We start from the raw sequence: 142109 nt of genomic DNA on the forward strand, positions 1-142109 counted from the left end.
GCTGCAGATAGGACACATAATGGAATTATTCAATCAAAGTCAGGGGTAAAATTAGCATTGTTAACCTGTCAGACCTGAATATATGCATCATGTCTGGCACCCTAATAATAATAACGACAAAGTGGATTTTAATTGCTACTCTTGATTTACGGGTCTGTCTTTGTTCGTCAACTATGGTCCGGAGGTCTGAACGTCTTGGATAGGATGAGGAGCCCTCAGGATGCAGGGTCAGTTCAAAGTAGAGTTTCTGCTATTCCAAGGAGGCAGTTAAGGTGGTTCAGACATCCGATCAGAATGTCTCATGGATGGATGGATGGATGGATGGAACAAAACAAGCAAAAAAGAACTGGAAAAGTACAAAAGGACACACTCAACAAAAGATTCCTTCCTCTATGCCTCGTGTGATGTCACCAGAGGCATGTGTTCTTGTGGTAGCTTCGTTTTTTTTAAGGATGACTTTTTATTGATTAATTATCATTTGACTACAAAACAACAAGCACATTTATCTTTTGACCATGTTGTTCTGTAGATGATCATTTATCTTTTGATTGACCTTTACAAAGTCTACCTAGCAGCTTTAAAATCTAAATATGTCTGTTTTTGTGAAGTCCCAACGCAACGAAAATAGTGAAATAAAAATGAACTGCACCTCTGTATTTTCTGACATCACTACGATCACATCAGGGACATTAAAAATCAACACTTCAAGCGTAAATGATTTCTCCTGTATTAGAAAAGATACAGCTGTGTTGTACTTTTGTCCCAGACAGACTCGCTGCCGGTTCTGTTATCATTTGTTCTGTCTAATGTCAACAGAGCATAAATTCTAAAAGATTATTTTTGGAGGGGAACAGCACTCATGTGATCACATCCAGCCAGTTAAACATGGCCCTTGATTCTGACATTGACAAACCTGCCAAGACAGGATCCAAACAAGACACTGTTCCTACAAAAACGTGCTGGATTTAAAAAAAAAAAAAAAAAAAAAAAAAAGGAGAAAATATTTGAGAGAACATGTTGCCTCATTTGTTTGCTTTGAACTTGACATTCACTCTCTCGTTAGCTTTCAGGTTTGTTAGGGGAAGTAAACGCACTGACCTCAAGTTTTTGTTGGGGGTGTTTCAACGTGACCGCGAGGAACAGTCACACTGCAATGAGGAGGAGGACTTGTGACGACAATACCGAGGCTGTCCCCTGCTGGCCCCAGGGCCACATAAAGATCTGATTATTCCCCCCACCTCACCCCTCACCCCCACCTCTGTGCTCGTTGGCTGGTCTTGCAATCAGACAGTGGACTCAGTATTTCCCTTCCTGTTCCTGTGCTGAGCATTGGGGACTCTCCTGTGGTCTCTGCAGCCAGTGCACAGCACTTTAAGCAGAGCTGTTGTTTACAAGAGCCACTGTGGGAAAGTCATTAAAGTGTAAAGCATCCCTCTTTTATTTGTTTGCAAAGGACTCCTGGAAGAGGCTTCCCCTAAAGGCGGTGGATGGTAATGAGGGCTGACACTTACTGGGCCACCCCTGCGGGGCCATGTGTGACGATAGCCGCTGCCATGGCAAACCGATTCTCCGATAGAAAAACCAGCTTGTTGAAGAGTGGCTTCCTCTCTTCAACAGGTGGCCAGTGTCTACCACCAGCTCTAAACTAAACTGGCCTTTTGTTCCCGCAGGAAAAGTGCCCTCTGTTAGTGGTGCCATGCTATTGTCTGTGAAACTAAACACCTGACACATAACGGCTTAGGAGACGTTTATTTAAATATGGTCATTTGACTCCCACTGATCATATAGTAGATATTAGGCAGTGCACCTGACAGTGCACAAGTAAGCAGAAAGGGACCTCTCTTTCTTTCCCCTCAAAGAAGGGTGTCCTTGCAGGCTGTTATCAAAAGCATTAGAAAACCACAAAAGCAGACGTAAAAGCATCACGAGTGGCTTTCTGGGCTCCACCTAGAGGGTTGCCTTTACTGCCGGAGCACAAGTCCAGTTTGTGCTTATAAAACAATTAGAGGTGAATCAGTCTCCAGGTTATAAGTGATGCAGAGGGGACAAGAAGCACGCACAGAAAAAGCTGACATCGGATGGATGTTGATTTCCCGAGTGTGACGGCCTTCCCTGAAATGTGGAGCAGGGAAACCAGTCTGAAGCGGTCTGCTGTGCAGGAGTGTGTGTTTTTTTTTTTGTTTGTCTTTTTTTTCAATCATGTCCCTGTATTTCTTTGAACAAGCAGGGGCCTCTGCTGGCACTGAGTGGTACAACATGTTGTTTACCAAAACTTTTGTACCATGGGAGATCTCGATTACAGAGAGCTGAATTCTCAAACATAATCCCTAAAAGCCGTACTCTAACCGGTATCTTATCAGGGGGTAAAGTCTTCTCTCATTGGTTCAGATATGTGCATTTTTAGGGGCTACTATGGAGCCAGTCATCACCGTGTGTTATTTTGGTGTGGAGATTTTCGAAATTGACTGTTTGACAAGTCATCACCTTTAAATATTTGTTCACCAATGTTCTATTCTGAGTATGCGCATCGATTTGCTAAGATAAACAGAGGGTCACATGCATGAGAATAAACTTCAGAGAATCACCCAAAGACCGCATGCAGCAAAGAGAAACCGTCCGCACCCTGTATGCACTGAGACTGAGTGTAACTGAAACATCCAAAAGCAACATTGATTGACCAAATGGCTGCATGTCAGAAGGAAAAATTGATCGGAAGGCTCTACATTGATGTTTTTCCATGAAGCTGAATGGTTGCTCTGCTATCGCCATCAATTCCCAGACCTGCACTGATGTCCTTTCTGTGCATTACCAGCCCCCTTTCAGAGGGCCTACGTATAGATTGGTAAATAAAACAAAGATAGGTTATGCAACTGCCAAGCCACTTGAATATGTTGCCGTTTAGCAAGTGTGAATAGAGGAATTAGGAATGGCAAGGGATCCATTGTTAGCCCTGATTAATATGCAAGTCTCTGCAAGAAATACTACAGGGACACTGGTTGGTCTTGATCAAAGTCAGCAGGACTTTTTCTCCAGGTCTGTGAAAAACTTTGTTCTACTCAGGCATGGGAGAGGAGAGTTTGTGGACACTGGCTAAACGAGTCCTGCAGTTGCAAGTCCAGTCTGTACGTGGCACACAGAGTTAACCAAAACAACCCCAGTACCCCGTAGAACTAAGCCAGCTTTGTGTGTTTTCTGATCAAATCAGGTGTCCAAAGGTAGATGGAAAGCATTGTCGAGTAAACACATCCGCTGCAGGGTTGCAAAATGCAACACAACCTGAACACATGCTTACTCGCTTATTCGTTGTACACTCTTTAACATCCTTGCTGACCTGGAGAATGTGCGTGTAATGAAGTGTTTGAAACCCACAGTAAACGCAGCTAATTGATGGCCTTGTTCAGTTGAGTCTGAGCCCAGGGAGTCACCCTGTCCCATACATGCTCCTCTGCTCTACCACCCAGTCTCTCTTTAGAAGCGGACTGAACTGGGTTGGAGTTATATAACCAGTGTCTGTTCTCATAGATCCTCAGCAGCTCGTCTTCCCCTAATCTTTTCGGCTTGATTGCACCCTGCAGCCCCCTCCCTTCTTCTGCCGACTCATTCCATTCAGTGTTCCCGCGCACAAGCACATCAGCACAGGAGCACATGAACGGAGCATCTGAATCCGCCGTGCTCCGGTTTGGAGCGGATTTTGATGCACAAGTGCAGGTGTCAGTGTTTGTGTGTCTTTTCAGCATATGTGTGGGACAGTGGTGAAGAGGACTTGCGGTGGATGCATTTGAGAGTATGTATCTGGGATTCCATACGTAATGTGTGGAGGTTTTTTGGCACACGCTGTCTGAATCACTCTTACACGCTAACATTTATGTGGATGAGTAGAGACACTTATATGGACGTACGCATGGCAATGTGGAGGGTCCTGACACTCCGAGAATTTGGCTAAAACTAGAAACATTTCTATATTGCATCAATAACTTGCAGATGTAACATGCAGATAAAATTGTGTCAGCAGTTACTTTGCCTGATGACAGGTCTTTACATCTTTCAAACTGTGCAGCTTTTTGATGTTGATAGAAAATTACCATATTTTTAAATTGCTTTGTAAAAGTATTCTTATCAAATTGAACTTTTTTCATATTTTGCCACATTACATCTAAAGACTTAAGCGTTTGGAGTTTTATGTGACAGATTAACACAAAGCACTGCGAGCATGTGTGGAAAATATATCTACAAACAGGGAGGAGTCATTGGAGGAAATCTAAAGGATGACATAAAGAGGACCGTGTTGGTCTTTAAAGAAAAATGGAATATTTGGGTTCATTTGAGTCCAAATTGTCAAGATTCTGCATTGCTGAGTGTAGAATGGTAATAACACTTTGCCAAGTCCGGAGGACCCCAAAGCGCTTCACACTACATTTAGTTATTTAGTCATTCACCCGTTCACTCACACATTCACAAGCCGTCTCCGCTTGGCTCTCTGACCACCACCAGGCAAGGTGGGTGAAGTGTCTTGCCCAAGAACACAACGCTCAGGCAGATAGAGTCAGAATCAAACCAGCAGCCCACCTATCGTTTGCACCATCATGTTGCTGCAAATGACATAATCGGACTGCGTGCTCACTTCCTGCCCATGCTCCCAGGTTCCCACTATTACTCACACTCACAATAATGAGGAACACACTGCTAATGGAGACACACTGATCTTAAGGGGCTTAAGATCAGCTACATCCACATCTGTGTGAAACCACGTAATATCAGCTATGCTACTTCCATGTCGCCACAAATCCACCTCTGCGTTGAACCATTTGCTGTGTTTTGAAATATTTCTTTAGTTTTGCATAGTCTGTTTATGCTGTAGCTCTAGTCCAATTCATTTAAAATAATGTGTGTTATGTCACCATTACAACGTGCGGAAAGGTTCAGCATGTGTCACCACTTTGGCAAAGTACGGCATGTTCTTTTAATTTGCTGACCAGCTCCACCTAGCATTGGGAACATTGCTGTGGTGCAAAGAATAAACAAAAAAAAAAAGGTTGCATCTGTTGAAACCATTTTTAATTACCCACCCTGTGCCATCATGCAGGTGCGCCAAATAAGTTCTTCAGAATTTGCATATCACAGCCGGTAATAAGGAAGTCTGCATTCCCGTCCCATAGAACTATAAAACCCCATTGTTGTCTCTTGAAAGAATGCTTTGGCGATTTGCGTGCCCTGGAATGCTAAAGTGTGACATCCATCTGTCCTTCATTTTGTGATAATTAAGCTAAACTACATCATGGCACAGCTCCCTGATCTTTGCCCACCAAAACCATAAACATAAAAATGCTCCACTTAGAGCCGTAGGGAGTAAACTCTCCAGCATCAAGATGGCTAAACCTTTGCTGTGTTTTACAATCTGTTCATTCGAGACTGAGAGGCAGAGGACATAGGACAGTGTTTGGCAAGCGTCCCACAGGAGGGGTCTATTGGATCTGGGACTTACAATGAAACATAAAAGCAGTTTACAGCAGGAAGTGGGTGGATTGATGACTTTCCAAGAAATAAATATTGTCTGACACAGCATAGTCAAATAAAACCCCAATAAATGAAGTGGACACATGTCACTATCTGTGTCTTGGCTGAGTTTTTTTTTCCTGGCTCCTGCAGTCACAGGTAAACCTCAACCCACCATCTGCTTTCTGACGCTACTTTGACCACATTTTGGACAAGAAATGCAAATAAACTGCATTTGTGTCAAGATTATAAAATCCTATTTTAAAATCAGTTGTTCTCACTTCTTGTGCATGGATTTACAGTGCCTGGCCAAGGTACCCCCCTTGAACTTTTACATGTCATAACCTCATATTAAAACGTCTTTTATTGGTGTTTTATCTGATGAACCAGGACAAGGTTTTGGACAACTGTCAAGTGGACTGCTAAGGATACAGAGTTCACTATATTTTACGAAAACAAATTTGAAAGTGTGCAGTGCAGTTGTATCCATGCCCCGCAAAGTCAATTTATAGAATCACCTTTCGCTGCAGTTACAGTTGCAGATCTTGTGCGTTATGTCTCTACCAGCTGTGCACATCCAGAGACAGAAATATTTGCCCGTTCTTTGCAAAATAATTCAAGTTTAGATGAGCAGACTCTGAGGTCAATAATTTTCTAGCTCTCAAAAGATTTCTATTTTGATTTAGGTCTGGATTTTGATCAGGTCTCAGGACTATGTTTTAATCTAAACCCTTACAATGTCGCTCTGGTTGTAAGTGTAGGATAGTTGTCTACTGAAAAGTTAAGCCGAGTTGTTGCACAATCTGAAACAGGTGTTTTTTTAGGATCATCCTGTATTTTTCTCCATCTCCATCCTATGCCCCTTTTAAACAAAGCATCCCCACAGTATGATGCTGGACCAACCATGTTTCATAGTGGGGATCCTTCATTCAGGGAGAAGTGCATTGGTAGATTTTCACCCTACATGGCAGTTTGCATCTAGACTAAAAAGTTTAATTATTGTTTCATCTAATTTGACAAACTTATTTCACATGTTGTGGCTCTTGTGTTGCTTGTACAAAACGTTAATCTTAAGTCTTATTTCAACAAGGATTTTCTTCTTGCCAATCTTATCTATATTTGTATTTTTCATTTCAAGGCAACTGGTTTCACTTAATTTTATTTAGGAGATAGAGAACTTATACCATATGTGTCTAATAGAAATTCTGAGATTTCTATTAGACGAAGAAAAAACAAAAAAATCATCTTTTTATTTAACTTTGTAAATATGTGCTGTCTTGTTAGGATTTCTCGCTTTTTAAATAATATGCATTAGAGTAAATGTAAAAGGGGTATGAGAATATTTGCAACATAGACTTTAGAGGAAGAGAGGGAAAATATTAAGCATGAGAAAAGCTCTCCTACTCCATTTTTTTTCTGAGTCATTTTAACTAGGGCACCAGGAAATTCTCTGCCTTCACCATTTTATGTGGAAAGAAGAGCTTTATCTTCACAACCATCTTAGGGCAGGGAACTGGTTAATTCCAGGTGAAGCTTCACTGTCATGTTTTAAATTGTACACATCGTGTAAACACCTCTGTAATGATAAAAAAAAAACAAAAAAAAACACTTGTAAGAAAAGAATTGGCTCAGAGATATTTTCTTTCAATCACAATATGTCCTCCAGCACAGATTCAGCCTCATTAATTTCCAGTAAGCACTTGTTCTGATTTACTGGTATTTCTCTGCAGGTTGGAAAATGCAGGCAAGTTACGCAACGTTCGTTGCTACTCAAAGATGTGACATTAGCGCCCTCTGGTGGCAGTATTTTGTCCTGCCGCTTAAACGCTCCAGAAAAGCCAGATGGAGCTCATGTTGCACTCTTTGCTCAAGGCCATCTTGATTTAATGTGTTTATAGAGGAGACAAGATTTCTTGTCCTTCGCGCCACATTTTCAGCCAGCCTGCCTTGGCTTTTAGCACCAGAAATGTCAAACAGCGCTAAATCATTAAGATAAAGAATCAATTTGCCATAGAATTGATTGGGAAAACTTGACAAGTTATCTAGATCAACTTTCATTTTACAGCTCATGTAAAGCTTGTTGCAAAACCTTTGGAGAAGCCATTAAAACACAGGACAGAACACCGCCACGTCAAATGAGATTTCCCTAGTAACTCATTTTGAATGTTGTCGCACTCAATGTCATACAATTCGACTAATGATGAAGTGGAATATTCTTGATAAGAATCTAAACATGTTAAGTAGAGTGAATATTTAAGTTAAGAGACAATAATCTCAAACACACAGTGTTTCGCTGGGTTTGAATAAATTTGGTAAACTGATTCAGATCATTCCACGTTTTGAACATAATTTATGGAAAGAAATGTGAGTTGATCTCTTTTTATGTATGGATAAAAAGCAACATACTAGTTGCTATTACTGACATCTAGTATGCATTTTATGTCAACTGGCCCATCTGAAATATATTTCTTAAGATGCATTGTAATTGTTTTCTCCACTGTAAAAAATAATGTCCAGTTGGACCTCATTTCACATCGAAAGTAGAGCAGTCTCAATGAGTTTTCAATGATACGTCACACATGTATACCTGGAATTTTACTGAAAGAGCTCTTTTATTTATTTCTTTTATGCGATTCACATTTGGAATAGTTATTTTAAATTATAAACTTCACAAAAATAGTTTTGTCCTTTACAATTTGTTTTTTCAGCAGGTTCTTATGCTACCCAAAATAAAACCACAGACAAAACACCGACAATTCACGAGAATATTTGCATCTTCAAGTCTTTTGTTTTTCCAGAGCATGCACAAAAAAAAAAAAAACAACACAATCTCAGTGCTCTAACTTGGTATGAAACTGATCTTTATCAAGGGGGGGGGGGAAGTCATTTTGAGAGACAATGTTACAGTCGTTTATGATCTAGTTGGCTTTGATTGCGTGTACACTGTCGCTACTCCAAATACACATCTTAAAGGAAACATTTAGGCCATTGGCATGCACCACAAAAAAAAAAAAAAAATCTTCTGAGTCCAGAGCAACATAGAGGCTTTCTCGGGAAACTGCAGTTTGTACATTTCGATTAGCCCTCATTGAACTGATCCTGAAATTTTCGTCTAAGGCAACTTTCCTTTCAAAGGAAATCAGGGGTTTAACGTCTCCTGTGATCACACAGACTTATGGCTGATAAGAAGACATCACAGTGATTGGGAGCAGATGTAATCTCAGCTGTTATACTCCAATAAACCTGGTTTTGCAACGTCGTAAATAGTACATAACGGTGAGGTGAACGTCATGGGTTCACGCAAGTCTAAATCGAGCCCCACGATGAATTTAACAACAGATAAACGTTATCACAAGGTCTGGATAATGAAAAGAAACACGGTACTCACAGTGTTAGCTGTTGTGATGACAAAAGCTACAAGAATTATGCTTCCAAAGATTTGACAATATGCACCGTTTAGCACTGAGTTAATGTACTGCAAATATACTTGCTAAAGGTCTTGTGACTAGAAATTAGTCTCTGTTCGGAGAATGTTGCTTTGGGACCCCTTTGGCCTATAAAATCGTATGCCCCTAAAATAAGTTCAGCAATTCAGCAAATGCCAGATTCTGCCCTTTCACATGTAATTCCAGATTAAAAATGTGATCCAAGTTTTCTCTCAAACACTCTGAAATCTCCGCAGACAGTCGAGGTCAGCGGTGACCACAGGTGCGGCGAAAAAAAAAAAGTCTTCTGCTTCATTTCTGCATTGAAATTGTTCATAATGCCCTGGATTTAAACAAATTTATAAGGGAACAGCACAAAAGAGGTAGGAATTCGGAATTCCAAAAGCTTCAATTCACAAGTACGCCGACGTGTGTTCAACATTGCATGCTAACGACGTGTCGCACAGAAAGAGAAATCAAAACCACACTCTTCACAAATTTATATGGCATTACGTGAACAAGAGGACACAGTCGGTCCCAGCAACCAAACTCAGAAGCGTATGTACACACGACTAGAGCTCTGGATTTTATGAAGGTGTTTCTGCTTTTGCTAGGTGACCACTTCTTCTCGTGGCAGATTGAGCCTCACCTCCCCGCCCGCTGCTGCAGAAGCTGAGTACGTTGCCGTGGCAGAAGTGCAGGAAGGGCCATTGGTCTCCATGGTGAAGAGCTTGCAAGGTCCCTGTGGGGTCACACCAGGGGCCTCTCGTTCCGGGCTGGAGGCCCTGGATGATCCAACAGAGGATGTGGGGCTCAGCTGCACAGCTGTGGTGTCCTGCAGCGTGTGCTCGCTGGTCTCTATTTCGAACGCCGCACCACCGGCCAGCCCGCCGTGTCCCATCAATCCCGCCCCTCTGCCGCCCACCTTAGAGCCTCGAGAGCTGCTCGGGGGAGGGAGGCGGCTGCACACGCAGCAGGCGCCAAAGAAGGAGAAGGCCACCAGCAGCAGGACGGGTCCAATTATGATGGGAGGGTTGGCAGAAGGCACCAGTGTGCTGAAGGCGAATGCTCCCACCAGGGTGATGTTGAGTCCTGCCAACATGATGCATAGTCCACAGGCACAGCAAAGCGCCGGAGAGGGAAGGCCATGAGGACGAGACTTCTTCTTCTTCTTGGGCTCCTTTTTAGGCACAGAGGTGCTGTTGCTCCTGTCAGTGATGACCATGTTGTTACCTCCGGGACTTGTTTTTGTCTATCTTCTATCTTTATGGGCACAGAATGAAAACATAAACAGACTTCAGCAACTGACTATAACACATGTGTTCTCTGAGCTCATAATACTTTAATCTAACCACTGCAGTGTCCTTCCTGGGAGTTTATTTTATGCATCACTGAACACTAATCATTCATTGCTGTGTTGCCACAGAGCCCAGCAGAAGTGTTCATACACCGTGAACATTTCCACATTATGGCAAGTCGCAATCTCACACTCTGTGTGTGTTTTGCTGTGATTGTACGTGATACACCATCGAGAAGTTGGACGTGATTATACAGTGGAAGGAAAATTACGCTGTATTTTCTTTAAATCTTAAACGTATGTCACATTTGTATTTATCCCTCTCGAGCAAATGCTTTGTGGAACCACCTGTTGGCCACTTGGCTGCTTCTCTGAATGATGCTCTCCTCATTAGATATTCACAGCTTTGAGTGTCTAAGACCTTTTCAGTGTGCATTCTGAAAAGGTCACTAGTTTTCTCTAAAACAACTTTGAGGTATTTGTATCTGTAGTGGAAATAAACTAAACACAAATATATTTACTGATTAGGTGACTCCTGAAGGTCTTTGATGGCACTATATTTTATTTAAGGGTATACTGGAAAAAGAAAAAAAACAAAAAAAACAAAGAAATGTCAGAATGAAAAATATTGAATTTTCATTCTTCTGTAGGAAATAGAATAAAATAAAAACTCGGAATCCTTTTTCATGTTTCCCCCCCCCCCTCTTCATTACTACATGCTACATCGATTTAGCTTTAGCCCATCACAAGCTCAGTAAAAACCATTGAAGTTTTTTTTTGTAGTTGTGATGTTCAAGGAGTCTGATCACTTTTGCGAAGTACTCTACTTTATATTTTGAAAACAAAGAGAAGCCATAAACACACATGTAATTAAAAAGTATACATATTATAACTCAAGAGATGCAAGCAGTAAACAGTGACTACCATGTGCTTCATATCAGTGACTGGCACTTAAACTGTAGTGCTGACTGACATCCAAAGCCTGCATTACATAATCTGTAAGAAAGCATGATAATGCAGTCCTGAAATCATAAACCAATCTCCAAGATGTTCTTAGTAAAAATCCAGTTTTAAATATCAATTCTACAATTTAATTGATGGATTTCAAAGACAATTAATTGAGATAGACAAACAGCAAATGTGTTGAAGTAAATAATAGCACATAATTGTTAAATTCTTACAAAAAAAATAATAACGTACTTTCTTCTCTGCTGCTTAACAACTGAGGATGTCTGACAAGCATTGATGTGTATTTGCTCTGGATCAGAGAACTTAAATATTATCAGAAGTGTAGCTGCTACTTCAGGCCAGAAAGGCTTTTGGTACACATTTGCTATCAAATAATTTTACATTTCAAATTTATTCCAGTTTGCATGTATTCAGCATGTTAGAGCTAAGAAGAGTATGGCGTCTTTCATATCTTGTGCAAGTGTAAATTGGCTTTTGTCAGAATGCATGTCCCAAACATTAAGATATGCTGATTCTATGTAAAAAAAATAAAAAAAAATAAAAAATAAAAATAATAATAATAATAAAATAAACAAATCTGAATAAATCCTTACCCATTATGTCAACCCAGTAAAGGTGCTTCCATTGTTACTCCATTAGATTTTCACGGTGATCCCCCGTTTCTTCATAGTCGCATGTAATTACTGACACGCTAAAAGGCTGCATCAACAACAAACGGATATTGGGCATCCTGCGTTCGTTGCTCTTTTTCTCCCTCCCCCTTTCAACCCCGAGCTGCCCAAGTCATGAGAGGAATTCAATCAGTGGCACAGGAAACACCAGACAAAGCTGTGGGGTGTCAAATCCGGCAGGAGACAGAAGATTATTTAGGTGAGACGGCAGTTCTTTGGAGCTGACTCGCCGCTCCAGATGTGGACCGGAGGAGAGATGCTCGTTGTAGCGCCTGATAGGTCACGTAAATGGCGGATCCACACAGTGTGTCCGAGGCATCTTCCTATCTGACTGGGTAAAGGATTCATGTCTCCTTAATTCATATCTGATGAGTGCCGCGCAGAGCTCATGCCCTCCTCTGTGGACCGCTGGATGCGATGAGCTGTTCTCCACGTCAGCGATCCATCCATCAGTGGGTCGTTGTATGGCAAGCTGATTTACCACATAATTAGAAAAGGATTTTTTTTAAGACTTTCTGTGAAAAGCTTTTACCATTAGATACTTTTTTCTTTTCTTTTTTTCTTTTTTTTTTTACACATATTAAAGTTAATAGCTATTCCAAAAAAGTCAAAACTGAGGTAGACGTCTACAATCTCAAAACAACACGAGTAAAGTCAAGAAACGATATAAAATTTTGTGAGGGTGATTTTATGCAGTGCAAAGACATTGTCACGTGTGCAATCGTTAATTAGATGCCAGCCAATGATTTTTTTTTTTTTACATGGAAATGGAGACTGGAGTTTTTGCACCACCATTGACCTTCCTGTGTGAAACAAGTACTGAAAACAAAACAAACGTCTCCGGTCTGAGTATCAAATGAAAAAGCAAAGCACTTCAGCAATCAATAAAATAATGATTATTTAAACCACTCTAATTGTATGATATGTGACTATTGCCCAGCTTTACGGTTTTTTTTGTTTTTTTTTTACCTTTTGCTGGAGGTATAAAATATTAGTTATTTGCATGCTGATATGGAAATTTGATCTCTAAATATATAAAATATGTGCTTTTATTTTACATCTCCAGAATTAAGCCCACCAGTAACAGTGGGATTTGTACTTATCTGAAATGTGTTGCTTATAAACTGTTACTTTCTTAAACTCACCAACTATTTTTTGGAGCTGACATGCTTAAACATAAACGGGAAATTGACATTCTTTGTCAAAGACTTGAGGTACCTAATACGTACAAAAGAAAGAGTACATCTTTGAGTAGTTCAACTTTTTGAAAAGCTGAAATACATAAATTTTTAGCAAATAAATATTAATAAAATGTTTTAGAAGCTTTTGTTTCTTTGACAGGTAAGTTCCAGAGGCCTATCAGTTGATAGATCCCATTTACAGAAAGAATGGTATAATTAATAATTAGGTTCAGTAACACTTTATTTGAAGGGGGTTGAATAAGACTGACATGACACTTTCATAAACATGACATAACACCTGTCATGAACATCAATAAGCCTTCATGAATGTTTATGACTGTTGTCATAAAGCGTCATTCAGTAAATTATTACACTTTTAATACAAAGTTGACATTATTCAAAATGTCTTTGTTATGACAACTTGACATTAACCAAGAAATCATTACTGATATAAATTTGTTATAAAAGTATTACTGATTGCACTTTAAAAATTAGGTAACTTTATGTTATTAAAGGTAAAGTTTAAACAGTAATGATTTCCTGGTTAATGTCAAGTTGTCATAACAAAGACATTTTGAATAATGTCAACTTTGTAATAAAAGTGTCATAATTTACCGAATGACGCTTTATGACAACAGTCATAAATATTCATGAAGACTTATTGATGTTCATGACAGGTGTTATGTCATGTTTATGACAGTGTCATGACAGTCTTATTCAACCCCCTTCAAATAAAGTGTTACCTAAGGTTCTCTATATGATTAGAACTTAAGTGAATAACATGAGCAATCACAAGCCTTCATTTCAATACCCATTTAATGAAACCTGACAGTGATTTAAAGAGACATAAAATGACATTCTCTTAAAGCAGTATGTGATTTTTGGAGTCAGATATCTTTTTATACAACAGAAATCTACTTTGGATCTTGAATAAGTATTTAGATTCAGATTAACCTATTAATCTGGTTTTATACAAAATAAAGAAAATGTTTATTTAAAACAAGTAGATGTCTTCTTCTGGGCCTTAAACAGAAACTAATTTTAAAAACTCCCAAACTAGCAGGAGGATAATTATATCATCTATGATTTTCCGTACCCCACTCATCGTGAAGTGGATCTGAATGAAGATGAAGAGCGTTGAAGCCTCTTTTTGTCAGCTTGCCTTTATTCTACGTGTGTCTAATATGCTTGATTTAGATCTTTGCACATGAAATTTAAATCTCTTTGTAGATTTTCTTGAAAGGGAAATGTGATTAAATGAGCAATAAAACAGCTGCTGCTGCTCAAAGACCAGCTTACACAGAAATGGAGGAGGAAAGCTAGGTGAGATGTTTTCCTGTGGATTTTGAGATGACTTTTAAAACAAATTTAAATTTGAAAAGTATTTATTGCAAGAGCATCAGCACAGAATAACTTCAATCAGAGGTTAATTACTTGAAGAATCCCAATGATTATCAAGAGATGCGTGATATTAATGTCATACGCAAGAAAAGGATTGGACATAATGTTAAGTTAAATCAAATTTATTAATAAGCCGACCTGCACCAGGACACATTAAACTAGTAAATGTTTTATATCAACGTAAAGGTAAGTTTTTAGTCCAGGCAATCTGAAATTACTGAAAGTAAAATAGCAATGAAAAGAAAAACAGATGACAGCTTAACCTGATTAAACGCTTTGTACTTAAAACGGGTCTGTTTTGGTGTATTTTAGTAATCACCATACAATTCTACACTGACATGCTTTCTTGTCAACTGATTGAACAAAAGCCCTGAATACTGTAATGTTCTTCACATGCGCATTCATGGTTGCCCTCGGTGACGCAGGAGGATTGCATGGTGAGGCATTCTTGTTTGAAGTCTCACAATAAAGCTGCCGGCAACCATTAAGGCACTGCTGAATCCTCAGGTACCTGTTCCTTAGGTACCTGTTGGTTAAGCCTTATCAACGCGACTCTGCATCATTCATCCTCACAGCACGCCATGTTTTATTGTGAGACAGCAGCCTTCCTACCATCACCACCTTCCAAGCAGCAGCTGTTCTCCCTGCGTCGTCCTGAATATGCTCATTATGTCGCACGGTGGGGGAGCAGGTCACCGTGTGAACGTATTACATATCGCTGTTTGTGACAACACACGCACTTTGCTTTGCCTTTATGAAGGAACTAACCTTCAATTTAATTCTACTCTTAACATCACGCAAGCCCAATGAGCTTCACCTCCATCACAGGTTTCGAGATTTAACTTTAACAAATCTAAAAAAAAATAAATAAAAAAAAAATATGGATTTAGTTTTTGTAGGTTTATTAGACCACATCATTCATATAAAAAGAGGGAACTGCAATCTGCGGTTGAGCTTTAACAACAGTTGATTAAAGAATACTGCTGCCAGGGGAGAGTTGTTGGTGGAGTCATGTGACATGGTGACATCACGGAAGGTCTTGAGCAGTGGGTGACTGTTTCATTTTCCGTCTCGATAAGACATCTGGCATGTCTGAAGAAGTCCTGCAACAGACCAATGCGTGAGTCATGCTGGCAATGAAGGCTATGTGGTGGGTGTCAGTGTGTGACAGAACTGAAAAAGATAAAAAGAGGGAGAGAAAAAAAAGACACATAAAGAAAAACATATCAGAAGAAGATTGGGTTGGATGAATCTATTCCACACATGTTCATTACTTTTCAGTGGACTTGTTGATATTCAGAGAACTGTAAAAATGTTTGAGCATTGGTCTATGGCACCTATGTGTTTCACTCAGTCAGGTTTTATTTTATCATAGCTAGTTCAGCTTTTTTTTTTATTATCCTACCATGTTAAAGACTGGGCTCATTATTTATATGTAAACAATTGGCATTGGAACACATATGTCCTAAATGTAAAACAAACACATTGTTAAGGACATCTATCCAGAGTCTCCTATAAAATATACTTATACTCTTGCCTTAATTTTCACCCCCAAAACACTTACATGTCAGTTAATGGGTCCATCAGGACACCGGCATCCTCATGGCAGTTAGAGGGTTAAAAACATCTTTTTGCAACAACTCGGTTTTAGTCCTGTCATATTAATTAAAATTAACAGCATCTTACGCTTTAAAGAAAGTCTACAGGTGTTTGGTCTGTCTATAGGCATTTGCACATGTGTGATGTGCAAAGAACATGTTTCTTTAACAGGTCTCTATATACATTCAACAGCTATTTTATTAGGTACATCTGTCCAAGTGCTTGTTAGCAAAAATAGCAAATCAGCCAGTCGCCCGGCAGCAACTTGCTGCGTTAAAACATCCAGATGTTGTGAAGAAAACTTTCTGAAGTTCAAACTGTGCATCAGAAGGAAGAAGAAATGTGATTTTAGTGACTTTGAATGTGGCTGATTTACCAGAGGCAAAACCATTTCTCCGATTTTCTGGGAACCGAGTATTAGGAAGATGTACCTAATAAAGTGGCCAGTACAAGCATGTTTACTTTATATTCAGTTCAGTTAATCTTATTTCTATTTTCAGTTCGTACCCCTCCTCTGAATTGGGCTCAGCAGCTGGTCCTCCCTCCACAAAGGTTCCCATTCGACTCTTTGAGCGCTCCAGTTGGAGTTGACTCTGAGTGCCTAAGAGGACCACAGGAAAGAGGACAGAGCACGATGCAGTAATGAGTTTGGTAGCTGAATTGCACCATGGATTATTTTTCAGTATAATTTTACTGAAGAAATTTTAACGTACAAAATTCTGGCAACCACAGAATTTTACCATATACATAAGGATTTCATCATATTTATGCAGTATAATCCACATAAACATGGTTAATACTGTATTTATACTGAAAAATTCTGGCAACCACAGCTGTTGGCATTTTACCATAAATTAGAGACATCTCTATTTTACAGTCTAAAGCCAGATTTGTGGAATGCTTATGTTTACACTCGATTCTTCTAGTTGCTCACTGGACCTCTACAGCTCCTCCAGAGTTACCACGGACCTCTTTGCTTCCCAACTATGTTTTTTCACCCCTGAGGCCTTTGTAGAACAGTTGCATTTTTATGAGGTTAAATTGAACACTGGCTGACTCTAATTAGGGAAATTATGAAGGCAGTGGATTGCACTGGATTTCATTTAGGAACCTGGAGTAAAACAATGCATGTCTCATTTTTCACATTTTAATCAATTATTGTTTTCTGTCTATTTTATATGTATCTCCTATTTTGCGTTTGTCTGTTGCAAAACTTAAAGTACATAAAAGTTTGTAGTTGTAGCCTGGCAAAATGTGAAAAAGTTCTAAATATGTACTTATTGGCTTTCTGACCTATTTGCAGATGTCAAAATGAATAATAAATGCAGGTGAACTAAGATCCCTGGAGTTTCAGCTGCCTCCACTCCGTTTCCACTCACCCTCTCGTCTCAGTGTCTCAGCCGGTTGATCAGCGTTAGCCACAGTGGGGTGAACTCTGAAGTTTCCTAGAAGGATATAAAAGGTGGAATAATATTTAGATGGAGAAAAACTTTTGTGTATTTTAATAAGTGAGAAATTCAATCTATGTCCGGTTTAAAAAAAAAAAACTTACCAAAAGATGGCAGGATGTTGTTGATATTCAGCCAAGCTTTTATGAAGGGATAGATTGAAATGAGCAAGCCTGCAAAGCGGAAAGTGGCAATAATGTTTTTGATGAATGGTCTGAAATTGCTTCATAATTTGCATGTTGCGACTAGTTAATTTACTTCGAGAAGTAACCTAATTGCTTTTGATGCCTGGAAGATAGAAGAAAGTCTGAAAAATAGAAGATGGTCTATTTCACTATGACACAGATGATTGGGAATTTTTCATTGTATATCAAAGTGTAAGCCTTCCCAGTATGATCCTTACATCCGATACAAGATGAGATGCTTCTTCTAGTTCAGTTCAAAGTGCAAAGTGGCATCTGAATCGCATGGTTTTGGCACCTTTCTGTAGTCCTGCGCCCCCAATCAGCACCTTTATTGATTTTTCTTATTAGTCTAAGGAGCTGGCATTACAGCCTGGCAGCTCCTGAGGGTGGTTGTGATGCATGTCTGCGCTTAAAATGTCATGAAACTGCAGAAGGAGGGTAAACAATCTGCAGAGAACACTCTGTTCATACTCATTAGTCAGCCTGTGTGTCGGAGGCGGCATCGAGCCACACAAGCCCCAAAAAACACATAATTAAGGACGTCTGCTGCTCAGTCGCACAAAATCCTGCGAGAGTGAAAGTATCAGTCACGCTGCGGTGCACAGATTGTATTTGCGAATGCAGGTAGCCGCACGTTAGCAAGACAAATTAATTATTAAAAGCTGATCAACTCCTCAGCGAGAATGAGTTTCTCATTAACTATGCATACACATGCTGATGTTGTCTTCCACAGATCACAAGCGCTGCCCTTTCCTCTTTCTCTCCAGGAAACCAGTCCAGACACGCTTTTATCAGAGCAGCTCCTACGGCTATCAGCTGGCTCTGGTTACAGTCTTGTATCAAATGAACATTGGATGGAAGAAGTCGCTAGTCGCAGACCTTAACATTTTACTTTTACTTCAATGCATTATGCATATTATATATCGGGTGAATTCAGCTAATGTCCTGCCATTGTACATGTAAAGAATCTTCCTGCGTAATCCAATCTTAGAATAGGTACATCTGTTCTGTCAAGGAGAAATGGAGATAGTTCTTGGAGAACACCAACGAACAAAAGCATCAAGAAGATGAAAGAACACAGCAGACGCATCAGGGATAATATTATGGAAAAGTAAAAAAAAAAAAAAAAAAAGATTATGAAACAAAATTGCACCTTTGAACATTTAAAGAAAAAAACACTATTGGTGAAAGAATCCATAAGAAGGCTTTTATGACTCATGACTCATGTCAAGTTTGAAGAGGAAACATTTTGGTCAGATAAGACAATAGTTTAACTCAAATCTCTAGTCACTCTAGTCTACAAGTAAAACTAACCTAACAATAAAACATTTTTAGTGGCACAATCATGCTGTGGAGATGTTTTGTTGTTTTTTTGTTGTTCTTTTTAACAGGGAAATGGAAGCTTGTCGGAGTTTCTTGGAAAGATGGATGGAGCTAAATATGAGGTAATCCTGGAAGTAGAGGTATCAAAGGATTTAAGACTGAGGTAGAGGTTAACTTTTAAGTGAGATGATTACCATGAGCATATGGACAGTTTAGATTAAAAAAAAACAAAAAAAAACAGTTTCATATGTTTCAATGGCTGAAGCCTTGACAGGATTCATCCAGTCAGACAAAGGTTGGGCTTTTTTGCAAAGAAAAATTAACAAAAATGCTACATCTCAAAAGTGTTAAGCAAGTAAAAACATATCCTAAAAACTTGCAGTTTGCAGTCTTTTACTAAATACAGGAGGAGACCATACTTTTTATATTTTTATCTTTTTAAAGGAAATCCTATTGTGAGGAACTGCAAGGTCCTTTGGGTTCGGCTACTTAGTAGAAACAGTCATTTCAAACCAAACCAAATAATTACCATCAAAGTGATACAAAGCTTAAAATGTTCAGCCAACTATTACAAAAAAGTTGTTAGAAACTCCTTTTACCTTGTCTTATTTAGAACTTTCTAAATAGCTTTGCAACATCTGCAAATGATAATCTGAAAAGCAAATAAGCAAACCAAAGTGTTTCTCATTCGGAGTTACAGACTCTCACCGAGGCCTCCAGCTCCCAGGAAGATTCCTCCTACAGCATCAGCATCACATTCCCTGGACACCCCGATGATGATGCAGCCGGCAACAATGGCAAACAGGGCTGAGCCCACTCGTAGCCCATGGTACTGCCCGATGCTAACAGGGTTCATTCAGCAGGTGGAGGTCCCCCACCTGCCACACTCACCCACACACTCTTTTACAGCCCAGGTAATAACTGGGGAACCAAACTCTGCCTCAGCTCAGGCTCTGACTTCCACCAACAGCCACTCCCATACTCGTGCATCGCTCTCTCTGACACAGAAACACTTTCCCTGGTTTAGACTGTCCTCTGTTTCGTAAGGGATCTCATGAATCTTTAAAGTGGAGATCTGGTTTCTATTGCATCTGGAAATTAGGACAGTTGAAGAAGCCCTGACTCGTATGACAGGGAATTCTCCCTTAAATCTGATCACAATCCTTGACCAGAGCATCCGGTATCATGAGCTCCGTTTGTGGAAAAACACAGGGAGGAGCAGGAGGCAAAGAGAAAAGGCAACAATTAGAGAGTGAGCCTATGTGTGACTTCTATGAGTTGCTTGTGAGCTTGAAGGGAATGTGTAATGAAAGGTTCAGAATCCTCTGTGGCGGGGCCCGAGGCCATCCACAAAGGCATGCAGTTGCCATAGGAATAGCATATCCATGGCAACACAGGAAAAAGAGGAGGGTAAGCAGGATTAACACTTGTTGAACAGGGTAACAAATTAACTTACAGCACTCTGTGGAGGAGAAACAGCCACACATTTCCTCCACAGGTCAAATCTCTGTCTTCATTCAAATGTCAAGATTCGTCATAAATTAGTGTGACTAATATTAAAAAGTATGTGTGTGTGTACTCACACGGGTATCTCATGGCATCTCATTCTCTTCTCAGCCTTTATCATTTGTGACACTTTAAAAATGAGCTTACATGTTCACTTCTTTTGCTTACATGGATTTAGTACACAGTTAACAGACGGTGGAAGTCCTGCAGGACTTAAGAACAGAAAAAATCCTAATTCAGTTTGATTCAAACTTGCTACAAAACAGAGATAACATGTTTTTTTTGTTTTTTTTTGTTTGCTTTTCACTTCAGTGCCAGATTAAATGCTTGGAATGAATTTGTTTTATGACATGTTTCCTGTTTCTTACGAAGACTGTTCTTAGATGATGAAAACACATATTTGGTTTACCCTATTACAATTATGGAACAATAATCCAAGTGTAGTTACAGAAATAAGTAACTGTACATGTTCAAAAATCCATGAATAATATTTGGGAAACTAATTTGAAACAGCTCACATCAATATCTTCCTTTTCAGAGAAAAAAAAATGTCTGCGTTGGCCGGGAATCGAACCCGGGTCAACTGCTTGGAAGGCAGCTATGCTAACCACTATACCACCAACGCCACGGATCACTAACATGCGGCCTGAAGAAATTTAAACAATGTGCATTCTATATATTTTTGTATATAGTCTGTTGTTCATCTGGCCACTATGTCTGTAACTGCTGTTTTCATTCATTTTTTTCAGTTTTAGCTAGTCGACTGCCTTGATTATTACACATACTGCGAGAATCACATTGCTCTCTTGTATTTCTAGCGTTAGCAGTGTAAAAAACAGTTTCCATTGTGGCGGACGGAACTAGACTTTTAAATAAGGGGCGGCCGGAGAGTATGGAGCTAAAACAATCTCATAATTCACAAATGCACAGATCGAGATTACCAAATGCACAAGATCCACAAATGCACAGTACGAGATCCACAGATGTAGAGAAGGAGATCCACAAATGCAAAGGATGAGATACACAACTGTACAAGATCCATTTGTGGATATTGATATGTGCATTTGTGAATTATGAGACTGGTTTAGCTCCATAGAGAGTGGGTAAAGATTGAAAATAAATGACCATCCTGACTGAGCCTAAGTTATTTTGCAGAGAAATATTGGTGGAAACTTTAGTCTCCAAAGCTAACAGACACAAAACATCTTCTTAAATTTAGTTAGGTTAGGCTACAACTATTGTTGTATAGCACTTTGCATGACAGTAACACTTTACTTAAAGAAAAGTTCTTGGCCCGTACGGGGATCGAACCCGCGACCTTGGCGTTATTAGCACCACGCTCTAACCAACTGAGCTAACCGGCCATGAGTCGCCAACGGAGAACATGTTTGTAAAACTGAATGTCTCATAAATGAAATGCTTGGGCTATAAGGACTTCAGGTGGAGATTATCTGAAAAGCCCCTAGAGTCTTTTTTTACATGAGGCTAATGAACTGCAGTTACAGCAGAAAGCAATTCATAGTTTAGGTACAGCAAGTAACGCGCTATTTGGCCCCCAGCGACATTTCAGGGGCGCTGTTTCTCCCCCTTCAATAACCGCTAAAGTGCATTTTGAGTGGCAGAGAGCGACACATCGACGTAAAGAGAAGTCAAAACCGTGGAATAAAGCTTGTACTCCACCACACGACTAATATATGCGGTGTAATATGATTCGCTCCATGGTCAAATATCCGACCCACCAATCTCGTTCTTATACCTCCATTTGGGTCTCAACTGCTTCTAAAAATAAAGTGCTTTAAAAAAAAAATCCTAGCTGTCTTTGGCAGTAAGTCAATGGGTTTTGATGATCTCTCTAACGCTGAGTCACGACCGACATGCAATTAACCATTTAATATCTCGTATACAAGGATATCAGCATTTGCCATGCCGTTACTTCTTCGACAGACCTCGTGGCGCAACGGTAGCGCGTCTGACTCCAGATCAGAAGGTTGCGTGTTCAAATCACGTCGGGGTCAATTCTTTTTAAAGCAAATTGCTTCTCTTAAGTCAACTATAGTTGTTCAATGCTTTATTCATCCTACCTGCAATTCCAGAATCAAAGTGCAGGGAGTAAAACATTAAGCATATACAAAGTACTATGCTATGTACACTTAAAAGTTGGTGACAATAAAAATATGTGAAATATAAAATGCTAGGAAAAATGGCAAATGCAGAATTTACAACACGTACTGCTGAAAATCAGCCAATGGAAAAAAAAAGTTGCTGTTGTATATTTATGCAAAAACAGACCACTTACAGCTCAGAACAAGAACACCTTTGTAAAGAGAGCGCATTTACGTACGTCGGGGACAGTACTAGTCTACTATCAACAACAGTGCAGAAAGAGCAATTTTTAAAAAGGAGAAGAAAAAAAGAGGGCTCGTCCGGGATTTGAACCCGGGACCTCTCGCACCCTAAGCGAGAATCATACCCCTAGACCAACGAGCCAAGATGCTGTAATATTATGCGGTATCACAACACAACGTTTGACAAGGGATTGAATTATATTTTTTGGTATGGCAAATGTTAGAATACTTTATGAGAAAGGCATGATATTTCTGCCTGTTACGGTCTCTGTTTCACTATTCGGTTATAACAGTCCGTAAAAGGGAAGACGTAGATTATTAAGTTTAATCAAATCTAAATTCATAGAAAACAAAGAGGAACTCGCCTCACAGATAATTAGAAAACTCTTTAAAATAGCTTACAACATTGAACAAAACGTGTTGAATTACCAAGAAAATCGGAAAATTAGAACTCTCGACTGTGATAACTTGTGAAACACGTGACTTTTCTTGCTTGGAGCTTCACTTTATACTATCAGAAAAAAGAAAGCAAATTCACGTACCAAAATACGTGCTATTTTTACTCTATAAAGTAACCCTGTAATGAGATCCAACCGTCCAGCTGCTTCCGCCCCACCCGGGCCTGCTAACACCTGTCTTACACAATTTGCATCAATAGTAGGGGCTCTGCTGGTATAACCTGTAAGGTGAGTTACACGTCCAGAGAGCCCTATTTAACAAGCTATCACATGGGTGGTAAACTAATAATAAACTATAAGAAAGTGAAACTACCGGGAAATAATTAGCTTTAGTTTTTATTATAGAAGCACTAATAACACTTCTAATAGCTGGTAAATGGTGTACTCAAAGATTGCCTATACAATTCTGCTTCTGATCAGACATTACGTATTTCTTATTTTAAATAGTAATTTTATATGCTTAATTTAGATAACCACGTTTTTACTTTGTATTTTTTGTGCTTAAACTTTCATTGAACATTCAATTTTTTCCACATTGTGGGGAATTTATTGTTATATTTTTCATGCATTTTTGTTTGGTTTGTATACATATTTTTAGAAGTTAAAAAAATCAATCAAACATGTAAAATAAATAAATTGATCTATTATGGATGAGGGGAAAACTGGGGAAACACAATTGTGGTGAGTTAACACTGTAAAAAACAAACACAAACAAAAACTTAACAAGACACTAAAATACTATTAATCAAACCAAAAATAGAAATATGAAAATGAACATGTTTCAGATAAAATGTTAAATACTTGTATACAGAACACTAAAATTGGTAGGAATGCAAATTTTACAGCCAGACTTAGTAAATATTTTTTAGTTTTTAGTAAATAAATGGGTGTTTTTCTTACATTTACTATTATTATTATTATTATTATTATTATTATTATTTCTGAATGTGACACATTTGGGGAATAATCATTACCACTTTGTACTAGTCAGCAAATCTGTCCACTGCATACGGGTTTATGTGTATTGTCATGTGACCCAGACTCAGCCATCTTGTGGAAAACGAAGAGAGAGAGCCACTCAACAACACGCATACAAACCCTGAGCTGTCACAGCCACCAGAGGTAAGACAGCCAAAGTTTCATACACCAGCCAGGAATATTTATACATTTGACTTAAGTCCCATATGAAAGAGACATGTTCTTACGGCCGGGAGCTGGTTGGGGGTGCTATTTAAGCTACCATGTTGACTTGGCCTTGCAGCATCGAGATAGAGTGTGTTGGCGTTCGGGTTAGGTCGTCCTGGATCCGGTACAGCTTCACGAAGAAACACCGCTGTGGATCCAGGCTGCTCGGGAGGGCCGCGTGCAGCTATTAGCTAGTCAGTTAGCATGCTAGCTTCTACGGTTAAATATATAAATTAACTTCCAGTACAGTGGTGCTCGTGTGAAATATATTAAACACATACAAATAATATTGAAATAATTATCAACGTATAAATACCTGTGTATGACAAACGTATACTTTTCCACCCTTGGGCTAAAGAACCTTAAGCTAACGTGCTAACACAACTGGCTCTCGTGTTGGTTGGAAAAATACATTGAGGTAACAGCATGCAGCGAAAGAGTACTTTAACTTCATGTGCGCGGCTAAGTTACAATTTATATATTATTGTACGCTTGGTTCTTATAACAACGTGATTGACGTCAAATAAAGTTTTCTGTTGAATTGTTGAACCTATAAACTTAACTTGCTTCTCCTGACATCGCAGTGAGGGTTATTTCTGTTAACCTTTTAAAGCAACTTTCAGTGTTCAAACCGAGCGTAGCCCTTTATGGTTAACTGCAATCTGATGTTAAGCAGCTGGATTGGTCGCAATGCCTGATATCAAATAACTTTCGCTTAGGGATTGAAGTTTATATCATAAACAGGAGCAATAAAATACAAATGTATCTTCTAATTCTCTGACGAACTTTGAGCTCTTCTCAAAAGTGTATTGCTCCAATCACTGAGTTGTCTTTTACCGATTTCAACAGTTTTTGTTTCAACTTTCGACCGTTTCAGTCATGGCATGCAAAGTCTGTTGAAACAATTTATGTAAACATTGCAAAATGAGCAAAACACATGTGTAACTTCCCATAGATGTTTCTAACTCATTTTGAGTTGGTCTATCAATTCTCTTTAAGTGGACAAATACACTAACTAACTTGTCCAGGATTTCATATGGCAGTAGTAAACATTTGTGCCTGCCATTTGAAGAAGCCTTTCATTGGAGTACTTTGCTGTCAAGCTGATGTAATATATATAACTATCGTCAGTTCATGATTCTTTTTTCAAGGAGTGAAAGCTTATTTGTTTAAGATGAGGGCACCTCTGTTATCAATTGCAGGTAGTGGACCTGCATGGGAGGCGTCCTAAAATAGCAGATTGAAGTCTTAAACTGTTTATGCTCTCTTGGGATGGGCCTTATGTCTTGAACGGCTAAAATTCACTAAAATCAGTAAGCTGGTATTTAAACTGTTATCCAACTTGTCCTAATCTTAATAAAGCTTTATCTGACTTTCATGAGTTCAGGAGGACTGTTTTTGGATGCAATAACTGTTAAGTTTATTTATAATGAGAAAAATATCATTGTAAATTCCCATTCTGATAACTATCAAAATATGGTTAATGGTTATTTCGAATTATTGTAACTGTTATATAAACAAGATTAAAATCACTGTTATTTCTAAAACTTTATCTTGCACCGTTGTCTACACATGAATACGTTTGATTCCCAATCTTTGTACTTGTTAGAAATAAATTGAAGATAATCTCTTCTTTTTCTTTGCATGTTTGAAGAACGTCAAGGAAAAATGGCCGAAACCCAGACACTTAACTTTGGACCTGAATGGTAATAAAACAGACATGAATGGTTGAGCATGATGACGGTCATAATTGTTTTTGTTCTGACATGAGTATTCTTTTTGATGCTCCTGCAACACACGTTCAGTCTTGCCCACTGCTTTCTCTTGTTTTTTTGTTGTTTTTTTGGACCATTTTGCCTAACAACGTTTTCTTTCTCTGCAAGGCTCCGTGCCCTGTCTGGAGGAGGGGGCGGCGGTGGCGGTGGAAGCAGCAATGCTGTTACTTCTCCCCCACTCTCACCTGCATTGCCAAAGTATAAACTTGCAGACTATCGTTACGGGAGAGAAGAAATGTTAGCACTTTATGTAAAGGACAACAAGGTGAGTATTTTTGCAGCATCTGTATCCGTCGTTCCATCAGTGTTGATTTACATAAAAACAAGTTAAATCCATGATGAGATGCATGTTTTCCTTAGTTTAGCATCTCTTAGAAACAAAAATGTATTTTCCTCTCTCCCAGATCCCTATAGACCTACATGATAAGGAGTTTCTACCCATATTGCAAGAAGAACCTTTGCCGCCTCTGGCACTCGTGTCTTTTACGGAGGAAGAACAGGTAGGAAAGCAATAAGAGGACTGACAAACAAACACACTCACAAAATTCTGACCAGTCACGAAATAGTTTTGCAAGAAGGTGGAGGGCGAAAAGTTTGGTTTGTGAGAAGAAGAGGTGGACGACATGAGGCAAAATTACACAATGCTCTCAGCATCATTTTAAGAAAGCAATTCAGGCTTGACCTACTTTAGGCCAGTTGATAATTGGGATGCTTCAATCATGTCGACTTCTAATAATAATCGATGACGTTACCTATAATAAACTTTACTTACTTGAGCTGTTTAAGTTTCTTAAAATGCTAAAAGTTGCATTTCCTTTTCCCCAAATTTATGTGTGTGCTGAGTTTTCCCCTGGATAGCTTTTCAGAATAGATGCATGTTTGACTTATCAACTATGTGGATCTGTGTGTGTTTTGCTTTTGGCATTGTAATTATGATGTAATTAGATTTGTACGTCTGTTCATATTTAACAAATGTTACACATTTGTGTAAAAACTATTGAGTGCAAAGCTTTTACATTTTTGTGATATGTGTTGGACATTAATGTCGATTGCAAAAAGATTTTTTTTTTGTGTGAGAAAAATGTATTATTTAGGTTCATTCATAAATTAGTCATAAAGGTATGAGCAAAGGATCAATCTGAAGAATTCACTGTTTGCTCCCATCTCCCCTCCCCCTCTTTATATCTGCAGAGAAATTTTTCTATGTCTGTAAACAGCGCAGCTGTACTCCGGCTGACAGGGCGAGGTGGTGGGCCCATAGCTGGGGCGCCAAGAGGCCGAAGTACATCTAGAGGTAGAGGTAGGAATTGAACCAAGAACATACGCTGTGGTGTCAAACCTCTGTGGAATAAGTGACTTCAAGAGCAGATGTAAGACACATATTTCATTTGCTGAGCCGCTGATCTTGTGGGGCTTCAGAGAGAAAACAACTGTAGTAGATGGTTAAGATTCCTTTTGGCAGCCCATCATTTTTCCCACACTTTGAAGCACGGGGTGTAGCAGTACCCAACTCTAGTTGTTGTGCTTACCCAGCATACCTAAACTTCAGCTGTTTGAGCTCGTCAATCCCTTGAAGGACTAAACTTCCTTTTAAACACGGTGATTTTTTAATTTTTTAATTTTTTTTTGCCACAGTTACAGGACTTAAAGCACTTTGTCTCTGTGGTTTTCGATTTGATAGCGAGGCAGCCTGTTGGTCTGTCTTAACATAACTTTAATAAATACACTGCTGACGATCAGTACTTAAGCACATGTGCTCTTGACCAATTACTAACAGTAAATTGACTTGTATAAACTAACAAGCACCACGTGTTCAGTTTTGCTCTGAAACCAAATGTGATTTTGAAGATGGAGTTTGTCACAAGCAGGAGTGGACTGGCCATCTGGTGTTTTTTTGTTTGTTTGTTTAGCTGTCAGGCTGCACTTTGGGACAGACATGGTCATTCTTACTTGATGGTTGTTTGTTGTTCAAAAAAAGGTGGTGGTGCAAAACCCACAAGAAAATGTTGGGGGTAGACCAACTTCATTCACTTGATAGTTCCCTCTTTTTACAGAGTTAAAGAGGTCCTAAGGATATATTCATGTGTTTTGGTAACATAAGCAGCTTAAAGTTGTTGTTAGGCAAAGCATCCGGAACTTCAGCCTCACTTTACGTGTACTACGTTCATTTCCCATTCATGATAAAATACTGTCTCCTACTTTCTGCACTTTTAACTTTTAGGGCGGGGAAGAGGTGACGGAGGGTTTTACCAAAGAAGTTTTGACGACGTGGAAGGTTTTGGTCGTGGAGGGAGGGAAATCCATCGCTCTCAAAGCTGGGAAGAAAGGTATTGGAACATGATTTTCTGGTGTCAAGTGTTTGTGGCAACATCAAGCATTGTTTTGACCAATACAAATGTGCAGTGAGATTTGTTTTTGACTGGTCTGCTCCTTTTTAGTGATGACTTTTTTTCCACCAGGGGAGATAGAAGATTTGAAAAGCCAGGTCGAAAAGACCCAGGTTGGTCTAACATTTTGTAGCTCAAATAATCAATGTGTGTGTATCTTGGCATACAAACTGCTTCACCAACTCGTTTTTCTCTTTGCACGTATCAGAAGCTGCTCCTGGACATTTTCAGATCAATCACAGTAAGTGCTCTTCACAGAAATTAAAGTTGTTCACTGGAAATTTGGGGGGAAATTACATGTTGCCTATTGTTTAGTTGTTTATATTATGATTCCTGTTTCATTTCTGCCTGGTCGTTTTACAGCCCGACTGGGCACCTATGAGGACGGAGGGACGGGTCTACCCAGGAAGCACGAGTTTACGCGTTCAGAGAGTGAGAACTGGCGTACTACTCGTGACGATCAGAACGGTGAGGATGATGAGGGGGGCTGGCGCCTGGCAGGTTCTCGTCGGGACAATGACCGGTGGTGTCTCCCGAGCCCAGGTGGGCCCTGCAGGAGCCACGTCACCTATACATTTATCTTAGATGAATCATCTTTGATAAATGCATTGGTGTGTTATGATTTTATGACCCTGGGCTTATCATTGGGTGAAAAGTACACTTTTGTCAAAGATTATAAACTTGCATGAAAACTGAGTTTTTGAATATCTTTTTGAAAGTGTAACTTTCAAAAGTGGAATAATATTCCACTACTAACATAAAATAAAAGTAACCAGCAGAGTTACTTTTCACTGTGAATGAGAACTGATAAGGATTTAGTTATACAGATTCAATAGGCATTCTCACTCCAGTTCTCTGATGATTCTCTAAGTGTCTCTCTTTAAGTTAGGAAAATAAACTCTTAAATTAAAATATGTGCCATTTTGTATTTGATTAGAAAAGCCTGCCTCAAAAAATAAAAAAAATAAGAATGAGCAGACAAATTTACACGTTTTCCTCGTCACAAAGGATTTTTTTAAGACTTAACCGTGAAAAACACTCTGAGATGTTATTTATTATTGTACTTTGCTGAAGAGATAGCTAAAAGTGAGCGAGAGCTTACCTCTGTTCCAGTTCTTGCCATGGAAAAATATCTGTAGTTATCACCAAGATTTGGTTGCCCTTACATTATCACAAAATGCTCACAGCATATGGACGAAACCCTCCAGTTTTATTAACTTTATTTTAGTTTAAACATATGATTGGTAGTTGTTTTTTTGTTTTATTTTGATTGCATTACATTTTTCCTAGATGGGCCTCGGTCTGCAGGGTGGCGGGAACATCCAGACCAACGTCGGCGCTTCCCATTTGACGCCAGAGAAGAGGAGCGCGGCTACAGGAGACCAAGGTCAGGCAGCGGCAGCCTGGAGGACGAGCGAGACAGCTTACCAGAGTGGTGTCTGGAGGACGCAGATGAAGAAGCTGGAACGTTTGATTCCTCAGGAGCTTTTCTTTCTCTAAAGGTAAGATGTGAAAAACAGTTAAATATTTACTTCCTGTCATTTCACATTTGAAAATAAATTATCAGCATTGAGATTTCTGGGATAATGCTGGTGTCAGCTTTTGTTTAAATATTCTCTCTTTTGCTATCAGAAAGCGTCAAAGGAACCAATCCCAGAAGAAGCAGAGCTCGACTTCAGACCTTTGGAAGAGTGTGACGAAGGTCTGGAGGAGGAAGATATTTTATCCAGGGAGACCAAAGAGACAGAGAAAGAAGCCAAAAGAGAACCTGATCGAAAAGGTCAGTAAAATAATCATCACTTTAGATTTAGTTTTGCTTTTACATAAACCGGTGCACCTAAATAGAAATAAGCAAGAAATTCATTTATTTTGAAATGAAGTCTGTCTTTAAAACAAAATTTATCTTCTGATGCTACAATTTGTTCTTATAAAAAAAAACATCTGTCATCTTTAAGGAGGGTCTGAATTGTTTTGATTTGAAAAACTTAAACCAGAAGTTTAAAGGGTGAGAGAACAAAAAGCTGCTCTTTTGAGCTGACTCAAGTCGACCCTCCCGGTGTTGTTAAAAAGCTTACAGAGCGTCTCTGTTGATGGAAGAAAAAATAAGCCAACTTCTCCACTTTGCCTCGTCTGCTCCGATATCTTTTATCTGAGCGAAACGAGAGCCTTTTTTCTGCCGCCGTTTGTCTTTTTGGGCCAAAACAAAAGTTAAAAATATCTGAAATGGAAAACGGATTCATTCATTTTTGTGAATTTGTGCTTCTTTTAATCGTTTCAGACTCGGCCAGAATGTCAGAAGACGGTCCGTCTCTTGGTCCAGCCGTGGCTTCAGCAGTCTCAGAGTCGCAGCCCCCTCCTCAGAATTTGTCTCCAAACCATCCCAGCAGAACCGACGAGACCGAACGACCAGCTGAGCGCCACCCGCCCCTGGAGCTCCCACCGGAGCCCTGCAAAGCACCGCTTCGTATTCCCATGTCTAGTAGCATCCTGGAGTCGCATGCCATGGCCCACATTTCCACCACCCTGCCCGGTGGGACTTTATTTCCTATCGAAAATAAGCTGTTTGGTTGCAAGACTTAGTAGGCCCCCTGCAACTGACACTTTCTGCTTATGTCTGTTTCATGCAGAGGTTTCTGCTCCGTCATCCACTGTACATCTACCACAGCAAAAACCCATTGAAATCCCTGTGGCAATAAACAATGCTTTACCCTACACATCAAATATAATAGCACCTATAAGCAGACTCACCACGGTGACGCATGACACTGATGAAGATGAGGGTCTGAAACACTTTGAACAAGTAAGTTTCCACAAATTCTGCTGGAAGTTGTCATCAAATACTGTTCTGAATAATGTCACACTACAGCTGTGTATATTTTTGGCTGAGTTAAAAATGATATATTATTCTTTTCTAGGAGGCAGAAAAGATGGTAGCATACCTCCAGGACAGCGGGGTGGATGATGACAGACTTGCAGCAAAGACTTCAGAGAAGCCTAAGCCTGCGGGCCTGCCACTTACCCACGAAGCCGCTCTCAAGTGGTTTTACAAAGATCCACAGGGGGAGATACAGGGTGAGAAGGCAGGGAGATCAATGTGCTGTACATCTCAACGTCACATTCTTTCTCGCAACATGTCTCATTTGGACCCCCGCCTCACTTTTACATCCTCAGGTCCGTTCAGCAATCACGAGATGTCTGACTGGTTTCAGGCTGGTTACTTCACCATGTCTCTGTTGGTCAAAAGAGGCTGCGATGAAGTGTTCCAACCTTTGGGAGAGATGATGAAGATTTGGGGGAGGGTGCCCTTTACTCCAGGCCCCGCACCGCCACCACTACAAGTAGGAACCCCTTCAAAATCCAAGTGACTCTCTAATGTTTTGCAACGTTTGGGAAGTGATAACTTGAAGCCTGAGTTACAGCACGCTGTTTTTCTCGAACAGTCAAGCTGAGAGGAAATTTTCATTACCAACTTGGGAGCCAAATATAGATTATTTGCTTGATTTCTCGTCAGGCATTATTAGCTGCTTTGTTCACAAATATTTGACCTTTTCATTCTGCCAGCTATTCTTAGCCACGATTGAATTGACTTGAAATGTTTTCTATCGTTTCTTACTAATGCTGATAAATACGAATGCTCTCTGCAGCTCCTCTGGATTTTATAAATGTTTACAAATGAAGGCTTGATAATATCTTGTAAACTAATATTTTATGCATCGCTGTCAGAGGCTGTTATGCTTCTTAGAACTCCAGAACGAACAATGGGTAGTTTCAACATAGAGCTTGTTGGGGAACAAGAGTTTCCAGGAACTTAATTATGCAGCTCTGTGGTGAGTCTAATTTGCTTGAAGGCTTTTCAGGTTTCGTTTTCTTTACTAGTACCAGACAGTGACCTGTAGATGGCATTAGAGTACACTCAATTTCCTAATATATTTTTATGAAGCAAAATTGTTTTGAATTGACTGTTGTCCCATGATGTTTTTAAAGGTATTTGGTTAACATTTTTTCTTAGCTTGAGAGTTTGAAATGTTTCCTGAACATGTAATATTGATGGTAGAAATTAAAACAATGTAGTTTAATCTTCACATAAGGCCTTTGCTTTGATCTCAATCCGAGCATGCAACATTTTAGGCTTTCTAAGGAACATGTTAGGATTGCAAATAAGTCATTTATTTGATTTATTTATTTATTTGACACTGCTGTGATCCGTTCTTATTTTATTCTTCTCTGTGTTCCAGGCTGATGGTGACCAGGAGAGGTTAAAGAGACAGCAGGAGCTCACTGCTCTCAACCTTTACCAGCTGCAGCAGCTGCAATATCAATACCTCCTCAGGTATGTTAGACTCTCTCTGCAAGCAAGCAAATTTGTTGTGTTATCTTTCTCTGTACAAACATCTGTATTTCATTTTAAACCATACAAACTATAGACCAGTGTGTGAAACAGAGAGGGTTCCCAGTTATTGAGTGGGTTAAGTGAATAGATTAACAATGAGCATAGTACCTGTTAGGCCTTGTCTTGCTGTAATTATAGGCACATGCTTGTCATGTCCCTCCTGCTTCCAAGCTCTCAACTACACAAGCCAAATGAAGCTTGTCTCTGGATTAGAACTTGCTCACCATAATGTAGTTGAATCCTTTACCATCACATGTTAAGTTATTCAGTTCCTGACTTTGTTTCCTCTTTCTCTTTGTCTCTTGTTTTGCTCCTGAACAGGCAACAGTATGCCCAGGCGTTGGCCCAGCAGAAAACTTTAGTGCTCAACTCAGCTCCTCTCCAACAGCAGCAGCAGCACCAACAGCAGATCAACATGCTTCTGCAGCAATACCAGGCTCTAAAGATAAGGTTGGGAGCAATTAGTTAAAAAAAAAACATTTTGGCAACACTTTGAAGGGGTGTAAAAAGTTGCATGAAAAGTGTCAACTTTGCATTATAAGTGTTATTTACCAAATTACACTTCATGACACCAGAAGATTCCATCATGTTTATGTCAGTCTTATGCAGACCCCTTCAAATAAAGTGCTACCAACATTTTCAATTCCCTTGCTCTAAGTCCATATTTAACTTATGTTCGTCTGTTTGATATCTGGAAAACATAACATTGCGATGGTGTTAAATATCTTATAATCTATAGTATAGATTATGTTTAACCTACATTTTTCTCCTCACTTTCTTTCTTTTTAATCATCACAACACCTTCACCGTTCTCCTGCGCTTTCTGATCTCACTCACTCAATAAGACTTATATCAAGTGTTTGTGTAAAGAATCGTTAATATATGTGCTCAAATGCAAAATTTTATTTAACACACAAACCCTGAAATACTGTAGTCTACTAAGTCTTGCAACCAAACAGCCGTCTGTAATTGCAATATTTCACACGTTGACATTAAGATAACAGTCGGGATTTACATGTCTGGCACAATTTTCAATAGTGGTGTATTAATTTCCTCTTTTGTTGTCTGTGTTTCTGTAGTGCTTCTGACAGTCTTCTACCTCCTGTTACCCGATCCCTGCCAGTCCCTGACTCGGGTTCGGTGTGGGAAATGCAGAATCCCTCTCCTCAGGCCTCCTGCACACCAAACCTTCAACAGGCTGCTACAAGCAGTGAGTTTCTGCTTTTGGCGTTTGGCTGCATTTGCTGTTGCAGAAACAAATCAGTTACACAGATAATTTTTTTATTACTTGCACACAGCATGGGAAGGCAGCAGTGTATGGGATTTGCCTATAGACTCAGTGGCACAAGCTCCAACTATTGAGCAGATGCAGCAGTTTGAGAAGGCAAGGTCTGCAAAGGTAAGCATCACCTCATCAGACTTTAGTTGTTCTTTCTGGCATTTAAAGATTCCTCAGTGTTAAATTTAGGCCAACATGGTTTTTCCCCAGATGTACTATTTTGGAATATGAAATAACACAAATGTACATTTCACAACTTCTTTACTCAATATATTCCAGATATTGTTTTCCTACACAAAGGCGTAGATAATTCTGCTGACTCTAAATAAGAGCTGCTAGCCGATGTTTGTCAGTGGCCCTGATTTGTCAAAACATGCTGCATTATTATTTTCTCTTATTTCGTTTGTAATCTGAGTGCGCGTTGCATCAAGAGGTCTCAGATCGTGGATACAGGTTTATGTTGAAGTGGACCTTTGGAGGTACAGACAGAATGGAGTCGTTTCAGAGTATTTGTTCACTCTTGAGCAAAATGACGTTAAGCAGTGAAATATTTCTTACATTATTACAGAGCTAGCTTAAATGTGCCTTAAGGAAAGCAAAGTTCTGCTATTACAGAATCTCAAATTTAACGGGAGACTTGGACAGAAAGTTGTCTGTTGTCTGCCTGCCTACTTATCAGAGATGACGGGATATTTAAAAGCAAAACTACTTTTACACTGTACAGCAGTGACTCGGCTCAAGGTTTCTCACAAAAATCGCTGATGTGTTTAAAATGATATACAATAGAAATCTGGACAGGAGCAAGGTTTCAGCTTATGTGTGTGCATGCTCACAAGAACAAGTGATTATTTGATCAAGCTGATTTTTTTTTTATTTTGCTAATATTAGGTGAATATTAAGTGTATTTCTCCTTACAGCTAGTCATTGTGAAGTAGTTATTTAGAAAGGGACAATGTATAAACATAAATGTCACCACAAGCCAAAATCTAGAAGCACTTTTTAAAGAAGGAAGCTCGTTGCTCCAAAACCATAACAATGCAGCTGCTTTCCATGCCGGGGTTTTCCGTGCCTTTTCGGTTCCTTTCATTGTACCATTGGTGTCCAATGAATTCACATATGGACCAATGGTGATCCAAGGGTCTCCCTTGGATCACCTGCACCAAGTCTTTGGTTTATCAGTCCTTTCAGGATATTGCAATGTTTTTTTTTTGTTTTTTTTTTCTGCAGCCTAAAATGGCTGATTTCGCAGCACCTGTTTTTCAAAAGGTTGCATCAAATTTCTTTTGAAGCTTTATTTTTGCCATAAATCTGGTCTTGCAAAAAAAGTTGAATTGCTGCACATAACCTTCCCAAAGAAGACAAGATTTGAAAGTGCAAAAGAAGACTTCAATATCGGTCATTCAAGTTATCATAGACTGTAGACACAATATAAACAAACCCTACAGAACATCTTTAGAATGTTAGGCAAAAAAGGGCAAATGTTACCATTTGGTATCACACATTTAACTCCCTGTCATGAAACAGGAAGTTAACTTAAAAGGGGGCTAAGAGGACTGGTAAAACAATTAATGGAATTGCAGAAAACGTTGGTCAGATTTGGAGAAAAGTTGTGATGGCATGGGAAATTTGAAAGTCTACACAAAATATGTGAATGTTTAGTTAATTTACTTTAAAAGTTGCGATTGCACCTTCCTAGAGGGATTGGTGTATGGCCAACAGAGAAGGTGTTGATCATCACCTTCGATATAATCTACTCAAATGTTTTAATGATCTTTGATCGTACCGATGTTTAACTTATGTTCAAATACGTAGTTGGAGCTGGAGAGACGGGAGGCAGACTTAAGAGCAAAACGGGAGGAAGAAGAAAGGAAACGTTTGGAAGAGGCTCTCAGGGCTCGACAGGAGGAGGAAAGGAAGCGGTTGGAAGAAGAGAAACTGGCTCGGCAAAAACAGGTGGCGCAATTTAACCGTCTATTCAAATTGAGAAAAGTCTAGGAGTAACTTTTTTTAATGGCTCTGACTTAATATTGGATCTTTAGGAAGAGGCGCTGAGGCTACAAAGAGAACAAGAGGAGGCACAACGCAGGCAAAAAGAAGAGGAGGAGAGGAAGGCGCAGGAGGAAGCTCTCCGAAGATTGGAGGAAAGACGGCGGGAAGAAGAGGAGAAAAAGAAACGGGAAGAGTTCCTTCGGAAACAGGTAAATAAATAAATTCTCAAAGCAGTGATTTCCATAAAAATGCTTCAATAAACGCAATTCTCTCTTCTTCATCAGGAAGAGGAGCGCAGAAAGCAAGAAGAACTGGAGGCGTTGAGAAGGCGCGAGGAGGAGAAGAGGCGAGCGGAGGAGGAGGCCGCCGCCACTGCTGCAGCTCTTGCACAGCAACAGGAGGAGCAAAAAAGAAGAGAGCAGGAGGCCCAAAGACAGCAGGAGCTGCAGAGACAGAGGCAGCAGCAACAAGAGGCCCTCAGAAGACTGCAGCAGCAGCAGCAACAGCAGCAGCAGCTCGCACAGATGAAGGTAAGGACTCATTGCCGACATTAGGTGTTAAAAACTGAACAAAATGGTCCCAAATGTTGAGAAAACTTTTTGTCCTGGTTTGCAGCTTCCATCATCTTCTAAGTGGGGACAGCAGTCAGCCAACCACAACCACACACAAAATGCCTTGTCACTGGCCGAGATCCAGAAACTAGAGGAGGAGCGAGAACGACAGGCATGCGAGGAGGTAAGACCCACGATGATGTTACACTCTACCTCCTTTTTTTTGTAATTCTCTACATTTTTAGCCTGAAATAAATATGTTACCTTTAGCTTACACTCTCAAAACAAACTGTTGTGTTTTTTGCTTCGTTTCTCCCAGTCAGAGAGATTACTGATAAACAGCTCAGTGTAATACAGGTAAAGAAAGGTGGAAGCGCATTGGATCAAAATATAAGTAATATATTCATGAGGAATGCCACACTATTGAGATTTGGGCTGATATTTGCATTGCTGCTATGTATAGTATTATAATCTTTTGAGACCATGAAAAAGGACCACCCAGCTGATATTGCTTATCTGCTTTAGTCAAACTCCCCACTTGTCTTCGCTGCGTCACTATTGCTGACTTATGACCAAACAAATATCTTCTTCCCTCAAATGGCACCAAAATGGAAATGAAACATTGGGTATTAATTTCAGTCATGGGACTGAAAATATGAGGCCTATTATGATGCGTCTCTCCGGCTACTGAGGGAAAAGATTATTTATAGTTCCATTTCAAGAAGACTTTGATAAAGTAATCCGTGGCACACTTGTGGTGTTTTACATATGAAACTCCATAAATGTAGTTTACTAATGACTTCACCACCCAAGCTCTTTTCCCTCTGAAACTTTTTATTCTGCTTTATGTGTCACCAAGTATCTCACCGGCACAGAGAACCAGAATGCATTGTACTTAAATAATTAGCTGACATTATTGTGGACCAGGTAGCTCCACATGTCATATGTGTTGCTCACATAAATATCACGGCAACAATTAATTTAGGATTTGTTTTTTGTGGAGCCATATTCAAAATTCAAAGTTTTCACTGTTGTCGGGCACAAAGTTCAAAGCACAGATTTAGAAAAGTCAGGAATTACCTAAAAATCTCTCAGAGCGATGCATCACTTTTGAAATTATGATATTGAAGTGTGATTAAACATTTATTGATCTGTAAAAAGCGAAAATTTAGGAAGACAGTCACTGATTGAGTTGGTAACAGTGGGGCGACTATCATTAGCAGGAAACGTGCCGACATGAGAGGCTGTGGTCACTGCTGCACAAAAAGCTGATCCCCAGGTTTACTTGAATCAGAAACTCGCTGTGATCATCTCAGTCTGTGGTAGCACAGCGACATCTCAATTTCTCGAGTAACAAATTAATTTCATGTGTGACCTATCCTTGCTGAAAACACTTTTGTTGTCTTCTCACCCTTACAGCAGCGACGTCAGCAGCAAGAGCTCCTGAAGCAGCAGCAACAGCAGGCGCTACAACAAGCCCAGCAGTCGCATGCCAAGCTCTCTGGTTGGGGCAATGTAGCCAAGCAACCCGTTATCACCAAGTCGTTGCTGGAGATTCAGAGGGAGGAGGCCCAGCAGATGAAGCAGCGGAAGGAGCAGCCACACCAACAACATCCCACCGTCACCCAGCAGACCCGAACTCAAAACAGAACCGTATGTAACACAGTAGGTTACACCAAGCTTCAGTTAGTGACGTCGTCAGTGCCTCTTTCTGTGCTGAAAGAAGTATTAAGTATTAAATTGATCTCTCCATGTATGTTTCAACACACTGACATTGCAGTCAAAGGTCTGTGATCATCAATCAATTTTGTTTAGATAATAATAGGGCTGTCATAATCAGAAAAATGTTATTATTTTGACCTAAGAGCCTCTTTCCAACAGAGGCTCTTAAGTCTCGCTTGTTGTTCGTCGCAAAACGAGCGATGAACAACAGCGAAAGAGAAGTTTTCTACAACCGCAGACGGCACCAAAAGTATTACATTTTTCAACTTTCTCATGTTGCATCATTAGTCCGTGTATGCACATCTACATGTAGAAGCTCAAAATTTCACATCCACGATTTGCACCGGTCGCTCGGCTGGATGAGGATAAGCGGCTGTTGCCTCAACGTATGAGGAAATGAATGGAGAGGAAGAAAATGACTTCATTTAAACCTACTTGAATATGAAAACCTTCAACAATGAGAACCTTCAGACATGCTTTGTCTGCAGACAAGGCATGAAACGTTTTTAGAAAATATGCATACAGTGAGTGGAGGTTTTTGGTTTAGGATGAGTCATTGCGCAGGGTGGCATCAAAAAGGGGCAAAGCACCTAGAAACTAGAACATGTACCTTATCTGTCAGTTGTACCCTGAACAAGTTTGCTGCTACTTGTATGCATGTGTAGTGAAGTTAGTTTTCTGCTGCTGAGTACTAGGAATCTACATCACCTGCTTTCTGCAGCCAAAAAAATCCATATAGTTTTTTGCATTTTAATTGGTTGGAATGCGACAAGAGGAGCTTGCACAACTGCGAGCACACTTGTATTTCAAGTTTACAAAGTTACTCATAGTGATTAATCACAGTCCCAAAGCGTGATTAATCTGACAAATATTTTTAATCGATTGATAGCGGTAGTTATTATTTCATGCTATTTGTCATGACTTCACTTGTTCAAGCTTTGAAGTAGCAGTTAATGGAAATTGGATTTCCCTGTAATTTTCTCCAGCAGATTAAAATCATCGGTGTTTGTTGCTTCACACTTGGTGCATGTCTCCATGTAGCAGTTTGTGGTGTTTGTCAGATGGAAAGAGCATGAAGGTTGTTTAAATATGAACATGGAGGTCATTATTTTTGCCAAATGATGCACAGAAATCCAAAGATAACTCATAACCTCACACCTCTGAAGTCAGACATTGTTATAGTTAGAATTGTGTTCGAGAGCCACTTCATGTATAGGTTTGTCTTCTGCAGCCAGGTGTTGAATGCAGGCAGATTTTATCATCCATTTCTCAAGATTAGAACTCTGAAGCTGTGCGCCTCAGATAAAGGTGTAAAAATAAAAAAGGTATGCTCCACATTTGAATGTTTTTTTTTTCTCTCAGCATATTGTGCACCAGGGTCAACCCAAGGGTTGAGTTTAAATGTAGGTTAGTCAGGTTTTAAGCTGAAAAATTCTCAGGATTTTTAGTGCAGCAAAATAGATTATTTGGCACTTACAGTATAGGATCCAACTTATTCAGACCTTTCTTTAAAATTTAAAGAAAAAATATGAAAATATTTCAAAGGTTTATTGCTGGTGACTTTGCACGTTTCTAAAAAAGAGTGGCTCTGGCAACCATCAACTCCTGCTCCTAGCCTCAGACAACTTTGTGAAAATATGACATGAAACGTGAGACTCATGTTGAAAAATCATTGTTGACCTTAAAGCACCATGTGTCTCCTCACAGACATCGCTGAGTAACTCGGTTTGGGGGTCTGTTAATACCAGCACCAACTGGGGCTCCGACTCCAGCAGCATCTGGGGCGACACCCACAACTCAAACATGGGCTTCTGGGATGAGGCCATAAAGGAGGCCGTCCAGCAGCCTCCCCCGACCAAAAAAGGCAACACCCAGAAGAACAACAAAGGCAACGCCAACCTCAGGTACTTGTTTAGGATGCCAAATTAAAACATTGTCTTAGTCAGAGCTCGTGGTGGGACAGCATGACTGATTATTTGAAAGATATGAGTAATACACACTTCTTACAGTGACAGTTAATATGACAGTAACCCGATGTTCTTTTGTCCTCTCCATTAAGTAACTCTTTGAGTGGGCGAGCCAGTAAGAAGGTTGACGAGGAGGAGAAGCTGCTGAAGTTGTTCCAGGGTGTCAGCAAGAGCCAGCAGGACACATTTATGCAGTGGTGTGAGCAAACCCTGCACTCGCTCAACACAGCCAACAATCTGGATGGTAAACCCCAATTTCTTTCTTTCAGGAAACGGCTCCAGCCACACCTTATGATGCACCTTGTCCTGGTGGCCTGAGTGACGTATAATTGTGCAATTTGTCTTCCTGCCAGTTCCAACGTTTGCATGCTTCCTGAAGGAATTGGATTCTCCTTATGAGGTGCATGACTACGTCAGGGCCTATTTGGGGGACACTCCTGAGTCCAAGGACTTTGCCAAGCAGTTCCTAGAACGTCGTGCCAAACAGAACGCTAATCAACAGAAACAGTTGCTGCCGAAGCAACAGCAAGCCAAGCAGCAGCAGCAGCAGGTAGAAAGGCCTAAACATTTATTTTCTTAATGATCCAATAACCCAAAAGTTTCATTTTGTCTTTTGGCTTCGAGTACCAGATGAATTGTCTTATAATCAGGTCAAAATCTGACGTAATCAGACGTCTTTGTCTGAGAATAGTTACTCATTCAGGGTGACACATTTCAAAGGACTAAAGCGGCTGTGTTCAGCTAAAATAAGCATTGCATGCAAATTTTTTATTTATTTATTTATTTATTTTGCAATGCATCATTATGAAAAAGCTAAATAAGTAATTCAGATTAATAGATTATTGTTTTTCAGTCCTGAACAGTTTTGTTGTTGTTTTTTTATTGTTTTAAAATCTGACTCCTACTAGATGTATTTTTTTTTTATTATTTTGGAAAAAGCAACAAACTAGTTAGCAAGAGGGAGAATTAATAGGAGGCATTTAAAGAACTGTCATACATCTTGATCCGTTTTTCTCACTTTAATATGAACTTTACGCATTTTTTTTCCAGTCTGGTTGAGTTGCAGCAGAACTGGAAAATGTTCTTTATCTTAAGGAGTCTCAACCTGAACATTTTTCAGACCCATATAGCTGATATTTTGTACATAGTGTTTCTCACATGTGGGAACGTCCAAATGACAGGAAACTGAAATATCAACTAAACCCAACATTTTAATATAAGCTTTGTTATGGAAAAAAATAATTTATCCAAACAAGATGGAAGATTTGAGCTCCAATACAGTCGTCCAGGTCAAAGTCCAAAGCTAATCAGAAAGAGTTGGCACATTTATTTAACATTATGTGTTGACAAGTGATTGTTTAGTGAGAGGTGGACATCTGACTGAATTAAGCAAAAGTTAAGGAGGTTGAATTTGTAATTTTAAGGCACCTGCAGGGTAATGATTGGGATCTCGTTAGTCTGATGTTCTGTTTCTGCTCAAGGACTCTGTGTGGGGTGGAATGGGATCTTCAGCCATCTACCAATCCAACCATACAAGTGGCCAGCAGCAACGATTTGAGACGGTCACCTCAGGGAAGAAGAAAAAGAAGCAGAAAATGGTCCGAGCAGACCCAAGCCTTTTAGGTGAGTTCAAACGTCCAGATATTAAATTAATAAAGCATCTCGGTTTTATTGCCATTTTGTGCTAAGTCTTCTATTTTTTTTTTTTTCTTCCTTTTTTTTCCAAATGTTAGGTTTTTCTGTGAATGCGTCATCTGAGAGGTTGAATATGGGGGAAATCGAAACCTTGGAGGACTGAAAAGGGACTGCAGCCGAGCAAATCCCAGTGACTGTATCCAGTTTGAACAGCAGCTGTTTTACCTAAACCCCCAGCCCTCCTGATTTTCAAAATGTTTTTTTGTTATTATTGTTTCCCATCAATCATTTTCTCCATTACAATTATTATTTTTTTTGTTTATTTGTTTTCCGCTGTCTTGCAAACTGACCTATAGCTGGAGCAAACTGGTGAATGAACCGTCTGCCAGGCCCATTCGGCACTCTTCAGAGTTGTTGATCTCTTTTGGCTTCAGTTTGATTTGGAAACGCTTCCCACAAAAACTCAGAGATGACAAATTTGGCCTCTATAGTATGTGGATTTTGTTTTAGGAGTGGATATTTGGGTTTCATAATATGTTAAAGGATAGAAAAAATACTTTTGTTTTATTTATTAAAAGCCCCACTTCACCCCCTCCCCCTACCCACTCTCTCCTCTTCCCTCATTTGTTCGGCTGGTTGTTCATGGATACTAACGGCGAAGTAGAGCCCAAGGATTCATGCCCACTTATGTCCTGTTTTAAGGACATGTTCAAAAGTTCCAACTAGTTATCTATTTCTTGTAAAATACTAGGCTGTTAAAAGAATAAACTTTCAATTCTGCATCTGTATTATAATATATGAGAAGGATCTGCTGGAGTCATACTTTTTTATTGCAGTATAGAATAATAAAACAGTCTTATGTTTGGACTGTTCACATCTGTGTCTGAACGATTCAGTGAAACCACAAAATGTGCATATCACCTCACTACAATACATGACTTTTATAAGGAAAATGGGAATAAATGTCTCACTACTGGTAATTATACACAGATAATGTTACAAGTTATTTCGGTCTCATTAAAAATAAGCATAATTCATTGCTCTCAACTTTAAAAATCTGTCTGAAGTTTTAAGTTCTCCTCGGTAGGGGGCCTAATTGCAAACCTCATGAAAGAAAAAAAATTATACATTTTATGGGTATATTAAAAATACTTAATAAATCATTAGTTATTAAAACGAATGTCATTAAGCAGGAAAACATCAAGTAGCACCTGGAGGAAATTTGAAAGATTGGAGAACAATCATACACAGCTTCTTGCAGTGATTAAAGATTTAACTATCAAATGGCCTCTTCCTCTGGAAATGTAAATAATTCCACTTTTAATATTTTTTTGGAAAAGTAAAAGAGTTCACCAGAGGAAGATCTTCACGGTCTGATAGGTTCTGATGGCTGAAAAATCGGCTTGAGCCAAGTTGGGACTTCTTACTAGTAGCCTTCAGTCTCAGTGAGTCAAATGAACCGGACCGGGTCCCTTGACCTGCGGTTCTGAATGTCCCGCTCCTCAGCTTAGTGGGCGGAGAATCTCTGCATGACATTTGTTCCACCCGACTTCAAGGCTGTCTTTCCATCCAGGGACACAAAGAATGTTTTCATCTCAACACAGGTGTTGAAGGTTCCTCAGTTTTTCTCCTTGGACTCGCAGGCAGTCCAAAGACCATGTTGCTGTAACGTTAAACAAGATTTGGTGAATAAAACCAACACGACTTCTCCTCTGCGCAGAAGGAAGACTGAAGGTTAACATCAGCACTGCTGTGTAGTGTTACACAGCTGAAGGCATGAAGTTACTTTTCTGATTTGATTTGAAGGGACATTAATCTTAGAGCATTTAAGCTTCTGATTTTAAAGACAGTAACAAAATAATTCTCAAAACATTTTTTGTACATTGCATTTAGCAATAAGAAACATTTTTTCTAATCCTGACCTAAAATGGGAGAGATTTAAGGTTATTTGCCATCAGATTGGGACGACAACTTGTCGTTTTACACAACGTATGTAAATATTTTAACTATGTATGAATGAGGGTTGTGTACTATTTAATTAGTTATGAAGTTGAAAGTGCTTTTCCATATTTAACTTTTTTAACATTAACCAGCTCCTTGCTTCAGATGGCATTTCTCTTCTGACATGTATTTTCACTGACGGTTTGTTTCCACACCCAAGATTAGATTTTGGGCGTTAAACCACAATGCATCGTCACAAACAGCTGATAACGTCTTAGGAAGTAAAACTAGCGTGTCCATTGGGTTGCTTATAGCAGAGGAAAGGAAAACCACCGACTAGCATGCACTCTGTTGTGCCAACGTGAAAACAAATCGCTAGTCTGCTGACGCCTAAAAGCCAGTGCAAAAATTGAGAAGCGGTTTATTTCTGAGAAAAGAGTGGCATCGTTTCCCAAAATAAACTGATTAACAGTTAAGGTAATTACTAATGACTGATTACTGATTGCCATATTTTGACCTGATATGTAAAGTTGGTTGTAAATTATATATTGTGTAATACTATGTGATTTACTTTTTCTTAACTTAGCAACTAAGCCGCTATTACATTGTTTTCAAAAGCTGAAAGGTAGATATGTAGTCTACATAAAAAAATAGTGCTATCCACTGATAAATGCAGAAAAGTGTACTTTACTTGAATTGTGCACAAATCCTTTAAACTACTCAAAACTAAGAAGCTTACCCGTCACATACGACGTATATATTCATGGCCAAAGTCAGCAACTACATTTGTAATCTAAATAAATGACTGAACTTTAACCAGCTTTACTTTAACAGACCTCCCAAAAAGGGCATCACATATATTTGGCTGTATCACAAGTTAGACGTTGGGGTTTCATTTTAGATTTTACGCCCTCTGCAGCATATATATATGTTCTGTCAACTTTAAGACACTCAGATGAGTAAAGTAAGAGGATCTAACAAGCACAGAATAAAAAACCACAATAAGTAGATACTCCTAAAATAAGTTCAAATATTTATGTTTGGTAAAGTGTAGTTCAACCATTAGCGGCTAACAAAGGCACCGTTTTGCTGTAGTGGAGTTTAAGACGATCCAATAACATTTACAAATCACTTTCTACTTGGCACACGTTTGAACTGCTGCTTGAAAGTTGTGGGGTTTTTTTCCTTATGGTGATTTTTCACCTCAAACATGGAGAACGTAATTTTCCCTGTTTTATTTGGTCCTAAACCTGCTTCAAGTACATTTTGCTCAGCCACCTCATGTTCGCTGCGCTGATGACATTTACAGTGTAAGAAAGCTCTGATGCAGAGCTGTGGCTGACCCTCACTAAATGGAGCTTTCACTTGAACTCTTTACTTCTGCTTCCCTTTACTCTGAGACAGTAAAAGATAAGAGACACAGAAGTTGTTTTAGGTAAAGCTAGCTTAAGAAACTATCTAGAAGAAGTGATACATTTAGTCTAATAAAGACGGGGAAAAAACAAAATTAAATCTAAAAGTTAACATTTAGGTTTAATTTAATTAACAAATATCCGGGCTAGAGTTTTTTTGATTTTTTTGTTGTTTTGTTTTGTTTTTTCAGGAGTAATATGCCACTTTTGAGGCTCCAAGAGTCATAATCTTTTCTGGAGACTGGAAATATAATGAAGTTACTGTTCTGTTTTATTGCTAATTGCTTTCAATGAGGCTATATTTAAATAACAAAATGCAATAGCAAATCTCCACACATTTTTCTAACTCAAACTTACTAACATAAAACATCCTGATCTAACACTTCAATATGCGTGTGCATCTGCCTAAACGGGCCATTCATTTGACAATAATGTCACTACTCCAGGGGACATGGAAATGGGAAATAATCTCTTTTGTTCGATTAAATTTGCTCTCAAGTAGGCCGGGGTCAGTATGAGATACTAAAAACATCACAGAATTGCGTCATGTGCGTAAACATTTTTAGAAAATGTTTTAACAGTTTAATTGCTTTTACTAAAAAGAGAAAAAAAAAATCATAACCCACAATGCTGCGAGCATAATGTAACATTTTGTTTTATATTACATTTAACACAAATCATTCTAAACATAAACTTCAGCAGAAATATGAGAACAAACACCAGTTCAATGTAATCATAGCTCTCAAGTCTATTTTGATGTTCTGTTGGTTGCACAGGAACAGATGTGCAACAAGGTATAATAAGTTACTATTAGCAGGTTAATTTAATAGCCAGTTAGAGAAATCAGGTTATGTAGCCATGCCATGATGCCATCATGGTGCACCTTTTAGTTTCTGGACCATGACTGACTCGAGGCGTTTTCAGACCTGGAAACATGTCTAAACAGTCAGATGTGTCATTCTTGTAAGCACAGCCTGCTGTACTTACCTTATTCCACTTAGTTAATTATCGATGCACAGCTGCACATGGGGGAGCGGGCAGTGCAGCTTTGTTCTTACGCTCCATACAGCCTATGATGGCTTCATTGTTGTCTCTGGCTTTGATTAAAAGCCACACTCGCGCAAAAATCAATTAAATGTCTCGGGCGCACGCTACAGAGTGGAAACAACAAAAACTTGTATAAGTAGATATTAATATAATAATTACTTTTACAGGGTTTGACATCCGAGGACGAATAACAGAAAATAACAACTGCTATCGACTGACTCGTGGACAATTTGTCTTTTAGCTCAGATGTTTTGCATGTAGCATTAACATGTTTACGTACAATGCTAATATCTAAACAGAGTTGTTATAGCAGGTAAGACAGTGTAGTTTTGAATAAATTAAGTTTTCCGTCGTCCGTTTACTGGTCTTTCAGTCAGATGTGTTTGATTCGAGGTCGAATGTGTAAAACTTTGGGTAGAAATCTTTGTGATTTAATCCGCACACACTCGTCTGTCCAGATGTTTACCCATTAACGCTGAACTGTTCGTTCAGAGGTGTCTTAGGGTGGGTTGGCCCTGTGCATTTTCACAGAGCGCACACTGTTCGGACGCTCCTGCACACACCTAATCCCACCTCTTCTCTCACCGCCTCAGCTCAGGACCTCTCTCCCTTTCCGGCCCTCCTGTATTCCTCTTTTTCTCCCCTCCTGGGTCAGCTACTTGCTGGAAGCTCCGGCCCGAGGCGTTTTTTTAAGACGCTCGACTGTCGCAGTTGCCATGATTCACAGCAGCGTCTGCAGGGTTGTCCTGGTCCTCTTCAGCCTCCTGTCGGTCCTTGCACACACAGGTAAACCTTATTTCCGTCATCGTTTCATGCTTGTGATGAGGAGGGCTCCTGTCCTCCTTCTGGAAACGCTAAGTGGAAAATGTACCAAAGAGACATAACGCTTTTGCTTTTTCAATTTGCCCTTTAAGAGTTTGCTAAGTTTCTTTTCTCTTACACCTACAGGCAGTTTTTCTTTAATTGTGTGTTTTTAAGTTGAAAGTGTGTGAATTTTGCCCCTTTTTTTCTCGCAATCCTCTTTTCCAATTCATTCGCCCCTTTACATGCGTCGACAGAAGTAAATGATGTGGTTGTTAAAACGGTGAAAGCTGCTCTGTGACAGTCATGATGACTCAGTTGCTTTCATGAGGCCTGATGTTCTTATGAAGCTTTAAAAAAAAAAAAAATCACTTCCTTCTTGCTCAACCTGAGCATAAGTGATTCAGATTGCCACCGGTTGATATTTTAGAGACTTTTAAGACGTGGGAAACATTTAGCTCAGCATCAACTTGTTCGCATAGGAAAAAGTCTTTTCTTTACCACATCGCCCTATTAAAAATATAAAGAAATGTTAAAGCAGCAGTGAATCTCACGTCATTGTAAGGGCTAAAGACGCCAGTGGGACAACAAGAAAGACAATGTCCTATTTGTTGTATATATCTTTGGAAAGTCTTTGGAAACAATCTCGTCTGTGATGGAGAGAATCAGTTAAATCGGTGGTTTTAGTTTCTCAATTACTTTTCTTACTGGGATTTTTACGAAGTGTCACGATTGTCATGTGCACAGACGGCTGCCATCCAGTAACGCCTCGGGACTTGACCACAATATCTGATATAGTGTGACTTCCAGCCTCATGTGTTGATTCAGCATGAGGAAGCAAACCGACATCTCGTATATGCAATGAAATCTTAGGCAACATAGTTTAATAATTACCCAAGTTTCAGCTGGGATTATTCAAGAAACTGACTTATTACAACACAAATATCTTTTTTTTTAAAAGAAAATAAAATATGAACAGTGAATTCCATATTTTTCCATGGAAAACTTTAGCATAACATGTGGTAGTTAAAAAAAGGGTGAATAAGGGGGACAGATGGTGACGCCAGTTCTATGTTGTGGATGTATAGCTTGTTCTTCCAAGGCTCTGTAAGGTTAGTTTTCACACACCCTTGTCTGGACTCTTGGTCATCTCTCTGGCCGGTGTGAAATCCTGATGGAGGAGCCCAGAGGTACCAACAAATGGCTTTCTGTGTTTCCACTGTCTGAAATCCTCCTCCGTTGGTGTCTACCACGCTTTTACAAGTAAGAACTTTTCATTTTTAAGGTGCGACAGACGGAGGGGTTGCAGTGATCCAGAGAATGCGTACGTAACAGGCAAACTGGGCCACAATCTAATCAGAAGAATGGTGGTGAAATTATCTACTTTCTCATTTTGCATAACAAAATCACCAAGAGCAAGATACCGATCTCAAAATCATGTGTGGGTGTCAGAAAAAAAAAAAAAAGGTGCTGTATACGTGGAACATAATCCCTGCAATGTGGAGAGATTAGAAAACCTGCGCTGCACAACAACTATGTAGAATATGTGAAGAGTAGATATATTAAGTAGTTATCGAATCATTAAAACAGTATGTACGTTTATAAGCAAAAAAAAATATTTCGAGCAATCTGAAAAGTAAGTTGAAATGGCTAAAATCAAAGCTAACTTTGTGCTTCAATTTGGATAGAAGTTTGTAACCAGAGACATTATGAATAAAGACAACACATACACCAATGCAACAAGCAAACAGATGTGCGTTAAAGCACAGTACATTCGACATACATTAAAGCTAGATTATGATCAACTATAAAGCCATCTTTTTTAAAAAAAAAAACTGCTACAAGCAGTAGTTAGTAGTTCAAGAAATACTTTAGCTAAACATAATGGTGACATTTTGGAATTAGACACTAACATTTACAACAAAGTAGTTTAATCAAAACAAAAAGACAATTAAAATTGGCACTCTAGCAAAAGCTAGTCTGTGGTTAGCTACAATTCATGATAAGCTACAGGGCTAAGTTATCAAGGGAGAACATGGACATGCCTAAAATGGCTAAATGGAGTAAATAACTAAAAAGATGCACTTTAAAAACTACACACACAAAAAAAAACAACTAGCTTCAATTAGATACCATTTAAATCACCTTTAAATTTTGTAATGATCAACAATTTCTCTTCTTTTTATATGTATATATTTAAGAATTTAAAAAAGTAGTTAAAAGCAACAGTTACACTTTAAAATGGGTACATAAAGATCGCAAAGAAGTGCTTGAACTACCCCAAAAACATTATTTCAAATTTAGCAATGAATGAACGAGGATTAGCTAAAAAAAAAAACCTACTAAAACTTACAAAGGATTATGAACAAATAATGATCATGTTGGACAATAATCCAACTCTGTGTTACTAACATATAGCACATAAACAACTTTAATACAATAAATAAATGGCCGGTGTGTGCAAAATAATTTTAAGCTACTGAATTCAGTACAACGATGAAAAGTAACTAGATAACCTTCTGAAAAGATGGTAAAAAACACTAAAGCAAATTAAAAGTTAACTATTTTGCAGTTGTTTTTAATACACCAAATTTCAAAGATTGTAATTAATAACTTGAAATAGCTTAAAGTTGCACAGTTGTGCACGTCATAATTTTGTGCAACTTTGAAGCAATTTGCACATTGTATTATATCTGTAATATTCAAAAGGTAAATTTGACCTCCAGCTGCGCGAGTAGAGACACGTAGAGTCGATGACACATTGAATTAAATTATTATTTCACCACTGAAAGTTTTGAGTGAGCCTCTCCTCATGAAAACAAACAGCTAGAAAGTACGGAAAACAGAATTTGATTAATTTCTTTCACCCTTCCATTCAATCACAGAGTTCAGAAGCCATTTTAACACACGGGGTCTGTTTAATAAAAAAAAAGAAAAAAAGTTTGTTTGACATCCAGTACCGAGGCCGTACCTGCGTTTTGGCCTGTCCGGCTGTTACTGGTTGAAGGCTGCTGGTCCGTTTGGCCGCACAAGCTGCCTTTTGTGTCGTCGGCTGAAGGCCTCATTGATGGCTGAACTGGCCACAAGCCTGGGCCTCCAGACCCAAAGCCAGCCGCAGGACAGGAAGCTGCTCACAGCTCGGAGTCAACACGACTGCATCAAAAATACTCACATCAAAAGTTGAAGTTAAGAATGTTAGCAGATGCCACATCTGACATCTCGTTGAAAATATTTACCCCATCGTGATCACGCGCCTGAGCTCCTCCATTTGGTTTATGACTAAAGTCTGTAAATTATCAGAGGATAAGAAGCGAGCCCGTTTCACAGAAAACACAGGCTGAATGCAGATATATTTGGGTTATGGTAGCGCTGGAATGCGCGTAGTCAAGAACTGAATAAGGTAATTACTTAGCGTCTGAATGGGTGGGCCTCCTGAGGAGTTTGTTTTCTCAGTTGGGATGATTGAAATTTTTCCACATTTCCACTGGAGTTCAAGAGCAAAGTTGTTCTGATGTTCGTCTACTGCAGCCACAGTGGACGCCACAACCAAAAAAAAAAAACAACAAAAACATTAAGGTTAATTATTTTTACCCTTTATCTTGACATTTTCATGAGCATAACTCTAGCTGTTGCATTAGGAAACATCAAAATACGTCTCAGAGAAACAGCTTTTGTTCCTCTCCCACCGAAGTGTGAAAAGTCGTGCGTTTGAAGCAGAGGAATGACAGACGAGACTAAATTTGTACGGTGAGAGAGACAAAGCGAAGGACGGAAGAAGCACAGAGTTGGACGCTTTCACCGTCTCCAACCGTCTGTCTGTTTGTTTGTTTGTTTGCTCGGAAATTTAGTGGAGCCTTTATAAAAAATAAAAAAAATGAAAAAAAAAAAAGCAACAGGGTACCTGTGGGTCAACCTGAGAAACTGTCCATCCGTTACAAAGACGCGTTTATACTCAGAGCTCGTCTAGACAAGAAACCGACTGTTTAAAGAGTCACAGAAGAGGCCATGCACGCTGCTGTTCACACCCAGAGACGACAAAAAGGCCTATTAGCATAAAGATGTACCTCATCATGGGTTCTGCAGTTAGCAGCTCAAGCTTGTGTTGTCATTTTTTATTTATTTATTTTTTTTCCACCATCTCTGTGCAGAGACGGTGTTGGACCCTGCCTTATCCAGCAGGGACCACCAGGATGCCATGTCTGGAGATCCACCAGTGTGGATGACTGAAGTTACAACCAAGAGCCATTTCCTGGACAACCCAGGACAGACCTACACCTTTGATTTTGAAGACTCCACACAGCCTCCGATCCTGGACGAAGGCGAAGGTTAAAAATTAAATAAATTGTATTGAGAGTCACCCCTACACCGCAGCAAAAAAAAAAAAATCTTTTGCATTTCTTCTTTTCCTGTTATATCACACTTAGATGTTTAAGGCCATTGCACACATTGTAACAGGCAGAAATATCCAGAATAAATACAAAATCCAGTTTTTAAATTAGAATATAATTTATTATTAGAGGCATAAAGTAATCCAATCCCACCTGTGCCTATGTGAAAATATGTTTGACTGTCTGGACCTTATGTGTCACTTTTTGGTGCAACAGCTGCCATCAGTCATTTGCAACAGTCTTTTACATCTCTGACCACCTAAATTAAGCCACACTGTAGTGGTTAACCCAAGTGTACTTGAGCTTCAGGCCACAAACAGAGCAGACGGTTTCCTTCAACATTTTGAAAGAATTGTTGTCTTTTGAAGTTCTTTATACTTTTATGTAACTAGATGCATACCTTCTAAAAATACAGCTTCAATCCTATCATACCACAAAATATTTTTTCCTCTGGTCTTCTATTTAAATATGATTTTTTTTTTTTTGGTTTTTGGTTTTTGTCAAATGGGAGCATGCTTTCATGTTTTGTTTTATTATTTGGTCAGCAGTAGCAGTTGCCCATAAGCTTTCCCATGGATGCCATTGTTGCTCAGTCTCGGGTTTTTTTCTCATTTTTGAATCTTAAACGCTCCTTAGTCATGGAGACTAGGGTCTGCAACATTTTTAATGTTTTCTCAGCTGTTTTTTTGATTTCCCGTTTGAGTTTTCAATGTGGTGTTGGAGTTCTGGACACTTCTGGGAAACTGCTCCATGTTGTTTTCCTCAGATGGTGGACGATGGCTTAGAAATGTTTACGTGAACCTAAATTAAACATTTCCGTTTTTCTTTTATCTTTTAACTCACGTCATGTTTCCAGGTAAGTTCAGTCAAAGATAATTTAATTGATCCCATTATTGTTGCGGCTAGAGAAATTAAACTTGAGCTTTCCAAAACAATCTAGGTAATCAGAGTAAGTTAGTGATTTAAGTAAGGTGGCAGTTATATATTTCCATAAGGCCAGCTAGTTTTGATAGCTTTTTGCCCGTTTTTATTTTATTTTATTTTATTTTTTTTAATTATCATTTAAAAATTACAAGTTAATGTTTGTGTCTCTGTGTGTTTAGGAGTTCTGGGACCGGGGGCCATCACTGCCATAGTTGTTGCAGTCTTCCTGGGAGCATCAGTCCTCCTCGCACTCATCGTCATCACAATCAGGAAATTCACAGCCTCCTAGAGGGAGAGAGAGCGTCTCCCTTTTTGTATGCGTGTGTGTGCGTGTGTGTGTGTGTGTGTATGTGTGTTTGTATTGCATGAGTGTTTGTGTCTCTGTCTTTTGTCTTTCTCATCAAACCCCGAGCTCGCCCCCTCGTATTTCGTTTTGAGATGAGATGCTTTGTGCCCTGAGAGCTAGAAATTGTGGCAGGTCCGTCAACTAAAAATAAAACACCCCAGTTGCTTCTCGGCGTGGATGAATCATAAATACTGGCTGGCTCTACCAGTGCTTATCGTGAGATGGTGTGTTTGTCGGTTGTGCTCTTTTTTTTGTTGTTGTTTTTCTAGTAATTATACTCATAAAAGTATCTTAATTGTTTTCCATAACTTCTTACATCTTTTTCCACTTACAGTGTCTTGAAATTCTAAACTTGTTCAAGAAAATTCAGGACAAGAAAACTCAGAACAAGTTTAGACATTTCTGTCCTTTGGAAACATCTGGGGAGTTGAGAAAAAGAAGAGAGCATTTCTTTTAATCCGTTTAGGGCATAGAAATAGTGGACTGGATGTTTCCGTAGAGTAAATATAAAGTCAGACTTTGGATGAATGTTGTGTTCAAATTTAACTCCTTATCCTGTTTTTTTTTTTTTTTTCTATTTGTCTCAGAGTTTCTAGCCAACCATTTAGATGTCACTTCTTATATTTCATTGGATATATAAAAACAATGAAAGATTTTGACTGGTGTGTGTGTGTTTTTTTGTTTGTTTGTTTTTCTTTATATATCACAAGTGAATATCAACAATTCTAGAAAATGTTTTGTATTTTTTGATTATTCCTATTTGTTTAAATTCAATTAAATGTATTTCAACTAAACCTAGGTTTCACAGCATTATAAACACAAGTACATTTGAAGTAAAGTAGCAATATAAGACGTAAAATGAGCATGGCACTAAATCATTTTTAGAAAAAGTTCAATACGCCTTATTTATTTAACACCAACTCACAACATTTGTGATATCAATGAGTTTTGTAAAGCAAACTGCTCCAACTGATTTCCAATTATCCAGAAATATAGTTCAGTCAAATTCAGTTATATGCAGTCTGTTTGATTGTCCAAAATTAAATAAATCAAGAAATGCAACCAAAAAAAAAAAAAATCAATCTGAAAGAAAAGTGGACAAAATGAAGTACTTCTATGCGAGTCAGAATTTGGATTAATAAACCATGAACATTTGCAGTACCCTGTTCACAGCAGCAGAGGGCAGCGTGCTGAGCACATGCACCTCGGTACAACAGAAGAAGTTTCTTGGCTTTTCCTTTTTTTTTTTTTTTTTTTTGACGTGAAGGTAATTCTCAAAGCTTCACCTTCAGTGACTGTCAATGTTAAGATATTTCCTCTATCCACCTGCTTTGGGAAGCTCAGACATCCGACTTTTGGCAACTGAACAGCGGCGCAGAGAAATTCTCACACTTAAAATTCAGTGAAGTCATTTCAACACTTGAAACCAGGAAACCCTCAAATATAATCACAGTCAAAAATCTGCCTCTGCAGCTTGTCATAGTCACTTTCTGCTCAGAGCTCAGTCATTCCCTTTGATATGGGAAGCTGCAGACAAAGTGCCAGCCCGTGTACCCGTACAGAAATCACAGTGAGGCCTCTTTCGCACTGTATCACTCATTTCTGTTAAAAGATGAAGGCAAAACTGAGCAGAAAAAAAAAAGACGAAAGCACACATGAACTAATACACAGAAATTGTCAAATGTTTAAGGCTCAAACGTTTCAATATTAACAGAACAAAAATAACAACCTGTGCAGAGATGTAAATTCCAGTTTGAGGAAACATATAAAAATAAAAAATAAAAAAAAACGCAAGCATAACAATTCATAGGAAAGCGGTGTCATTTACTAACAACCAGTGTTTCCTCAATTTGATATTTCTAGCTTTTGTTTATTTTCTTTGTAGCATTGAGCCGTTGAATTGAGGGTGACAACGGTATGTTGGCGCTTACAGTCAAGTGTTCGTTTCCTCACTTTAATCCAGCCTAAAACACCTTGACTTCAACGTGCCGGTTTGAGATAAGTGCTTGGTACTTCTGGTCGAGCTTTGTGGTTTTCAGTGGAAAGTGCGCACGATATGGTTGAATGTTTTGGAAGCTCCTCTTGAAAATAAACAGCAATGTTGTAAATAGCTATTTAAATTGTAGAAATGTCCTTTACAGATTAATTATGTACATATATCTATATATATACATACTGTATATCTGTATATGTATATATATAGATATATGTATATATATCTATATATATGTACATATATATAGATATAGACCTCTTTTTGCAAGAGGTCTTGCAAAAAAGTACATTTTTGCAAGACCTCTTTTTTTTTCTCCAACAAAGAGTGGAAAAAAAATTCACCAACAATTGAGTAACACATTTTACAATACGTTGAGACAAGAGAAAAGTGGCGTCTAAAACATATGTACTTGAAGCTAGATTTTCCATCTGTGCAGACAGGTTTTTACCTTTTTATCTGTTTGCAAGTGATCGCTTACATTGGCAGCGCCGAGTGTGACAGTTTAAGACTTGCTGGACAAGTTCAGTTTTAAAAGAAAAACACACACACACATCTGAGCAAACATACATGTGTGGCATGACGCAGGAAGTGGTGATGAAACAACAAAGGGCAGAAAAGCAGAAGCTGTCTGGCACAGCAGAGACACTCAGAAAGAAACAGCAAAATTCCTCTGTGACAATCATGAGGTAAGAGCAAGACTAGATTTCAATTTTTCTACTGTACCTTTACATTAAAAACAGAGCAGGTGAAATTCTTCATGCATAGCTGCTGGACGGCTGTGTTTACCTGCTGGAGTGTTTTAGGAAGGTAGACAGAAATGTTTCTTTGATAGTAAGAATTTACATGCAAAAGACTTAATTTAGCACGATTAATTGTCTAAGAAATTCTGTTTATATTTATTTATATATTTGAAAAGTACTCAATCTTCGTCACCTTGGTGTGCTGCTTCTGGAAGAATAGTTTCCCTAAAACCATTTAAACTAAGTAAACACCACAAATAAGTCATAGGTTTACATTAGACCTGTCTGTTGATAAAATGCTTTACTTTTCTTCTTAGATCAAAAATAACTTTGCTGTGTGATAACATGACCTGAGCCACTGCAGTTGGCAGCAGACTAAGTGCGACGTTAAAGGAAATCAGTCCCTCAGTGTTTTCCACTGAGCGTCAGTCTAAGGCTCAACGCAACTCCTGATGAAAACACACACCCAATAAAGTCTAAATTATGATTCTGCAGATCAGTAATGCCGGTGACTAGGTGATTTCCACCACAAATTAGAACTTACCTCAGTCTAGATCTCTGCTACTCTGATTCAAAATAACACCACCAATCTAGATGAAAGTAGTAACATGTAAAAAGTTCCCATGCCACGTTGTGTCTGGTCTTGATAGCAGAAACGCAAAAAGCAAGCCCGCAGCTCGCATACCCACACATCTGAGAAGTTTCAGTTGCCTCACTGGCGTGGTTTATGCTTAATGCTCAGTGTGGGAACGAAGAGCGATGACAGGAACGGCACATTCATCTGAAAGAAAGTTTTCACAATGAAATGTTCAGTTTGAAAATACTTGGCATACATGATGAAATTGAACCAAAACTGTTTCCTTGCAGCAGCAACAACAGCAGCAGCAGTGGGTGCTCTTTTAGAGAGGTGGACGAACCAATGAAACACGTGGAGCTGGCCATCTATATTCCCATATTCATAGTGGGGATGTTTTTTAACCTGGGGGCGCTGCTGGTTTATTGCCGGTGCCTCCGAAAGTGGACTGAGTCAACCATCTACATGACTAGCTTGGCTCTAATGGACCTGCTCCTCCTCTTGCCTCTACCCTTCAAAATGCACGCTGCATATCATACATGGCCGCAGGAATTCCAGTTCGCTTGTTCATTTCTGGAAAACCTTTATTTTGTCGGAACGTACGGCGGTATCTACATGATCATGTGCATAGGCGTTGACAGGTGGCTGGCAATATGTCACCCATTCAAAGCCAAGCAGCTGCGCTCCCCCAAGGCGGCTGTCATGACCTGCATGGGGATCTGGGTTCTGGTGTTTACCGCAATCTTTCCAGTCACCTTCAACTTAAGGACAGTAGTTAAGAACGACTTCCACTGCTTCCATCGATTTTCGGAAAATGGCTGGAGTCCCAAAGTGATCGTCTGCTTGCAAATATTTGGTTTCCTGGCGCCTGCGCTCACGTTGGTTTGCTGTTCAGCTCAAGTCATCTGGACCCTCCAGGAGTCCGGCCAGCGGAGCACCACGAGCCAGGCCTGCGTGAAGATCATCTGCAGCGGCCTGTGCTGTTTCTTGGTGCCGTTCACTCCGAGCCACCTGGCCATCTTCCTGCAGTTCCTGGTGAGACACATTTTACATTAACAACATAAATGTGAACTTAGCTGTAGAGCACACAACATTAAGCTCTGATTATGATATGCAACCGGGTTCAAGATTTTTCTATAAACTCGACGGGTAAATATCTAAAATTAAACATATACAGAAGATAATTTTACAATTGAATGACAGCTGACAAAGCTGGCAATGTTTAATTGAATCAGGATTTGGTTCGAAGGAGATGTCAAGGAAACTGTTTTATACCAGCAGACAAAATTAGCGTTTTTTTGTGATGTTTTTGTCTCACCACCTTATTTCTTTATGACAAACGTGTAGGCGTACAGCTTTACTATTTTACACACTTGTAAAATGACTCAGTGTTGGGTGTTTTCTTAGTTTGTTGTGAGGTTTCAAAATTCGTCCATGCAGGCATCAATAACCTTTGATTTGAAAAATTGTTATATAGCTCAACGTTACGCTTGCTTTATTCGCAAAAGCACATAAATGCATTTTATGTAACTTAGTGGAGATTTGTTATTAGTACAAAAATAGCCATTAAATATATATTAACTGTCAAACTCTAGATCTGGTAAACATATACAAATTCAACTGAATACTAGCACTGTGTGATTCTTGTTTTTTTTCAAAAATACTTATTTAAAAAGGACATTCATCAGGATCATGTCTTTAGTATTTACTCGTGATGCCTCTATAAATACAAAAAAAAATGTATGAAATTATGTGTAAATTTAAAAACATATAAAATGTCCTACCATTCAGTTGGATATAACAATATTCAACTTTTGCGCATACCTTCAGGTACACCAGAAAGTGATTGTGGACTGCGGCTCCATGAAAAGTATAAGCATGTTTTTACAGACCACCATGTGTCTGTCCAACATCACCTGCTGCTTGGATGGCCTGTGCTACTACTTCATAGCTGACGAGGTGAAAAAAAACACGAAAAACAACTTCAGGATGTCCAGACTGAGCCAAAGGCGAGGAAACTCCAGCACTTCAGAGGTCTGAATGCTTGAGAGTGACAGCTAAACATAGGACTTGTTTTCGACGACCTGGGTCATGTTCAGTGTTGTTTTGTTGATGTTGGTGTTTTTTGTTGTTGTTGTTTTTTTAGCTGGGCAGTAAAACAAACCGAGCAAGCAGCTCTTGAAAACGTTTGGCAGGCATTTTAAGCAACGGGAAGTGAACCAGGTCAACCTGCAATGAAAATTAACCACCGACCTGGAGCAGTAAGCCACTTGACGCATCTGTAACCTCAAAGAGCGCCAATAACTAAAGTCGGGGCAGCAAAGAAGAAAACTTCCACTACAGATGATGAAAAGAGATTTTTTTTTTTTTTTTTGAGAGAGAGAGATGGCTGAGAAAACTTTCTGCTTTCTCACTCCCTGATGAGAAACTGACTTGTGGTATGATTCATTTTAAATCTGGCGCAGGCGGCTCATTGCAGAGCTTTGTTGTTTTGATTCTCAAGAACAAGGGTCAAACAAAAAGAAAGAGAGAAAGAAAGAAAAATTCTTAAAAAAAAAAAAAAAACAAGACCAAACAATCACAGTTGATAAATATCAATAATATTTCATTGGACATGCTTATTATTATTATAACTATTGGTTGGCTGTGTAAATGAATATATGTGCCATAAAAAGAAAAATAATTCAAGTGGGAAAATATATATCTTGTTTGATATTTTACAGAAATAGCTGTAGATTTTATTTATTTAATCTTTTACGTAAATGAATAAGTGTCAACGGCACACTAATAAAAGCGTCTGAATATTTATTCATGATGTTCCAATTACGTCAACGCCAAATTCATCATCTATGGTCTTGATAAACATTAATGCAATAAACATTTACTGATACTAGCTGGTTACCAACATTAACCCTTTAAATAATAGTTGAAACATTTTTGTTTATATTTTTATTTTTTGCTCATTCTGTACGTTACAAACGGTTTAAGTAGTGTGACTGATTTGTAGAAGAAATAACTGTGTAACTGAGCCTTAAATAACACAGAGTATTGTGTTGGGATTACAAAAATATTCTTAAATGTTTGTCTGTTTGCAATAAATTTTAACAGATAGCTTTGTTTCTGTTCATTTCTAGTTAATTACACAATTACCATCTGTTTGAGAGAGCGTAATAAACAAAGAATGATTTTATTATTAAACTCCCCTAAAATAATAATGAAATATGTCATTTCTATTTTAAAAGAAAAAGCTGGCGCAGCAATAAGAAAATTACAGTATGAAATTCAGTGATGTTTTCATTTTGTCTTTTTATTTAGTCCGTCAGCTTAGTGAATTTTATATGTAGCTTGTTTGGTAGTTATAAAATTAATATACGTATGTTAAAAATAATTCACTTTAATTGGCATTTTTTTAAATTTCAAGTTTTTATAGTTTTTAATTAAATAGCTAAAAACAATTTGTTGATGGCAGTCGGTCTTCTGGGTGAGCTACCGGATTGCTTACGGGTCGGTTTCATAAACATTTGGAAGAAAAATTTTAATTTATATGTGAGCACAAATAAAAGTGTTGTAGATGACAGCATGACATGCCTGCCAGTTTCATAGTAATCAAAATGCTGTTATGCGGTCACAGTGGAAAATTAATTACAGGGCTAATCACATTTGTACCACAAAAAAAAAAAATCTTTTAAAAAGGCAGGTGTAGTGTTTATTTTCTGCCGCTTCATGCAAACCAAAACACAGCACTACAAAATGAAGTAATGATAATACTTAGGAATTTTTGGCCCTTGATTGGGCTCTCTCATTAAAAATACAGAATACATTTCTTAGAAACTATTTAAAAAAAACCAGCATATCAAATTCACGGTTCAAACATGCATAAAGATTAAATAATTTGACCTTACAGGAAGGCATGGATTTTAAAATAAATTTGCCATCCTTGGTCTGAAACTCTTATTGAAGCCACCTGTAGCTAAGTGACTGTGCTAAACGCTTCAGTCAGCAAACCATTGAAGCCACATGACAAATCTACAGACTGCAATGGGAACCACAAAAGGTTGTTTTGCTGGCTTCTGTGACTTCAATTTACTCTATTTTGATCGCACAGCGCCCTCGATATGCATTGGGTAGAAATGAAAACAAATAAATACATGTTTCAGCTATAGCTGCATATTTTGGGGGATCCCATGTTTAAGTTAAGAACACCTATTCAGTAAGGGGAAAATCAATCTAATTGAAGTAGTTTTAGAATGCTATTTTACTTTTTTAGCATGAATTTCTTACAAGTTCAGTTTATATGGGTTATAAATATAATGAGGCAGATGTTCTTTCTCCTATCCACTCTCTTCAAAACAGGAGGGAAAAGAAGTTAATGTTATTCAAATGAGGCAAATTTGTGTTGAGTTTTGGGAGTCAGGGAAATAGTTGTAAGAAAGTCTCCAACCATCTAAACAGACACACATCGACAGTCAGGGTAAAAGCATCTAAAAATTTAAAACAGTTGTAACTGTGCCAAGAAGGACTGCATGAAGACAGATGCATGATCTGATCGCCATGACCGTAAGTCTTAAAATGAAACAAACTATGTGCAAAACAGTGTGACAAAATCTACTGTCCTGAGGTCACCAGAACTACATCCCCTTTTTCTTTTGGTTACCTTCACTCGTCCCTTGATCTTGAATCTCATCAAAATGTCCCAATTAAAATGTTAGACTCCTTGAATGAGTTTCTCAACACAGATGATTTAGTTGTGCAAACAATTCATCCAAACATCCTGTACACAGGATCCTGTAGGCATCATCCCACATTTTGTAAATATATTCTTGGAACGAAAAAATAAAAAAAAAACTATTACACATGCATTTTTTTTTAATAACTGACTCTAAGTTTTATATTCTGACATTTTCTGACATAAGTTAAGTACATTCTTGCTTTCAGCTAATCAGGTACGTCGACATTTATTGTGTTATATTTTAAATAGGCCACTCCACAATATATGTCTGACTCTACAAAATAGTGTTTTGGTGTCTTTGTTCTGTGGAGTGGCATACGTTTAGCGACATTTTTGTATATAGGCCATTATGACTCACTGCCCAGAGTGGCAAAACGTGGAGGTTGGCATGAATGGTAAAACGATAAACGGGCTGAGTTTATCTAAAGCCTTTCTGGTCAAATAAGCCAGTCAAAGCACTTTGCACCAGAGTCACACTCATAAATGTGCACGAATTCGCACACAGATCATCAGACAGTGTCGGGTAAAATGCCTTGCCCAGGTTGCACATCAAACTGGAACCAGACCAGCAACTCTCAAATTAAAACTATCCATTGACAAACAGTCACTTATTGAGAACTCGGCAAAAGCAAGTCTCAAAACCAGACTAAAAACTCTCATTCATTTGCACCTTAAAACAGCTTTCTGTTGCATTTTTGCCTTCCAGTAACTGGTGAGCCCAAAATTTATCTTTTGATTCAGAGCTTCCAATTTGAGAATAAAAATAAAGGCCTTTTAAAAAAAAAAATAATAATTATATATTAAGTTGCTTTCAGCAAGACATTGCAGTGATTATAGTCTTTAAAAGTGCAGCTCCAACCACTTCATTTCTGAATGTGCCCATTAAAACTTGATTTTCAGATTTAGAAAGCTTTGTCCCTTTCAATTAGATCACAGAGACACCTTTTGAGAAAATGTGGGCTAAAATGTAAAACTAGATCCAGTCTAAATGAACTTTTTATAACTGATTTTTTTATGCTGTTTTGCACATCCTCCAAAGATTGTGCCAATAATTGTACCGAAAAATCCTAACTGTGCTCCACCGATAGTGAGAAAACTCCAAAAGACAAAGAAAGTTTGATTGTTTATTTTTAAAGCAGCGAGATCTTACAAGAGAATTTAGACTGTACAGTCAGATAAAGTGTCAAAAACAGTGAAATATGAGCACGTGTACATCATAAACACACCTAAAAATGTCATTTATGATAAGACTCGTCAACAATGTAGAGAACGGAAGTCAGAAAGGACGGAGAGGAGGCGAGAGCTAAAGACAAACAGCTAAATCTGAGTGAGGAAGAGCAAAAAGAAGTAGTTTTTTTGCCTTTGATATCATCTACAGTAAGTGATCTAAACTATAAAGCACTCTTCAATATAAATATTATATCCCTTACAACTACGTGTAGCATCACTGACTGCAGACTTTGGTTCCCTTTGTCCCTCTACAGCACTGCTACTAATTACAGTCTAAAGCCGTATATAACCCAAGGAGTAGTAAAGTGTGATACCAAAGGAAAAAAAAAAAAAAACATAAAGTGATCTCTCACAAAAACAAGTTTTGATAAAAATCTATGCATGTGTAACAATGTGATATTAAGAAGAAATTTTACAGTATATATATGTATATTGCTCAGGAACAATCAATTATATACAAAATTCGGTAATGATATAAACAAGCAAAATGAACATCTTAACTACATGAGGTATGTTTTGCCCTTTAAATGATTTTTTTTTTTAAATGACCAACAAACGAATACAAACAAAATAAGAGCAAATCTGGTTTTCTGATGTAACTGTCACAGACTGACTGATTTGACTGAGATTAATATCTCCTGCTCTTCAGGACAAGCCATAGATAAATCCAAGCACATCACACGTACAATCCAAATTAAAAAGTAAGACATTAACAACAAAAAGAGCAAAGATGAGACAAAAAAAAAAAAACTCTTAAAACCAAAACGAAAGGACAACAGTTTGCTCTTAAAGTGCAGCATAACGCATAAGGAATTCAAGAGGTATGGTTTGAAATTGGCTTCAGTGTCGGATGGCTGTGATTTCCGCCTCAGATTTTAGAATCGGTCGCAGATGATGGTCTCGACCACAAACGTGTTCTCAAAGTGACGGATTCTGTGGCACTTCTTTGCCTCGCGCCTCTCGATACCTGGAAGAGGCACAGAAAGGGAGAGAAACAAAAGGCGCGTTGAGAAAAAAAAAATCTGCTCTGCACTGAAACTCCTCGTATTACTGGTGCAGCTGGCATGCCTCCGGTGCCCTATTTGATTCAGCACCAGTCTCATCCATATATGTACTCAGGGGGAAGTTTGCTGCATCATTTCTAAAAGATCTCACGCCGACTGAGGGACGCAACGCCAGAGTTATCTTTCATGCGCATCACTACCTCCTCCACAAATGTGTGGACGTGTCCACTGCACTATGAGTGACTCACGTAGCAGGAGGAAGTTCCCAGGCTGTGCCCACACTCAAAAACACACACATAAAAACACACACACACAAATGTCTGTGATGGGAGTGAATTGCACACCGTCTGAAGTGCTCAGAAGGAAGACCCAATTTGGGTTCTGGTTCTGGTCACTCTCCGATTTTCTCCCACACACAGCAAATTTGAACTCTCTGATGGATCACAGTGACCCCTCTCCGCCTCCTCTCCTAAGCACATTGCATGGCTCACATTCTCACATTGTCTGGTGTTAAGAGAGGGTGATAACTAGGCGGAAGTGACCGGGGCAAACACTGCGCATAATTTCTCACAAATTCTCACTCACGTTGGCGCTGGTTGCGACGTCTGAGGCGGTACGTCTCTTTGCCAAAGCAGAGTCTGTGGATGAAGGGGCCCAGCTGCCTCATGTTCCTCAACCTGCCAGTCACAACCATCTCCTCTTGGACAATGTATGTCTGGGGAAGGTACGTCCCCCTCTGAGAGGAAGAGACAAAGCGGTCAGTAACGAGGGAACACCGTGTCCTCGCTCCTCTTTGGCGAGTGTTAAATCGCTCGTAATGCTCACCTTGACATTAACGAGCAGTTCCCACAGACTGCGAGGAGGCATCACAGCAGTTGTGTTCAACTCAGTGATGTAGCATTTGTCCAAGGCAATGTCGTAATAGGCTGTGAGGCCCTGGAATGAATCAAGAAGAAATATTAAGTCTTAAACACTCAAATGCCGCGAGTTTAGATAAGAGGATGAGACTCTTTATTGCCTACCCTCTGGAAGTCATGGACGATGTCTGCTGGGTCACTGCCCCCAAAATGAGGCACGGGAACACTGATCTGCTCATAGTTCTCCTCAAGGTAGATGCCCACGTTCTCCTCCAGTTCTTGGCGTCCTCTCAGGGGAGCGTAGACAGAGTCCTCGTAGATGACCCGGCAGTGGAATAAGCTGTCCTCTGGGATCTGCTGTGAGGTCACAAAACAAAGCAGTGTCAGCATGTTTTATTTTCAGTTGCATTGTCCAGTGAGGTAAGATTCGAGGTAAGACTTGTTTTGAGGTGGGAGAGTTCTTAACTCGACTAACCTGGGACATAAAGTAGAAGCGATAGATGTAAATGGAAGGCAGCACCAGTCCCAGGGTGAAGATGACGAGGCCAATGGCGAGGCAGCACAGGCCCACTGGAAAGGGTTTTCTGGGCTTCATGGGAGGAACCAGCCGCCCCTGTAAGGCAAAGAGGAAAAGACGACTGGTTAGACAGCAGCTCAGTAAACTCACACAAGGCTGCGCTTTTGTTCTACAATCGAATCCCGGATGACGCAACAGCTCACAGAGCCACGCTCTTCCTTACTGAGTCTGAATTGTAACAGAGTTAATTCTGACAGTTGCCAAGCTGTTAGTCAGGCGAGGAGATCTGGTAGACGTAGGAAGGACTGGAGTGAAGCACGCCAGATGCCCACCCACGGTCTCTCGGCCAAGCTTCTGCCTCTCCCATACTACTGTTGCCATGGAGAGCGGAAGCGGGGAGAACAGATTGTGCCAGCCTCTGACGAAGATGCTGGCACGTGGCCGTCTGGGTTTATTCTTGGAGCCCTACTTCAAAGCTCCATATCTGCCGATATTAAATCCCAGCTCACCAAGTGGGATTGAAAGAAAAAAAAAAAGGGAGGATGGCTGCGTAGAGTAGAGGGGTCCCTCGGCATAGGAGGGGGCACGTATTAATAGATCTACACGTATTGCGTATCTGCTCTGACGCCTCACCTCCTGTCTTGGCCAATCAGAACCCACTCCGCCTCTGACATCCTTCAGCTGACGTAAACAAAACAGATGAAAAGGGGTGTCTTCTCTGATGACTGATACGTCATTGAGTGGTTTTTACAGTGCAAAGTGGGCTGGGAGAAGAAGGGGGAGATTGAATAAAGACTATTCAGTGCCTGATATCTAATTATATCCTACTACTGGGACAGAGTGAAGAACGGAGGCTGAGAAAAGACAGAGCCAATGTGATCTATCTATCTATCTATCTATCTATCTATCTATCTATCTATCTATCTATCTATCTATCTATCTATCTATCTATCTATCTATCTATCTATCTATCTATCTATCTATCTATGAGGTAGATTTGACATGTTTCCATCTTCAGTTCCTCTTCTAAGCCTTTCTTCTTTATGTATCCATGAATTATTTTCAGGTTAACTCTTGCTCATTGCAAACACATAGTGTATGTCTAGTATATTATGAATTAAGCTGCACCCAAAGGACATTAAATACAAGGCAAAAACATTAATTATCACACTACTCATCCTGATGGATTCAACCCCTGCAGGACTGAAATAGTATAACATGCTCAGAATGGCACAACTGCTGCAGGAATTGCAGCAGGTTTTTTCTCTCTCTCTTTGTTTCCTCAGTTTTCTTTCTTGAGGTAAAAGTGCAAATAAGAATTGGAAGATATTATAGGTATGCACTGTATGAAGGACTGTCAGTCTCATCCATCTGTAATGCACACTTATGCAGACAGGTCTATTATCTGCAGTGTCCTCAAGGCCGGCCGAATGAGATGATGTAATGTCAACATCCTCAGACTGACACTGGCATGCACCGGCCCGTTATGCTGCTGCACAATTTACCCCATTGCCTGAACAAAACAGCTGCTGCAACCCTTCAGTCTGTTGTTAGAAATTGTAAAATTTACAGAAAATGCAAAAAATAAATTCGGGTTTTCATTGCACGTTAGATTACGTTTAAATATAGGCACATTAAAAGATTAAAGGTTTAAAATGAAATCCTATTACTAGCCGGAGAACGCATGACCAGACACCATGTGTCTACTTAGTTATATCCTGTGCAAAGGAGAATCTACTCTTGCTACAATAAAAGATAATAATAGTGCTAAAGAAAAATGCCACAACATGAAAACAAAAGAAAGATAAGATGCGCAAACTCACGTGAGCCTGGGGTAGAGTGATCTTGTCGACATCCTGGTCTTTCTCGGGCTTCTGCGCCGAAACTGACTGGAAGGTAATCTTCACCATGTTTTTGGTTTAGCTCAGTTTGTATTTTTATTTTATTTTTTATTTTTCTCTCCCTTTGTCTCCTGCCTGGTTGTGGTTCTGGATCAGCGCCGCGCTTCCATCCACAGCACCGGGAGGACTTTATAGCGCCGGTGCAGCCTCGCCCCCGGGAATCTGTGACATCAGAAGAGCGTCTTCTCTGACGTACGAGCGCTGTGTGGGACCGAGGGAAAAGCCTCGTCGTTGGTTTCAACATAAGAGCTAGCGCTGCTTTAAAACGTTCGTAGACAGTGTAAAGTGCACGTAAATAGTTTAAATTATGTATTTTGTGAGCTGGTTCGCATAAAACACCGACGGATTTGCTTTTCAACCCGTTTTACAGCGGAAAAAAATGCATCTTAAAACATTTTCCAGACATTAAGCTACCTCGTGCTTTTACTTTGAAGTCGAAATCCCAATATGGTATTGTATTCCGCATTTTATTTAAAGCTGAATATCCTCCCCACATCCCTGTTCCGAACACTATCGTCCGGAAATGTTGTGATGTTACAAATTGGCTCAGCCAGAAGCTATACTGCAATAAAGTTATCAATAGGTTATTGCTACAGTTGATGATGATATTGCAGATAAAACCTGTATACTACTGTGTATAATAATCAACATTAGACTGGCTGGGATGATTATATCATTGAGCAATTTAATTTAAAAAAATCAGTGATGACTTACGTAAACGTCTGTGTGTTTAATTGGTCAAAACAAATAGAGGCTAAATCAGATGATACATTTGTATGTTACACATGTCTTACTTAAGGCATCCCCAGCAGGTAATCTATGATCTGTGACACAAACAGTGGGCATCAAAAGCCATCCATGTGCTACAGTATATCTCCCTTGCAAACTGACTATTCATGATTACAGTCAGCTATTTACCATATGCACATGTGAAACAGTGACCATCTCACATGCTACTGAGAAAGTCCTTGTTTAAATAATGAGAAGTCACAAAGGAAATGTTGCATTTCCTTAATTAAAATGATAGTTCAAAGCTATAAAAAAACGCTTAGTTAGCTTTGATGAAACTGAAAAAATGAAAACAAAAGAATGTGTTGGCAGACCTTAAAAAAGGAGGAGGGGGTTGAGCTGTTACAGAAGTTTAATAGTAAGACCTGAGTAAGTGCAATGTAGCTGGTCTTTTTTGTTGTTAAATAATATACTTCTTGTCATATAATGTCAGCTACATCTATTGTTTTAGCTTGCATTGCTAAAATGGTCACTGAGGACGACTGTTACACAATCCACCTGGTTTTCCTGCTAACAAATGTCATGCATTAATAGCAGTCTAGTGTACATATGTAAATAAAAACATAAAATAATAATACAGGTGCGATGTAGCTGGTCTTTTTTGTTGTTAAATTATATACTTATTGCCATACAATGTCAGCTGCGGATTTTCCTCCCTTTGAATGAATGTGATCAATGTGACAACGTTATTTTGCAAGTAAAAGATAGAACATTCATTTTTACTTTCTTTTTACACACTGTACCTTAGATGGCAATAAATGAGGTCATGTGCTCATACTTGTTCTCTTTTCTCAATAGACTAAAATAAAGGAACTGAAATAACACTTTATGAAGAACAAAACGAAGAAAAAAAACAAAAACACGAGAAAGTAAAACAACATTGAATCGGGACCTTTGCAGTTTGCCTTCTTTACAGCTTTTTAAACAGGAGTTAATTGGTTTTCATTTGTCAACTGAATGTTAGCAATTAAGAATTAATTAACCAACCTTCCTAATGACGTGAGAACTGTCCCTGATAAGCACAACTTAATAAGGGCTTAGCCATGCAACTAATAAGGAAACTGATGTTGAATTGTATTTGTTAAGAGCAGTGTGCAACAAACTATCTGCGACTGAACATATGATCCTGAATGCATAGTTTATAAGTTACTTCAACTCTTTAAAGTTCGACTGCACATCATCGCATGTCTTGGCCCCGCGGTCCAGGACCCCTGTTGATAAAGAGTACGGGCGTTGCGCGCCTTCTCTGTCTTTACACCCAGTTCATCCATTTATATGTAAATGAGCCACGTATACAGCCGCAGAAAGGCCCCCCCCCCGGCAATAACAGCCCATTCTCTGAAGGAGTCAACTACCGCACGGCCATCTGTCCCCCACACGGACTCCAGCTAACGGCTTTCTGGAAAACACCCCAGCAGCCTCCTGGCCAAACTTCAACCATGGCTCCGGTACGCAGCAACACCAGCGGAATGAATGGAGGTGACAGCGAAGCACAATCTGACAGGAAGGTAGGGTATGGAGATTTTGGGAGCTGCGACAGAGCGCAGAAAGTAATAACCATGACCTCTCTTGTCCCTCGATATTCTTCCTGTAGATGAGGAAACCTCTTATGGAAAAGAAAAGAAGAGCTCGCATTAATGAAAGCTTACAAGAGCTCAGGATTCTCATCGCAGACTCAGACGTAAGTGAGCCTTTTTATTTAAATGACCTCACGTCGATGTGTCCTTAATTGAGTTAATTTAGCTCAACCGGTGGCTGCTGCTTTTCACTCGCCGCAGTTACAGTCGAAGATGGAGAATGCTGAAGTTTTGGAGGTGACGGTGAAACATGTAGAAAGCATCCTGCAGAGCCGAGCACAAGGTAAAAACCCCTGCTACTGTATAGCAGCATTTAAAATAAGGTTGACCTATAGCCTACAAAAAAAAAAAATAAATAAATAAAATGTTTTGAACCGAACGAAAACAGCCTGTAAATAACTTTAAATAATTCTTCCGCGAAGAAATATAGTTCTTATTATTAGCGGATACATATTTTCATCCCAACATTTGAGTTGTAACCTCAGTTGAGGTCCCCAGTTGACAAGTACAGGGTCTTGAGATCCTCCTTAAGAAATAAATGTAAATTTATGAATGTATGAATATATACATGCGTGTCAGGACAATTTTAGCACATTAACTTTATAGGTATATCAAAGACTAGCCCTCAAAAATGAAACATGACCATCTAAGAACAAATCACCCGTCATTTATTTATATGTAATTATTTTTAGAAATTATGCATGGCATGGAGAAAGTCTTGATTATCCCTACAGATAAACATGAAACATGACTTTATCTGTAAGTCATGATGACCTACAGATAAGTCAACCAAACATGCATATACATGCATGTATATTGTGTATACTATGTATACACAATATACAGAGTATATAAATTTTTCACAATATATTATCAATTTTAAAGTTGCTGATCAATTAGAGCTGGTAAAAATGAAAACACAATTAATTGTGATGGCCTTGAGTATTGATGGCTACCAGGAGTGGTGGGATTGTGATGTCACGTTCTTCACTTGACTCAGACTTTCTTCATAGTTCTGTATTTTGCAGAGTTAAAATTTTCACCCATTATTTACGTCAGGATTTAGTGTGGCTAGCTTCTTCTGGTGCAGAATTATGATGCGCCCTTAACATCAACGACGTCAAAGTCTGATAAAATGAGACATGGCTGTTCAGACTTTGAAAATTATCTAATTTAGTACCACACATTGAATTGGCACAAATCAGATTGTTATTTGGGGGGCGGGAGTGAAATGATCTGAATAGGGCCATTCAGACTGACATGAAAAAGGTCTATATGGGTCACAGGTGGGAAAAATAAAATGGATTTGGGTCACATTTGCCTGCTGTGTGAACACAGACTAAGAGATTAATAAGTAGATATTTTTTTTTAAATTACTCAATATTGTTTTGTTGCAACAAAGCATATTCAATAAACCCAGTTTTGCTGAAAACAGTAACAATGATATATTTTTTAAAAATATATAATAAAAATAATATTTTGTGTTGTTTGGTTTATCATCAGAAGTACTCAAAACCCCCAGTTGGTAAAATAACGTAACAAGGGACTTCAGCGCCAGTGAGAGGACTGGAGCACAAACAGCAGATTTGTTGGTAGCAACACTAATGATGATGTTTTTCAATAATTTCCCAAAATTCCATAATGTTGCAACAGATTGACTGACTTGTACTGCTCGCATACTCAATCAATAGTTTGGCTCAGACACTACTGAGACCACAGTGGTTGCCTTATTTGACATTTAAAATACCGTTGTGGCTGCTGTATGTCTTTCTCCAGAGGTGGACACTCTGAACAGGGAGGCCAAGGAGCGTTTCGCCGCCGGCTACATCCAGTGCATGCACGATGTGCACACGTTTGTGTCCTGTTGCCCTGGAATAGACCCCGCCATTGCATCTGAGCTGCTGAACCACCTCCTGGAGAGGATGCCCCTTAATGACGAGGAGCATCTTGATGAAAACAAGCCAGCCTGTAGTAGCGCTCGGCCCCTCCCTGAGAGTATGTACGCCAGAGTGGTGTCCCCGGTCACTTCCAACACCTCCACTGACGACCTGAGCTCCGACCTGGATGAGACGGACTCGGAGCAAAACCAAGCTTCCTCCACAGAGGAGGTAGCTAGCCAGCACGCATCGTCTGGCATGACTTTCTCAAAGCCAATGTGGAGACCTTGGTAAAGAACTTTGAAGAGGCTTGTGTAAACTAGTTGATTATTGGTTATTGCTAGAATGTACCGGATAGGCTGTAGTTCACTACAAAACATCCCTGAATGGGCAACAGTACAATGTCTCTGACAGTGGTTCTCTTTTTTTTATTTTTTATTATATACTATCTTCGTGATTTCTCCAAGTACCACCATCTTGATAGGCTTTTTAACACAGTAATAGAACAGAACTTGGATCTTTTGAACTTGCTGGGTTGTGTCATAGAGACACAAAATCATTCTCAAAATCATTCAGTCATTCTCATTTATTGGCAATGCATGATTGGTTGAAAAATGCGTTTTAAATACATCCTCCATTTTTACACATAAGTTCAAATTTCTGAGTTTAAAGTTGAAAAAGAATTAATTAATTAAAAGAAAGTTGAAATCCCCAATGGTAAAGTCAGTGGGTGCTTACAATCTCCAACCTCACAATCCAATATGGCTGCCCTGACATTAAATTTAGTACATCTGGCAACTTGTGTATTATTAAACTAAGTCACACACAATGTTGTACAGTCTTTTTTTTAATTAGCATATGGCAACGTTTTTAATGAACAACAGGTAATGTGCTTGGATTTACCTTATGAACAATTATTTCAAGATTTTCTTTTTGAAAACCACTGTTGTCAGTCCACCTGTCACTAGTCATACATGCACCACAGTTTGAGAACCATATGTCTAAGGCTATGACTCTTACACTGTTGCGTTGGTGGTATTGACGCTCCATATAATTGCACTTCTATTTAATTGAAACGCTGACTCACAGAGTACTGTACAATGTCCATTTGTGAATATTTTCTATACCAGACTAATTGCAGTTAGACATGCAGGATGAGTCTGGACTTCTATTGCTAAAACTGGCTATGGTTGTCATTTAGCAGAACAGCAGCTAGCACTGGTTTTCTGACATCCTACCATATCAGTACCTATTAACATAGCATTGTGTTCCAATAAACACTCAAGGAATCAAGATCCCTGTCCTGTTCTGTCCTGTTTTAAAATTATGTCATTACTTTAAAAATTTTTTAAGTCTTCAAAAAAAAAAAAAAGCTAGGGAACCACTTCGGCTAAGACATAAAGAAGCTCTTTGCAAAAATGTATCAAAGCTGCAGTTGAAGTATTTAATGTTGTAAAATGTAATAAAAATAGTTGCAGAGATCATTGATGTGTACATTCTGCATTTAAAAGTGTACAGGCTCACCTTGATAAGGTGGTGAATGCATTTGTAAATATGTACTTGTTTTAACATTTAATTGTTCCTCTCCAGATACATTGTTAAATTATTTCCTATTTAGAAAGTCGAGGACTGCGTATTTATAGTGCATTAGTAAGCTACCTCATCCAGTTTAAATAAATAACTTTTTTTTTAAACAAAGACCTCTGTGGACATTCTATTTATGCACCTTTCTCGCTCCTAAAAAGCGACTTTTACACAGAACGATCCCACTAACCACCCACCCTCGTCTGTTATAAAGATTTACTCTGCAGTTGTGGGCCAGATTGTGTGAACACTCCCTCTCTCTCTTTCGCTCGCTCGAAGATTTCTCTGCACGTCGTAGGCATTTGTGAGGTGTGAAATGAGTAATCGCTCCTTTTCTAGGCCTCGTTCTGAACATGTCAAATGGGTTTTATAGCTCTGAGCTCAGCTTTTATATGTTTTTTTTTAATACCTTGGAAACATGGATGGTCATGAGAATCAATTTCCTATAAGCACCAGTTTGTCATAATGTACCGAATTAGGCTGTAATGCCCTTTGGGTGTGCGTTCAATAGCAAATTATTGAACGGCTTCAGGATCAAAAGCGAAGGGAAGATGTGAAGGGAAAATGTTACTCAGCTCTTCCAGATTTCAGATCAAACAGTACTTCTGAGAACGCTCTGAATCCATCTTTGGTCTCTTGTCATCTCCTGTGTTCCTGCAATATTCACTGAGTGTCAATTATTTTGCAGTCAACGGTCCTAACACCTCTACCAGCTCTTGTGATTGTGACAATTTAGAAAATGACAGGAGAAATATTAATACAATTAAATAATCCTTCTACAGCACCACTGATAAGGTTCCATACCCGTTGATTTTTTTTATTTTTATTTATTTTTTCGGGAAGGATCAACACATGGCAGTGTGCAACTGTAAATTAGAAGGAAAATGTATTTTGCAAATTAAAAATCTGTAAAGTGGGGCATTTATGTTTGTGTGGCCCCCTTTATTTACCATTAAATAAAGTGAATTGCAGCAGATTGGCTTCCACCTCGGTATAAAAATGGTTGTCAGTGAACACTAGTGAACAAACAACATCGGTAAACATCCTAGACAGATCAGTAATGCAATTGTGGAAAAGTTGAAAGCACGGTTAGGTTATAAAACATTGTCCTTCATCTCAAAATAAAGAGAGAATTGCCAAAGTGGAAACATCCCAGTCCAGTAATCAGAGAAAAAGGCAATAATCCAATGCTTCTCTGGAGGAGATGCAGAGATCCTCAAAGACGGTCTGTTTGGAAGAGTGGCAAACAGAAATTCATGAGAAGTCCATCTTATTGCAGGTTATGCAAAAAAAAAAAAAAAAAAAAACTGTGGCTAACACAAAACTATCACTCCTCAACTATCACTCCACACACTACCCGGAACACACGCTGTCGGTGAACCATAGATGTGGCAGAACTAAGGTGTGGGCAACCTGTCAAGAGGCTGCAAAAGACATCACTTTCCAAAAAAAAAAAAAAAAAAAAAAAAAAAAAACGCTAAACAGCGCGACAGCCGGTTTAGATCGAAATATATCCATGTGTTAGAATAAAGTCAAGACATAAATACAGTTGAGAATATTGAAAACTGATGTGATATGAAACGTAAAGTGACTAAAATATGAAAAGCTCCGCTGCATGAATACAAATGCTGTATTCTCTGTATTCACCAGACGTAATACTGACGACTGGCTGCTTGGAGAATGTTTGGACACGTCTGAAGTATAATCTTCAAAAAATATATATGCATATATTTGAGAAACACACATTCTTTGTCACGCAGTATTTGTCTAACATCATGCAAGAACATATATAGCCTACGTAATAATAATAATAATAATAATAATAATAATAATAATAATAATAATAATAATAATAATAATAATAATAAACCTGTTGAAGTATTTCTTGTTCATGTGAAACAACTACGGTTTCACTTCATTGTTTCAAGAAGAAAGAACGAAAGAAAGACCGGATTTGCGGATCAGCAGATGTAAATAAGCGCAGCAGGCCAGCAATTTGCACCTTGTTCTAAATCTGTAGCCTAACATGCGAGGTAGAGGGTGTGAGCGGTGGATTACGGTAACGCGCCATCCTTATCAAGCACTTTACAAACTCAAGCAATCATATAGCTTGTTTATTTACGCCACCAAAAGAATGCATGAAATAATAACAATAATAAAAAGCCTGGTTCTACTCCACAATTTGTTCAGATTAAGACAACTACCAACTCCACACTTGTATTTGCATGAAATGCGAGGTGTGAAAGAAGACGGTGAACAAGGCCGCTTTGATGTGGAGGATCTCTGTCAGGACTTGACAGCAGAGTAGTCTCCGTAGCTTTTCAGTCAGACAGACATCGATTTGCATCAGGAAAATGAAAGTCACAACCACAGGACAGGAAAACTTTAACATTATGCATGCTCTTTGTAATCTAATCTGAATACGAATTGCAGCGTCATTGGCGCATTCTTTTATATTAATGCATTTTATCGCCATCTAGTGGTCATATCACTTTAAAGTTTGTCGATCAAAGGCCTTGGCAATCCGACCATCTGCATCATGACGTGGGTCCAAAGTCCAACAAGCCTATAAACGAATATTTAGTCAAATGAACAAGTGGACATTTTTCGTTCAGTTTTTTTGTATTGTTGTACGCCACATCAATCGTTTTGTTCTTTCAAAAGAAATGTTCCCAAATGTATTAATTAATTAATTAATTTATTTATCCAGGCCATATCTGACAAAGAAAGTGATTTAATTGGAGCTAAACAGCAAGTTCTCCTAGTTTTGTTCGTTGTTTGAAAGACGTCAACACAGCTGTGTATTCTGAGTAAAAAGTCAGCCTCTGACATTGGTTTGAGGAATGTTCGCCCAACTCCTCACCTTCACCTCTGAGACGTTTTAAGGTTAACCTTAATCCCCTTCGAGTGACCCGAGGGCTTCTCAATGAGATCAAAGTCTGGGCTTCTAACAGGAGCTTCCACTTCTTTGCTCTTCGAAAGGTGGAGTTATGGCATGTTTGGGGCCGTTGCGATGTTTCCGAGTTCAGTTCTGACGCAGATGTCACACTTTCTGCCTTTGACACCTTTGATGGTAGAATTTTTGGTGTATTCAGTTACTTTGTTTAGCCAATTACCACGACACTTCCACCTCCGTTCTTCACAGCAACGATAAAGTTTTTCTCCTCGCATGCAGCATGATCCGTTGTGTTAAATGTTATTCCGGGAGTTCAGGGCTTTGACTGAATTTTATTTAACAAACATTAGGCTTACCTTTACAGCACAAAGGTTTCCTCCTTGCTCAAATACAACGAATGATGAACTTGTTCAGTGTCTTTCAGATCGGACAAACTCGCTGTCTCACATTTGTGAGCACTTGCTGTTTTGTGATAACATTTGAAGGCTTTAGAGGTTTTCTTTAGCGTCCTGCAGTCTTCTATTGTACTGAATTTGCTTGGACAACCAGCCCTGGTGTTTACCTATATCTATCAATCTTTTAATTATAACTTTTACTGTTTTATCAATGTCGCACTAACAAAAATGTGCATACAGGAAAAAAAACAAACAAAAAAAAAAAACACAAGGCAACGATATGTGGACGTGAAAGTGCCGTAGGTAATATGCAAAACAATGCTGTTTTCAAATTAAACATTTTTATTTCAAGAAAATATTTATTTTTCATTGAACGAAGAAAAAATAAGGACTCGAAAAAGAAAGGTGCTTGAGAAGACTGCTGAAATAGAAGACAGACTAATGACACATTCAGAAAAGTTACAGAGAAATAGCATGGATTCGTGTGAAATTATAAAATAAAAACCCCCCAGGCATCTTACGTTTCTAAAATAATAACAAACCTTTCAGGTTTTTGGCTTATAATGAGCTTGTGTCATCTCTTACTCTACCAACCTTATCCACTGTAAACAACCACACAGTTATTTTTCCCTTTCTGACTTGCAGTCAGCATTAGTTTTCTTGGTCCTGTCTGTTTTATAATTTAGTTTTTTTTTTGTTTTGTTTTTTTTAAGAAACGCATTATATAGTTTTCAAAAAGCATGTATCCAAAATATATACAAATGTATATACTCAAAGACTTTTTCAAAGATTAACGCGTGCAACTTCAGCAAAGAAATAAGAATTTCACATCTGAAACAATTGATACATTTCATAACTAAAATATGCCGAACCCACATCAAGAATAGTTTGGTAACACATGGCTCCGAAGAAAAACAAAAAATATTTCTGAAACACTACAACCGAGTTTAAAGCAGCATTGTGCACATGCTCAGTCACGTCCTGTTAAAATATTCTGATCAGCTTAATAAATACTGCAGTATTGCATGTGCTTTCACTAGGTGGGATATGGTTTCTGCTTTATGGCATTTCAGAGGGAAATATTGCACATTTTCTTCCCATTACTCTCATTTTACTACCATGGGCCAGCTTGCTCTCAGCTTCAATAATGTACAGAGTGTCGGATAAAACAATCAATTAAAAAAAAAAAAAATCAAACCAGGCTCACATTCAGTCTGGAGCTTCTTAAATAACCAGATAAGGTAAAATATATTATGAATAGCTGGCCTTTATGTCAGGTTTGACGGACCGCATGTTACTCCACTAAAGGCAAGAATCAGAGCATGTTTTTATGTGGCGGAGAAGGGACTGAAATGATGGATAGCTTAACAGGTTTGAATATCCCAGTCCCAAAAATGAGTTTGAGCAATTGTAGAAATACCAATAATTCTTCCTTTTAGCACCAAAAAAGTGCACATACGTCCAGTCAGTACCTTATGAGAATGAATAACAACAGAACCTAAGTAATTTGTTGCTAAACAAAAGAAAATAAATAAATAAAATGACAAGCAAAAAAAAAAAAAAACCTCCACTTTTTTCTCGCCTCACCTAACTTAACTGGGAAAATGTCCTGAAATACTGATTTCATTAACTGTCTCACAGTCTGGCATGTGTTTGCTTGGCATCTGTTGGCATGCTTTGAGCATGATTATGAGCATTGTGCTGTTCCCTTGTCACATGTTTTATCTCCTATAATCAGTGCATGAAATTCTTTCAAGGTGCCGCACTGCGATGTGCGAAAGAAGGCAAATCATTAAACGCGTAGAGTCACAAAGCCCGCCCTTTATCCCAGAAGCAACGAAGCGACCCTGCCTGATGCAGCTAAAAAAATAAAACGAAATTGATCACCGCAGATGTTCACATTTTACAAATGCACAGATTGTACCGCGACGCAGAGCAAAACGGCTCATGTAAGGCAGCTTCTTCTTTACAGCGGAGCAGCAGTTTCTTTAAAACTCCTGTTGATTTGCTTCTTCTGCCCGCGGGCTGCAGCTTGAAGGAGGACTTGAGTGACAGGAGATCGTGGCAGAGGTTAAAGGTTCGCCTCTGAGCCTCTCGGGGCAGCAGTGCTCTCCGGTCTCCATATCGCCCAGTCCCAAATCTGGTTGGTCTTCCACTCCAACTGTTGCTGCAGTCTCTGAGGTGCTGTCACACCAGGTGCATCCCTGGAAGTCACAAATGGGTTTAAATCCTAAATTAAGGAGTGAAGTTGAGAGACACAAAGCATATAAATACAAGAAAAGGCTGATAATAATCATTGCTTGCCTAATTTTCAGCTTTCAGTTGTTTTATTGTATTGCTTTGCATTTGACTCTTTTTTTTCACTTATATTTTTCAATTTACATCATAGAAATGAATATAACTACCACAGACTACAAATTGGAGCCGTATTGTGACAGGAAAGTTGTAAAAAAAAAAGATAAAAGCTTTTCAAAGTCATGCCAATAGGAGCAATATGTGTTAAAATGAAACATATATATATATTTTCTACCTCAACGTTGATGGCTTTGGGCAACTCTCCCTTCTTTATCCAGGGGTGGACCTCGCACAGCTCCTTCATCTGGTCCACTGAAAAGTGGGGCTGGCATTGCTGCAGCACCCTTATCTTCTCATTGTCTTCTTCCAGCACTCTGCCAATGTCCCTGGAAGACACACACACACACACACACACACACACACACACACACACACACACACACACACACACAAAAAAAAAAAAAAGATTGCAAAAACTGGGTAAGCAATCATTCTTTGGTTTTCTCTTATTTATAGACAGTGGCAACTTTCTTGTCAACATATATAATAATTCATTATGATCTGCAACACACAGGTGCATTAAAGCTGAAGATTAAGTAAACTTTGCCAACGGCTGTGAATAAGTAAAAGACACCAGAGAATCGTTAAGTTACTGAGAATGATGTAAGCCTGTTGTGCTCATTCTGTGAAAAACAAAACAAAAGAAGGTCTAGTTGGAATAGACTGTTTCCATTTCGTATGGTTAATGACAGAGGCTTCTTAGCGCAGAGAACTTAGCGCTCCCTCTACATGACATTAATATAGCAGCTTTTAGTTGCATTTGTGTAATGTAATCCTGCAATGTTTTGCTGTAAAATGTTACTTTGACATGTTTAGGTACCATGATGCAGAGTGTCATTTCATATATATTTCATCTAGTATAGTCGAAAAACTTCGAATGGATGTATCGAAACACCAAAGGGAAACTGCATATTTTTGCGGCATACATTTATTCAGTAACAATCTTCGTTTGTTGATACATTTACACTAAGGAATCATTACTGACATCACCTGTTTTGAATTACAGATTTATTCCGTACATGACATTTTTATTTGTAACATTAACCATCGGCCTTGAGTGGCTTAAGTTTTTCCCCAGCGTTTTTTTTTTTTTTTTCCCACCATGTGTTGCAGATCAACTCAGGAATACACATACAAAGTAATAATCATTACAAATGAAGTTGACATAAGAAAACATAAAATCATGAACAACTTAAAACACTCAAAAATATCAAAATCCCATTTTTGTCATAAGTGTGTAAGTTGCTGAAACATCCCTGCAGTGAAAACCAACAAAATTTGATGCCTCTCGTTATGAGGCTCGTTGAACCAATGTCAGCCTTAACACTGGGGTGCCATCTACTGGTTAAATACTGTCACTACAGCAGGTTGAAATGATTCAAACGTCTTTAAATCTAAAGCTGACACTGCTATGAACAGAAGTGGTTCCATGTCAATCAGATTCGAGTCCTACTTTAAATTAAACACTGTAATAACAGAGCGTAAATGTATAAGGTATATGATGTAATTTTATTATTGACATATCCTATCTGCAACTCTTTTGAAGAAAGTAAAACAAATAAGAAAAAGAAATACATTTATTCTCCTTAGGAATCCCAAGCCTGTTTTTCTTTAGCAGTTCTTTCAGTTTTAGTCAGATTGAATGGCCTTTTGGCTTCAACTTCATCTTCAGTTCAGTTGAGTCAGGTTTCTGTGCAGGTCAGTCAGTGATGCTCACTTTAATTGTCTGGAGATAGTGACAATTGGTGAAGTCATGTTGTCATGTTGGAAGAGAGAGCGTTAATCTTTTTTTTTTGTGGAAAAAGTAGAGTGTTCTTGCATCCCTTCAATCCAATTGTTGTCACATATTCGTGACAACAATTCCTGACCATTGCTTTATGTCTTGGCAGATTTTACTGACGTCTCTCGCTAGTTCTCATTCCAGGGTCTCTTAAATCTTTTGCTTCCTGCCTCTGCCAGGCTTCTCTTGTGCTCTCTTTTCTATGCATTTCTAGATTAAACTTCTCACTCTAATTCTTGACATTTTGGAAACAAGGCAACAACTGTTTCTCCTACTGCTGATGGCACACCAACAGTCCTTTTTCTTTTTTCTCAAGTTCAGACCAACTGGGTTAGTTCTTGACCTGATGTTCTACCCAATGACAGATACAACCGTTAGTCTGGTCTTTATACTAAAACCATCTATTGTAACTTAACACACATCATGCCACAACAGTGGTTTGTGCAAAAAGGTTAGTTCTTGAAAGGGGTAATAACTTTAATGACTTTTTTGTTGTTGAATAATTTCATTTCTGTGTGTAAAGCAAAAATAAACCTATAATGTTTGGAAAAAACCTGTACAACATATTTGAAATAGCTCTTTTTTTTAAATAAAATTATCAGTGCCACGATAATTGGTCACCTGATGTTTTATGCAACAGGACAGCAGTCAATCTCCTCCTACAAGATTATAGAAAACACCTGGTATGCATTTGTGACTTTCTGTTACCTGGATACATCTTTTGCTATAGTCAAAGAACTATACCACAAAGAAGAAATTCAAATGTTTGAATGTTTTCTTGCATTTCTGATCCAACCAGAGGCTGCTTAAGTTTCAAACCGCAGCGATAACAAGAACCTCCTTCCTACTCCTCGCTGGCTGCGCCTGTCCTTCGACTCACCGCGAGGGCAGCTCGTAGGTCATCATGACTTTCTCATCTGTGTTGGCCATCAGCACCCAGACGGGGTCCTGCAGGACACATCCTGTCTCTGCTGGTCTTTCCTCACTGCTCCTAAGGAGGCCTTTGGGCTTCTGGCTGCTCTGAGATGAGTCCACACTGCCAAAGTATTTACTGCTGTTGTTGCTTCCTGGAAAAAAAACAAAAAAAAACAAGCGCCACATATTTTTATGACAAACGAGTTAAAAACTAATAATAAAAAAAGCCCCTTATGTTGACTTTTATGTTTTATTCTCTGTATGCTGCAATCGTTTTAGCAGCCTCCCCCCGGCGGAGGGTGTGAAAAATTGTGTTTTTGTTTGCTTTTCTTTTTGAAAGCTGACGTTTGAATGCAGACCTGAAAAACTGCCTGACGTCCCACTGGCTGAGGCGCCGCTGGCTGACGTCCTGCTCTTGGACATCCCGCTCGCTGAAGTCCCGAAGCCGTTGGAGCCGGAGCCCATGGAGCCGGAGGTGGCTGAGCCGGTGCCTGAACAGGAGTCCTCTTGAAGGATGATGTCCAGCATGTCGCTGGATGTTGAGATGAGATCGCTGTTGTTACCTTCGTCGCTCCTCTGCAAAAAAACACACATATTACAGCACTGGTATTAATATTGCTCTAACTCTCAGTACCAGGAATATGTTCCCGCTCGACCATGACGTCGCCATCTCAACTGGTCATAGCCGTTTATCCATTTTTTTTTTTTTGAAAAAGAGCGGAGATTTTGCTACTGCGATTACACTTTTTTAAAGCTATGTAGAGTCTCTTCAATGCACAGAGACAGGTGCAACTGTAAGAACATGAAAGGGATTTTGTCGATGTAGATTTATTGCTTTGTCATTTCTAAAGTGGATGGAGAGGAAAGACCAAGGAAAAAAACTGCGAAACTGAATTAGTGCTGCACAATATATCGCAAATTCATCATTATCAAAGCATCACTGAATCTGATAGCGTATTATAAAGAACTGCTTGAATTGCAAGCGAATAACATGAACACCAAGCATTCAGTGTTTCGCATGGCGACACTTCATCATTGAAAAGTTTCAGAAAGCAAAGAGGTGGTAACATTTTGATTTGATTGCAAAGACAGCAGACAAGAGCTGGAAGCACCTAATTAAAAAATCAAGTGGATAGGAAAAATAAATTTTATAGTTAGCTCATCTAGACGGATCTTTATTTGGAGTGTATATTTTGCTCTGAGCTTAAATTGGAAAGAGACCAATACTGTTTTGTCATCCACCTTCTGTTCAACCCACAGATGTATTTTCCTTACCGAAGTGGCAAAAATTAAACAAATTGAAAATCGTCAGCACATTCTGTCCAATAAATTTCATCCAAAAGCTCCCGGTAAAGCGGACAACCTCCCAACGCGGACCTGATCATATGATAAGGTCCACACTGATCACATGCTGCAAACATCTGCATAAAGCAATTTTAAAAGCATCTATCATTTCACTCGAAATTTATACAAATTCCCAATCAAAAACAAAACAATGGATGTCTGTGAACATTTCTTTAAAGCTCTGTGCTTCGGATTTAAGTTTAGCTTGGACCGTATTTCACAGTCAGCTTACAGAAGGAAGCGTTATAAAGTCTAAGTACAGCTGCAATCCCACAGAATTGAACTGTTTAGTTTTTTTACTATTTTTACTTTTAATACTTTCAGTCTTAGCTATCTGTTGAACAAAGGAAAGCATTACAGGGTAAAATACAAGTGACATACGAACATAAAAAAACAAGCTTTTACAATTGACATGGAATCTGGAAGGAATGGGATTTAGAGAATGTTGAGTTTTTCTGAGGATTTGCCTACCTCTTTGCTGCCAGCCCCAAGCCTAGACCACACTTTATCCCAAGACAAACGCTCACAGACACAGGATGTGGGTTGGAAATACAAGGGTCCAGGTGGACCAAGTAGACTGAGAGAGGGCTAAAGGGTGTAAGGGATAATAGTATCATTAACACCCAAAGCCACAATTCATCTAAGGAGTCTTAGCTCACTTGATTTTACACATTGCAATACAAATAAAAGAAACTCTGTCAGTTTATTGCTGGGAATATGTTAAGAATCCAGGTGGTGGTGGGAATAAATCCCTAACGGGAAAACGAGGCACACAGCTCAATATATTTGGGGAGGGGACATCATTTTGAAATTTTCAGAGGTCACGTGTGAAGAACATCAGTCAGAAACAATGAAAGACTCGAGGACGACACAATGACATAAAAGAACTTTGGCAACACTTTATTTGACGGGGTGTGAATAAGACTGGCATGACACCGTCATAAACATGACATAACACCTGTCATGAACATGAACGAGTCTTTATGAATGTCTATGACTGTTGTCATGAAGTGTCATTTGGTAAATAATGACACTTTTAATGCAAAGTTCCTCTAAAAGTTGCATTGAAAGTCCATTAAAAGTGCCAACCTTGCATTAAATTGTCATTATTTACAAAATCATGCAAAGTCGGCACTTTTAATGGACTTTTAATGCAACTTTTCATTAAAAGTACCATTATTTACTGAATGACACTTCATGACAACAGTCATAGACATTCATAAGGACTCGTTCATGTTCATGACAGGTGTTATGTCATGTTTATGACAATGTTATGTCAGTCTTATTCACACCCCTTCAAATAAAGTATTAACAGAACGTTTTCCTCTGTCTCTCTCTCTCCCCGTTTACCTCTTTCATCTCCCTCTCCTTTGCTTTGCTGGCGCTTGCTCCTTTCTCCCTCTCAGCCGCGTTACTCCCTTGTCCTACTGAAGCGTGAGGCGCGTTGTCCTGCCTGTCCACGGAGAACTCCAGCTCCAGCAGGTTCAGGGGCGAGCTGCAGCAGGACTGGAACAGAGGCGGGGACGCCTGGCCTTCACTTTCACCAGACTGCGGTGTGGAGGAGAGGGAGCGGCCCTCCGCCGGGGGCTTCGGGGCGTCAGGTGAGGAAGGGAAGTAGAAAGGCGGCGGCAGGTAGGATGCTAACGTCGGGTTGAGCTGGTTCTGACTGTCGACGAAAGGTGGGCTTGCGAAGGCGGCGTGGCTTGGGAAAGCAGTCTGATCAAAAGGCGGCGCTTGCATCGGGACACCCCCAGCGTCTACCTGATACATAGGCACCGGCGGTGCTGGATGTCCAATTAAAGGATATAAGTAGTTGGGGAGCACAAAAGCCATAATAGGTGTGACTACGGGGGCAGACTGAGCGCCCGGGGACAACAAAGGGAGTTGGGCACCCTGGTTATCCCCCAAGTCTTGTGGCGGAGCTTCTGTGCGTGACAACGCAGAATCTGTTCTGGCGTAGATCTGCATTGGGTAGCCTGGCAGCATTACAGGATATGGTGCGGGGAAAGCGGGCTGTGAGGCATCAGATGGAGACACCGGGGTCTGCGCATGGCTCTGGTTCGTCTGAGGAGGGGGCAGCTGCTGCGGTCGCTCCTTGTGAGGGGCAGGCGCGGCGCTCGGAGAAGTGAGAAGCTTTGCTCTCTTGGTTTTGGTCTTCCTGTTTCGTGTTCCTCGGCGCGGCGTCGGCTCTGGTTTCTGACGTTCTTGCTTTCTGGGTTGAACAGTGTGCGCAGCTGTAGATTGATGAAGGAAACGTTTAGAAACAAAGCTATTTGAATAAAAGACATTATTTTTGGCTTCTGACATTTGAATGTGTAATTAATTTTTTACATGATTTAACCAATTAATCAACGCCTCCTTTGGTCTCCAGCCAACCTGTCAACACTGACATCAGGAGAGTCTCTTTATAACTGGCCAATAATTACCAATAAAAAGTCTGTTTTGTACAGACATTAAGTTACCAGATAATTAAAAGAATGAATGCAAATGAAAGACACTTGCAAAAGTATTCGCACGCCTTGAACCATTTCTCATTTTGTCATATTACAACCACAAATCAACATAAAGTAGTGAATAGCTGTGATGTGGAAATACACCACTTGGTCAGTGACAACCAATCAGAGTCAGGAGGAGTGTCTTAGTGCTCTCAATCATCCTCATGTACGCGCTGCTCACAGCCTAACCGTTTCTCTCTGCTACACCACAGATGGTTCACACAGTCTTCCATGAACACTCGGGTTAGTTAGAGTTCCTGGACTGGTAAGCTGTTTCTCCACCATTAGCACAGGAGGAGTGTGATTTCCTTCACAGATTACCCGTCTCATAGCATACTGTTTCGCCACAGTTTTACATAGTTTAAACAAATTGATAAAAGACTTTTATTTTTTAAATTACATACTCCCTGTATTTGAGTCAGTCCATCTCACCATCATCTCTGACTGACCTCCCTGCAGAGCAAAAGCATCCCAACAGAACGACACTGTCACCGCCATGTTTCACTGTGTGGGTTGGTGTGTTCGGTGTGACATGTGGTGTTAATTTTCTGCCATGTGTGACGCTGTTTTGGAGGCCGGAAATTTACATTTTGGTATAATTTGACCAGCGCATCTTCTTAAACATGGCCTTAATGAAATACCGCCTGCAGGGGAATGATTTGATAGAGCTCCTATAGATATTCAGAACGTGGGATGTTTTTTTTTGTTTGTTTTGATTGTCCTAAAGCCAGTTTGTGGTGGAGAATGTCATGTGCTCCTGGATCTCTTGTCTGGCATGGCAACCGCTCTGCTGAAGGTGCGAATTCTGCACAGAAGATGGTGGGGAGCAGCTTAAGGACACCATCCACCTGACAAACACGTGGTTTGTTCCCCGCTCCCTTTGATAGGAGGCTGCGAAGCATCAGATGTCGAACCACAAGGCACAGGAACAGCTTTTACCCTGTGACAGTAAAACTGTTGAGCTCAGAGAGCTCAAAAATCTCAGAAACCAGCCAAATTGTGTTATTACACAGTTATTGTACAGTTGCATGTAGTTTTATTGTTTATTTTATTTATCTATGCCTTTCAGTTTAGCCATGTTGTCTTTTGTGTGTTTTGAAACTCAGTTTCATATTGTGTTATATATTAGCATATATGATTTGACAGTAAAGAACCTGGAGTCCTTTAACCCAGTCCTGCTTTATTGCTCCCCCCCAACTTTCATGTTTAATATATTCTTTGGTCCTCATGATTTTTCTTGTTTTATTTTCTTACTAAAGTTTTGAAGCAAATCTCAGAGGCCTTCACAGAACAACTGTATTTATACTGAGATTAAATTACACACAATTGACCTTTACTAGTTAGGTGAAGGTAGGTGGTTACACTGAACGTTATTTGAGGATACCAGAGTAAATCAGGTGAAATTTGCAGTTTTTGTAAAAAAAAAAAAAAAAAAAAAAGTTTAGGAAGCAAACTTTTGTCTTCTCCTTTACAGATGTGCACTGATTGTGTAGAATTGTGCCATACAAAATCTGAAAATAAATCTAAGTTTGTGGTTCTGGTCTTAACAAAATGTGGAAATGTTTAAGTAGAGTACTTTAGCAAAGCCCCGTGCATCTGAGGGATAAATCTAATCTGCTATTTAACCATTATTTAACGGTGTTGTTTAGTGGTACCAGTGATGGTGCGTTCATCTCTCTGTTGGTCCAGGGGCGAGGAGCTGTTGGCTTTGTGGGGAGCGAGTCCTCGAAGCTCTTGAATGCGACAGAGAAAGGCCTGCTCCTCCTTCTGCGTATGAGCTGCCAGCACCTGCTTAGTCAGACCCAGTTTCTTGTAGGACTCCATCTCCTGGCTGGGAGGTGAAACTGGACGAGGAGTGTTGATGCTCTGGATGGATTCTGGCATGTCTCCTGCAACAGGTACATCCTCTGTGATCTCTGCATGGATGACAATGAGACAGGAATGTTTACATGCTGTATTATGCAAAGAAACTATTAACCGTCTGCAACGATGACAAACAAAGCAAAGACGAGTCAACAACAGGGTTGCACAGATGCAGATACCAACAGGTTTTCTGACATTTCACAACTTAGCTGCTCAAAAACAAGATCACAAATGACAGATGACATCTAAGCAACAATACTGATAACCCAAAGTGGTTATTGTACTAAATGTGCAAAACTCTAACCTATAATTAAGTGCTAAACAAATGATGTGTCAGGATATTATACAAAAGCAGAAACCTGCCTCTGGGGTATCAGGTACTAACACAAACAACTGCAAACTTTAGGTTTTCTGTTGCACAATAGAAAGAAAAAAATGAAATTGTGACAATATTTACTTTATTTCAAGGTCTCATTTTAGATCTTTATAAGTATTGTCACAGCTGCACATATGCACTCTTTGTGAATTTTAATATTTTTGTTGTTCATGTTACATTGTGCTGAGTGATAACGACCGGTGACACGTTTCAGAGGGTGGGATCATTCACCAGCCAGAAAGTCTGAAGCCACCAGACTGAATTTCTTCCCAACATTTGAACCTTCAACCAGACTTACATGTACGTTCCCTGCATTCAACTCAGTTCCTTTAAAGCTGTAGCGATAGGATGAAGTGGCACGGCTATCTGACCCTGCCAATGAACATTTTATAGAGTGGGGGCGAGGGGTGGGATACTTCAAACAAAAAAATACATCATCATCTAAATCTGGAACAACGTAGTTGTCAGTCTCTCCTAATAAGGTAAAAGAAATGTAATATTTCACAGTCAAAGAAATGTTGCTAACACAACTACCATTATACATTTAGCAACTTTAACTTTGGTTTTGATATCTGATGTGCTTTAGAAAGAGTATCAGCAGAAACATGTGTGTTCAGGCAAAAGGAAACGGTTGATGGCATATCAGCTTCCTGCCAGAGTCTCCCATTTCACTGAGGGATGCTTTAGCAATTACTCCTCGTGACATTCAAAGAGCATTATCCACAATGTACAACAGTACTGACATTTTCGCCACAGCACAATTTGCTGTCGTTTACTTGGTTAATCTTGTACTTATCCTGGACTCTAATTTGTCCACTGCATAAAGTAATTAAAAGCATATTGAAGGCTCTTTGCATTTGAATAAGTCTTTAGAGGGCAATGCTGGTTTTTGAGTAAAGGCTATAAATCTAACAAATAAGAATAATGCACAAATAAAAAAAACAGACATCAAAATAAGACACCAGCTTAATGTATCCAGCTGATAAATACGTAGTGTACGTAGGATTAGTTTAGCTTTGCACTGTAACATTAAAAACTGTATGAACTTGGAGATAAAAATGAGCTCCCAATTGTGTTATTTTCATACTCCTGTCACATTATTTCATATCTGCCTTTCCATGGGTTTCTATGGTCAGTGGTGGTTCCTGCATAAATGGTGCCTTTGGTAAGTCTATTTTCCTTTATCCCACACACAACAAACATGCACCGACTATCCTGATCAAAGACCAGACGAATGGATGGATGGGTTAAAACACAAGTTTTATGAATCACAAATAGTTTTTTTTAAAGCATCTGTAAACAGCATTCAATAAATTAGTCCAGGTTTTGGTTCAACATTTTTACTAAAAATAATCTAAAGTCCAAGTCTAAATCAAAGTAGGTGGTTGTGCTTATTTTTTGTTTTTACAAATACAACGAAGGTTTCACAAATCTCATGTTGTGTCTGTCCTAAAGAAACTATGTTCACTGTAAAATAATTGAATCAAAGTCTGCATTGTCTAAATATTTACTTAACTGAACCAGATTCAGCCAACGGGCAAACAATTTTGCATGTATAAATCCCCATTTACAGGAAACAAGCCATGCATATAACAAAAAAACATGCAAAGTCCAAGGTCTAATAACTGTGCCACCATTGATCCAATTATTTAACCCAACAACAGCAAATGATCCCATATCATGATTTGTAGATGGCCTATATGGTGAGGATTCACTCAAATCAGCATGCTAGATGCTAAAAAATGGTTGACATGGCAGGGAATTGGATCCATTTTCCATTAAATTCAGCTAATAAATAGGTAGCCATGCAGGGACACTCAGACACCATTCAGCCTTATAATTGTAGCTCATCAAAAACAACAAAAACTCTTCACATGCATGACATGAAGGGATTTTCCACCAAATGCTCCTCATTAGTTCACATTTTAACTCATGTTAAAGAAACGTTTTCAGATACACTAACATGAGTGGCAAGATAAAAAACAGTGTGACAGCAGCTTTCGTCTTTAGATCAAGGTTAAGATTATTCTGGTGACAAATACTGTGTATATCCTGGAAAGTTTTATGAAAACTAAAGTACAAAGACTTTAGTTTTTGTACTTTTTTTTGAATAAATGTCTTTCTGTGTCCAAGGGTCTTCCTGTAGGCAACACAGAGGCAGTGGTATCTGCACATGCATGTTAAGATGCTTTGCAAAAACATGCATTTTTATCTTTTCTCTTTTTTGTTATGTTATGCAATTTACATAGTAAAAAAAATTGTACGTAAATGTTTCAAAACTACTGATACTAGAGGATAGGATCTTTCTTGAGGAAATAAGATATAACAAGTAAAAAATAAATACTTATTACATCACCAGCACATAGACATTCTTTGTCACCAGAAGTGTTTCGTGTAAACATGTTGAGTAATAGAGAGATTCTGGCTGGAGGTTTTTTTTCTCCACTGTACCTGACTCTGGCTGAGGTTTCTTGTCCCCAACATGCACTATAGTGCTTCTGTAGCTACATTGGCTGGTAATGGACACCACACTTTCTGGTTTGTTTGGCACTGGTAGGGGCATCGAAGTGCCCACTACCGCAGTGGCGGGGTCACTGGTCTTTTTGTGAGAATCATCCAAAGCAGAAATACCGGACTGATCCTTCGATAAGGTTGGTTCTGCCAAAGAGAACAGAGGACAACAGCTGCAGATAAAGCACTGGCATTTGAGAGACGTCTGAGAGAGACAGAGAATGAGAAGTTCACAGGAAAGAGTGTGAAATCCTCAAAAGAACTTCTTGAGTTGTTTGGAGAGATAGCAAATCTGATCTGTTGGTTGGTCGGCAGCAGCAGCACATACCTTCAGAGACCTGCACGACATGCGACTTCTTCTGTTTGTCCTCGTCAGAGTTAGAGGAGGTGGTGTTGGAGGATGACTGACATTTTCTCTTCATGATGACAGGGATGTTATAGCTCTCCAAGTACCTGCAGGAGCCAGTCACAACACTGATGTCATGATCACGAGCTAGTGAACGGCAATATTACAGAGAACCAAAGTATCATATTTTTAAGACGGGTCATGTTTGACACTTTGTTTCACTGCAGGAGCGCGGACTAGAACAGGTCAGAGAAGATCACAATTCTTGAATATTTTTGATTCAATAGAATGTTTCAATGCATTTTACTGAGAGAATCTTTTTGGTAAACTAAAAGCCTTCAGTTTTAAGACATGATCAGCTTCTTTTCTCTGCAGAACGGACCTTGGCTTGTCAAAGTGTCCGTTTTTATCTGTATACCTGATAACACTGTCCAGACAGCTGATTTGCTGGTAGGAGTAGGCAGTCTGATCGTTGAGGCCGAGCTCCTCGTGAAAAGAGACTCGACTGTCGGCGGCGGCGGTGGCCTCCCTCCAGCTGATCGGGGGAGCCGAGTCTTTGAGACGTACAACCGCCTGGCTGTTCTGTCCTGACACTAGCAGAGATAGACCAAAGAATTAGTTTCTGAATAAAGACTTAAATGTAACAATAACTGGATTATTTTAAAAAAAGAAAAAAAAAAAAACTTACTGGTATTGCTTCGTTTGTGTTCTGATTTTGCCGTCTGCTGCTCTTGGTTCTTCTGAAGATGAATTCCCTTACAAATTTCCTGAAAAGTACGCTTTTGGAAGAAAATGTACTAGTGAGTTGTTCCCTAAGCTCACTTTGCAGTTAAGTGGTCTCAGGGATTTAGCAAAAAAAAAAAAAAAAAGAATAAATAAATGTGCTGTGAAATCAGACAGGTATGTGCAATTTTACTCACAGGTCTGCTTTTGCTGCTCTGCTCCCCTTCCTTTTGTTGTACTTTTCCTTCTTTTCCATTGTTCAGGCTCTCACTGGAGGAGGAGGTCATGCCCTGAAGGTACTCATTGCTGTTAAGACTATTGTAACCACTCGACCCACTGTTGTGAACCGGCTGATCAAGAATGGAGAGCGAAGAAGAAAAAGTTTAAAAACAACAAGATAAAGGGATGCTGACATAGCTCAAAATGTGTCTTGAGTTTTAATTTTTTTTGGAATAGTGCTTGCTTTATCTCTATAATCTATATGCTATTATTTAGAATTTGCTCCAGAATCAGACTTTCTGGTGATCTATTAAACCCTTGACTGTCATCGACTTGCGTTTAAGCATTTTGAGGGTGACAGTTAAGGAGAGAATTCACACAAACAAGGATAATTAACTATTTAATGCACATTAATTGTATCTGAAAGTCAAGTATTAAAGAAATAGCCATAAAATCCAGCAAAGATCTGAAACAAAACCTAAGACCTGAACCATCCTTCAGTTGATCATTTACACTATGCAAGGTTTTATTTTTTATATTCGATTATCTTCAGCTGCTTGATTAAAATTAAAATTGAAAGTCCAAAGAGAAACTTCTAAAGACCTCCAGAAAGCCTGATGAACTGCTATTCAAGGCTACTTTAGAGGATTAAAAGAAAGTCTGTAGACTTTTGCACAGAATTGTCAGGTGGCCGTCTTCTTTCACCTGCAGCAGAAGCCGATGAATCTGCTCTGTTATTTCCTGGATATCTGAGTCCATATTCTTCATGTGACCCATGCATGAGGGCGGAGTCATGAAAATGTCCTCATTCATGGGGCCCCTGGTGGAAAAATGCATCAACAGTTAATGACTTACAAGACAGTTTAAAATCTGATAAAAACTTTTCTATACAGAACTTCAGTAAAAACCGTCTTCTGCACAGAAAACATGAGCAGTACTCACATGCGAACTTTATGCCTCCCGATAACAAAGGAAACCTTTCTGCTCCAGGGGTTCACGAAGGTGGACCAGCTGGTGTCCAGGACGATGTATTCTCCATTTTGAGCACAGAAGCGGATGGACGAGTGGTCGAAAGGTTGCCCTGCGTACTGTATGACTGGAGTATAAAATACGAAGAATTAAAACTCAGATCTTGGCGTACGCATCAGCTAAGAATATAGATCTGTTTGATTTGAAGGCTCACTTTTTCTATGAATGGCCAGCATGACGGCCCGGTCGTTGGGATGCAGGTGGAAAAGAATCGGAGTACCGATGAGGTCCTGGGGGAGGTAGCCCAGGAGAGGAACGGCCCTGACACACAACATGAAAAGATTATCTCTATTAGTGTTACGCATTTAGTATTTGGAATATAAAATGGCCTTTAAGGTTTTTTTATTTATTTATTTTTTTTTAGATTTTGTCACATTACAACCACAACATAATAGACTAAAATAAAGTAGAAGAAGACAAGAACAACAACAAAGCTGCTAAAACCATTGCTTTCCTTTCACTTTGCTACTTTTAAAGCAAAGGGCATTTGCTTTTGCAGCTTCAAAGTTAGGGAACAGTTTCTTTAGTCATTTTTATACTTTTCCTGATGTATACCTTGTATATTCTTACTTATTACTTTTACATGAGTTTTATTCTGTTTTTTATGTGTTAATCTTTATTATTTTTATACTTACTATTTTCCAAACTGCTTGTTTAGTGCTTGTTGTTTTTAAAGAACTTTATAAATAAGATTGGCTTGATTATACTTTGTGTTGTTCTATCACATGAAATCCACAAGAATATGTAGAAGGTTTGGTTGTAAAACGACTCATTGTGAAAATCTTCAAAAGGCATGAAAAGATTTGCAAGGCGCTGCAAGCGTACACAAAGTGCACTGAAACCTTACCTCTCATCCACATCCTGAAATACACAATTTGGAGTGTGCGTGGTGGTGAAAATGCGCTTATCTGGTGGAATTCTGGGTGCTGCAAGCAAATTTTGGAAAACAATTGAAATTGTTGATATTTAAACAATAATAATAATAATAATAATAATAATAATAATAATAATAATAATAATAATAATAATAATAATAATAATAATAATAATAATTCAGATATTTGTATGCTAATATTCTGGTCTGAGCAGCGTTTTTACCTTCGTATCCAGAGTGAACCCTCTCAGCCAGCAGGAGGCAGCAGAACTGGTCTTCATCATGAGCCACATCCTGCACCTTCATCAGATAAGGGGTCATGCGGAACGGATAGTACCGCAAATTACCCTCGAACTCCTTACCGCCACTGAATATCAGAACAACAATTTAGCAATGAGTTAACCCAAGAAAAAACAGCACATTTCAGTCAACTATGTAATAAAACTATCTACTCTTAGTTTGCAAATTGAACACACGGGGGCAGTGTGGAGCAAATTTTCACTTCAGACCATAAAAGAAACCAAACTTAAATTTTGAACCTTCAAAAGTAGGAAAAATCCAATCACCTTTACAAATGCAATTCTTTTTATTTTTTTGTGTTTCTCCATAAAAAATGCATCTTCCAGGTTAACCTGGAAAAAGCATCTTATTATGGCCTGCATGAATGTGAACTCATACAAAATGAGAAACATCCGCAGTGGAATTAAATGCATGAATAAAACCAACAAACGGATACAAGCAGCAGATGGCCTGACGTGCAGAAACCGATGCAAAACGCACCTGATACGACAGAAAAAGGACTTCTCCTGCATACAGTCAGAAGGAGACGGATCTGAAACAGGAAAAAAAAAAAAAAAAAAAAACACCTGTAAATTCAAAGGGAACACGATCCACACAGGATGCAGCCAAAAGCAGATGCATCAGGTCTGAATAAATGCATCAAAAAGCAACATTCAGAAGCCTGCACACATTGAATATGTAATAAATGAAAGGGGGTCAAATGCATAACTTATTTCCCTAATCTAAAGCTGCATCATATTCTGTCATGTTACAACCACGAGCTGAGAAAATGTTGCACGGTTTTCAAAAGGTTTTGCAAATGAAAATCTAAAAACATCAACATAATATCCATACATTGAACATTGTCTGGATTTAGCCAGTGGTTTGGAGAGAGACATGTAGCTCTGGGTACCTGCTCCAGTGCACATGCTCCAAGACGGCAGGCGGTAAGGCGTGGTGAAGCTGTAGAACACACTGATGTCCTGCGGCATCAGAAACTCCACAAACTTAGAGTCTTTGAACGCATCTCGTTTACAGTTTAGGATGGAGGCAGCCTGGTCAGATATGTAGATGATTTTTCCTGTGCTCAGGGACACCGCCACTGCAAAAATGTCCTGTAGATGCCAAAAAAAAAAAATCTTAAACCTGTGATGCGCACCAGTCGGAGAGGAAAAAAACAAAGACTTGCTCTTACGTTGCTTTTGAGGGTGTACTCTGACGTGATGCTGTCTATCTCCTCTATGGTGTAAGAAGAAACATCCAGGCCAGAGGGATGACTGTCATTGACCATCATCAGCTGGTAGTACTCCTCATTCGCTGAAAGAGACAAGATGCAGTGATTTGGTCCAAATTTGTTCAACATACAACACAGAGAGGATCGTCTTCCAAGACGCCCACGACACTGATGCCAAGGACATTTTTTAATAATGAAAATGATAAAACTGAAGAACTGTACTACCGAACACCTACACTGGATAAATAGCTGTTGATATGCATGACACATAACTGATACTGTACATTTTATAAAGTAATGGCCTGTAAAATTTCTGCCAATTTTACAAACCATTACCTCTGTGACTATGTGCAAAAGATGCTCAAAATTATAGCATCACCTTTTTCTCAGTCGAACACTTCAGAAAAGTCAGTCTTAATGAATGAATAAAGGCTGCATTCCTGCGTCTACTCATGAATGTACAGCGAATCACTTGAAAAAAGAACTATAAAAAACCCATAAAGGCAAACAGACATTGTTGATGAAAACAATCGGAAGCACGGAGAAGGCAGAGTAGGTTGTTATCTGCAACAGACCTTCCACTTGCTTCACACAGCGCAGGGCGTATTTCAGCGCGCTCAGTGTGGTCGACTTGCTGTTGTGCTGCTTGTCAGTTGGCACGTGGAGTTTGAGCTCCTTCAGCGTTTTAATCACCTCCTTCTGGTTCTTGGCTTTCGCGGACTCCTGACTACTGCAAGACGGACAAGTAAACAACCAAGAGTCATCACTCATAGCACTAATGAAAAGGGGCTCTTACAAACAGACTAAATAAAGATCTTGATCCTGACAGCAGCGGCGGTCATTGAGCTAACCTGCAGCCGCTGGTTGAAGGGTTGTCCTGCTCCGAGCTCAGCAGACTGTAGGCGTTGGAGCTGCTGGGAGGAGATGGGCTGTGGGAGTTGGAGCTGTGCAAGAGAGAAGGAACATTTTTAAATTGCAACCTGAAAATGGAGTAAAAATCACTTCTGTTCCAAAAAAAAGAGATTTCACGCTGATGTTTAATCAACCAGCTTTTCGAGAGTTCAAAGTAAGCAGAAGGAGAACAATTAGGTGCAAACGATTCTTCTCTGAAGTACAGACTTATCACATGTTTTTCACACGCGTCTGAGGTGCTCGAGTTTCTTTCAGTGGAGAAGAACAAGTGTCCCCATTTTCACACTTTGGGCCTGTTGTTAACTCAAGCCAAAAGAAGATCAGCTGTTTTCGTATGGCTTTTGTGAATTCTGTAACAGCGTCTTTTGAGCTTCAGATCCAATTTTGAACATTTAGCAGCCAAGTAACAAAACAAAAATCACACTCTTATCCTGAAAGTCTTTGTCATCTACTTGAAGGACCCAAATTATTTCCCGCTGCTCAGTTGGCTGCACAGCAAGAACACAGCACTGTGGTCAAGTGTGAGGTCAAAACACAAGTGGGGGCAGAGAACAAGCAGTGGGCAAAAATCGCTGCTTGTTCTCTTGGTGCTCAGATTTAGAAAGGTGTGCTTGATATTTTTTCAATGCAGACCGTTTCTGGCCTTCAGTCTGTCTCCATTACCTACAATACAGCTGAATCTGAATTTTAAAATAATGAAAGTGATTTATTATATACAATCAATGCACACATATAGATAGTTTTCAAGTCTTTTTCTGGTAATTTTGATGAGAACAACCAAATTTAATCTCTCAGAAAAATTTTATATTACAGAAGTGTTTTTTTTTTTCATTTTAAATCTTATCATCCTCATTTTATCCTCTGTTTAGCTTTTCTACATTTTCATTTACAAATAAGCAGCACGAACAAAAGTCTATCATGTTCATTGTTCATGCATAAAGTTACATGTTTTTATTATCCATTTAAAAGCTGTTTTTAAACCAACGTCCTGCTGACGTGAATTAGGGAAAACATACGTACATGAGAAAAAATGTTTTACTTCCGACATAAACAGGATTTGTTTGACCTCAACTACAGTGAACATTTGCTCCATATAAAGCAAACCACAACCTTCATTCAGGCTCAACACCCTCAGATAATGACAGATCTATAAGAATTTACAGTAAACAGCTCTAAGACAACAACTCATGATCTCATTCAGCTGAGAAAAAATCTGGAGATCTGCTCAAAGAAATCCTGGAATAGCCATCATGGCTGACCGTCTAAGTTGACACAAACAGACATTTCCTGTTTGTGCTAACTTAGTCTCTCTATTAGCTTCGTACCATGTATCTAATGTACAAATGTAAGCTTCTGTTAACCCAGAAGCTTACGACTAATTTCAACACTGCATACTATCTATATCTGGAACGCCTGCTCAAAAATAGAGTGAATCGTTATTCCTGGCACAGGTGAGTCCAAGTTCAGTGTAAGCCTTTAGTTCCCAGAGATGCCACACGTGGTTTCAGTCTGAACACAAGTTTGAGAGCGCAAAACTATTTTTTTTCTTTTCAGCTGACACTGTGGTGAAATCTGAACAGACAACAGCAGAAACTGGCAATTGCAAATCAACAGCTTTGCCCTACTTGCCTATGTAACACTTCTTATAATATACATGAAGAATTACCCACCAGGCTTAGAGCAAGATTATTAGCAGCTGTCTGAGAACCTGAGTCATCTGAACTAAAACTGATCAACTATAAATAACCCTGATTACCTGCTCAGAATAGGTAACATCTTCACAAATAGCCTTCCTGAGCCAAAGAAGGAATCTAATTCAATCTAAATAGCCTTCTGTCCCGCACAATGCAACAGCTGGTTTTAGACTAGACAGTCTAAATATGTCTTAGTGTCCAGTAAGCTAATTGGTATCATGGCAGGGAGTCTGTAGGTCAGGGAAAAGTTATATAAAGGGGGCGCTGAAAGAGGCGATGTAAGAGACGTTTCAGTTGTCCTCCGGGAGCAGAAACACAAAATGAAGGTCAGAGGAAGCTGGTCTTCTTTAATTAAAAATCATAGGTTTGTTTCTCACTGAATGTGATGGGAATTAATTAAAAACACATCTATCGGTAAATTTGTTGAATCCATTCACACTTTTGCTTCCTGTTTTGATCCATAATTTGATCTCTTTTCAATATTTGATTTGTATCAATCGACCCCATGGCACTGAAAATTAGCTGACCAGACTGTCCATGCTTATCAGAGTAAATCATCTTTCTAATGTAATGAGATGAAAACCTTACAGACTAACAGAGTTATTAGTCAAACTAATACACCTGAACAATGTGGAAAATGTTTTAAGCTGCAATCTACAGTCATTTTTTTTCTGCCTACATTCAGAAAACCAGCAGGATCTGTGGCACAGAGGAGCTCACTCAGTAAAACATTAAGCAGAAGTTATTGCAGTGATGTAATTCTAGATGTGTGTAGCCATCCATTTGGCTTCTGGGAAATAAAACAATGCAGCCATAAAAATGCATCACTTATCAGTGATCTCTGAATAAACTCCAGAAAGCCCTTGCCACTCGCACGCAAGCTCACCAATAAATGGGACAAAGGAGATGTTTGGACTTTGGCACGAGCACGTGATATTCACCTGATGAATTGGCATATTAATATTAGTAGTAGGAGACATGCTAGAACAATTGGTCATTTTAAGCAACAAATTCATTTTCTTTATTGAAACAGGCACAGGATTATTGGTTTTAAAACAGTGTCAGTAGGATATAATAAATAAATTGATCACTGATATTAGTAGGTAGAAAATGTTTAATGGAACCTCCTTGGAAATGTACCCCACACACACCAGGAAGTGGGCTGGTGTCCTGCATGTTTTAGATGAACAAGCCAAGCGGGTTCCTGATGAACTTAGTAACAGAGGAAATGAGTCAACAATTTGAGTCAGGTGTGGTAGATGGTTTAGATTAGAATGAGTTCATCTAACGTCTGCAGGACTTGGGTGTCAGATTTAACCGCTTTCAATCTACAGGCTTTTTGGGACAACAAAACTAAGAAAAGAGGCTTTGAATACCTTTGTAGTTTTTTCACAACTGCAGACCATTTTTTCTTGCCATTAGTTTGACATTGCAGCAAGATGAGAAGAATCGATAACATTAACTGAGTTTAAAATGTGATAAACTGGCTGTTTAAACCACAGGTTTGGCTAATTTTGCATAGACAAACTAAAGTCAGAATTTAAGGTAACAATACGGTCAATATGGGCCCGTTGTCAGTCTTTTGAAATAATGCCATGGGTAACACTTATTCTTCTTGTCCTGAGAAGCACGTAGCTGAAAGTGTAATGGGAAAGATCTTCTGCAGCAGGATGTGGCTTTTATCTACTGACTATCAAAGGACGCTTGAGAGAATTGTGAAACCATATAAAAAACAAATAGAGCCAAAGCAGAGCAACATGACAGGGACACAAAACATGCAAGTTACATCAAGAACTGACCAATTACTAAGAAACGAAAGATCCTGGGTCTCATCAAAGGCCAGAACTTAATCCCACTGAGACACTAAAGCATGCAGTACATGCAAAAGCCAAAGGGCGTCTGATAACCTTTTAGGGATAGGGTGTCCTAACTTTTAGAAAATGCAATGTTGTCGACATGTTTAGTTTAATAGGTTAATATTTGGTTGCGATTAAATCACTTGCTTTTCCAGAAATTAGTTTATACATACAGATCTATATCAAGAGAGTGGACAAGTACAAAAACATTCTGAGGTGTACCTCCTAAAACTGGAGAACAAAAAATGTAGAAAGTAAACTGAGCTGACTCAGAGTTGGCAGACAGTGGTGCTATGTAGCAACACAAAACCAGAAAGAGTTATGTGGGTTTAAAATACGTCAGTCTGTCGGCAGACAGAGCGTTAGATGCCAGAAGGGAAATAGACCATGGTGGAAAAGGAGCGGTTTAAAAAGAAAAAAAAAAGGCTTGGATCTCAAGCAGCAAGGGCAGGTCAAAGTAAGGCAAAGCCTAGCGTGAGTAAAGACGTCAGAGCTTGAGACCGGGTTGCTCCACCCAGAGATAAACACACACAAACAGTGCATTGTCATGGCAACAAGGAGTAGGAAAGCGTGACATGGCCCATCTGGCATTGAAGAAAAGCCAGCTTCCAGCCTTCAAGATGACATCAATTTGCTTTTCCTGCTGGTTGATACAGTCATGTATTTGTTCCTCTGCTCTGTATGTTTCCAGGACAAGCTGTATAGTGTCTGGGTCTATTTCTGGTCATGATGAAGACAGGAAAATATTCTGCAAGTTTTAAAGCTGTCTTTTTTTTTTTTTTTTTAGTTTTAAACTAATTCTTATGTCTCAGACAAAAAGGTTTGATGTCACAGAAACTCATGAAATTAAAGGTGCTATCCAAGATTTATTTCAAAAGTTGAGACTTATGAATAAAAAAACCTTAAGTGTGTATCACTTAAGGTTCAGAAAAATACTTTGCTCTTGCTTAAGCATTTGCAACAGAGGAGAAAAAACAGATGAGCTTATCTGTTTTCACAAACCTTGAATGTTGATTCTGGCCTGTTGCCACATACTCGCACGAAAGGTTTTACGGATTACCACCTTTGAATCTATGGCTTAAATTCAAAGGTCATTCTATCTATTATTCACTAATTCTGGATGAAATATGCAAGATATAATGTGCTGCATGAATGCTCCTTTATGTGTCAAAACTGTAAAGTTAAGGCAGAAAAACATTAAAAATATTCCATCCATTCACTGAATGGAGTGCCCAATTTACAAGGCACCACTTAAAAATTTTGTTTCTGAAGGGCCGTTCATGGAGAGAAAATGTTCACTAATACAAATTTTTAAGGTTAAACGCTTAGCGAGCTTTGACTCACTCTACTTCTGACATTAGTTATGCATTCAGTTCTCACACCTCCAATCATTGTGAGCCATTAAAAGCATGGCAGCACAGACTGTCTCATTTTTAAATGAAACGCCCTTGAAATGCCATCGGTAATCATGATGACAAGTGCCTGAGAACATAAATGTATTTAGCATAAATTCCCCTATTAGAAATCAGCAGAGTACAATTAAGTAGTAGAATATTCAATTTAAGTGGTAAAAGACTCCTGGAGTGTTAATTATAAGCAATGGCTGTTATCTGACATCAACAGGTGGGTCTCAGTGACTCTTAATACTATTTTTACCTTTTTGTTGATCTACTGGCTAAAGTCTCATTTCAAAAACTGAACTGTTTTTGGCACTGCATCACAATCAATGATCAGCCTACGTTAGGGGTGAATGACTGCGAGGCTAAATCCCTAAACCTAATTTCACGTTCAATTTTATGACAAAGATAAGGTGCATACTGCTGCTTGTAAACTTCTTTTTATGTTTGATAAGTAAACTATCCCAGCCGTTTCTGCTGAGGTCCTGCTGCACAGTAAAGTTTTAAAATTTGATTTAGGAGAGTGAAGTTTCAGTGTAAGTCTCTTTGTGTTGAATAGAAAGTGATGACTACGTACAATTTTTTTAGCTTTAATCAGGAATGGTAATTAGCCAGTTGATATATCCACACTGCTGTAGACAGAGGAACTGAGTCTGAATATTGCCTTACTTTCTTGACAAAAAACACCAAACTTTCACTGACAATGGCGATTTATTTTTCTCGTTTCTGGTGAGAGTAACCAGACAAGGTTTTTTGTCTTCTGTTTTGCCAAAGGGATCTGGTGATTTTGCCCTTTTTTGCCATTCAGAGTGAACATTTAGAAGAGAGGGACAAATGGACCTACTGACATGGAGCCATATTAGCAGGAAAAGCAGTTTATTAGTTGTTCTGCGCTCTAAGAAGCACTTACGGTGCTGACTTACAGTTCTGTTATCGAGTAGTATTGTTCACATTTACTTCATTTCAGGTCATTCCTATTAAACTTGCAGTCGTAATTGACAGAGTTGAGTGTTGCTTGTAAAGGCCCCTGTAGCGATAGCTCTTCCAGGAGACCCCATGCTGTTCATTTACATAAGCTTCGGTTGGTAAATCTACAAGCCTGCAAGTGATTAATTAAAATTATAATGAAGTCCAAAAACATCCCATCACTATAGAAAACTAATTTCTCTGATGAACACCTTAAAAAAAACACACCTTATACCTTCTTACTGTGGTGCAAGAGGAAGTTGTTGCAAATTGGTACAGATTGGAAAACTAAGTGGCATGTCTTTCTTTTAAAATTTGTAATAAGAAACTACAGTAAAGGAGAGAAAGTTCTGCCATCTCTTACCTTTTATTGCTGCTTGAAGATTCGAGCAATGCCGAGTCTTTACTGCGGCTGTTGGAGCTGCCCATTGACTCGTGGCCGTTGCTGTCATTCCCATGACTCTCGTTGCCATGACTCTCGTTGCCATGCGATTCTGTCCCGCTGCCGCTGGACCCACTGCTCTTCATCTCCACGTCCTCCTCGGGGGACAACCGAGAACGCGTTGTCTTGCGCACGTTGTGAGGAGAGAGGGCGGGGTCCTGACCACTGCTGTCGCTGCCCTCGGAGGGCAGTCCAAGGTCAGGTCTGCCCTGGGCGTAGCTGCCCACCCACCGCATCTGTGCCATGGGCCTGCACCCCGAGGCTCCGCTTGAGACGGAACTGCTTGAAGCCGAGGCTCCATCCCGATCTGCCGGAACCGGCAAGGGGTAGGGCTTGGAGTCTGAATCGTCCGACATCAGGAGGAGGTATTTGCTGGGGTTGTTTCAGGTTAGGTAGAACGCAGTCATCCCATTGTCTGAAGGATGACAGCTGAGTGGATGTCAAGTAAACGAACTGATCTGTGGAAAGAGACCACATGTGATAGACATGAATGACCCTGTGTCTAATCACAGTTTTAAATATTTGCAAAATACATGACTTAACATCCAGTGAAGGAAAAAAATGATGTTTAAAATTTTATGAAAGTTGCAAAGTTCTTTGACATGAGCTCCAGACAGTAATGATTTTTCTCTGCATTTGTAGCCAGTGGTGCCAAACAGTCAATGCTATGATGATTTTTCAACATGAGATTGTGTCTGCCTGTTCATTTGAACAACTACATAAATATAAGAGGAATAATGCTTGCACAAAGTTAAAAACAGAAATAAAAAACATGTCACCAATCGTACTTCAAAAGGCTTCTTTCTTCTGCCTTTGGTCTAGTGTCATATTTGAAACATTGTGTGGTTTGACCCTGGACCCCTGAAAACCCTGCTGGACGCCTCTGATGTTCTATGAAAGCCTCTGGTTCAGACAATTTGGCCTTTAAGAACAGCAGGTCTGTCCAATCTAAACCCTTCAACTCTTTTAAAAGGATTTTCCAACTTGGACCCTAGATAACGCCTGACAAGATTGATCTGATTGCCAACGCACATCACCAAGCAACACTAAAAAGTAGATCCTCTTTCTAACTCTAAATAACAAAACTGATCTGGTCAAGCCTTTAAAATGAACCCACACTTTCACCATTCATCCCCAGGTTAACACAGAGGAATGCTTGAGACTTTCTTTTTTTTTTTTTTTTTTTGTTATATAAATATAAAAAGTTTATTTAAAGCTTTTGACAGCAGACTAAGCAACAGTGAAGAGGAGGATTGAATATTTGAAGCTTTCCAAACTTTCCACAAACACCATGTTGGTAACTGAAAATCCCTGTGGTAGAACAAATGACAGTAGCATAGATATCAATAATTAACACTTCTATAGATCTTATCAGATGACTGTGCACAGTGTGACACGACGTTGACCTGTTGCATAGTTGGCTCATGTCCTGCATCTGAGCTGCCAAGTGAAACAGGTCAGTAAATGATCAATCAGAAGGTGATAAGTCTTGCAAAGTGTGAAAAGAAGTGGCTGAACTTGAGCAAAAAGTTCACCAACGCTTGTCAGAATGGAGCAAGTCAAAACTGAACGCAGGCGGCAGGCGTGGGGAGAGGGGTGAGAAGAAGCAGCAGCAGATCTTTAAAGGATTAAAAGTGCAGCAGACCAGAGAATAAGAAAGAAAAACAAATCTTTAATGACGTCTTTGGCTAAAACCAGATTGGGCATGCAGAGGCAAAGCGCAGGGATCCAGACACAATAGGAGAGATTAAAGCAATGTGCAAAAGTTTTAAACCACTCCTAACTCTGTATGCTTTCCTTCCAAGGAGTCAGATTTTCTTGCAAATGCTTACAGTGGTCAATATCAATAGTTATTGGGTCTTTGCGAAGGTCAGTGCTATTCTTTGGGATGTGGCTGGGTTTTGGCATTTTGACCTATTTTCTGTCCGGTACTTGTACGTGACCCTGCCAGGGCAGTTTGCAGTGTTTGCTTAAAAAATAGGAAAGTGGACAAGTGAAGGACGGAGGAGGAATTATGAGGCCAGAGAATATCTAAATACTAACACAATAAAAATGACCTAAAAATCCTGAGAGACCTGACAAAGGACCAAGGAAATGCATCCTCCTCTGTACGCCAGGATTTAAGCGTCAATAGTGAATTTGTTAATGCTAAAATCCAATTATACTATTCAAACTCTGCTACATTGTAAAAAAAAAAAAAAAAAAAAAAAAAAGAATGTCTAATTTTTGTAGAAAAACTGTAAAAACAGCTGCCGGTATTTTACCGTAAATTAGAGACGCTTTTCTTTTTGTTTTATTTTTTTACAGTGTATCTCTCGATATTTACAGTTTCCAGCCAAACAAATCTGAACATTTTGCCTTTGTTAAATGCTGACTGTAATTAAGTGTCTAAATACTCAGTGTAAAATGAGCACCTTAGTAAACTGTCTGTAATCTGGAGACACCACACTCATGGCTCATTCCTTGAGTTCAGCTGCTGTTTTATGCCTGAGTGATTCATAGATCCCAGCTGAGTGGTTACAAATACCTAACAGAAAATATGTTAAAAAGCAGCCAATGTATGACGTCATATATCTGAAAATCATTTCAAAAGGCAAAGTCTGGCTTCTTTGACACCAATTACAGAGAAATATAGGATCCTAACATTTGGCCAGAATGTAAGCTAATTTTTCTATGCTTTTTGGGGGGCTGAACAAGAAAAGATGTTTGATGACTTCCAGTGTTTGGTGAGATGATGCTCAAAACCATAAACCAAACGATCTAAACAACAGTGTGGAACAGACATTAACCATCAGGAGAGAAAGAAAAAAAAAATGTACAAAAGAAAGAGATCCGACAACATAAAACAGGGGGTAATGTTAAATGAGAATCAAAAATCTGAAAGAGGAAACTATAATTATCTGAACATGGGACTGGAGAACAAAACAACAACAACATTCAGGCCCAGATGAAGTTAATTAAACTACATGATATAAACAAAATGTGCAGTCAGGATAAAGAAAGTACATCTGCAAAGAAAAAGGAAATCTGTGATGCAGCACTTGAGCTCACTGTGGTTAGGATCATAAAAAAATCCCCTTCACAAAATGCAGTGACTTGGACCCATTCCCCCATGTAACTTAGAGACATTACTCACAGAATGTTTCTGCCCAGAGTGAATAGGCTGCTCTGAACTTCTCAAAGCACTTACTGAGCTGTTTTTTTCCCTGTCAGAAAGTGCAACTGAGGCAGGAGATGTAATTGAAAGTCTACAGTCCAAAGATGAAAGAGCAATCTGACAACCCGACAAACCACAAAGTCCAAAAGATTGTACTAGTTACCAATGTGGGAGATTCTTTATTTATTAGCTTAGGATCAATCCAAGGCAGGTGATTGTGCAACAGCAGACGCTACAAACATGTTTCAACTTTTAGAAATTGCATTAAAATATTTCCTTTGGGCATTTCTGTGTAAGGAGAGACTGCTAACAAGATCCCTACAGATCAACTATGTTATTTTTTTATTTTTTTTTGTAAAGGTGGCTATTTGTGTCCAATGCACTAAAGCAAATTCAACATATCTTTCTTTGTCTCTGCCAATAAATAAATTCCAGCTGAGCAGCTGCAGAGAAAGGAGCAGAGGACAAAAAAATCTGGCTTTCCTTCGTCTCCGTCAGGAATCCACTGATCATTTTAAAAACCAATCACAGTGAACTTTGCTTCCCAAACCACTTTTTCACGTTTTTTTTTTTTTACGCAGTCATCAGACTCTTCCTCATAATGTAATCAGCACATGGACTGACTCGATTAAATGATGCTTCTCCGGTCAAAGAGCGCACCGTCTGGCTGGCGCTCTATAAAAGCTATGACGCACATCCGACATTAAGGTACGGTCAATAAGGCGCAGGTGTCTAAAGCCGCAAGATGAGAAAGATAACACAATTAAGAGGCATATATATATATCACACTATATGGCCAATTTAATCCAAACGAACACTTGTTGGTGGTTAATAGGAACATTTGGCTGAGGTGGAACTTCAAAATCTATTTGGAATAGTATGAGAAATCATTTAAACTCATTTAAGTGTTAACTAAATTTAGATAAAGCCATGTAAATTTAAGTCAGAATTTCATTCATCACTATTCCATTTGTGCCACTGCCCTACACAAGACTTTATTGCATTCATTTTTGTGTAATTAAGGACAACTTCACAAAAAATGTCTCTCTTTATTAACATTGATGAAGATTCAGTGCTGTCACTTTTATTGGTGCACGGTCCTGTGCCTAACCTCAGCTGCCCTCTGTTGTAACATGCATCTTGCATAGCGACTGCCAACCTAAATATTAGTTCATGTTGGTCTCTGGATTCTTGAACCCAAGGTTTAGCTAAATCAGAGGGCATGCACAGGCTGGCAAGAACTTCTCTGTGCTCTCAAAAGGTTGCACTAGCCCTTTTGGCACCATCATACTACAGATGACACTTTAAAATGTTCTTTTCAGAAACAAGTACTTAGATCAGCTTTGAGAACATAAATATGCTCATTTAACTTCTCCACTCCTGATCTTTTTGCTCTGCCGCCGAGAGCTGTAGAGATGGCAACCCTTCCGTCTGATTTCAACTGTATGATAAACAGATCTAAATAACAAATCTCTTGTCAGCCTCTACTTGCGTCAAACATCTTGACTCCTCCCACTCCATTCATGAAGACAAGCTGAAGTTGGCTGTATTATTCTGCTACCGTGAACAAAGTCAACTTCAATCTGAGGTCCGTATTTTAAAGCTGGACAAAAGAATAAGGCTGGAGAATGATGCTTTGGTTGCTTACAAGGGTATGACAGAGTAGTCCCTGGGATACCTTTGACAACTACATGTTTGCATTTTACTGCCGCAGGCTGGTAGATATTAGCAGAGCGCAGCCTCCACCTGAATAGCGTGCAAAGCTTTCCACTGATCTGATTTAAGGTGAGTGAAAGAGATGTGGGACTGCTATAACACTTTCAAATCAGATTCAGGTTCAGTTCACTTATCTTTAATCTCTGAGGCAGTTATATGCCTGACTGAAGAGATCATGATCACATTGTGGTGAATTGGATTAAACCAACAGTAAGAGTGAAAAGTGTCAAAGCTAAAACGTGGCAGACGCTTTTAAAGTCACTCCACTTCCATTGTTCAACCTACTAAACATCTTTATATTAGAATATTCTATTTTTATTGTAAAACAAAATCCAGTGTCCATGATTTCAAAACTCTAACTCTACAAATGTCATACTTCCTTAGGTGATCCAGGCCCAAGAGTGAGTGAAAGACATTAAAACAAGAAATAATGAATATGAAAAAAAGAAAATATCCATCCAATAATTTCCGACGTCCTCGTAACCCTTGCAGTGCTATGGTAGCCTACCTATCTCCAGCAACCAAGTCAGAAAACGGGGCCAAAATGTCTTGAATGGACTCAGGCCAAATAACCATAAAGGCATATTTATGGATCAGAGAAAGTCACTGGAGTAACCATAGAGAATCCACAGAGAGAACTTGCAAAAATTCATACATGACCCGATCATTTCTACATAATAAAAGAATAAAAGTATTATATATATATATATATATATATATATATATATATATATATATATATATATATATATATATATATATATATATATATATATATATATATATGCACCGCTTGGATTGATTACAAGAAAGCCTATGACTCAATGCCACACACCTGGATCATTGAATGCTTAGAGATGTACAACATCAATAGGATGACATCAAGCTGTACGCCAAGAGCGAGCGAGACATCGACTCACTGATCCACACCACCAGGATCTACAGCACTGACATTGGGATGTCATTCGGACTAGAGAAGTGTGGCCGGATGGTTACAAAGAGAGGGAAGGTCGTCCGCACAGAAGGGGTCTCACTCCCAGAGGGAACGATAGCAGACATAGAGCACAGCTACAAGTACCTGGGAATACCACAAGCAAATGGCAACCTCGATGAGGTCACAAGGAAAGGAGCCACAGCCAAATACCTCCAACGAATAAGGCAAGTCCTGAGAAGCCAGCTCAATGGCAAGAACAAGATCCGTGCAATAAACAGCTATGCCTTACCAGTAATCAGATACCCTGCTGGAATAATTAGCTGGCCAATGGAAGAGATGAAGGCCACGGATGTTAAGACTCGGAAGCTACTAACCATGCATGGAGGGTTCCACCCCAAATCCAGCACCCTGAGACTGTACACGAGCCGTAAGGAAGGAGGCAGAGGACTAGTGAGTGTGAGAGCCACTGTCCAGGATGAAACATCTAAGATCCATAAATACATCAAGGACAAAGCCTCAACGGACGATGTGCTCAGCGAATGTCTCAGGCAATGGGGAACAGAGGACGAGGTGCTGGAGGAACCATCATGGGAAGACAAGCCCCTACATGGGATGTACCACCGACAAATAACTGAAGTTATTAATACTAGAGGTTCCGCATCCCACCACCCCTCCCTTGGCACTGCCCCTGTCATCTTTAAAGTTGTAGTCACTGTCCTCTCACTCATGTAATTACAATGAATGAATGGTTAATTCTGCCAGCCTCCCTGTACTCAGCTCCTCGTACCGCATATTCCCTAATCGGAGCGGCATGTGAACTTGTGCCATGTGCAACTGCGGCATAACACTTTATGTAAGTGTGTCCGTACCGGCGTTTTCATGTGACACTGACACCACAGAGTTCAGCTATCCACTGTATCTACTGAGCTCCAGAAGGGACTCACCGCTCCGGCCACTCTGCGCCAGTTTTACTGCTTCAACTTTCTTTCTGGATGCTTTCACTCGCCGTATGCCAAGTTCCTTAAAGCCCCGGTCAGCTGCGGTTTCATCCCGCAGCAGGTAAAGCGGCTACTCCGTCAGGGATTTCCAGCAGTCAAGAGGGCAGACGTCCAGTTAATTGAGGTGTGACCTTATAATGCAATACCCAACTCATTATTTCATACGGACATATAATAAGCTTCACTAACCTCACGGAGGGCTTCAACTCTATTTTCTCCGGTGGTTCCGTGGAATAAAATTCTTGAAGATTTGAAGATACAGCTACCTTTTCTGTAGGACTGGGTCCGTCCGCTCCTTCTGGGCTGCTTTCACAAATTTCTCTCCCCGGCTCCGGTGTCCACGCACTGCCCTGGATCTCCAACGCAAGCAGTGACCTCATTACAAGCCCATTTTCTAGCCCTTCCTACTGCTCTTCTCCCATTGGTCTAAGTGAAAGCCAGTCATCGCCTCTCCGTGATTCGGACCAATCAGCGTGTCACGAGCTGACGGAGGCTGGTAGCATAACTACCGCTCCGCATCGTGATTCGTCCTCTCTGCTGTCAGTCGTTTTACATAAGGTTGTGACGGGCTTTTCACATGGAAACCCACGGCTGCTGGCAGTGTGATGAGAGAGAGCAAATCACTACGACGGAGAAGCCGGTGAATGAAGCAGTGGCCAGGGTTGGCTCATAACGGCTCAGAGCGACCGGCTGTTATCTAAAAGGTTATACAAGTGTGTGCATGGCAATGTGGCGGGGACTGTTTGTGCGCAGTCATTCACGTAAGCATAAAAAAGTTTGCCTGAACAGAAATTTGATGTCTCTCGAGGTCTTTTGGAAAGTGTTTCCAATTTATAGTCTTTATTACGTAAAATTAATTTAAGAGATAATGCACTTTGTTCTTAGTGTGGTAGTCTACGTGATGCTGAGGAGGCGCATTGTATCACTAAAAGAGATGTAAAATGTTCCTGTTTTGATGCTTTACATAACTTTGAAGATTCGGGAATGTGAGCCCCGTGAGGAGCATACTAAACACCGTGAAAAGGAATTTAGGGCATGTGCCATATAAATTTCAGTGACGCATAGTTGAACAAATACAGATGTGTACGTGAAGCTGGGTACTGCGCAGCAGACATGTCGAAATAGAGTTTTTACATTTTTTATTGGAATAATATAATTATACATATTGTCTCTAAATCTTTAAGACATTGTTAGAATGAACTAAAAAGTGGTCTATCCTGTTTCCTAGGATTTTTAGCTTCTTCAAACCCTATTTTACTCAAAAACGTGTGAAAAATACATAGATTTTTGCTGCCAAGCAGGTCTGAAGTAGTAAATGCTAATTTGAAGACATGGCATAAAATAGATAAAAAATGTAGGTGTGATGCAAATTAGCAACATTAGGAATTATTGGGGACTACAGTAAGTGAAAATTTCCACTCCGATATATAGGATATTTTATTGATGTTGCTATTTTTTGGCAGTGTTTCAAATCAAATTGCAAAAGTTATTACTCTAATTTGATCGCAGTACTTCAAATTCAGCTTAAAAGGGAGATATTGCATATTACACAGCCACATAGGGACATTATGTAGGGCATAACCTTAAATCTGTCCATCTCTGATTCATGGTGAAATAGCAGAACATAGTTTTAATTTGTTTCAAATAAAAAGTGAAATACAAGTCTCCCAGCTTTGTACAGGGAAATGTCACATTTAGATACAAAAATGATCTTACTGAACATTGGGTGATAATTTCCATGTAGCTCATTTATGGCTTGCAAGCAACTTGATCATGCAGAGGAAATGTTTCCTTTTTTGATGAAAGTAAAAGAGTCAGAGTGACGCAAAAGGAGGTGTACGTGGACCGAGCTGTAACCAAGTTCTCCATGGAGATGAGGGCATCCCCAGCAATGTGGGGGTGGAGGAAGACAACAACCACTTATGATCATTAGAACCACTGGTACCGCTCCAACAGCCCACTGAGGGATACAAACAATGAGTCAGTTAAAACCGTACAAGTTGAATCCATCAAATATTGTCGTTGGAGCCTTTAGAAGTGGTGCGTCAGGGTAATATGCTAAAAATACTGTGGAGATGAAGATTTGGTTTCCAATTTAGTTACAACTTGCTCTTTTTTTAACAGTCCTCTGCTTTATGAAATATTTAAGTATATGCTCAGTGTTGATTCGCTTCACTGTCATTTTTGGAGCAATTGTTGGTGTTGCTGTTTATATGTTTTTGTGTTCTTAATCCAGGCATACTTCCCATCCCACAGTGAGTAAGAAGGGAAAAGCATGTCCAAAGTTCACTTGACATGACACTTTGGGAGTCACCAGGTCTTCATAGCACCCATTAAATACTCTCTGCACACAAAGCTTTTGAATGGGAGTGATGCCAGAAAAAAAAATTAAATAAAATTCATGTTTTAGTGCTGCACGCCTGGATTAAAGGAAAGGATGACAGGCATGAAGGAATGTTAAAGAGGTAGTGCAATCATCTGAGTTGTGCTGGAGGTGGGAAATTTTGCCAAATCATCAAATTACAAAATTTAGCAGGCTACAAAAATTAATAAGAATAATAATAATAATTTAACATTAAACATTTTTATTCTATTTTTTAACAGAAATTATTTTCTCTGTATGCATCAACTTGTGAAATGCTACAGAAGAAGATTGGCACTATAGATTGAAGCCATAGCTTTATGACCTTCATGGCGAAAGGATTTATTGCGGGGTTACTTTTAGCTGCTGCTAATATCCCCAATAAAGGCTTTTTTTGTCTAAGTATCTTACTCAGTTGCACGTGAAGACTAGAGCAAGGTAATGTTTAATTCAACTATAAAACAGTAGGGATTGCTCCAAAACCACATACCAAAGGCACCGCTGGGCCTAATTGTCGAAAAGGTTTTATTTCTCCATGTTTAAAAAAAAAAGGGGCACATGAGGTAAAACATGGATGAAAAGAACAATAAGTTCTGCCTTTTATCTTTGATGCTAAATGTTTTAACTACACTGTGACCATTAAAAAGCATTCACTTCAAACTGAAAATAAAACCGTTCTCATTTGAGCGACTTTAATTGCTTAGAAGACTTTTTCACAAAACCACAAGATGCAAGTCGGACAAACAACAATAGATTATCACACCAGTTTCGAAGCTGTGTGTGTGCGAACGAGCCACAAATAACTCACTAGGGTTGTGTGGGCAGCAGCAGAGAGAAGCTTACTGCACACTCCCACAGGATAAAACATCCTGTAGTCTTTGCCTCCCACATCTCACATCCACTTGTGCTATTTCCACAGTTTGAACGTCATTAGCACGGACCCCAGAGGCTAATATTGTGAGCTAATATCCCACTGGGCTAAATATACGTATCTTCCTTGCGATAAACTTCTGCCAACTCCTGGTCTTTCTTTCAAGCTAAATAAACATCGAATTGTCCTGTTATCTGACCCAACACCCCAATATTTATTCTCAAGCGTAATAATGTTGAACATTGCCTGTAAGCACAAATTCACCTGTGAAAGGACAAACGAACCGTGTTGGATGGAACGTATTCTCAGTGATTTTTTAGACAGACTCACAAACTCAAGTGTAAGATTTTTCAGCGTAAAATGTCAGCAGAATTACTCACTCAAAAAAATGTGCGAGTCCCTGGATGAAACTTGGATGAAGTATCACAATTTTCTTCTAATCTTTGTTTGGGGTTTTTTTTGTGGAAGCTGTTGTCAATAATGCTGTACGCTGGCCGCCCTGGTAGAGATATTTAATAAATCTTAATATAAATATTTGTCGCACCTTTTTAACAGTGAACTTGTGATTTTTTTTTTAATCCTCCCATTATTATCCTGCTCACTGTTGTGGTGAGATAAACATAGATCCTCTCATAATCTCAATCCCAGTTATTTTAAGCTTGTTTATTATTGCTATGGTTGCAGATATGGAGCATTTTTGGCTGGTAACTATTCTTGGAGTCATTCCTTCACTTACAGTATCAAGACCACACACACATCTAACTTACATGCACTGCAGGGTTTTCATGTCTTTCCCATTTTCCTATCCCAGAAAAACCTGAAATGATCAATTTCTGATTAAAAGTTCATTGAAAAAAAGATCAACTTTAAGTCAATAAGATGTATTGTCAGAAGATAATCAAACTGTTTGTATAGTCTAATATTAAGAGATGAATTTATTTTAAGCCTATACACGTATATTTGCAAGGGGGCAAGAATTATAACGGTTTCATAGTTTCCTCTTGGTGCTGCAGGTGTGAAATTTAATTTTATATATTATATAAACTTCATCACATATCAAGAAACATGTTAAAAATGTGAAAATACTTTTAAAAATATATTTTTCACTAATCCCATCATTTAAGGAAAGAAGATTACTCATTTTATCCACCAGTAAGATATCCTTAAGAGAACTGTATGTATGTTTATCTTTTAGAATTTGAAACTTGTACTTATTTCTTTAACTTTTTCTGACCATCATTAATAGGGTTGCAGCATTTCAGCATTTTGCGATGTCTCCATTAAATAGACACCGATTGATTTTGTGATTACAGTATTGATATCCTTTGTACGTAAGAGACCGTCATTCCCTTCTTATTTAAAAATTGAGTACAATGTTCTTGCTTAAGTCTGGTCGTGATATCCCCTTACAGAGTTCTTCTCCGTCTGCAAACACATTTCCTCCTACATCCTGTTTGTCAGTGAGGTGGAGGCTGGTGAGTATTCACGTAAATGAGAAATGTAGAATTCTGGTGCAAAATTGACGTAAGCCACAGATGGCTGTGTCTGTTGATCAGAGGATGCACTTAAGCTCCTGCCAAATCTGTTTGTTAACGAGAAAAGGAATCAGCCAGGTTATTTTCCTTGTCAAGTTATCCCTCCATCCATATTGCACAGCAACGTAAACCTGCCTCTAGGAGCTGGCAGAAGCAGGTACGACTCAGTCGGGTCTATCAGAAACCTGCATCAAATAAAATTTTATAAAATACTAAAAGTGAAAATCATAAATGGGTCAAAGCATGCTCTTCAACCTTGCATGTTTTCTATGTTGCCCTGCTCAAAATGTAAATTTAAAACAGTCTGGTTATCAGTTCATTATGACAAGGCTTGTTTTTCATTTGTTTGAATGTCACGTTTCATGGTTTAGTCGCATTCGTTTTAAGGGTTTTGGTTTAATGTTCTTGATGTTAAAGCAGATAGATCAGTATTTAAGAGACAATATGTATGACACATCTATATATTTATTCATAATTTCTTATTAAATTCATTTTCAGAGATGGTTTTCATAGCCTAAAAGAAGAAAAAAAAACAAGATCAACAATTTAGGACTCTGAGATCATTTTTTATGTGTTGATCAGGACATTACAAAGTGTATTGTTACATAAATATGATACTATAAGTCACACTTTTGCCAATATCTGGTCTTTTAACACATTCTCCATCCATGCATCTGTGTGTTCCTGTCATCTTCACCTTCCCACTTTTTAAGGTATCTTTGAAGAAACGAAGAGCCTTCCTGGGCCTCCTTTGTTCAATCTGTCTTTGTTCCTGGCTTCTCATTTGAAACATAATTACTTTTCTTCCTGAAGGAGAAACAATTGTTCATGCTGTGACTGCGGTAATCACTGCCCATGTTGCATTTCTTGATGAATATTTTCTGTAATCTCAAAGTCTGTCGTTGCAGACACTGTCTGTCCAATTAACATTTTTGCTGCGGTGCAAAGAAATGCTTTAGGTGCTTTTCTCAGAATTGTTTCCTTTCTTCAAACCAACATCAGCTCTGTTAGCTACACTTCCTGTTTTATATTTTATATTGAGCTCCTTAGTTTTTTTTTATAATGAAGAACTTTTGTTGCCTTCACTTTGTAAGAGAAAGACTAAAAATAAAGATGAACTAATAGACATCACCAAATATGGGAGTTTTTCCATGTCCAGTCATGGCTAAAACTGAGAGTAGAAGTCAGGGTTGTTAGCATCATGCACATAAATTCAAACCCATTTTTCTGGGTTGTCCTGCTCTTGTGCTCAGCTAGTCCTTTGTCCTTCTTGACATCATTTAGATGAAATCAGGATGTCTGAAGCCTCCCACAGTCAGTGAAGGAATCTCTCGACACCTTACGACTGCCGAGATAATGGGAAAGTCTTTGTGATTGCAACAGTTTTTTTGGATGTGTGAAGCTCTGCCGGCACCTCTCTTGTTCCATGCTGTAGTTGAACAACTGATTAGGATATTTTGAGGGTGGACGTTGCATCCCCTAGTAGGGCTTGCCTCAGTCTGTTAACACTCTCCCTCCTGCAGGTAAAACTCTTGAGGCCTTCTTGGAGTTTAAGTGGTGAGGTGATGTTCCACCTATGAAAATGAGAACTCAAATAAAATACATATATATAAAAAAAAAATCATGGCACCAGCTTAGAAAAAGGTCACAATAAAATGTACAAGGACTAAAGTGCTTTTCCATTATCAGTAAATCTCATCAGCATCCGGAAGTGAGTCAGTTCTTCCCCCTCTCTACTTGTTGGTTTAGTAGGTGGAGAGAGCCGACATCCATCCATCCATCCAAACTGAGCAACCGGAGGCTTCGAGGGAACAGCTGCCAATTTGTTATTTCCAAATAAAGTTCATCTCAAGCTGCGGAGACATACCAAGAAAACACGAAGCAGTTCATAGCATCTTGATGCCCGTTTGTCTTGGATGGAGCCAACCCTGCCGCCATCTGGGGGATACACTCTCTCTCCCACAGGCTGTTTGTCAGAGACGTGTAGGTGGGTGTCGGTACTCAGCCAGAATGAACTCATGGAAATTTCGTCAAAGCACACGTGGCATTTGCCGCCAATGGCTCTGCTTAATCAGTTGGCAAAATGCCTTAATCACCCATTTGCTGATGTTTGTGGAGTGAGGTGAACATTCACACACAAGAAAATGTCTTGAGTGAAGTAATCAGTACATGACTTAATGTCTTTCTATTCACTGTGAATAGATAAAAGCACATCATTTGGACATCACCTCACACCAAAATGGAGTTTATTCATTGTAGTACTTTCAAGATTTAAAACACCAAGATATTTTACTGTGACATACATGAGATTGAACATGTCCAAGAGTTATATAAAAAAAAAAAACACACAAAAAAAAAACATTTATTGTGCAACAACAAATTACCGTTTTCCATTTCTGGGAGCCATGTTGGATGCTGAACTCCCTCCTGAGTTTCCCTGCTCTAATTTCAAATTAAGAATTCAACAGCCAAATACAAACAACTATTTGGCCTTTTTTTTTTAACTGAGTGAAAGTTGGTCATTTACATTAAGGTATTCCTCCTACATGAGGTAACGGGATAATTTTAACTCAAGTCTTTTGTAAAGGAGAAAAAATAAATTGTCTTTGATTTATGCGCTTTATTTTTATAAAAACTGCTCAACATGGCAATTTTTCCAAAAACTATTGAATATTCATTTTAATATTTCACAAGTACAAAAAAAGCGCCATCCTTGCTCCTTTTGTTCTGAAAACTAGTTTATATTTTCATATTGACCCAATTATTAAGCTGGCATTGATTTGTCATTCTAGACCAAGTGATGCACCAAAAAAAAAAAAAAAAATTGTTTCAAAGTTGAACCAGCATGATAAATTAATAAATGGGAGACTAGATTAACTGTTTTTTCAAATGAGTATCTTATTTGACTGTGCATGTTTGATATCCAAGGGATACGGATGAAATTTTAGAGGTCTGTGGTGATAACAGGAGTGATTCCATGGATGAGCAATGCTGGGCCGAGGTTCCCACTCAAGTCCATTTGATGAAGATGGGCACAATAACGACTTGTGTCGGCTGGTGGGTGGGGAAGATACAGGAAACGTACAGCCGGCTTAGAAGAACCATGCTGACAAATCAGATTGTTCACAGCACTAACCTATTCATCTGTCAAATGATAAGTATTCGTAGGGAACATTTGGGTACCATCTTGATCCTCACCTTCTTGTCTTGACCTCACCTTACTTTTCTGTGAACAGCCTTCCCCTCCTGCCCTCGCTCCTTGTCTCTGCATCGCTACCACCTGGTCCCAAGCCACTGTATGGACCTGAGCTGACAGCCTAAGTTCCTTGAGCATCTTCTGGAGCTTCGTCTCCTCATCTTCCGGCAGCGTACAGCCTGCCTCCACACATAGGAAGAGGCGAATTTTTGCGCGTTTCCAGGCCCGCGTTTCATGAAGGACGCAGGCCAGCTGTATCAGGAACAGGGAGCAGATGTTTACATAACTGTGACTGTCTGGATGAAGAAGGTTCAGAGGCCACAAGTCTACAAATGGTCCGACTGAGCTTTGGGGGCCCAAGACATCCTCCCGACAGAACTGGTTGAAGTAACGAGCCAGAGCCACATTCTTTCCCATTTTAATAGCAGCCGCAATAATAGGCACATTTTCCTCTTCCTGAAGATGTTTAGGTTCTTCATGTCTCTGTACACTTGGGAAGAAAATGGGGTTCTGCGGCTCAGAGTCTGCTGCTGAATCAGAGCTTACTGATGGGAGAATTTGACTGGCGAGGCCATCTTCAGGTGTGCAGTCATCATAAAAACCCAGCACAAGAGTGTTTGGTCTCATCCCACCTAAAGCCAGCAGATGTGTTAGCACGATACTCAACAAATGTCAAAGACTTTGAAAATAGAGTGGCTTGATCTTACCAAAGCCTGAGATGAAGAGCAGATTTTGAACTCCATGCCGAACCGAGTCGGCCAGAGCTGGGTTCACAAACGCCTTGATTTCTAAATGATCCACCAAAGACAGTGAGGAATCATAACAGCTCTGCAGGAGATCGGTTGGCAAACCATCTGCACAATTACAAAAGACACAAATGATAGAAGCATAATGACAGACCTTTAATTACCGGCAAGATATGCGTGTGTTCAATCTGCGTTAGAAGTTACTCTAAATGACACAATCATGTTTTGATTGTGGTGGTTGGAGTACCAAAAAATTGGATGTGGTACAGTTTGCATCATTGCAGTGGCGTAACAAATGAGGTATACAAGAATATAATTTTATAACATGATTGTAGTTTTCTAGTCTCAGCAGGAAAAGATACCATGGTAACAATTATATCTAGGAACAGAAAGACCCAAAGATGATTTGGTACCCGTCTCAAACTGATCCGTCTTTCATGCCGACATTGTTAATCACATGGAAGTATTGATATTGGCACCCAGCATTTTATTGATGAAAGCATCAACTTAGCTAATGTAGCTTATAGAAGCAAGTAATTTGAGAAAGCCTATATTTTTCTATCCTAAACAGATGATGAATTACAGAAGTCACTCCAAACCCAAGCCATACTTTTGTGAATTTAGATGTACACCAACTCATTAATGCTAAATCTGCTGAAATAGTCTTCTAAACAAGACACCTGAAAGTCAGTTTTACTTGACCATAATTACCACTGGCATGTAGTAAAACAATATTACTGCAAGTGTGAAGTATCCATTTCTCAGGAGTGCTGTAGCTTTTTGATAAACGCTTACCAAGCAGTCCAAGCCCCAGGACATACAAGCCGCTTTTCTTCAGGTCGTTTAAAGTCATAAGACTCGTACAGGTGCGAGGGTTTGCGACCATCAACACCTGTGGCCTCCAGAACTTCATATGGTCCTTCCGCACATCCAGAAGCAACAAGTACTTGCGAACCTAAAAAAACAAAAAAAACAAAAAAACAATTTACCTTAATGTTTACATTAACTTGGTCTTGAAAAATGATCTACACTCCGTGAACTTTCAAATTTTGTTAAGTTACAGTTACATAGCTCAATCTATTCTATTAAGATTTTTTAATGACCATACAAGAAAAAGTAGCACTCTGTTGTGAAGTGGAAGAAACGGGCTTTTAAAAAATTAGCACAGATATTTGAATGCAGCATGTCTTCGTGTTCAATCAAGACCACCAACTCCGCATGTCTACAGAGTTAAGTTTTTAACTCATTCTTTGGAAAACACTGTAGTTCAAACTAAGACGCAATGGAAAGTCATCTTGCTACAAATTCTTAATTAGCTTTACACCTAGACATTGACTAGGCCATTTTACCAGGTAAAAACACTTTGACCAAAGTCAATCCTTTATGGTTGGCATGATAGTTCTGCTTGAAAGTGAACTTTCACCTCAGTCAATTATTTTAAAAGCCCTAGCAGGTTTTCAGGCATTAACCAGTTTCCCCATCAAAATTGATCCGTTTTTTTTTTTTAAATGAGGGGAACATCTCAGCATGATGCTACCAACAATGTTTCACCATGGGTATGGTGTCCTCAGTAAGGTACAGTGTTGGCATTATGCCACAGTTTTGCCCACAGCCCAAAAAGTCTAAAATTTGGTCTCATCTGACCAGTGAATGCTTGTAGTATCCCCTCATAACAAAAAGGACCACTTCTTCATTACACAATTATACTGAACTTTGTGTTAGAGCATAAAATCCAAGTGAAATGCATAGAAACTTATGGTTTAATGCATTACTAGCTTATAGTAGGAGCCATTGACGGATACCTGATGGAAGATGAGAGCTTGACTGATGTAGCCCCAGTTGCTGATGGGCCCCAGAGAGTGTATGAGCACCCAGAGGAGCAGCATACATCCTATGCTGATAAAAGTATGAATGAACTAATGACATCATAACCAGGAAGCCAAAGATGCCCAGAGTGCAGGTGTGCCATGTGAAACAACGGAAAGATGGTCTAAAAACAAAAAAAAAAAAACTTTTGATGCACTGTTCAGGCAGGTAAATCTCAAAACGGATAAATCCCCACAGCCTCCCAGTGCCAGTACCTGAAATTTGGTGCAGATGCCCATTCAAGTGCCAAACAGGCCAGATTTACAGAAGCGTACACCAACAAGATCAGGATGGAGACAATGCCAGCTATGGTGTTCAATTTGTCAGCAAATGGCACCATCTAGTGGAGTGAACACACAACTTCAGTTTATGCAATACTTTCAGAATTGCTGGAAAATATAACTATAGTATGACAGCTTAATATTAAGACATTTGCTTAAATGAAACTGAAGATGATGCAAGCATTTAGTTTTCTCTTGGAGTGGTTAGATAAGATTAGTCATTTCAGATCTGAAATAATGTTTCATGTTTACTTCAAGATAGCCACCACCAAACTACCAAATCCATCGTTTCAATCATCCAATACAAACTTTTACCCGATGCTCTGAAACACATTTCCAGCCTTTTATAGTTAAACTTTTTGAAGTACTTCATAAGAGTACATAAGTTATTTCATCATAACAAGACAACTGCCAATACTACTTGTCATATTTGAACTGCCTTGTTGCTGATAAAGTGCTATATAAACAAAACATATCCAATTCACTGAACTCAGGTATTCAAATTACCTGAAAGGTAAAGGAATTAGACCGGAGGATACTTACTTATACTCATCTACCAACCCTGAATAGGAGTAACTAGTTTATTTACTTTGGCTCAACATTAATTTTTTCTTCTTTTGCTCTCTTTTGGTTTGTTATTTTGTTTGCATTACCTTTTAATTCCTGTAAAGCACTTTGTATTGCCTTGTTGCTGAAAATGTGCTTTATAAATAAAATTCTTTATGTTGATTGCCATGTGTGTATAAAATCCTGCACAAAGCCATGCAGACTCCTTCTATAAATATTTATAAAAGGAGTCACTTTCTGAAACTGAATTCTAATGTGGTGTCTAGACATGATGCACAAATCCAGTAAGTTTAGAAATGTCCTTCCTACCAAATATTCTACAGCCAAGTGTTAACAAAATGGAGGCAACTGGGAATGACGGCAACTCAGTCATGTAGTGACAGGCCAACACAATCAGAGTAGGGTCTGTGATATGCATTTTTTTTTTAAAGGTTAGAAATCCCTGTTGTCCTTCGACAGATGGCAAGAACCATGAAAACAGTTAAGAGGCCCTACCATCTGCCACAAACACACAAAAAGTAGGGTCATATGAGGGGTGGCCAATTCTTTAAAAACTTGTGTACTCCATGCTATAGGTGTAGGAGACAATTCACACAATTCTCAATAAGCAAAAATGTTCCCTTAAAGTAGAGATGTCCACCTCTCTGTTAGGAACAACAATATGGATTGGCAAATGGGATTCATTCTTAAACCATTACCCCATAAGCTAAAGATTTACCTGTACAAGAAACCAGGAGATCAGTACAGAAACCCAGGGGTTTCCACTGCGAGATGTTATCCTCGCCAGCGCCAAGACGCCACCTGTACAAATGTGGGACATTAGGAAAATCTCTCATATTGCTCATCATCTAAAAAATCACAAACAACTGAGTCATCGTGCACTCGTGAAGCTGAACAAACAATGGAAAAGGTTTTTTCATTCTAAGTGAACAGAGCAAGCCATCTGTTGACAAACGATTCCTTCCTCATTAAAATGCCTGCACCATGAAAAATCAGTAACAAGTGACATTTTGTCACAATAAGGAGCAATGCCAATTTTAAACAGATGGATGAATATTAAAATGCTTAGACAAGCACACAAGAGAAGCTTAATTAGATAAACTAAACGATCAGAGCAGAATCAGCCTGCTTTAATCATCTCATTTTATCTATACGAGCTCATTAGTTTATTCATTCATTCATTTCTACCACTTACGGATTATTTTAATACACGTATATAGTAAATAAATCAGGACATAACATCTTACTTGCTAAGATGTTATGTCCTGTGTATAATAAGACTCTTTAAGGGTCCAACAATGTGGTTGGTAAACTCTGCGAACACGTTTCATATTCTCACCCAGCAAGTTATCTTTGGCCAGAGCATACAGGATCCTGGAAGCTCCTATTAGGTTACTCATTGCAGCAGACATGGCGGAGGAGTAGATGCCAACTGTCACCATGGGAGACCATACATTGATGTCCTCCAGAAAACTGTAGTCTCTCTGGAGAAGGTAGCTACACACAATCCAAAAAAATATAAGCAGTAACATTTTTGGTTAATCTTATTTGACTATAATTAACCAAAACAATGTATTTTTTGACAAGTTATTCCATTTTTAGGAATATTTTGCAGCTTTGTGTGTAAATTTTCTCTAACCGTTCACAGGATGCTGCAGTCAGCAGACTGTATGCAATGAAGGTTGTAAGAACAGCTGTAAGTGTTCCTCTTGGCATGGAGTAGCTGGGTTGTTTTTTTTAGATCACCTAATAACACACAGCAAAGGCTTTCTTGAAAGTAAACAAGTTCACCACCATTTTGCAATAGTTTGGTTTTCACAAAATTGGCATACATCTTAAAAACCCTTTATTGTCTGGACTAAAACTGGATGAAGAATGTTTCATGCATACATTTATAAAGGTATGCATTTTGTGCACACAAACATACTGTGCAGGATTTTTTGGTCTCATTGCTTTACATTTCATTTGCAAGGAGCACATTTTTAAGGTCAATATTGACATAAAAGTTGTTCCATAGAATGCCTCTCTTCACCCCCCAAAAAAGTGCATTTGAATTGTTTCCCATCCTGCATAATTTTCACTTGCAATTCTTTATTGTAGCCATTTTGTTTTGATATTTTTAAGAAGAATCTTCCTGCTAATCTACCATGTTAAAAATGGCAACAACAAATGTATTTTATGAATCGTTTAGACATTAAAATTACCCATCAACTTCTGAAATGTGATCTGGAATTTCATTGGGGCACAACACATGTATCCTGGGATAAATGCAACAGGAGCAGTGTTAAGATAATTGTCAAAATGGGAGATGGGTGTTAAATTAAATACTTCATTTGGGACTGCGAGTGTCTCCTTAATTTCCAACTCGTTTCATGAGGAAATAAGCTCCCATTTCACCGATTAATAGGCACCAATCAAAGAACAACAGGTAATTATTCTCTAAATACTGAGCCTGAAGGACATTGAAAACCCTCAGTTGTGTGGTTTAGATCTTCAGCTTTCAAGTCTAATCAGTGAGAACATTTTGAGTGGACCAAGAAGTTCTGGATAAATGTATAAATGAGTGTTTAACTAAAACTGCCCGACAAAAAAAATTACAGTAGCTTCATTTTTCAGCTAAAGTGTCAAAAACGATTCAAAAGAAAATAAAACAAGCTTTGTCATAAAAGTGGCATCCAATTCCTGCACTGGAGCCGCTTTAAAGATTTTAAAACATGAAATCCGGCCGCTGAGAGACTATTTTTTGAGAGGAGGTGTCTGGTCTTTTAAATGGCACAATACCGGACATGTTGGATCCTGCTATGATTCCAGTGAAGCCATTGAACAAGACTGCAAACACATCATGCCACCAGTGGTGTAGTCAACCATGTAGCTTTAATACAGCCTTAATACAGCTATTCCATGTCCCAACAATCCGGTAAGGCGTGTCCTCCGCTTTTCTAACAAAGCGTAGAATAGCCTCTGAAATGTACCATCTGTATTTGTTTTCCCTTTGTGGCAGATTCGTTTCCACTGCATTTTAATGAAATTGTCACAAGTCAGTTCCTGATTTTATGGCTTCTCTTTTTTTTTTTTAAAGCAGAGATGCAGACGTTTTACTACGCAATGAACTGTGGTTGAGGTTAAGCACAAGAATAAGAGCTTTCTGCTGCTTTTTTCCTGCAATTTTGAAATTAAAAGACAAAAAAAAGGTACCAGTTGAACTGGGATTAGTGCAGCAGAAAAACCACCACAACACAATGGAGCTGTTACATCAGACGGGCAACATATTGAGTTAGCATTTTTTTTTCTCATCACCATCATTACCCCTTTAACGTATTGTTTATATGCACCATACAAATAAATTACAAACCTCACATATCTCAATGGTTCATGTAAAGAAAATAAAAAAAATCTTACCAAACAGACTACAAAGCACAGAAAGAGGAGGATAGTGCAGCAACACAGGCACGACCAGTATCCTGATGGCAATAGTCGGTGAGAACCCGTAAACACAGCGATCGCTAAGAAACAGTGAGAGAAGGCTTTAAGTACATGCAACACATCAAGAATGTCTCAAAATGTTAAATTAACTTTACCTTCTGGTATTCCAAAGGTAGACATGATGACCTCCACCAAACCCAAAACACAGAGAGCGCAGCCACAGATATTAGCAAAAAAAAAAAAAAAAACATGATGCCAATACTGCCACCGAACTCGGGACACAAGGCTCCACTAATCATGGCTGGGATTAAAATTAAGGATTTTTTTTGTTCACAGAAAGCCTTACCTCTCAAATGACAAAAATTATCCAGTGATTCAAACTGTTTAACACTTTAAATTAAACTGTTCTGAACAGAAAAAAACAAAAAAACAAAGCAAGGATACTTTATCGCCTCTTAAAGCCTGATACTAACGCCTAAGTGAGGTTTTAAAACTACAGCAGTCAACTGTGCCAGCTTTAAAAAGGATACAGTAGGCACCACCAGCCTCAAAAGCCCCATTAGTGGAGATGGCACAAATGGACAGAAGAGTCATTGTGATGATAAAGTAGGCCACCACGAACATGGTGACGGAATGGTATAGACCTGCCTGACCCACAACAAAACCTGCAAAAAGTAAAAGGTCATACATTTCTCTCAAAGGATAAACCAAACTATTGGCAAAGGGGTCCATTTAATTTAGAAAAAAGTTTGTCTTCTGTTTAATATCTGCTTTTTTTGCATAAATGAATGAATCCAAGCGCAATAAAATTTATAAAATGTGGGATATAAAAGGTGTGTTAAGCAGAAAATGCAAAAGCTGAAAATTACACCAAGTTTGGGTTCTTCTAATGCCATGCGACTGTCCTAAGAAAACATTAAGGAAATAAACTGATGTTTATCTTGGACTGCAACATTCTTAAGAGTCCAAATATTTTCACGTAAAATCATATAGGAAACAACTGAAAATGGCTGGAACCATTTAGTCATTTTTAACCCATTATGCGACAGTGCACCGATACAAGTGGGAGTAAAATACAGTAAGGAGCTTGAACTCCTGGTCGTTCTGGAAAATATTGACAAATTAAATACATCAATATCACGCCTTCATTGGTTTAATAATAGCGCGTCGAGACTCACCAATTCGCAGGAACGCTACGACGCTGAACATGGACAGTAAAGTCGGTACGACCACTCCAAATATCACCCCCAGCTTGGGGGCCGCGGACCGTGACGCTTCATTAGCCGACTGCCGCCCGACCTCATCGGTTCTATTCCCGGGGATGGGTGCCGAGCTGGTGGTCAGACGGTAATGTAGTAAAGGAGTTCTCTCTGCCATTTTGTCTACGTTTCATTAGTTATTGATTACTGCAGAATACATTTAAAAGAAGCACCCCAAACCAAACTTATCACAGCTTTGTTCAAAGTGTCTGATAGTCTAACATGTCCATATAAACTGCTGACTCGTCCGAAACATCCACAGGACGAACCCATCCGCGTCACGTTCCACCTGTATGTAATTACACCTTGCTAATTAAGAGTGGCGCAATTTCCTCTAACTGTGTTTATCCAATCAAGTGCCGGTTGGCATTGATTACGTTTTAGCCAGAAGTGATGGCCCTGTACATATAAATCTATATATGTTTTTTTAGAAAACTGATTAATTTGAATTGTAGCTTGCCAAAATTGTATAATTGTGGCACTTAATGTCCAAACTGTTAATACAAAATTGGACACATTAAGTCAATAGGCCAACACATGCAAGTAGACTTATCAGGATTCTCTCTGCATAAAAATATCCACTGCAATCTCCTTCTTGTTAAGGAAGGACGGAGTTTTGAGTCACAAAACATTCCCAAAAGCATTGTAAGGATTTTTGAGAATCCAGGATGCCTCCCAGCAGAGGAAGCTAACAACATGAATCCAAAGCCAACCAATTAGAGGAAAAACTCATGAAAATGTGTTTGCTTAGTATTTATGAATTTTAATCAGCACACAGCACGTGTTGTGAGCCTTGGTGTGAAAGTGACAAAAACAGCATGTGTAAGAGGAAAACCCCAAGGATTTAAAGTTGAAGACAGGAGTTAATTTGATGGCAAATAGTTAATTTGACCAGCAAATTGGTGCTTACCCTCAGCACTTATGAGGCTGTTTACATGCCGTTTGTCACAGTGGCTGCCTCCTCTTACACTCATTTGAAGCTGTGCAACTATGACTAGGTAGTCGTTGATGTTGATTTTATCTACCGTTTGCTATCAAAGTCCCACATCCTTTTTCTCTTGGGTTCCTTTTGACCCTCAAACCCTCAGTGAGAACCCTAAGCTGTCTCCTCTCTTTTCCTGGTGCTGGAGGAGAAGACATGAGAATTTTATCACTCAAAAAGAAATGAAACAAGCAAGTGTACAAGCAGTTGATGCTTTTATGTGCTTACATTCTGCTTTATTTATGTTTTTCCCCATGAAGCTCAATGCAGGATGTTTAAATTGGTGTGGGAATATTTCTAGAGCCAGAACACTCACTCAGCAACTAAAGAGGCAAGAAGGGAGAAGCCAGATAAACAGATGCTATGTGTAAATAAACAGCTTTCTTGGAATCTTCCTAGGAACAAACAAAACTTTTGCAAGGAGTTGTCTCAAAGCAAAAAGATGATGATCTTTACAATATTGGTGACCTTTCTGGCAGCTCTGTTGCATAGAAACTCTACAGGTTCAGCATCAATCTCCCACACCTCAGAGGCTATAGCAGACCAAGCGACAAGAGCGCTGGATGGACTCATATCAACAATCTGCAGATCCAAAACTCAGCCTTATTACAAGTCCATTAAAATACTCAATGTGCACTCAATGCTTAAAAGCCATGCCCCTGCTTGGCTGCTTCCGATGAGCTCACATTAGCTTCATTAAGTGATTTATCAGGTAAAAAAAATTGCTGTGAGTTGACTGTGATGTCTCATAAAAAGGAGCTGTGTGTCCCTTTTGTCCTCCCACCACTTGATTTCCCACCTTCTCATTTGGTAGTGGGAAGTGCAAGTGTTATCTGGACTAAGAGGACAACGCTCTCCAACTTTCGCTGACTGAATATTGCGGACTGTAAAATGTCATTTGGCTTTGAATGTTTTCCTGTTTGATCTTCAGGAAACAGAATGGTTGCTAACATTCACACAGCTGCCATAAGATCTTCTCAGAACAGCTGGGGGATATTTAGTGTTTTGTCAAGATCCTGCCGGCCCTAAAAAAAGAAATCACTTGTTTGTTTAAAATACACCCATCTGCAACAATGAGCATGTGGTTGTGTGACATATTTATATGGCTTATTTACTTGTATTTTACAGAGTAAGCAATTTTGACATAAAATTTTCACAAACTACAAATCACCCAGAATGCTCTGTCCTGATGGTGAAACATGGAGGGGGCAGCATCATTATGTGGGAAAGCATTTCTGCAGCTGTGAAAGGAAAGGTAGTTAAATGTTGGTGGGAGCACCGATTTTATGGAGATGCTCTGCATCTGAATGAGTTTCAGAACAGGTGAAAAAAAAATAAATACTTGAGTTTCTAGTTACTGAAGCCACAATTTAGAGAGATTAATTAACCTAGCAGCCATGGTTTTGGACTGTGGGAGGAGGCCAGGGTAACCAGAGAGAGCCCACACATGGATAGGGAGAACATGAAAACTCCATGTAGAAAGCCGGGATTCGAACCAAAGACCTTTACGCTGCGTGACTCGTTTAAATTTCCATTAAAAACACAATTAAAAGTCCTGTGTCATTTTCCAGCTACATGTCTTTGCAGATCGGACAAGGTGACATCACTGTCCTCCAAAGCTCGCTTAGTATCCAGCCTCGCAGCATTGATCGTCTAGAATGTGAATCTTCACCCGGCCGGAAACATGCAATCATACTTTGGGTGTTAAAGCCTTCAGGTCGCAGCTGGAAGGTGCAGAGACTCCAATTCAATTTCCATGCGGAGGGGAGGCATACAGACTGTCAATGACATGAATATAATAATAATAATATATATATTTAAAAAAAACATGAGACATGCACATCTATCCTAATCTCCAGACACACTTGTTCATCCGTTTCCTGGACAGTAGCTGAGCCCATGCTTCTTGCGCCTTTCGTTTCTTTTTTTTTTTTTTTTTTTTTTTTTTGCGTGTGCCCTTATTAAGACGCATGACGCCCAATTGGGACCATTAATAGTGCATATGCGCTGTGACACGCAGGCGAAAAGCACACCATGAGCCACATACAGATGTTCTCTTTCTCTCACTCATATTTCTGCAGACAATCCCGGCTGTTGTTAATTAAGACGAATGTGCGCCGCCGCGCCTCCGCACATAACGAGCGGAGCGAAAGGATCTCTGCACACACAGGGAGAAGAAGACTGCGGGCCAAAGCTCTGACTGTACCCGCATTGCATCACGGACACGACACCCGGTACCCCGCTGTCTTCCTCCCACCTCAACAGGCGCAGATGAGGAGACTGTAGCATCTTATCGCATAGTTTTGTAGACTCATGCCGCCGCGCTCTCGGTCACAGCCAGCCAACAGATGTGCGCCGCTCCGGAGGCGCAAAGCCGGTGATTTTTACGCGCCTTTCTGATAACTTTGGCGCGGCAGTATTTATGGATTGCGCATCAGCGACAGGGCAGCCTCTGGGATCTGCTAATATTTCTCCCTCAGTGGAGTTTTGTGTCACCACCGGGGGCCACAAGCTGCCGGATCGCGTTATATTTTGTAAGTGAGCGCTGCAACCTGTAGCTGTGCGTCTCTTTTTTATTCCAGTCAACATTCCGCCGAGGCGCAATGGAGGGACGCAGCTGACGCTTTTGAATCCCCAAACTCGAGGAGGAGACTGGAAAAAGAAGAGCAAAAAGCAGCCCAGAGGAAACAGTGAGTACACAGCGTCCTGACTGGCTCTCGTATTTAGAAGTATAAAATCCGTCCAAATGTCTCCTTAACTTTGTCCGCATCTGGTTCAAGGACAAATGATAATTAAAGGTCGGTTAATTCGTGATGTTCAGATTTTATTTAGTGATTTATTTCCCCCCCTCACAGTTTGTGCATCCTTCAGACCACAGACTGACCTAAAATTGAGTAACTTGACATTAAAAATAGACAGACGGCGGATCATGGGGTACATGGTGATGATGCGCAAAATGGATTAAAAGGTCTTTGTAACACATGGATAAAACAACAAATGAATGCCATTCTCTTGTCTTAAATGATACAGAATGAAAAAAAGCATTCCCCTTTTCCAGCGTCATTTTATACACTGACTTTGTTTTCATAATATTTGACATGTAATTTTCGGCTGTCTAGGGGCCCTGAAGAGGCATCTCTGCCTGCCTTAGTAGGAAACTAGTAAAGTTTATTAGATGTGCCTGAGTTTTTGCCCAATCTCATTCAGAAAGGGTGATGAATAATTCGTATATGTCCTTCCACTTGTTGCCCTGCCAAGAACCAGCTGCAGCTGCAGCTGAACAACTGTTTAATCTCTTAACCAACCAAATGTCTTCTTTCCTGTAGGACTCCTTTGCAAGATCACAGACTTTCAAGCTAAGCAATGCATGAGCGAACAGATACACTAATTAAGCATGTGAATCCACATTTGCAACGGACAGAACAGGAATAAAATGCCTTGCAAAAGTATTCATACATGTGAAATTGTTCTTTACATTTGGTCAGCTATGAACATGAATCCATTTGTTGGTGTTTGTGCAGTCAAAACCAGAAGCTACACCGGCTAAAAAGACACATGGAACTTTTTTTCTCACTGTCTGAAGTTAAATCAGACCAGACTTCTCTTGTGTTAGATTTATTTCTCAGCTAAATGCCACAATACTGAGAGAAATGATAAGACAGAGGTTTAGTTGTAAATGTCTTCAGAATCAGAAGTTTTACTTTTTTTTTTTATTTGGTGGTTTTTTCTTTGAACTTGACTTGGCTCAAATGTTTTGGATGTACTTCCTCAAGCTTGTCACAATAGTTTGCGAATAGTTTCGAAACCTTTCTGTAACCACTTTGGTTGTATGCTTAGGGTTACCGTCCGTTTGGAATACCAGTCTGTGCCTGAGCTTTTACTTCTCTGGCATATTATTTATCTCATTATTTTGACTTTTAGCAAATAAATATAGGTTTTTGTAACTCTAATATAAAAAAGGAGAGGTTTGATCATATTTAACTTCAGACAGTGGAAAAAAATGTGTGTCTTTTATTTATTGTATGTAATCTTGGTTTTCAACCATATGTAGTAAATCAACACAAAATGCATTGGAACAAAAACAACACGTGGCTTTTGAAATTTTTACAAAGAAAAATACCACAGGTGTACCTTGCTTTTGTATTCTGCCTTCTTTACTATGAAACTACTAAAATAAATCTGGTGCTACCAATTACTGTAACTAGAGTCCACCTGTTAGTAAAGTCTCAGTGTAAATCCAGCTGTCTTGTGAAGGCCCCAGAGATTTGTTAGGGAAAATTAAACATCAGAATCAGGAAGGCAAAGGAGCACACCAGACAGGCGAGATATCAAGTTGTGGTGAAATTTAAAGTGGGATTAGTTCATAAACAATGTCCCCAAGAAGAACTGCTGACATCCACAGCTTAGAGGAAAGAGTCTGCCTGGAGGAAATCTAGTAAACATGACTAAATGAGTGGCAAGAATAAAACTTTCCTTGTTGAAAAAAAGCCAGAAAAAGTCAATTTTGCTATTTACTATTATCTGTGGGTGTGACATCAAATCTGTTTTGAAGAGAATTTAAAAAAAAATAACTTTTATAACTGCACACAAAATTATTAATGTAAAAGAAATGCAGCTTTAACGTACATTAATTATCCTAAACATAGCATGCAGTTGTAGTGAAAGTTTGCATTGACTCAGTTTTTAGGGATTTTTTTGTAAGAAAATGTAAAAAGTGATGGATAATGTTTCTTCTCTTTTACAAATAAGCCCAATGTTGTAATGATTGACCACATAAAATCCATATAAATACATTCAAGTTTTGTCTGTAACATGACAAAATGTAAAAAAAAAAAAAAAAAAGCATTAGAAATACTTTGCTCCGCACTTTAACTCTGTCTGTCTTACTACAACTTAAATGAAGCTGGTGAAACTCATTATCCTCATAGATTGTGGGTCCAAAATAATCACCCAAAATAGGAATGAAATGGAGTTTCTGATTGCACAGTCAGGCCTAAGTGGTTTCTCAGCTCCGGCTGTCCTCCGGTCCCTGGTCTGGCTCTGCACTTGTTGCTTTTCCAAGAGCTAATCAACTGCAGCCTGTCCTGACAAACTGTTTAATCTCTTCACCACTAATATGCCTTTGGTCTTCAAGGAATATGATCTTTCATCCATTAAAGGATCACAGAGGTTCAAGAGTGTAGTAAGGCTTCATGTGTGAGCTTTGAGGTTTCTGAAAAGGGCTTCTGCAGGCATGCATGCACCCTTTCATTCAAAAATAGCTTTTTTGACAAGTAAGCTAAGTGGTTTTAAGATTACTTTTTTTTTTGAAGTGCCTGTGAGCAGAAAGTCCCTCAATATGAGGACTGAATGTCACTTTTCTAAAGTATTGAATGCAAAGATTTATATATATATTTTTAATTTAAATTGTGTTTAATTGTTGTTAATAGTGCACAGTCTGCAAATGATTCAGGATAGCTTTATTCAACTTTGAGGCAACCTATTCTAAAGTGAGCTTTGAGGATATGAATTAAAAAGAGCACCAATATATACCACATTTTATCTGGGCTCTGTGCCAGAAATATCTGTTTGATTTTTTTTTTTCATTGTTTATCTCTCTTCAGCTGATTTATGACACTTTTTGGTCTGGAAGCAACTCTACTCGGCCATAATCATGATGTCGCCTTTTCATAACGTTTTCATTACCTTCCTCTGTCGGTAATATCTGAACTGAGATAAAGAGTATTCAGCCTCTATAGAGCTGCTTTTTCACAGGCAGAAAGAGTGTGGAGGGACTTTCTGAGAATGAAGAGAACCCCTTTCTTCCATTTTTATTAATGGAAGAAAATATTCTGATTTTTACATCACTTAAATTCAGCCAGTTTAATTCACTCCAAGTTGATTGTACAAAATACTGAAACAACTTCTCCCAGTGATGATGGTGACGTGCAGCAGAGACATTCAGACTTTTCTAGTGTCCTAAATTTAAGCAGTGGTATATGATTGAACCACACCAAAACGATTTTTGTTAATAATGACAAATTTTCAATTGGCTTTATTAATAAAAATCTGAAAAGTGTGGTGTACATATGAAGTCAGGCACTTTCGATCTGGTATGCCTAAATAACATCTAGTGAAATGAATTTCCTTCAGTAGTGACGAATTGAGTCGTCTTCAATCTCAGTATATTTAAAGCTCTTTGAAGACCTCAGAAATAGTGTTAGTTACGTAAAATATCTTAAAGAAAATGCAGTTTGAGAAGCAGAAGTAATGCTAGTTGACACGCTATTAGCTGTTGACCCTCTATTGCAGCTCCTTGATTAGCAAAGCAGCTAATCATCCGGGTGCTGCACTCATTTTCATCAGCACTCAATGGCTGTACTGCCAAAAGATGACGTTAGCTTGTGAGGTAGTGCTAAAATGGTTTTGACTGCGAGTATTACTGCATATTAAAGAGTATTTAGTATTTACGCTACCGTAATAGGTAGGTGTAAGTGGGTATAGATTTGTATAGAGGATCCCATGTTGGTGGATTTTAGCTACTACAGCGATTAGTCATGCACTGCATTAATCTGGCCGTTAAGGTTGGAGTAGCAAGAACAAAGGTGTTGTTAAAAGAAAGTTACAGGTCTAGTTAGCAATTCCCTACAAGCCATGTAGAGGACTCAGCAACCATGTGAAAAAATAGGTGCTCTGGTAAGACGGGACAAAATAACCTCTTTGGCTGACAGTTACAGCGGGAAATAATCTGCACTTGTACATCGCAGTGTCAAGTCCGAGGACTCCAAAGTGCTTTACGCCACAATCAGTCGGTGTCGCCGGGCCTTCAGAACGCTATCAGCGACCAAAGCGGGTGAAGTGTCTTGCCCAAGAACAACCTGGCAAAGACGGACAGAGCAGAGGTTCAAATCAGCAACCCACCAACCCTCCTGAGCCGCCGCTGCTCTCGCATTCACTTCGCCAAATATGGTAGACAGTGAACACCTTCTCTCTCCATTACCTCACCATCACCAGTGGCGATGCCTGGAGACACACACCAAACAAATGACATGCTGAAAAATCACAAGATGAGATTCAAACCGGGGGCTTTCTTGCTTGAAGACAATAGAGCAACTAGCTGTACCACTGTTAAATCAACTTTAGTCCTCTCATTCTCAGTAAAAAAAAAAACAAAAAACTAAGTCTGTGTTAAAATTCAGGCATTTATGGGAGGCCCCCTGGTTTGACTACAAATGAAGATTTTCCAATTGTTTTGTAGAAGGGCATAAATAACTTTCATTCATCTTGAGCCACATTTTCAATGAAATCTAAATTATTTATATTAATTAATTTATTATTTTTTTTCATAACTGGTTCAATTCTTGCATTAACTGCATTGCAAAACCTCTGTCTCATTTCCTACCAGAAACATACCTGAATGACCATAATTTCAAATATAAATCTGTGTATGAGTCATTTTCATCTTAAACACAGGCGTTGATGTATGACTCCCAATTACAGGCCAGCCACAACCCTTATGAATTAATCATTCTCTTTGTTATCATTCATGGAGTGACTGAAGTAGGGAGCAAAAATACGGCTGTGCTGCTCAGAAATACCACTCCAGAGTGCACTGCAAAGTGTCTCAGCAGTGACGTACGTCACCTGGATGATGTACGTCTCTGCATGCTCAGGTCCAGGAAGCATTAGTGTAAAAGTCCCCTAACAGCTGCTCCAGAGAGAGAGAGAGAGAGAACAGCGGAGTAAAGTGGAGGAGGGAGGCGGTGTTTCGCAGTTAAACTGCATCGCTGCTGCGAGCCAGCAGCCGGCTGTGCCTCTCATCTGGCTCATACACTCACACGTCGAGGCAGCGGTCCTCTGCACCATGCAGGCGGGCCGGTGGTAGCAGACCTGTTACACACCGCTCACGCGATGGCAGCGAGTCACACTGAGTCCTCCCTCCTCTCCTCCGCTGAAGAGTAATTAGAGGAAAACGGATTTTTTTATTACTATTATTTATTTATTTTTTTGCCTCTCAATGAGGATTTTGCAGCGATGGTGAAGGGCAAGGCAGAGGAGCGGACGCTCCAGTACCAGCAAACTTTGGTGAGTTCGGGGTGATGTCATGGATGATGCTTGCAGTTGCAGGTCGGACATGCTTGCTTGGAGGATGGAGGCGCAGCTGCTGCTCTGCACTGCCCTGCGGGAGGACGGGGACTGTGCTGCTGTGTGTGTAATCTCACCTCTAGGACGTAAAACGTGGAATTGCTTCTGGCGGGCTCGTAAAGCAGATGCAGGAGTCCTGTCTGCTCTCCCTCCGTTCATTCACCTTGATCCACAGGTGTTGCATCAGTCTGCGTCTGCCTGCACCAACACGATTAACTCTTATCAGTTGTCACCAAACCATGTCAGACACATTATTCAGCCTGCAGGAATGCATGCGTTGCTCTCCACAGTCACCTTATGTAAGCCCAAATGAGGAATTAATAAGATGTTAATATGGCTCCTTCTCTTCCTCACCCATCTATAGATCTCCTACTTCCTCCCGCTTCATCTGATCGTCCTCTCAGTTCTTCCTGTTTGCTGGTCTGGGCCAATCCATGAACTAAAAGTGGAATGTTTCTGACTATTAATTGCTTCATGCACTAGTTTCCCCATCCATGTCACTACAGGACTGACAGTGATACCCTGGAGCTCTTTATCTATATTCAGATAAAGGGACAGTCAGACAGACAGGCAGGCAGGCAAGTCAGGCACAAAAACCTGTGGATTTGTGTCATCCCTCATTGATTTACGTGTCTGTGACAATCTATCTGTGCCGTCTTCCGTGTATCTTTGTTATTTGTTTCTGCATGCACACGTTTAAATGGGCGAATGCACAATTTTCAGACATTAGATCTATTCGCCGCTTTCTCACAGCCGTGCCGGGGCCCCTGATGAACGCGAAGATGTTATTCCCTTTTTGCTGGTGTCAAGATCGATGCCATGCTGCGTTTCTCAGTAAAGCGATCAATAGCAATGTAAAAAAGGCAGTCTGTGAAGATTGGAACGTGCGGTCTGTACACCCCACCTCTGACTCTGACCATCTTCCTCCGATCAGTTGGTTTATCGTTAACTCTTTACGGTCCTGTTGCCAAAAATAGCCTGCCGTGTGTGTGTGTGTGTGCATGTGTTTCTGTAGCTGAATGCTGGTGCAGTAACAGTGCTATTTATCACATTTCTTTCCTCAGGTGAAGCGAAGCATCTGGGCTATTTTTTTTTCCCTTTGTAAACCCAATGAGATTTAGAGGTTGATAATCACCCACCGCAAAACCCACGGAAGAAAAAAAAAAAAAGGAAAACATTTATAATCTGATGAGTGATGATTTTCTTGGAGGCTTAGCTGCAGCCCAAAAATTGGATTCTGATGTTGACAAAAGGATCTTTTTGTGTTTTATTGTTTGCCCCCAGAAAGACTCAGACGATTTTCAGTCTTTGTTGTTTGCTTGGAGTTCAGAAGAATGGTGCTGCGGGCCTGATGAGCAGGTGTCACAAAACCCCTTAGTGAGAAAAAAAGAGAGATATTTATCTGATAAACCTTTCAACGAGGGAGTTACAGAAACACAATTTGTCTTTTTATAGCTCGTTTGCTTTGTAATTATTTGCTACATATGCAGCAATAATTCTTTTTGAGACCGAGAACCAGCAATGGCGTAAACTTTGAAAAGATTTGGAACAAAAATGAATTTTATCAGCATTTTTATGTTGCCGGAGTTTGACAACCACTGATGTGATCAGCGCAGACTCAAGATTTGAGGGGAGCAGAGAATGCAGGACTGCTGTGGTGGCTTGGTGTCCTCAATGTTAAGGTGTTAAAGTGACTATGTCGCCGTGTGTTTTCAGAGTGTACAGCTCTTTAATTAGGGTCTCTAAGGATTGGTCAAGTTTAACTAGTCGATGATATTTGACAAAAATGACTAATTAGTTGTGCTTGCTTGAAAACCACAGACAGTTGTACACAAGTATAGGATTTATCTGTTAACTGTAAATCACAAAGATGATATTTGTAATGGCACAAAGTTATGATTGTAATATAACCATCAAATTATAAGAACGTTCTTTTGAAAATCCAAATCTCAATTGAGCAGGAATTGAAAACTAAGTTTGCTTTAACTCTCTCTGATCGGTGATCGTTTGTGGAAAGAAACTGAACGATCTGCTTTATTTTTATCCTTCTCGGTAAATGCATTGAAACTAAGAACTCCCACTGTTTTCAGTATGTAATACATCAGTCAACAGCATGACCTTAGATGCGTATTTTGACTTTATTTTGGAAAAGAAATCAGCTAGAGTGTATTGGCAAACAGCTTATGAGACCAGTCTCATGAAAGAGACTGATCTTGTAATTCTTTTTTCTGTGTGATTTATAATTCTGCTAACAAAAAGTAACTTTATTTGTCTTAGTTCATAGAAAAATAAAGTCTCAATTTGTTAAAATCTAAATTATAAATTTGTGTGACCCAGAAGATGCCTCACTGGTAGTTTTGTGTTATCAACTGTATGATTGCAATTACTGCATATCTGACCTTTGCAGATATCTTAAATACATCTCAAGTTATAATTTACAAGAATTTAAAATCTTTCAGTTTTGATATTATTAAGAAACCTTCAGATTAGGTAGATTTAAAAAAAAAAATTATAAGTAATTTTGAGTCTCAAGCAGCTTTCGCTTAGCTTGGACTGGCTCTGACTGAAAATAAATGGCATATTATTTGCATAAATACCTTCTCTAAATGCAACACTTCTATGAGTTCTGGATAACTGATTGGAAAGCATCTATTGTGTCTCTCTTGACGTATATATATATATATATATATATATATATATATATATATATATATATATATATATATATATATTTTTTTTTTTTTTTTTTTTTTTTTTTAAAGGTTGGACCAGAAAAAAGTAACAAAAATACTAATTTGAGTTAAATAAGGTTTTCATTTTAGGCTGCATCTGCTGTGTTTAGTCAGGGGGTCAGGGGCAGGGCATGCTGGGACATCAGTCAGTGGTTGTCTGCTTCATGTCTCCTGGGATGAAGGACTGGAAGTGGTAAATTAAAGAAGCGGCAGGTCAGATGCTGACAAGAAAGGAGTCAAACGGATAGTGTTATGACAGTTTTGTTTCCAACTGTTTGATTTTTTTTTTTTTTTTTTTTTATCGTTTAGTTTTTTGTAGAAGCTTTCCTCAAAGATGTGGGTGGCCGGGATGTGTCACAGGATTCGCCCGAGTAGCTACATGTGTTTTCTCTATTCAGGAGCGTGGGCAAGGTTGTCCATGGGCATTTGTGTGAGTAAACGTGCGTGCGTGCGTGCGTGTGTGTGTGTGTGTGTGTGTTGGAGTGGGAGGGTACGTTTTGCACCCACACATATTCACCTGCCTACACACGCAACCTCGTACAGGATATCGGTGACATCGGGTCCATCCAGCAGCGGGAGGCGGGAGGATTTAGCTGCTGCGAGCATCAAAGTCATCATCCACCTGAGAGGGAGAAGCCACTCCCTCCTCAGCACAGGGCACTGCAGCACTGCAGAAATATACAGTACATTCAGCACACGCTGCTGTCTTCGCAGACGCACACGTGAGAATGTTTTTCCTCCAAGCAATCTGCTTCACTAAAAAGTCATACACCGCTCCTAAGATCAAGTTACTCTTTTAAATCTATTCCAGTCTCTTTTTTTTTAAGCCATGCCACTGCATCATTTTGCGCATGCGGGGATGAAATAAAAAAAAAAAAAAATTTGTAGAACATTAAGTGGACCTAAAGGTTTGCATTGCTTTACGCTCGACACTTGCAGATATATATCAGCACGCAGTGACTGTGTCTACAGATATTAACACGCTGCTCAAAGTGCATTATACTGAAACTAGACACAGATTGTCTCCGGAGCAGTGAGCCAGCACTGTGTCCACAGAAAACTAGACTCAGCAGTGTGAGATCTGTTCCTTCTCTTTGGATTGTTTGAAATGTGTCACAGACCAGTTGGGTTGGTAAATATCAGCAGGCTGCTTGCAGTTTACTTTGGTCTCTTTTAAAGAATTTGGTCTCTTAAATTAACCAGCGTTGCTTTACTTGTCGGCTCCATAATTCAGCCAGGAGGCGACTGCTTTCCCCGAAAGGAAAGTAAAACATTGGAATAGGGTTTAGGTTGCACATCGTGTCTATGCATTTTTAGCGTCTCTGTTGCTGTCGCACAAAAATTGCTGTCTCTTCAGGGAGGTCTAGTTTCTCCCTGTCAGCAATCTGCACACTTCTTCCACGCACGCACACACACACGCGCACACACACACACAAAGAGTTTGGCTCGAGCCCAGTCCAGACCTTGTCACTTCCCAATTGTGCTGTTACCTGCACACGTTGCTGAATGAGCTACTGCAGAGACTGCAGAACAGAAACAAATCCTGAATTAGCCTAAATTGGATCATTTTCATTCAACTGTGTTCAGAACCTGAATGTTTTAATGTAGCATTTCTTAGTCCTAGTCCTCAGGGTCCACTGTCCTGCAGGTTTGAGATGCCTATACCTAATTGGAGTGATCACACCCCTCAGCATGCCATCAAGTGCTGCAGAAGTCTGCTAAGTCAGATGTGTGGCAACAGGAAAAGCCTCAAAACATGTAGGGTACTGAGTCTGAGAAACACTGTTCCCATCCATCTACACACCTATTTATTTTCTTTATGTAGTTCCTGTGGAGTCACTGGGCGGGCTCTGGTGCTTATCTCTTGCAGTCAATAGGTGAAAGGTAGACTGCACTTTAGACAGTTCACTAATGCCTCATTTCCACTGAGCTGTACGGCATGGTTTGGTCCGGTTTGGCATGTTAGTTTGTGCAGCATCCCTCTGCCCTCTTCAGTTGTAGGACAATGGCACAGGTGAAGCTGCTAGTGTCATTTCACATAGTATACAAACTAATCTGGGTTGAATTTTTGTACATGTGATTTAATTGGTTAGTTACTGATATCTGGTGTAAGTTTCATGTCAAGAGCCCCATTGGAAATATATTTACAAAGAAGAACGCTGACTTTTCCAATACTTATTTTCTCTGCTTCATCACATTCAAACTCACGTTTCTGCATCAGAGGTGAAAAATCCAATCAGAAAAGGTGGAAAAAATATTTTAAATTGCTTGGAGGAACAGTTTAAGGTTGACAAAATTTCGCAACCGGATGTGTCCAAGCAACATTTTATGTTATTTACGTTTACCTGACTTTAGTCAAATGTATTTTTCTCCTCAGATTTTAGATTTTTTGAAGCTGTCTGCACATATGTAAATTTCATTGTTTTCTCTGAAAATAAATTGTTAAGTCACTGTTGCGAGTCAAATAATAAGTGAAGTATCTCAAGGTGAATGTGGCTCAGATTGTGCAGTAACCATAAGGATTGGCAGTTCAATGTCAGTGTGTCCTAGAGAAACGGACTGCTGACCTGATGTGCTTTTGACGGGCGGCGGTGACGACATCCTGTGTGTGCAGAGCATAAACGAAATGCAGCGATGTGTGAAAATATTGAACAGTGTGACAGAGTGCACCACTTGCACCTAAGATTTCAGTTGTTAAAACTGCACCACTTTTAGACTGATTGCGTTTTACATCTCTGAGTCCCAAACTGACATGTCAGTTTGTTTTACCAACCTGCTACCCGCTTTGGCACTTTAAGCCCCGACGCAAGCATAAATCTCCGAGTTGATGTGTGTTAAAAATCTAGTTCTGTACTTAAGTATGTTTTCGACACGGTGTCACCGTCTCTGCTTGATGGTTCTCATCTCTTCCTCGCATTGGATCCCTCTCTCCTCTTCAGCCTCTGTGCCTCTCTCTAATGTTATTACCGTGTGCTGCTGTCGCTTTTCTCCTGTCTTGGTTCCACACTCGCGCACGTCTCTGCCTGAATGCGTCGAGACTGTGCACGTTTATTTCACCGCAGGTGTGAGAGAGCGACGGCTCTGACTCATGGGGACCCATTCTGAAAGTGGCCTCCACTACCTATATTAATTCAAATGTGGAAGGCAGGATGACTCACATTGTCACTTCCTCCTCTTAATTCAATTTTCTGTCCTGTCCCTGGAGGCTGCATGGTTCAGATTTAACAGAGTGTTTTTGGTAGTTTTCGCAACTCCACTGGCCTCATCAATGCATTCTCAGCACGAGTTTAAGTAATCAGACAACCATAATCATATCGGATCTGGAACATCCGTCAGTCCACCTGCAGAGATGAGGCAGGAGAAAAAAAGAAGATTAAAATCATCTGATGAATATGTATTATTAAAATCAACAGGGACGAAAACTTTGGATGTTTTTCATATAGATGTTTGTGTCAGTAATTGCCTCTTTTTGAATACATTACTTTGTAGTGACCTGGAAATAGCTGAAAAACTGAAAACATTCTGCTCAACCTGTACAGTCTCTTGTGAAATGACTCGTTATTTTGAACTTTTTCAAAATTGTATTAAGTGCTTGAAATCTATCTTGCCTGGAGTTATGCAATGTAACAGAAAGTAGGAATCATTGATACATGCTGTTCAGATCTTTTACAAATACAATTTTTTAAATATCTAGTTTATATATACACCCTCCCTGGATGGTATTGGATATTAACTTTCCATTCTGCAGCTCAAACAGTTCAATATCGGAAGAGGCAACCTCTTCCACATGTCCTACAGGCTTTCTTTCAACCGTTCAAGTGGTTGTAAAATCATTTGGTTTTCTCGTCTGAGCTGCAGATCTTTGTCTCACCTCCATAGATGGACTTCTCTAGTGGCAAAGAAGTACATCTATGGAAAGGCAATTAACTGCATTGGATTTTATTTTTGGGGTATCAGAGGAAAGGGGCTAGCTAGATATGTGTAAATTACACTTCAGGGTTTTGTTTGTGAAATATTTTTTAAAAACTATAGCTCTCCTTCCCCTATCAGAAACGAATCCCAATAAAACATGCTGAACCACGTTATCGTAATGCGCCAAAAGGAGTTTTTTTTTTTTATGTAAAATGTCAACTCAGGCAGAGTTCAAAACAGTGTTTACTTCACTTTATTTGTTTGGAATGGAAATGCATTTTTGAAACAAAAAGAGCAATATACGACACTGAATACTGGAAACCTCAAAATGAAAGATAACATTGTAGAAAGCCAACAGAGCAAATAGCAAGGAGATTAAAGCAACCAGTTGAACACACTAATTAGTCCCAAAATATTACAAATCCATAGTCTCAGAAAGCAGATTGTCTGACTTAGCAAATGTGACACATCGTGAGATGTGGCAGTGGAGTGTGGGGCGGGTTTTGCTTTCTTGGAGCTCGGTGGACGTGCAGTACAGTCTTCCTGTTAAAACCCAGCAGGCGATCCAGAACAGTGCTGCTGCACTGATGAGAGGCTTTTTGGAAATTTGTCCAGGAAAGATAAATCAAATAATAATGTGAAGATATTTCCTGCTCATGGAGAGGTTTTTCCAGATATTATACACAGGCCCATTAACCGTAACAGCTGACGGTTTAAATCCATTTAGGGCTTCTGTGGCCCATTTGCTCTGTCTAAAATGTGGAGTTGTATTCCTTGTTGGACAAGACGAGACTCTCTAACACCTTTTCACTGAGCAAAGTCCATCTAAATCCTCTTTTGTTTGTACAAATGAAAGTGCATTTAAAACTGACACTGCTCTGTTTGATTGGTGACTAAACCTTGGAAAAAAGCAAAAGGATTTTACTTTCATGTGGATTTTCTTTTCTTTTGGCTCTTGAGCAAACTGTATTTTAGTGATCTGCATGCTACAGTACAGACACATAAGCAAACTCCCCCTAGAAGTACAGCCAGGGCTTGTATCTTACACGGGCCTGTGTAAAAGAAGTCACAGGCCATCTGGAGCACGGCCCCCTGGGGGAGCAGCAGGTGGGACTCTCTCTGTGGGTTAAATGAGCCGTTATCTGTAACCAGTTAACCTCCCGTATGACCAACTCCTGCAGCTACTGCTGTCAGTTTGCCTCACAACACAACACATACCATACATGCAGCTCTGATTTATGGAAACATTTATTTATTGCATAAAGACACACTGTAAGGAACAAAGAAACTGTCAAAAAATTGGTAAAGGGTTTGGTTCTGGAAACAGGTAAATTGCTTTAGTTTTACCAGCAAAAAGCACCAGTTGTGGCAGACAAGGCACCGTAACCAAGGAGAGCCCAGACCTTTAGCCTTTTACCACAGTATCATGCTTTTTCTAATCAACTTCATTTTATTTCTTATCACTTTGCTTGGGAAAAAAAAGGATAATTTCTTTCACATTTTGTCACTGCTAACTCTTTTGTGATAGACCAAAGCAAAGGAGAACTTGCATTTGAAAAATATTAGTGTTTTTTTTTTAAATATATATTTTACAATTAAAATGTGAAATGTATTTGTATTCAGTCCCTTCTACTCTGATATAAAGCTAACGGCTCTTTATGGACATTAATTAGTCAACGATCTGATCTGAAAACAGGCAGCACACCTGCAATTCAACCGATACATGGCGATCCATCATATAGATCAGGTGAGAAAAAAACATTAATTAGAGAAGAAGAGAAGATGGTAATACAAAACAAGCTACAGAGATGGGAGAAAATGTTCAGATCTTAACTATTAGTTATGCAATTTATTAATCTGACCGTTGTGGCAGATTGGCAAGAATAAAACCATTGTACTAAGAAAACTTCACTTAAAGGTCACCCAGAAGAAACTTAGCCTGAAAACAAGCACACCTTACAGGTCCCTCCCTCTTCCTCTCTGCTGCTCTGCAGCCGTCCCTCCAGGCCTCCTCCCCCACAGCGTAGCCTGCTGAGAACCCAAGAAATTATCAATTATCCTGTAACGGTTGTTTCTCCGCTACTAGAAGAGCTTCAGCACACCGACAGTCTTGAGCTTGAACAATGGTGCTG

General features: G+C 39.3%; 8 protein-coding genes, 1 long non-coding RNA gene, 4 other non-coding genes and 1 pseudogene across 26 annotated transcripts; 5 read left to right on the forward strand and 9 right to left on the reverse strand.

Annotated features, from left to right (window-relative positions):
• Positions 1-8047: 8047 nt before the first annotated feature.
• LOC106929032 (transmembrane protein 275-like) lies at positions 8048-13201 on the reverse strand. The gene has a single exon (XM_088014947.1). It carries the CDS (start codon positions 10141-10143, stop codon positions 9529-9531), a length of 615 nt encoding a protein of 204 aa, XP_087871073.1. The 5' UTR covers positions 10144-13201; the 3' UTR covers positions 8048-9528.
• A 1342-nt stretch (positions 13202-14543) lies between these two features.
• kncn (kinocilin) lies at positions 14544-19971 on the reverse strand. Its single transcript, XM_088014970.1, has 5 exons — positions 19701-19971; positions 17589-17657; positions 17416-17481; positions 16544-16637; positions 14544-15540 (listed from the first exon to the last, which is right to left on the reverse strand). The coding sequence occupies exons 1-5, from the start codon at positions 19846-19848 to the stop codon at positions 15465-15467; spliced, it is 453 nt and encodes a 150-aa protein (XP_087871096.1). The 5' UTR covers positions 19849-19971; the 3' UTR covers positions 14544-15464.
• A 1080-nt stretch (positions 19972-21051) lies between these two features.
• Positions 21052-21123, reverse strand: trnag-ucc (transfer RNA glycine (anticodon UCC)). Its single transcript has one exon. It is a non-coding gene; the product is annotated as a tRNA-Gly (tRNA).
• Positions 21124-21788: 665 nt separating this feature from the next.
• Positions 21789-21862, reverse strand: trnai-aau (transfer RNA isoleucine (anticodon AAU)). The gene has a single exon. It is a non-coding gene; the product is annotated as a tRNA-Ile (tRNA).
• A 579-nt stretch (positions 21863-22441) lies between these two features.
• trnaw-cca (transfer RNA tryptophan (anticodon CCA)) lies at positions 22442-22513 on the forward strand. Its single transcript has one exon. It is a non-coding gene; the product is annotated as a tRNA-Trp (tRNA).
• A 400-nt stretch (positions 22514-22913) lies between these two features.
• On the reverse strand, positions 22914-22985 carry trnap-agg (transfer RNA proline (anticodon AGG)). Its single transcript has one exon. It is a non-coding gene; the product is annotated as a tRNA-Pro (tRNA).
• A 1338-nt stretch (positions 22986-24323) lies between these two features.
• gigyf2 (GRB10 interacting GYF protein 2) lies at positions 24324-43055 on the forward strand. Of its 6 annotated transcripts, none has more exons than XM_088014642.1 (29): positions 24324-24423; positions 26141-26192; positions 26370-26526; positions 26666-26761; positions 27453-27561; positions 28483-28588; positions 28700-28761; positions 28857-28889; positions 29012-29191; positions 29939-30150; positions 30281-30428; positions 30927-31178; positions 31276-31448; positions 31564-31720; positions 31820-31986; positions 32884-32978; positions 33360-33488; positions 34118-34248; positions 34337-34437; positions 36130-36270; positions 36357-36515; positions 36591-36836; positions 36922-37041; positions 38277-38522; positions 40287-40483; positions 40639-40790; positions 40900-41096; positions 42028-42169; positions 42280-43055. In XM_088014642.1, the coding sequence occupies exons 2-29, from the start codon at positions 26155-26157 to the stop codon at positions 42342-42344; spliced, it is 4011 nt and encodes a 1336-aa protein (XP_087870768.1). In that variant the 5' UTR covers positions 24324-24423; positions 26141-26154; the 3' UTR covers positions 42345-43055. The 6 variants fall into 6 exon arrangements, with proteins under 6 accessions (XP_087870768.1, XP_087870769.1, XP_087870772.1 ...); XM_088014643.1 differs by having other exon boundaries at positions 38277-38510; XM_088014646.1 differs by having other exon boundaries at positions 29012-29116.
• Positions 43056-47174: 4119 nt separating this feature from the next.
• snorc (secondary ossification center associated regulator of chondrocyte maturation) lies at positions 47175-53703 on the forward strand. The gene is made up of 3 exons (XM_014974807.2): positions 47175-47367; positions 51531-51707; positions 52874-53703. Exons 1-3 carry the CDS (start codon positions 47298-47300, stop codon positions 52981-52983), a joined length of 357 nt encoding a protein of 118 aa, XP_014830293.1. The 5' UTR covers positions 47175-47297; the 3' UTR covers positions 52984-53703.
• On the reverse strand, positions 49086-56409 carry LOC148154766 (uncharacterized). 2 transcript variants are annotated; one of them, XR_015765815.1, is made up of 4 exons: positions 56321-56409; positions 55760-55825; positions 50619-50904; positions 49086-50535 (listed from the first exon to the last, which is right to left on the reverse strand). It is a non-coding gene; the product is annotated as an uncharacterized LOC148154766 (long non-coding RNA). The 2 variants fall into 2 exon arrangements; XR_015765814.1 differs by having other exon boundaries at positions 49086-50904.
• LOC106908655 (G protein-coupled receptor 55) lies at positions 55604-59461 on the forward strand. 4 transcript variants are annotated; one of them, XM_014974806.2, is made up of 4 exons: positions 55604-55722; positions 56644-57385; positions 58181-58384; positions 58497-59461. In XM_014974806.2, the coding sequence occupies exons 1-4, from the start codon at positions 55604-55606 to the stop codon at positions 58530-58532; spliced, it is 1101 nt and encodes a 366-aa protein (XP_014830292.1). In that variant the 3' UTR covers positions 58533-59461. The 4 variants fall into 4 exon arrangements, with proteins under 4 accessions (XP_014830292.1, XP_087870774.1, XP_087870776.1 ...); XM_088014648.1 differs by having other exon boundaries at positions 56647-57385; XM_088014650.1 differs by having other exon boundaries at positions 58181-59461.
• Positions 59462-62190: 2729 nt separating this feature from the next.
• Positions 62191-66760, reverse strand: itm2cb (integral membrane protein 2Cb). Its single transcript, XM_014971868.2, has 6 exons — positions 66511-66760; positions 64646-64783; positions 64336-64527; positions 64139-64249; positions 63899-64049; positions 62191-63276 (listed from the first exon to the last, which is right to left on the reverse strand). Exons 1-6 carry the CDS (start codon positions 66595-66597, stop codon positions 63185-63187), a joined length of 771 nt encoding a protein of 256 aa, XP_014827354.1. The 5' UTR covers positions 66598-66760; the 3' UTR covers positions 62191-63184.
• A 70-nt stretch (positions 66761-66830) lies between these two features.
• Positions 66831-72529, forward strand: hes6 (hes family bHLH transcription factor 6). Its single transcript, XM_014971857.2, has 4 exons — positions 66831-68885; positions 68972-69058; positions 69156-69237; positions 70731-72529. Exons 1-4 carry the CDS (start codon positions 68562-68564, stop codon positions 71123-71125), a joined length of 888 nt encoding a protein of 295 aa, XP_014827343.2. The 5' UTR covers positions 66831-68561; the 3' UTR covers positions 71126-72529.
• Positions 72530-76030: 3501 nt separating this feature from the next.
• On the reverse strand, positions 76031-108488 carry per2 (period circadian clock 2). 5 transcript variants are annotated; one of them, XM_088014639.1, is made up of 25 exons: positions 108388-108487; positions 108068-108252; positions 101239-101774; positions 94901-94993; positions 94625-94779; positions 94011-94132; positions 93729-93930; positions 93317-93368; positions 92761-92903; positions 92510-92588; positions 91817-91923; positions 91576-91729; positions 91339-91453; positions 90612-90764; positions 90380-90470; positions 90110-90284; positions 89674-89798; positions 89286-89492; positions 86251-86511; positions 83451-84334; positions 82572-82688; positions 81116-81332; positions 80722-80908; positions 78237-78387; positions 76031-77910 (listed from the first exon to the last, which is right to left on the reverse strand). In XM_088014639.1, exons 3-25 carry the CDS (start codon positions 101670-101672, stop codon positions 77695-77697), a joined length of 4440 nt encoding a protein of 1479 aa, XP_087870765.1. In that variant the 5' UTR covers positions 101673-101774; positions 108068-108252; positions 108388-108487; the 3' UTR covers positions 76031-77694. The 5 variants fall into 5 exon arrangements, with proteins under 5 accessions (XP_087870765.1, XP_087870764.1, XP_087870766.1 ...); XM_088014638.1 differs by having other exon boundaries at positions 108068-108191; positions 108311-108479; XM_088014640.1 differs by lacking the exon at positions 108068-108252 and having other exon boundaries at positions 108388-108488.
• A 5649-nt stretch (positions 108489-114137) lies between these two features.
• Positions 114138-124445, reverse strand: LOC106911899 (solute carrier family 12 member 9-like; annotated as a pseudogene).
• Positions 124446-142109: the final 17664 nt, after the last annotated feature.

The sequence above is a fragment of the Poecilia mexicana genome, unplaced genomic scaffold (genome assembly GCF_051168715.1).
Source record: "Poecilia mexicana isolate PSO_F unplaced genomic scaffold, ASM5116871v1 scaffold_17, whole genome shotgun sequence".
In the NCBI taxonomy this organism is placed as follows: domain Eukaryota; kingdom Metazoa; phylum Chordata; class Actinopteri; order Cyprinodontiformes; family Poeciliidae; genus Poecilia; species Poecilia mexicana.

Coding starts and splice junctions, on each gene's coding strand:
- gigyf2 (XM_088014642.1), top strand. CDS start 26,155: ATGGCCGAAACCCAGACACTTAACTTTGGACCTGAATG. Junction 28,589..28,699: donor TCTCAAAGCTGGGAAGAAAG/GTATTGGAACAT, acceptor GCTCCTTTTTAG/TGATGACTTTTTTTCCACCA. Junction 40,791..40,899: donor CACAGCCAACAATCTGGATG/GTAAACCCCAAT, acceptor TCTTCCTGCCAG/TTCCAACGTTTGCATGCTTC.
- per2 (XM_088014640.1), bottom strand. CDS start 101,672: ATGTCGGACGATTCAGACTCCAAGCCCTACCCCTTGCCGGTTCCGGCA. Junction 84,335..86,250: donor AGATGAACGCACCATCACTG/GTACCACTAAAC, acceptor ATCAATCTACAG/CTGCGCACACTGTTCAACCC. Junction 81,333..82,571: donor TTGGGGCTGGCAGCAAAGAG/GTAGGCAAATCC, acceptor GTTTTTTTGCAG/AGGAGCGACGAAGGTAACAA.
- LOC106929032 (XM_088014947.1), bottom strand. CDS start 10,143: ATGGTCATCACTGACAGGAGCAACAGCACCTCTGTGCCTAAAAAGGAG.
- itm2cb (XM_014971868.2), bottom strand. CDS start 66,597: ATGGTGAAGATTACCTTCCAGTCAGTTTCGGCGCAGAAGCCCGAGAAA. Junction 64,784..66,510: donor TCACTCTACCCCAGGCTCAC/GTGAGTTTGCGC, acceptor TTTGCCTTACAG/GGGCGGCTGGTTCCTCCCAT. Junction 64,250..64,335: donor TCGTCCATGACTTCCAGAGG/GTAGGCAATAAA, acceptor GATTCATTCCAG/GGCCTCACAGCCTATTACGA.
- kncn (XM_088014970.1), bottom strand. CDS start 19,848: ATGAACCCTGTTAGCATCGGGCAGTACCATGGGCTACGAGTGGGCTCA. Junction 16,638..17,415: donor TGAGACACTGAGACGAGAGG/GTGAGTGGAAAC, acceptor TGGTCCTCTTAG/GCACTCAGAGTCAACTCCAA. Junction 15,541..16,543: donor GAGCCCAATTCAGAGGAGGG/GTACGAACTGAA, acceptor GGTCTGTTGCAG/GACTTCTTCAGACATGCCAG.
- snorc (XM_014974807.2), top strand. CDS start 47,298: ATGATTCACAGCAGCGTCTGCAGGGTTGTCCTGGTCCTCTTCAGCCTC. Junction 47,368..51,530: donor GTCGGTCCTTGCACACACAG/GTAAACCTTATT, acceptor ATCTCTGTGCAG/AGACGGTGTTGGACCCTGCC. Junction 51,708..52,873: donor GATCCTGGACGAAGGCGAAG/GTTAAAAATTAA, acceptor CTGTGTGTTTAG/GAGTTCTGGGACCGGGGGCC.
- hes6 (XM_014971857.2), top strand. CDS start 68,562: ATGTCTTGGCCCCGCGGTCCAGGACCCCTGTTGATAAAGAGTACGGGC. Junction 68,886..68,971: donor AAGCACAATCTGACAGGAAG/GTAGGGTATGGA, acceptor TTCTTCCTGTAG/ATGAGGAAACCTCTTATGGA. Junction 69,059..69,155: donor TTCTCATCGCAGACTCAGAC/GTAAGTGAGCCT, acceptor CACTCGCCGCAG/TTACAGTCGAAGATGGAGAA.
- LOC106908655 (XM_014974806.2), top strand. CDS start 55,604: ATGTGTGGCATGACGCAGGAAGTGGTGATGAAACAACAAAGGGCAGAA. Junction 57,386..58,180: donor CCATCTTCCTGCAGTTCCTG/GTGAGACACATT, acceptor GCATACCTTCAG/GTACACCAGAAAGTGATTGT. Junction 58,385..58,496: donor GAAACTCCAGCACTTCAGAG/GTCTGAATGCTT, acceptor TTGTTTTTTTAG/CTGGGCAGTAAAACAAACCG.